Genomic DNA, 124093 nt, shown 5'->3' on the forward strand with positions numbered 1-124093 from the left:
GCAACAAACACCTTGTTCTCAGATGTATTGTAGAAGTAATACCCCTTTGTTTCCTTTGGATAGCCCACAAGGATACATTTGTCAGATTTTGGATGAAGTTTGTCTGAAATTAATCGTTTGACGTATACTTCACATCCCCAAATCTTAAGAAAAGACACATTTGGAGGCTTTCCAAACCATAATTCGTATGGAGTCTTTTCGATAGCTTTAGACGGATCTCTATTTATAGTGAGTGCAGCTGTATTTAGTGCATGTCCCCAAAATTCTAATGGAAGTTCGGCCTGACCCATCATTGACCTGACCATGTCTAGCAAGGTTCTGTTCCTCCGTTCCGACACACCATTCCATTGTGGTGTTCCAGGAGGAGTCAATTCTGATAGAATTCCACATTCTTTCAGATGGTCATCAAATTTATAGCTCAGATATTCACCGCCTCTATCAGACCGCAGTGCCTTAATCTTCTTGCCTAATTGATTCTCTACTTCACTCTGAAATTCCTTGAATTTGTCAAAGGATTCAGATTTATGTTTCATTAGGTAGACATAACCATACCTACTGAAGTCATCAGTGAAAGTGATAAAGTAGCTGAAACCACCTCTAGCATTTGTACTCATTGATCCACATACATCTGTATGGATTAAACCCAATAGTTCATTTGCTCTTTCTCCAACTTTAGAGAAAGGTTGCTTTGTCATTTTGCCAAGTAAACATGATTCGCATTTACCATAATCCTCTAAGTCAAATGGTTCTAGAATTCCTTCCTTTTGAAGTCTTTCTAAGCGTTTCAAGTTTATATGGCCTAATCGACAATGCCACAGATAGGTGAGATCTGAATCATTCTTTTTTGGCCTTTTTGGTATTTATGTTATATACTTGTTTGTCGTGATCTAATAAATAAAGTCCATTGACTAATCTAGCAGATCCATAAAACATCTCTTTAAAATAAAACGAACAACTATTGTCTTTTATTAAAAAGGAAAATCCCTTAGCATCTAAGCAAGAAACTGAAATGATGTTTTTAGTAAGACTTGGAACATGGAAACATTCTTCCAGTTCCAAAACTAGCCCGGAGGGCAACGACAAATAGTAAGTTCCTACAGCTAATGCAGCAATCCGTGCTCCATTTCCCACTCGTAGGTCGACTTCACCCTTGCTTAACTTTCTACTTCTTCTTAGTCCCTGTGGATTGGAACATAATTGTGAGCCACAACCTGTATCTAATACCCAAGAAGTTGAATTAGCAAGTATACAGTCTATAACGAAAATACCTGAAGATGGAACGACTGTTCCGTTCTTCTGATCTTCCTTTAGCTTCAAGCAATCTCTCTTCCAATGCCCCTTCTTCTTGCAGTAGAAGCATTCGGATTCAGAAGTGGGTTGACTGACCTTCCTCTTTACAGATTTGGCGCCAGTTTGCTTAGTTGGGCTGGCCTTGTTGCCACCTTTCTTAGCATTCCTCTTCTTTCCAGATTTCTTGAACTTGCCCCCACGCACCATAAGCACATCCTGCTTATCACTTTTGAGCGTCTTTTCAGCGGTCTTCAGCATACCGTGAAGCTCAGTGAGCGTTTTGTCCAGACTATTCATACTGTAGTTCAGTTTGAACTGATCATACCCGCTATGAAGAGAATGGAGGATGGTGTCTATAGCCATTTCCTGAGAAAATTGCTGATCCAGCCGACTCATATTCTCAATGAGTCCAATCATTTTGAGAACATGTGGACTTACGGGCTCGCCTTTCTTAAGCTTGGTCTCAAGAATTTGCCTATGAGTCTCGAATCTTTCGACTCGAGCCAGATCTTGGAACATGTTCTTCAACTCACTGATGATTGTGAAAGCATCTGAGTTGATGAACGTTTTCTGCAGATCCGCACTCATGGTGGCGAGCATTAGACATTTCACATCCTTGTTGGCATCAATCCAACGATTGAGGGCTGCCTGAGTGACCCCGTCGCCTGCAGCTTCGGGCATCGCCTCATCTAGGACATACTCCTTTTCTTCCTGCATAAGAACTATTTGCAAGTTCCTTTGCCAGTCAAGGAAGTTTTTCCCGTTCAACTTCTCCTTTTCGAGAATTGATCGAATGTTGAATGAATTGTTGTTTGCCATATTAAAAACTACAATTGAAAAGAATAAACAAATAAATAACCATTCACAATTTCTCTTAATAAACTTAAATTCTAGCATACATGCATAATTCAATGTTTATTAAGCATTTTATTCAAGTTATGTGTTCCGGCAGGTGTGAATAAAATGATTCCAAGATCCTAAAATCATTGAAGAACTAAGCACAGTTTGTCGACTTAATCCTAGAACATCTTAGGTAAGCAAAAGCCTTTTGCTAATAGTCTAGAAACTATTCTTGGTTGATAGGTACGTCTAAGAACTTATTAGGTAAACCTATCGATTTTGCCACGACATAAAAGGACTCCTTACTTATATCGTTGAGTTTCACCAAAACTAACATGTACTCACAATTATTTGTGTACCTTGCCCCTTTAGGACCAATAAGTAACACCTCGCTGAGCGAAAACTATTACTAGATTGATGTAAAGGATATCCAAGCAAGTGTATATTTTGGCATGGCACCTTTTAACTCAATTTTTAAGTTTGGAACTTAAGGCTCTTACTATGTTGGTTAGATTTTAAGTGAACTAAAATCCTTAATCATGCAACATAATCAAGCTTTTGATCTCATGCATTTTAAGACATATTTAAAAGCAATAAATAACTTAAACATGCATAAGATAAATGTGATCTAGTATGGCCCGACTTCATCTTGAAGCTTTGACTTCAAAGTCCGTCTTGAAAATATCCGTGGGAGGCACCATTTTCTTCAAATAGGATAAGCTATAACTAATTACAACTATTTGATGGTTCGCAGACCATATTTGAATTGAAAAATAACTTTGGTACTTTAGACCAATTACATTCAAATTAATGGTACGCAGACCATATTTTCTATCCTATTTGGGCCATACTAGTCACTTCATAACCTGCAAAACAGTACATATACAATATATACCATTCACCCATTCATTATCATGAATGGCCCACATAGCTGGTTAGTAAAACACGTTATGCATCACGTAAATATTTGCAGCAATTAATCAAGGGCATCAATAATCTACCAATTATTCAGTCCTTATTAATTCTAATCAAGTTGTTTTAACCTTAAGGATTTGTAGACCTAATCAAGAGTTTATGACTAAAAAGCGCTCCCACTTAAACCAATAAATTCATATGCTTTACTAATTTTAAACATAAAAATGTATTTCTAGTCTAACCGGAAACATACAATTTTAATTAAAATTTAAAGCTCATATAAATTTATAATTGAATCCAAAAAGTTTAATTTAATTTCAGTCGTTATTTAAATTAATTCATGATTTTAATTTTATTAAAATAATTAGAATAAATAACATTTATTATAATTACAATATTCAAAATTAAAATGCAAGAAAATAATTTAAATTATTAATTTTAAAATTAATTAAAATTACGTGAACTGAAATTTTCAAATTAAACATTCAAAACGATCTAATCGTAACGCAAACACCCTACGCATTGCACGCCCATGGGCCGCACGCATACAGCCATTGCTGGCCATATGCGCGCAGCCCATGCGCTCGTCGCATAGCTGCTGCTCTACCAATCGCAAGCCATCGCACGCTGTGGTGCTCGCTGCGCGCGCGCCAGCGCTCGTCGCACGCGAGCCATCGCTCGCAGTGCGCGCTCGCCAGCGCTCGCTGTGCGCGCGAGCCATCGCTCGCTGGGCGCTCGACATCGCTCGCTGGGCGCGCGACATCGCTCGCTGTGCGCGCGAGCAACGCTGGGCGCAGCGCTCGTGGCACGCGAGCTTGCGCTCGCTGCGCGCGAGGCTGCGCGCTCTTGCGCGAGGCAGTGCGCGTTGTGGCGCAGCTCGCTTGCTGCCCACACGCGACTGCCTTGGCTTGCCTTTCGCCCATGCCCATTTGTTCATAGCTCGTGGCCCACGACACAAGGCAGGGCTGCTGCCTTGTGCTCGTGCACTACGCCCTTGCTCATTGCATTCGTGTCGCACGGGCGACGAGCTCCCTTGCTCGTCGTCGCATGCCCGCACTATACAACACCCCTTAAGGGTAACACGAAGCGTCCATTGCTTTGTGCGTGCAAGTTTTATGAACGAATCGCATAAAAATTTAAAATTTATATTTAAAATTAATGACAAATTAATAAATAATATTAATTTCATAATTTTAGGGCGAAAAATCGAAAATTTATTATCCAATTGATTTCCGATTGTCATGGATTCAAGTCTAGGTCATAAAAATTTAAAATTTATCATAAATTTACAATTTTTATGGTGGTTTTTTAATCATAGGTTTCTAATTAAATTATAATTAATTATGAAAATCAAATTAATTCTAAATTATTCTAATTTTCAACAAATTAATCATAATTACAAATTAGATTGCATAATTAACAAGGCTAGGCATTCAAACTTGTTAAACATATACAGTAGGTCAATCAAAAATTCAAGATTTATCAACAAGAATCGCAAATATTTAATTTAACATCTTAAATTTACGAAATTTTGCATTCGAAAAACTAAAACCTTCGAAAAGTCATAGTTAGGCTTCGAATTTGAGAATTCTGGGTTCGGCAGAAAATTACTATTTTTGTCAAAATTTTAGAATGCCTTTTACATGCGGAATTGACACAAAAATCACTCGATTTGGATGAGTAACGAAGAAACTGCCGAAAAACTGCGTACGTATAATTAAATAAACGCAATTTGCAATTAATTAACAATTACGAAAATTAATCACCCCTTTTAATTCTTGCAAATTTGTAATATTTAACCATGTTTATGCAAATTAGATTATGAAAATAATAAGGGGCTCGTGATACCACTGTAAGGTTATGATACATATGATATTACATAAATCATGCGGAAACAACCATTAACCCAGGATTACATATTATTTACACATAATCATATAGCATAATTCAGATGCATACTCTTTGTTGCGTGCCCTCCCTAGCTGCGCCCGAACCGAACAAGAACAAGTCTTTAGGACTCCAAGTGTCGTCCCTCCGTAGATAGTCCACAGCACGTCCGGATCCGCCTTAAGATTGACCAACTAGAATCGCCCTTAAGGTACTAGAATTTTCGGCACTTTTGAGCAAGATGTGTGATTGAATTTTTCTCTCAAAAACTCACTTTGAATACTTTTAAAAACTCGTTATAAATTGTGAACCCAGACCACATATTTATAGGGGTATGGAAAGGGAATTGGAATCCTATTCAGATACAAATTAATTAAACCTAGAATCCTACAAGAACTCTAATTAATTAATTTATCAAATAGAATTAGGAATTTAATCATTAACCGAACTCTGCATGTTTTAGGAATCGTGCATGAACACAAACACTTACGCACACACACACGGCAGCCACGATGGGCCGCCCATGCGCGTGCGTGCGAGCAGCAGCCCACGCAGCGAGGCCTACGCGAGCTACAAGCCCACGTAGCTCCTGCGCGCGCTGCGCGCGCTGTGCGCGCTGCCACGGCCTGCTGGGCCTGGCCTTGCGCTGGGCCTGGCGTGGCCTTGGCTGTTCGTGTGGCGCGCTTGGCTTGCTGGGCGATGGCCTGGCTTCGTGCTGGGCCCTCGTCCGGCAGGCCTCGTCCGATGCTTATTCGTACGATACGCTTCCGATTAAATTTCCGATTCCGGAATTCATTTCCGATACGAACAATATTTAATATTTCCGATTCCGGAATTAATTTCCGTTTCGAACAAATATTTAATATTTCCGTTTCCGGAATTATTTTCCGATTCCGATAATATTTCCGATTCTGACAATATTTCCGTTTCCGGCAATATTTCCGATTCTGGCAATATTTCCATTTCCGATAATATTTTCCGATACGTACCATGTTTCCGTTTCCGGCAACATCTACGACTTGGATAATATTTATATTTCCGATACGATCCATATTTCCGTTTCCGGCAATATCATCGTTTCCGGAGTATTCATTTCTTGCGTGTGACGATCTTAGCTCCCACTGAAACCAAGATCCGTCGATTCCGAATATTCATAGATGGAGTATTTAATGCCATTAAATACTTGATCCGTTTACGTACTATTTGTGTGACCCTACGGGTTCAGTCAAGAGTAAGTCGTGGATTAATATCATTAATTCCACTTGAACTGAAGCGGCCTCTAGCTAGGCATTCAGCTCACTTGATCTCACTGAATTATTAACTTGTTAATTAATACTGAACCGCATTTATTAGACTTAACATAGAATGCATACTTGGACCAAGGGCATTATTTCCTTCACATATAAGTTTATTTATCAAGATTTTACTCAATTCAAAATATGTTGTATTTGACTAACTCGGTTACGCTCGGGTCTTTTCGAAAATTACTCTTGAGTCATTCGGGTTTGGTTAACGTTGTTAGATCGTTCTACATACAAGTAAACGACTATAATTTTTTAACTTTGTATAGTAATATGCAAATTCAGTTCGATCATTTGAATATATTTTTTTCACACAACTTTGAATTTATACTTTTTCATATGTCCTTTTTACTTTCATGTTTTCGTAATATCACAAGTCTTTTAGTTACTATTAAAATAATAAAGTGTTTTAGTAGTAGTCGTGCGTTGCACGGGCCCTAAACTAGTTATATTCAAACAAGTGACTTATTGTATACATAATTACATACCCTCAGTCTTTAACCAATAAGCTAAGATAACATTGGTTGCATTACGGCTCTATGTTAGAGTGTTAGATATACTTTGTTACAATTTATTATAAATTTATAATAGAAAATGGGCCTACGTAATCCATAAGAAAAAGAAGAGTTCGATCTACTTATAAACTCAAAAGAAATTACACACCAAAATCAATTTTCTCTCTTCTTTCTCCAATACGAGACAACTTACATGTAGATACAAGTGAATTTCAACAGTCCAAATTAATAATGAGAGCACGTCGAACCTTAAGAACTATCAAACTTTTTATAACCTCGTCTTCTCATGACTCTACTATGGACAACTTTCTGCTTCTATCTATCTAACTATACACACACAAGAAAACTATTAACGTCTATAATTCGACGTGCAATGGTCTCCACAAATTTTCTCTACTTTTTTACTTACCTCATATGCTAAAGGTCGCAAGTTGCGACAACATTTAGTAGTCGCAATCTTACGTGTCGCAGTTTAATTGATACATATAGGCATCACGTAGGCTATGCGTCATCAGAATATTTTTACTATCAATTTAATACTTTTACTATAAAAATATATAAATAAGGTAATCAATGTAAAGAAGGAAACAAATTAGAATATTAAGACTTTTCCTACCTTTTTTTGAAAGGTATATAATAGATTATATAAGTTAAATATTTTAGTTTCCAATTTAAATCATGACACATAAACATGTCATGTCATCATTGTGACACGGCTTAAAGGTGACATGTTGCGACCTTTATCATTTTCGAAAGAGCAATTTATCAACAACCAACTAAATATAGAACGTACAATAGTTTTTAATGTAAGCTAAAAACGGATCGGATGGAGTAATTTCCAAAAAGGTATGTTGTCGATCTAGCAAAGAACAATAATTGATTAATTAACCCCTAGATTATAAATAACAATTAAGTCATGGCATGAATAATGGTATTGGCCACACAATGTTGCACATTATGTAGTGGATAGACATGATTATTAGAAAGAATATGAATTAATGACGCAATTATCAAGGTGTTAAGTTAATTAATTAACGTAACCTAGCTACTAATCATATTCTGTGATCTAGAATTCGTAGTACGATGGAGTAGGAGTAGGATCTAAGTAGTACTTCTGCAATATTTCCAGGAAATGTGATGGTATTATAACGACAGCTTCAATCATTGACTTCCATTACTTCCAGAGGATGTCAACCCTATTTTACAGACCCAATAATCACTAAAGCTATAGTCAATGTCAAATTGTCTATAAATTACTGCCTTTATTCAATATTCCATTTACTTAATTTATTATGCAAATAATTAAATTAAATGCAAAATTTGAATTGTTATTTCATTCAATTATAGTATACTCCATACTAACAAAGTATTTATTGACTTTGGTATTCTTTTACTTTGACTAAATAAGTGATGCTATCATATTTAACTGCCGACACTACATTTGGTTGCATTTGGTTAGAGTGAGTCAATTTTGTCAAATTATGTAAAGAGAAAGATATGTAGTATATCAAGAGGCTGTTTTGTTGACTTAATAAGTTCAGATAAGTTATAATTAGGTTTAATAAATTAAATAAGGTCCAACTAGGTTTAATAAGTTTCAATATTATTAAAACTAGTCTTATATGCACGCGATGCGCACGAAAGTAAATGAAAAACAAAATTGCGATACTACTTAATTGCATCTTATAACATCAATCAACATGTAAGGAAAAAAACTATTTCGCAAAGTTCTTTTAGAGAAAAAGTAGACAGTATTTAATTAAGTAGCAAGCATCGAAATACTTTAACAATGTAATACCAAATAAATAAAATAAAACTAAAAGAAAGTGTTTCTCTTGTTTTTATTATATTGCATGCAACATGTTCAGCTAACCGCATGCACTTTGGAGATGAATCGATTTGCGAAAAATAACAACAATCTAATAATGTTCTAGATAAAGAGGTAACAATAACAACAATCTAATAATGTTCTAGATAAAGAGGTAACACGCCTGAAAAAACTTTGTATCCAAATTGATGATATTTTTTCCATGACCCATTTGCGTCACCTATGGTGCAAAAATGTAAACACCTATCTTTTGTTCGAAATACAATTTGAGTTAATTAAAAATAAAAGATTATTTAATTTTTAGTAAATGGTAAGCCTTCTATGCTTTGATTTATTTTTTAAATATGTTTTAATATTGGTTGTTTCTTGATTTTATGCGTTTATTATTTACATAATCCGTTAATATTGTGAGTTGATACTTAATATGTCATTAATTTTAATTTGATTTTTTTGGGTGTAATTGTGAGTAAGATTGTTTTGATTGATTTTCGAGAAATTTGCCATAAATGATTTGGATTTTCTCATGCGTACCACTAAAGTTAATGGAAAAATATTTGAATTACTAATTGATTGAGCGTTATGGTGGCATTTATGATTTGCATACTTGTAATTCCCTTAATTTGAGGCATTTTTCTTTGATACGATTTGCGGAATTCTTTGTTTTTTCCTCTCATAATTTCACCTTCCTTTACTTAAGTTTCCGTGTTTTGTTGTTTTGTTGATGTCATAATTAATCCTGATTGAGATATGTGATTAGGATATTTTGGAAAAATTGAGGTATTATTGGGACGAAAATGATAAAGGTCGCAACATCTATAAGCCATGTCACAATGATGACATAATGGAGTGACTGGATATTTGATTTAGAGCAATATGACATTTATAGTACGTTACGTTTTAGCATGATTGGAATAATTAATTAAATTAGTTTTATATATGTTTCCTTTTAATTTAAATTATCATTAAGGGTATTGTAGTCTTTTCTATAGGGGACACCAAAAGTGCAATTACTAAATTGACCTAATAAGTTTCCTTATGGAATAGAGATAGATATGAATAGTAAGAATTTATGATTAAAGCTTTAAATTTTGACCCCAAAAAAACGCAAGTATAACCACCAAATAAGAATTTGAAAGAAAGGAGAGCATATTAAATTCAAATCGGCTGTTTAATGTCTTGGAAACTGCTAGTCAAGCATTCTGAATAGGGGTGTAAATTGGATGGACTGGATTGGACTTTGCCAAGTCCAAATCCAATCCAAAATTTTTTGGACTTGGATAATTGAGTCCAAGTCCGATCCAAACATTTTTCGAGTCCGATCCAATCCGATCCATAAAAAAATTATTGAGTCCGAATCCAGTCCAATCCGATCCGATCCAATTTATTTTTTGAAAAAAAAAATGATTTAAGTTTAATTTTTTTTTAAAAAAAATTAACTCAAACGGTTCGAAAATAAATGTAAATAATTCTGTTACCGGGTAACTTTTCTAACACATAAAATAAAATACTCCGTACACGAGTATCAAATAGTGGGTATTAAATAATTTAACACCTATATTATAAGTCACTCCTTTATAAAGGAAAAATAAATAGCCATTAAGCAATAGATATAATTGTAAATAACAATATGTTATACACATTAAACACTTAGCCAAAAAAGGGTTTCAGTTCTTAAAAAAACATAACTTTAAATATATTAAAACTCAATAATCAACCATCACAGCCGACGAGAGAAAGTGAATGAGAAAGAGGTTGACATAATATTTTTGGGTTATGAGTTTTATATGGAGTGTAATATTTTGTTGTTTTTTTTTGCACATAGTAAATAAGGCCCAAAAATCACATATTTCACAATAGTTTTTAAATTACAAATATTTATCTATAAATAAAATCTTAAAACTTTGGACTTAATTGGATTTTTGGACTCCAAAAGGTTGAGTCCAAGTCCAGTCCAAAAATAATTGGATTTGGTAATTTGAGTCCGAGTCCGATCCAAAAAATTTCAAGTCCGATCCAGTCCGACAAATTTGGGCTGGACTGGATTGGACTTTGGAGTTTTCTCAATCCACTTACACCCCTAATTCTGAATGCCATTTACTCAATGTAAACGATCCAGTTTCCACTCCATATCTTTATTTATAATCTAATATTTTAGGGGTTACAACCCACTTTGTTTCTTTGGGCTTTTTCTATTGGGTAGGCTGTCATTATATTACTTAGGCCCTGTTCTTTTTAGCTTAATTTCAGCTTCAGGACTTATTTGGCAGTTCAGTTCAGTTCAGTTCAGGAGCATTCAGTTCAGTTCAGTTCAGTTCAGTTCAGTTCAGTTCAGTTCAGTTCAGTTCAGTTCAGGAGCATTAAATTCAGTTCAGTTTAATTCAGTTTAATTCAATTCAATTCAATTTAATTTAATTTAATAATAATAATTATTATAATATATTATTATTATTATTATTATTATTAATATTAATTATATTATTATTTATATTATTGTATTACTTATTATTTATATTTATATTATTATATTATTATATTACTTATTATTTATACTTATATTATTATATTAATTATTATTATTATTATTATTATTATTATTATTATTTATAACTAAATATTTATTAATAATTAATATAATTTATTATTATTTTTATTAATTAGTATTATTTATTATTTATTATTATTAATATTATTATTTATAATTTATTATTTATTATTTATTATTTATTATTTCTCACCTCACAACTCGACACATATGACTATACGAGGGGTGAATATGTAAATACCAATTATGAAACAAAATACTCGTATACATTACCTAGCTATACGCACCAAAGAAGCAATTTCGACTCCTCGTATTCTAGCTTCATTATCTCAATGGTACAATATGATGCTCAACTGCTCAAGCAATCAAGTTGATCCAAACTTTAAGACAAAAACCTCTCCAAATCATTAGTGGTTTAATTAATTTAATTTGTTAATGTCTTCATCTTAGTGGTTGTAATAACTTAATTCTAAAGGTCTTTTAATGGCCCCGGTAGTTGCTGTATATAAGAGTTTTAAAAGTTTCAATGCCCCTAATTTATTTCCTTAATCTCTAATGTAAAACCTCGATTAAGCATATGTAACAGAAAAAAAGTCGCAACATGCGACCTTTAAGCCGTGTCACAATGATGACATGTCATGCTTATGTGTCATGATTTAAATTAGAAACTAAAATATTTAACTTATATAATCTATTATACATGTTAAGAAAAAAGGTAGGAAAATCTTAATATTCTATTTTGTTTCTTTTTTTATATCAACTACCTTATTTATAATTTTTCATAGTAAAAATATCGCATTGATAGTAAAAATATTGTGACGAAACATAGCCTACGTGGCGCCTATATGTATCAATTAAACTACGACACGTAAGATTGCGACAACTAAATATTATCGCAACTTGCGACCTTTATCATCACCCCAGAAAAAAACACGTTCTAACAGTACTCTTGTTGTCTCTATTCTAACAACGTGACAACTTAATCGAACGAGATAGTATTCCGTATTATTTATTGTGCCTGGCCGACATAATTAATATTAAATTTGGTTAGATGAAGTTGCATTAAATTTGTTAAAAGAAAGGTGACATATTCCATAATTTCTCCTTTTAGCAAAAGAAAATGGAATAAAATCCCTGCCGACGTCGAATGACAAAATAAGCTACTAGTGGTAATTAATTCCAAGTCAAAAAGGTCGTTAATTAACAGATTTTTGGCCCGGCCCCCATAATACCACTATCATTTACCCAACCCTTAATTTGGATCTTCCATAAGCTTCTTTTTTTCCCTTTTAATCTTTTCAGGTGTTTAATACTTTAGTTCCTTTATTTTATTTTTCAGGTAATTGATTCATTAGCTTTTTTTTGATAGGGTTAATGGCTGTATATGCATGCATTGTTTGTAAGATAGTGCTTCACTTCTATACCCACCAGGCCACCATCATCATATAGCAAATGAAAAGCACAATAATTTTTTTTTTCTTTTGCATTAATTATTTTCCGTAAACATAAACAGAGTCTTAAAAATATCGAACTAATTATTCCCTCTGGTTTTTTAGGTTTTTTACGTTTCCTTTTTGGATGTTTTAAAATGTTATGTACATTTCCTTTTATATTATCACATAAATGCTTTAATATTCTATCAAAATTTATGTCCAATGATTATTTTAACCAATTAAATTCATTGGGTCATTTAATCTCTCACACTTTTCTATTGGGACATTAAATTTTTCTCATTTTTTCCAATGTCATACTTCGTATTTTTGATAAAAGTGAAAACATTATAAATAAACGTAATTTTCCTTGTTTAAGTAAAAAAAAAATAGAGGAATCTCAATGCACGTTAACTATACGTTAATAAACGTGCAAAATGCCAAACGTAAAGAACAAAAAGAAACGGAGGGAGTAATTAACAAGTAAGACTCCATTTTATTGGACTTATTTTGACTGAACTTATATTATCTGAATTTATCTGAACTTATTTTATCTGGAAAACATTTAATTTGTTTGAAATAAACTTATTTGTTTGTGAAAATGTCTGTAAAAAAACATATGTTTTTTGAACTTATATTATATAAATTTAAATGAACTTATTTCGTCTGAAATAAGTCAAAATAAATCAAAACAGTCGAACAGAACAGATCTTAAGTTTAGATTGTACCTTCATTCCATAATGAGTAGTAAATGAGAACAATTGACATTAGAAGCTTGATAAGTTGGATGATAAGACTTTTTCCTTTGACACAAGCACACAACTAGTCTGGGTTCGTGACTTTTCATACTCCCTCCCCGACTTATCACCATAAGTTTATAACTAAAACTTTGAAGAAAGTAGTCATAGAACCGTACTGGTAGTGGTAGGGGGGGAGGGGTGTTCTAGTACTATCATTCCCAAAAATTAAAATAAGTTGAAAAAGTTTATGGTAAAAACCTGAATAATTCCCAAATAAAATATTTTGCACGTACCTGGTGTACAATAAATTTATTGTATATAGGAGAAATTTTACCTAGTTTTTGATAACTTTTAACATATTTTGATTAACTTTTGTGTTATGAGAAAAAATTAATGGATAAATATTTTAAAGGTTACATGGTTACTTTTACATGTAATATATTATTAGTATTTTTGAAGAGATAACTTTTATTAAAGTGAAAATAAATTATCACTAAAAAGTAGCTAGCTAGCTAGTTTTACATTATATTGAGTAATTTTAAGCATTTTTGAGTCAATTTTTACTCCGTTTTACGATATTTATTGTACACTATGGCTAACTTTAAATAAGAACTTGTGATTCCCAAAATATTCCTAATTTGTAGACTTTCACATATAAAACACTCGATTATAGTAAAACTAGATTAGATCCCGTGCACGCACGGATATTTGAAAATTATTGTTCGACCATCTTTTTTATAAAATATTTAACTGAAATATTTATCCCTTAAATACGTGCTTAATAAATCTCGATTGTACTCATTTTATCATATACTACCTAATATACAATTTCCGCCGTACTACATATTATATATTTGATATGTTTAATACGATGATTTGACCAAAATATTTGATATGCTTAATATGTTAATTTGACAAAAAAATTGAGTAAGGATATTTTCTACTCCCTCCGAATCTAAATGTTATTCCCGTTTCCTTTTTTAGTGTCCCAAAATAATCTTCCCATTTCTTTTATTTCCTTTTTAATCTCTTCCTTGTAATTTTAACTTTGTAATTCTATTGGTTTATCAATAAAAAACCTTGTAGTCTCATTGGTTGGTTTAAGTTTGGATGGATTAATGAGTTGGCATTTTTATTCCTTAAATTCTATTGGTTCAACTATTTTGTTTTCTTGTGAAAATGAAATCAAAAAGCAACAATTCCCCATAAAACTACATTAATAATAGTTAATCTTATAATTAATATTTTTTTCCTTAATAACCGCGTAAAATAACAAACGGGAATAACATTTAGGTTCAGAGGGAGTATTATTAATATGACTAAACTATTACCATAATTGTCCAATAATGTCATTATTCCACAATCCTTTAATTTTTTCCATAATGTAAACATTTACACAAAGGAGAGAAAACAAAAAAAGAATGTCATGGTGAAATGTTTTTTTAGGAAATGAACGGTTTTTTGGTGGAAAAATTTTGCACCAAAAAGTGACAAGTGTCATTTTTGTGTATGTTTTAATATAATGTAATAGTTTTATGTCCTGATAATTCGCCATGAAAAAAAGTCAAAAGATAATCTAATTCATTCTTTTTTTTTACGCAAAAACGGAGACTTATTATTATTAATTAGACCCTTAAGCCATGATCAAGAGTATTACAAAAGGGCATACTATACCAAAAAACTGACTGCCCACTAATCTAATTCATTCTTGAATAGTTTTTGTTTCGATTTTTTATTTTTTTTGGTTCTACTACGAGGAGTTCCCACCGCTTTTGGCGAGGTAATCTCCCGTGGGAGTTTGCATGGGTACCTCGATGGGCAGCATCCCTCCCAGTTGAGATTTTTTCCATTCCCAAGGCTCGAACCCGAGACCTTGGTTAAGGAGCAAGAGGCCCTTAACCACTCATGCCAACCTCAATTGGTTTGTTTCGAATTAATAAGCGAGGAAAGTACTTTGATTTAAAAGTAGACAATGTTATTCCTTTTTTAACATTCCTTAGAAAGAATCCATTTGCAAATTGTTGCTGTCGTATAGTAGTACGGTGTACAGGTACAGCCGTACAGGTACAAGTGTACAGCCGACGATTATGTGCGAGAACATATGCACGTTGCTTACTATGAATACAAACAAATTAACTTCACATTGTTGTGTAGGATAATACACTACAGGAATCTTTCCCACAATATGAGGACTCCGTAATTAGTTACCAATTGGTTAGGAACTGTTAGCTGTTAGTTGATAGCTGATTTGACTAGCTGTTAGCTGTTTGTATTAACTGATTTGACTAATTGCGTAATTTAGATTATACATCCGGGTACACAGTGCTCATTGTTCACCCTGTTAAACATTTATTGAAAATCTAATGAACATTGAGAACGATTTCAATGTACATGTACTAGTGAAATATTTAGCTATATGTTATATGGATTTGAACTATATGTTCATTGGCTATATGTTCTTTGGGTATGAACAATATGTTCTTTGTATTTGAACTATATGTTATTTGTAAAACAGGGTGCACAATGAGCATTGTGCACCCGGGTGTATAAACCATATTTTGGACTAACTGGTTGCATTAGCTGTTTGTGTAAAAGTGTTTGGTAAATTAGCTGATAGATGTTAGTTGTTTAATATGTAAAATGACCATTAAGGACATTAACATACTTTGTTTTTTTTATTAATACTAGACAAATAGTTTATTGTGTTTATGCTTTTCTCTTTACTTTTTTAATAAACAATGACTGAATAAAATAATTTTTAAAAAAATTAATTAATTTTTTTTAGTCATATATATTTTCAAATAGAGAAATATTACTAATGACATTTCAAGCATGATTGCAATATATTTCAAGCATGATTGTAATATATTTCAAGCATGATTGCACTATTTTTCAATTGCTTCAAAGCACTAATATAAAATTTATTACAACAAAAAACGAATCTAGTAAATACGGTGAAATGAAAAAGAAAGTGTGAGTAATGTTTTTAGGAGAAAAATAATGTAGGGTACCAAGGTTGATAGTTGTTGTAATTATAGGCAATAGTGTGACAAATAGTCATTTTCATCCAATTTCTCAAACCTCTAATTGCAAAAGGCTCCTATATTGAGCTTTTTCAAAATTAGTTTTTTCACCCCAAAAATCTCTTCCATACCTCTCCTAACTAAACACTTCCAATTAGTTTTTTCTAAAAGTCAAACCTCTAATTCACCTCGAAAAGCTATTTTTCTCTCAAACCTCTCCTAACCAAACACCCCCATAGTATTTTTTCGTTTCTTATACGAAGTATTACGTTTGTAGTTGACACGTTTTTACTTTGATAATTTTACATAACTTACTTCAATGTCCCATTACCCCGTTTGGTACGGCCCTGTTCTGTTCACCTTATTTCCACTTATTTCAGGAAAAATAAGTTCAGGAAAAATAAGGGGTTGCCAAGTACAATTTATAACTAAAATAAGTTTTGATAAGTTCAGAAAGTTCAGATAAGTTCAGTTAAATTCAGATAAGTTCAGATAAGATAAGTTCAGGAAAAATAAGTGAAAATCCGGTGAATAGAATGCAACGTAAAACATTTTAGTGAAAAATGATAAGGATAGGATGTACGGAGGAAAAATGGTTCCCTTCCTATCAAATGGAACAGGTTTTTCATCTCTATCAAATCAAACAACGTAAAATAATTGAAAATAAAAAAATTATTTTATGGGAAAACGTTTTACACCAAACCAAACACTCCCTACCTCCTTTTATAGTATTTATACTCCATTTTGAGAAAAATATAGTCATGTAGTAGTAATTTATTAGATATATTTCAATGTATAACTTTTTATAGTTTTTGGTAATTAGTAGAGATTACTTGAAATCATACAATAGCAAACGTGGTTAAAATGGTTAAAAAGAGATCGATGTATCAACCAAAACGAAACAGATAACATCTGATTTGGTATGCACTGATAACCTAACACTTATATATTTGTCGTTTCCTAATTGCGTTGTAATTTCGATCCATGCAACAAACAACATAATTACAAATAATTAGTTAGTTGTACAGAAATAAATAATAAATAATAAATAATAAATAATAAATAAAGTTGATAATGGGAAGATCTATGAAGGAAGCAATAATGAGAATCTTAACCCAAAAAAACTTGCTAATTTTGAAGTGTAGTAAAATTAAACATGTTATTTATGCGCTAATGCACATGACAACCTAATTAAACTCACTGGACAAAAAGGCATCAGGTAACTAGAGAGGCACATGGACTCACACACTCTCACAGGTGGCAGTTCATACTCAACGTGCACTTTGGGTTATTATTCCTTGATTGTAACAAACTAACAAACCTAAATTCGCCTTATGCCTTGATATATTGGGTTTTTAATATTCCATTTTCATATTGTTTTGCTTTCATGACACGTGTTTTGAGGAATGATTTTTGGCGCATTAATCATTTATTTAAAACAAACTCTGTACATTTGTTGAAGACTGCAAATATCAAAGTATGTCAAAATCAATTTTATTGTTTTCGATATAAAACAAGGGTGATGATAAAGGTCGCAAGTTGCGACAACATTTAATTGTCGCAATCTCACGTGTCGGAGTTTAATTGGTACATATAGGCGCCACGTAGGATATGAGTCATCATAATATTTTTACTATCAATGCAAAAATTTTACTTTGAAAATATATAAATGAGGTAATCTATATAAAGAAAGAAACAAATTAGAATATTAAGATTTTCCTACTTTTATTTTAAACATGTATAATAGAATATATAATTTAAATATTTTAGATTCCAATTTAAATTATGACACATAAGCATGTCATGTCATCACTGTGACACGGCTTAAAGATCGTATGTTGCGACCTTTATCATTTTCGATAAAACAATCATAATTAAAGGTAAAGTGGTTAAAAGGGTTGGAGACACGGAGATTAAGTAAGGTGTTAGGATTGGATGATGAATTGAGGATGTATATGAGCAGGCCCGGATAATAGCCTGTGCAAGTTGGGCTATAGCACAGGGTCCACGGACCAAAAAAAAAAGTTAAAAGAGTCACATAATTTGGATTATATACCAACTTGTGCAACGAACTTGCAAGTCAACGTTGTTACGATAGTGGTAAAGCATTACATTTACATCACAAGGAACTCGAGTTCGATTCTAGCTGTGTGTTTTGTTTATTCCTTGAACTTTAACTTTTGGGGCCTTATTACAGGGCCTCTATTATATTTGAGACGGCCATGTACATGAGGTAATGCTTGCTGAACAATTTAGCCGGGTAGGGCAATGGCAATAAGAGATTTATCATGAGGTTTGAGTTGAGTTTTAGAGGTTTAAAGACAAACCTCACTATTGTTGAAAAAAATTACAAATCAAAGGTTACTAAGAGTAAGTGATTTATCTTTGTCATGTATGCAAAACATTTAATTTCTTTTGTTTTGTTTTAAGTGAGGTGAATGATTTTGGATCCCACCTATAAACGTTTGTATAAGTTCATCTATTCTTGATAGAAGGTTCATTCCAATGAAGATTTGTAAATGGGGCATGAAAACAAACATCGTTGAAGTTTATTCTATTGTCATTACCCTTACCAACCAGGTGACAACTTACTTAAAATCGACATTGTTTTTTCTTAAGGAAATCTCTAGCTTCCAAGTTCCAATGATTTTGTTAGAAGAACATGAATTGTTAGAAGAACATGAATTGTTACACTCTGTAGTATGTAGTATCATCATTGAAACAATCGATTTTGACATTCTGAAATTTATTTTGACACTTCTCTTTGTAAATATAGTTCATGAAATTATGATCTCGCATAATCACAGTAGAAAAACAGTAGGATAATTTATTTATTTTTTAAAGCAAATATATGTTTTACAGATTTGATGTACACGTATAAACCATTATCCAATATGATTGCATTCGATTATACCTCATCTTAGAGCTGATCATCATGGGCCGACCCGAATTTTTGCGGGTTTTGGGCAGAATATTTCAGCCCGGTTTTCAACCCGGCCCGAACTTTTAAAAAATTTGTGGGCTTTGGACAACTCAAAACAACAATTTTAGTTATAAATTTGACCCGGCCCGAAGCCCGTCTTTGCCCCGAAATAGCGGGTTGTGGGCACAAAAAATTAACCTGGAGCTTGGCCCGGCCTGACATAATGGGCAGATTTTTATTCGCTAGGCCCGGCCCGGCATTTGATCAGGTCTACCTCATCCATAACCGGCTGGGAATCTCATCTGACTACTGAAATAATAACCACCGTAGACTCATGGATGATGGGCCCAATGAATAAATCCCACAATTAAATGGGTCGTTTTGATTGCATTCACCTCTTAAATGTTTGGGCTACAATCCACGTGCTTCATATGACTATATGAGTACCACAAAAAGCCCAAATACACATGCTTGGTGGCCCACTGGCCTAAGAGGAACGCCTTGTTCGGTTGTTCCATGGTTTACTTTCAACATTAGTGGTTACTTCTTACTTGCCTTTCACATCACAAAGCCAAATTTGAAAGTACTTAAATAATTAATTATTTATGGACCATAAAAATCGTCTAGGAAATATGATTAGGTATTCTAAAGATGAAACTGCTACACCATCTCTTGTAGATGGGTGAATTTTATTGTTATAGTGAGATTGAACAAGAATTTGGCAATGTGGAAAACTCCATTTGCCCAATCCTCTCTTTCCTTTGGAGAGGTTAAGGTTCGGAAGAAATATTATTATACTCCAGTGTTGGTATACTCAACTTTTTTTAAAAGGAAAATGATCCGATCTCTAGCGTTATATGAAGTTTTACGTTTCTTAATGCATGACTTTGGCGCTTAGTGTTGGTTTGATTGTCCTTTTAGAATGAGGGAATTTAAAATCATGGGAATTTGTAAGTAAGCTAGTTGGATTGACAACAAATATAGAAAACGGGAGAACTTAAACTTAGATGGAATATTTAATACCCACAAAACTAGAGAATTAATGACCTAGTCCCCCTAGGTCACTCAAAATCTAATATATGGGTCACTCAAAATCTAATATATACAACTATTAGAGCGCCACATAGAAAATCTCTAATGGTTTCGGACAAACTTTCGTGCCTTGTGATGTCGTGCCTTGTGCCTCTTGCACAGTGTCGCTGCCCCTTCCCCTCGTCGCTCCTCTTGCCCTCGCGCAACGCAGCACGCCAGTGCTGTTGCGCGCTGTTGTTGTTGTCGTTGTGCACTGCTGTGTCGCTGCCCCTCTTGCCCAGCCACACACGAACACCCCTCACTCTCTTGCTCGCCCTTTCGTCCCGCGCCCAGTGCGCCCTGCTGTTGCCTTCTCCCTTCGTCCGCGCGGGCACACACGCATCGTGTGTGTGTGTGTGTGTTTGTTGTTCTTGTTCGTTCGTTCAATTTTTCGCCCAATCACATTCCATTCGTGTTTGTTCCGTGCTATAGGCCGGATGAATTGGTATAATTCTCTTCTTCCTTACCTATTCTATTTCAATTCCGTATTTTAAATTATATTATTATTATTATTGTTGTGAATAATTAAAATGCTGGGAAACGGTTGTGAACACCGTATTGTGATGATTTACATGTTTTGATTCTTGAGGCGTATTTTAATTATTAAAGTATGAAATTTCAGATTCACTTATTTAATAAAGACTTGATTTTTATGGTGTACAATTGATTTTATTGGAGAATTAAGGTTAGGGTTTTAACCTAGACCTAAAGGGTCAATTGATTAGCATTGATTTAATTATGATAATCAATTATATTTTCAGATTTATAAAAAGGTTTAAAGTGTCAATTTTTATTGATTTCAAGGGTGGAAAAAGTATGTTTTCATACTAGGGTGTAGTTTTGCAAATTGAGACGATTAATTTATTAAAGAACGATTAAATTCTAATTATCGTCAAGGTTTTATATTTCATAAAAGTTGCTGGAAATTTAATGAACATGGAAATAATTAAGGTTTCATTATTTTAATGATAGAAGGTGATTTCTAAGTGAGTGATCGTGTTAGCAAAGTGGCCCATACACTTAGATATTCAAGGTACGTACAAGTCTAGGGCGACCACATTATTTGTCAAGGGACATTACATGATTATTTATTGATGTGAATTATATTACGTGAAATTGGTGAAATCATATTTGATTTGGTGGACAATCATGTGAATTATTATTAGTGGAATTATTGATTGGTTGATTGAACAAGCATGTTGGGACTATTGTGAGTATGGATTTCATTGTCAATCATGTTGTTCAATATTTATGCATGTATGGTTTGTTTTACATGCAAGGGATGAATTATTTATTGTTATGCTATTGTACGGGATGTCTAGCATACTTTTGAGCCAATTATTCGTACCTCGTTGCACTATTTATTTTACCACATGTGAAGGGTTCGCTCACGTAAGCCACCGCACATGTAGGGTTCAGTTGGGAATATTTTATATGAAATGAATTAGGATTTGTCGTGCTAGGGCACAACCCTTATGTTAACAGGCATGATGTGGAATCTCACCTTTTGTGTTGTGGGGTTTTTCCGGTGAGATACCTTGGAGGTTTTCCGGTAACTTCTAAGGATTTCACAAGATTGTATTTTTATAGAGAGAGAAGGTAGAGAGAAGGCAGAGCAGTAATTACTCTTGATTGTATTGATTGTGACCCCTTTTTCTAGGGAAGTGGGACTATTTATAGTACTAGGTTTTTGTGGGAATGACCTAATATTCCCTTTACATGATTGGCTAGGGTATGGGAGGAGGACATGTGTCCTTTCTCCTTACAATTCTCTGGCCCCTTTTGGCAACAGTGGGCTTTTTGGGCCTATTGTGCTTATTCATACCACTTGGGATACCTACTACTTAGGCCCCTTTTCAGGTATAGGTACATTACATACATTTATACACTCTTAAATACAAATACATATACATTGTAGATACGTAGATTGATACCCATGCTGTGGAGTAGTCTTCGTATGGTTTCTGCTTAGGGGGCGTAATACGTGCCATGTGTCGCATCCTCATTGGTACACGAAGGCATGGTAATTTTGCCCACAACATTTGCCCCTCAAGAAGGGCATTTCTGGAAACACTTTCCGGGTATTGCTTCTTGACCTTTGATTTGCATCTTCGTCTTTGGGACAGGTGTTGAGGTGGTGACACGTGTCACCTTTCTCCATTTTTCCCCTCCCTATATATAGAGGGGGTAAAATTCATTTATTACATTTCGTTTTCACAGAGCTATACACAGGCGATTTCCGGCGAACTCCCACCACCAGCAGGCGATTTCCGGCCACCGCGAGACTCAACTTGTTCTTCACCAAACTCAACCTGTTCTTCACCAAACTCAACTTGTTCTTCACCAAGTACTTCACAGATCTTTCAAGGTTAGCTTTCGCCTTTCTTTCTTGTTTTTGTTATCCCCTCGTCATTTTTCTCCTTGTTAGCGGCCGGCCTCCTAGTACTAGGTAAAGGTTTGAAGGTTTTAATTGAGATTTTTCCGCCGTTCGTCTTTTGTCGGGGCGGACGTCCAATCGCGTCTTTTTCTTCATTGTTGGTCACTCCTAAGCCGTGCTTCGTTCACTATGCAGAAGGCATGGCTAGAACCAAGCAAACGGCAGATCCTACGCGCTTGCGCTTGCGGGAGGAAACATTCACACCCCCTAGGGAGAGATATTCTTCCACCGCCCCGGCAGCCGACGAAGAATATGCCGAACTCTTTCAAGAGCTCGAAGAATATGTCGAGGTGGAGGAGCAAACGGCAAGCTCGTCAGGGGGTACAGCGAGCCAGGCAGTGGGGGAGTCAAGCGTCGCTCCATTGCCATCGGCCGCCGAGGAGCAAGAGGCTGCTCCCCAGCCTATTAGGCCCAGAGGACGGGAGGAGGCCCAACTGCTTCCGTCGGAGATTCACCCAGACATAGGCTGGATGCGGTGGCTAGACAGGCATGGGGCCAAGATGAGGGACGACCTCTGCGTGGGGGAAGGGTACCAGATGCGTGTGCCGGCCGGTCTGGACTTGACCGTCAGCCTGCTTGCCGAGGGAGAATTCCCAGTGTATGCCGCATCCATCAAGCTCGGCATGAGATTCCCTCCACACCCCTTCGTTGTGGAAGTGTTAGATGGTTTTAACATTGGGGTGGCCCAGCTGACCCCTAACCCGTGGGCTGATATCTTTGGCTATATTTCCAAATGTGCGCTGAACGACGTGGAGCCGTCTTTCAACGCTTTTCTGCATCTGGTCTCCCTCTCTCGTTCCCCCAATGCCGCCAAAGGGTGGTTTAATCTGAGTAGCCGTGGTACATACCAGACAGTGGTCGGCAAGCTCAGCAAATGGCATATGTGGAGGAAAAGGTGGGTCGTGTTTTACACAGACGACCAGGAGATGTATGAGAGGATGAGCCGCTGAAATTGCAACGCCAACTATATGGACCGTGACGAGCCCCTTCCACCCCTTACTGCCGAGGAGTGGGATCAAATAATGGTCCTGTTCAAGGCCAACACTTACCACTTAACCGTTGACAAGACTTTCCATGTGCCGGCCGAGTGGTTGCCGCACATTAGCCAGTTTCGGAATGAGGCCTTTCTAGCGGCCGTAGGCTTAGGATATTCTATGACTCGAGGTTGTATGCCAAATTATGTGCCGTTCCGCGTTGGTCTTATTCATTTTTTCTAACTTTGGATTTCTTTTTGTTCACAGAGGAATGGATGAGCAAGTTATCGGCGGCGGATATTGGGAAGGGCGACATGACCGATTGGATGGCCGACATCTATGAGGCCAAGATGCAGAAAGCCAAGGCCGAGTTGGAGGAGAAGGTGAGTATTCTCTTAGGTCGTTGTCTTTTTAAGCTTTTCCCGTCCAGTGTCTACAGTGGGCGTCTTTTTTAGTGACGAGCCGTTATCTTGACATGTCACTCGTGTTTGCTAAGGTAGGCCTCGTCACTTTTTAATGACGTGTCCTTAAGTTAGTGTTTTTCTTGCGGTTGCCAAGGTGCGCCTCGTCATTTTTTAAGACGGGCGTCCCTTTGGTGACGAGCCATTTTTTTTTTCAAAAGTGACTTGTGATTGATAGGGTACGCCTCGTCATTTTTTAGACGAGCGTCCTTTTTAATGACGAGCCACTATTCTGTGAGTGACTTGTGGTTGATAAGGTATGCCTCGTCATTTTTGAGACGGGCGTCCTTTTTAATGACGAGCCACTATTCTGTGAGTGACTTGCACTTGATAAGGTATGCCTCGTCATTTTTGGGACGGGCGTCCTTTATAATGACGAGCCATTATCTTGTGAGTGACTTGTGATTGATAAGGTATGCCTCGTCATTTTCGAGACGGGCGTCCTTTTTAATGATGAGCCACTATTCAGTGGGTGACTTGTGATTGATAAGGTACGCCTCGTCATTTTTGAGACGGGCGTCCTTTTGAATGAAGAGCCACTATTCAGTGAGTGACTTGTGATTGATAGGGTACGCCTCGTCATTTTTGAGACGGGCGTCCTTTTGAATGACGAGCCACTATTCAGTGAGTGACTTGTGATTGATAGGGTACGCCTCGTCATTTTTGAGACGGGCGTCCTTTTGAATGACGAGCCACTATTCAGTGAGTGACTTGTGATTGATAGGGTACGCCTCGTCATTTTTGAGATGGGCGTCCTTTTGAATGACGAGCCACTATTCAGTGAGTGACTTGTAATTCATCACGAGGCCAAATATCTGACTGTCCTTTACGTTCTTTTTTAGCAAGCAAAGGACGCGGCTAAGGCGTCAGGGAAGAAAAAGGGGACGACTCTGTCCCAATTGAAGAAGAGAGCCGTGCCAGCTGGCTCGGAGACTCCGAGTACCTTCAAAAAGCCCAAACCTATACCCCGCCGTCTTGTGAAGAAGGACGAGTCAAAGGTTGCTGAGGGGGGTCGCCCCGATGACGATGAGATTGGCGTGGACAAGCCGTCTCTGGTTGTGGACTTGGTGTCCAAATCAAAGTCTGGTGGGCATCCTGACGAGTTGGAGGACCCTCTTTCGGGAATTCCGGCCGACGTCCGTTCCCAGATACCTGCGGAGGTGGCCCGCCGAGCTAGGTCATCGGGCGGTAAGTATTATTCGAACGTCGTTCAGACGTATCGAGCCTCCTCTGGCAGTTCTTCTTACTCTCCGCGTCATCCTAAGGCCGTTGTTTTTCCTATAGCTAAAGACAAAGGGAAGGATGCAACTGCTGCAGAGGACGAGAACGTACCCGCTACTCCTCACTATTCGTCAAAGGATAGGGTGGCTATATGCCGTAAGGTACTTAAGGTCGTCCCCGCAGAGTATGTTGCTTCTCTTCCTGGCCGCAAGACTGACGCCCAGTTTGGTGCAATCCAGGCCACTCTACTCGACGTGAGTCTATTTCCCACTTTGCTTGTACTTGTTTTTCTTTTCAAGTCATTTACTAACATGTAGCTCCTTTTGCAGTTGTTCTGCCGCATGGAATTCTGCAAGGGTTGGAAGACCCGCACTGTTGAGGAGCTCAAAGCTCAGGTGGCTGAGTCCACCCACCATGGTGACTATGCGTTCAAATCCATTAAAGAGGTCCGCCTGCAGATGCAGACGATCATAGACCTTCAAGCAAAGGAGGTAGCTTCATTGAGGTCTGACAAGGGCGAGTTGCTTAAGAAGATCTTGGCGCAGGACAAAGACATGGTGGCGATGGTCGAGGAGGCCAAGACAGCGGCGGCGGAAATACGGACGCTTCAGGACCAGTTGCGGGAGTTCCCTCAAGTCAAAGAGGCGGCTGAGGAAGCCGAGTATCTTCGAGGGGAACTGGAGACGGCCAGGTCGCAAGTTCGCACCTTGCGCGAGCGTCTTCTGGAGTCCTATGATCAGGGGGAGCAAGCGGCCAAGGACGCTGTTAAGCATGCCTGGGAAAACCACATGCCAGAGTATGATCTTGCGTGGTTCCAGCGGCGATTGGAACACAGTGCCGCTGTGTTGGCTGCTGAGCGTCTCGGTCAGCCGCCCCCAGAGTTTATACCTTCTGATGATGAAGACGATGCGGCTGCTCCCTGACTTGCTTCCCTCCCAGTTTTTTAGATTTTTATTCAAGTGTTCTCATGCCTAAGGGCAAAAACAATCATTTTGTCCAGTTTTGGCGCCGCTGGCGTCTGTATAATTGTGCCTGCTGAGCACACAACAATTTCTTTATTGTTTTTGAATTATGGGCTACTTTTGCACGCCTTTCTACGGGCGTTGTTTTATAAGTAAATAGGTTATTTTTGTTGCTTCTGTTATCTCGCATTTATTTGTTCTTCGTAATTTGATTATCCCTTAATCAATAGGTATGGTAGCCAAGGTGCAACTGAGTATACACTAAGCACGTTGGTGCCGCAGGCAACTGAGCATGCGCTAGGTACTACTGTGGTCGTCGTTTTCTTTGGCGAGCATGTCTATAACGATATTGATTGACGCAAGTCAATCAATAGGTATGATTGCCGCTAGACATGTTCGTCCAATGGAATGGACGGCCAAACATTCCGCACAACCAACCTTTTTCCAAGAACGTTCGTGCCGCAGGCAATTGAGCATGCGCTAGGCACTACTGTGGTCGTCGCTTTCTTTGGCGAGCGTGTCTATAACGATATTGATTGACGCAAGTCAATTAATAGGTATGATTGCCGCTAGACATGCTCGTCCAATGGAATGGACGGCCAAACATTCCGCACAACCAACCTTTTTTCAAGGACGTTCGTGCCGCAGGCAACTGAGCATGCGCTAGGCACTACTGTGGTCGTCGCTTTCTTTGGCGAGCGTGTCTATAACGATATTGATTGACGCAAGTCAATCAATAGGTATGATTGCCGCTAGACATGCTCGTCAAATGGACTGGACGGCCAAACGTTCGTGCCGCCGAACTTTTGAGCAAACAACCTTTGTTTCAAAGTTATTCGTGCCGCTGAGCCTTTGAGCAAACAACCTATGTTTCAAAGCTATTCGTGCCGCTGAGCTTTTGAGCAAACAACCTATGTTTCAAAGCTATTCGTGCCGCTGAGCCTTTGAGCAAACAACCTATGTTTCAAAGCTATTCGTGCCGCTGAGCTTTTGAGCAAACAACCTATGTTTCAAAGTTGTTCGTGCCGCTGAGCTTTTGAACAAACAACCTATGATTTAGGGTTATTTGTGCCGCTGGCACTTACCATGCCGTACTGGTTGGCCAGCGGCTTGCTATACTGGGAAGGAAGTTGGATAGGTGATCAGCCTACAACTTGGTGCTAATCTGGGCCACTTCTTAGGCTTCAAACAATTAGTCTTGCTGAGAGTTTTTGCTAATTTGGGCCACTTCTCAGGCCGTCATACAATTAGGCTTTGGTTATGCATTTGAGTGTACATTTTTATATTCATTGTGCGAGCAATAAATATTACGAGACAAATAGAGTAGTATTATTTATAACTTTGCAAGGCGAATTTAGCCGGTTACAAAAGTAATTACTACCCTACTATGACCATTAGAGGCCGCCCCTTGGGCGATGGATCGTGGTAAGTAAGACAAAGCTTAACACATATCTAGAAGAAATACTTCTTGAGATTGTCGGCATTCCAAGTGCGCAAAATAGGCCGGCCCTGCATGTCTTGAATGCGGTAGGTTCCATCTCTAACCTCATCATAGATCTCATAAGGTCCCTCCCAGGTGGGCGTCAGCTTACCCTGTTCGTTTGCTCGTCCTGTGGATTCCATTTTCCTGAGGACAAAATCTCCCACTTTGAGCACTCTATTAGAGACTTTCTTGTTGTATTCTCTTGCCATTCTTATCTTGTACAGCTGTTGTCTGAGCGCTGCATTTCCTCTAACCTCGGGCAGGAAGTCCAGGGCTGCTTTCATTGTCTCCCAGTTAGCATTTTCGTCATACAGCATGACTCTCAATGTTGGTTCACACATTTCTATGGGTAGGACAGCCTCGGCGCCATAGGCTAGCAAGAAGGGTGTTTCACCGGTTGAATTCTTAGCCGTGGTGCGGATGGACCATAAGACATTTGGCAGCTCATCAGCCCATAGACCTTTGGCTTCGTCGAGCTTCTTTTTCATTCCTTCGGAGATAATTTTGTTGAACGCCTCAACCTGGCCATTGGCTTGGGGACGTCCGACTGATGCAAAGCAAGTGTGTATGCCGTGATCTGCCATCCACTCTTTCAGCTTAGGCGTCTCAAACTGGGGCCCATTATCGAAGACGATAGCCTGTGGAATCCCAAAGCGAGTCATGATGTTCTTCCAAATGAATGCTCTCACATCAGTAGTTTTTATGTTTTTGAGCGCTTCTGCCTCCACCCATTTGGTGAAGTAATCTACAGCAACGATGACATAACGCCTTCCTCCTGGTGCGGCCGTAAATGGGCCTAGAAGATCCATCCCCCACTTAGCAAATGGAATTGGGCTTGTGATGGGCGTCAGAACTCGTGCCGGTCGGTGTATTAGGTGAGAAAAACGCTGGCATTTGTCACACTTCTTGACCAGTGAGATTGCGTCCTCTTTAAGAGTCGGCCAGTAATAGCCGGTTCGAAGTGCCTTTTCAGCCAAAGCCCTTCCACCAATATGCGAGCTGCACAACCCCTGATGAAGGTCTTCTAGAATTTTCTGCCCCTTCTCAGGCGTTACACATCTTAACAAAGGACGGGAGTAGGCCTTTTTGTAGAGGGTGTCGTTCCACATTTCAAACCAAGAGCATTTCTTCTGAAGTTTTGCCGCTTCCCTTGAGTCTTCTGGCAAGACTCCATTCATTTTGAAGTTTACTATGTCATCCATCCATGTGGACGTCCTGTCAAGAGTTTCCACCTCCATTTGCTCAACACTTTTGTGCTCTTTTACCTCCCAAAACACGTGCCGAGGGGTATCACAAGACGCGGAACTTGCCAATTTTGACAGGGCATCAGCTTGGTTATTTTCCGAGCGAGGGACTTGCCTTACTTCAAAACTTTTCAGTGGTTCTACCTCCTGATGGACGGCCTGCATGTATTTGACCATAGTCGGATCCCTAGCTTCGTAGGTTCCATTAACTTGGCTCATAATCAGGTGGGAGTCAGATAGTGCTACAATCTCCTTGGCGCCTGCCGCCTTACACATTTTAATGCCACAAAGCAGGGCTTCATATTCGACTTCATTATTTGACGCCTGGAAGTTAAATCGCATAGCATACTCAAAAGTATCTCCTTCTGGGGAGTGACAGATTATCCCAGCTCCACATCCATTCTGTGTGGATGAGCCGTCTACATACACTGTCCACACCGTGTTTGTATTCTTGGCAAAGTCTGGCCTCGTCATTTCAACAATAAAGTCGGCACATGCCTGCCCCTTGACAGCTTTCCTCGGCTCATAGGTGATATCAAAGGCGTTCAGCTCTATTGCCCAATTCAGCATTCGTCCTGACGCCTCCAGCTTTGTGAAGGGCAGTTTGAGCGGTTGATCTGTGTAGACCACTATTTTGTGAGCTAAGAAGTAAGGACGGAGCTTTTTGCTGGCCATGAACAGGGCTAAGCCAAATTTTTCCACTGTGGGGTATCTAACTTCAGCATTTTGAAGAACATGACTGACAAAGTATACTGGTATCTGTATTCCCTCCCTCTCTGTCAGTAGAACGGCACTCAACGAGTGCTCGGACACGGCAAGATACATGTACAAAGTCTCTTCTAGCAAGGGGCTAACAAGACGAGGCAAGGTATGCAAGTGTTCCTTTAATCTGACCAACGCCGCCTCGGCTTCGTCCGACCATTCAAACTTGGCCTTCTTTTTGACTGCCCTAAAAAAGTAGTGGCACTTGTCTCCAGCCCTGGAAAGGAATCTGCCCAGGGCGGCCAAGCAACCTGTGAGCCGCTGGACCTCTTTTACTGTCTTTGGTGAGCTCATATCAATTACTGCCTGGATTTTGTCTGGATTGGCTTCAATTCCCCTTTCATCAATCAAGAAACCTAAGAATTTGCCTGCCGTCACCCCAAAGACACACTTCTTAGGGTTCAATCTCATGTTGTAATCTCGAATAGTCTCAAATGTCTCCCTAAGATTAATTATATGTGCCGCCCGCAGCTTACTTTTCACGATCATATCATCAATATAAGCTTCAATATTTCTGCCGAGCTGCTTTATGAACACAGTGTTAATAAGACGCTGAAAGGTGGCCGGCGCATTCTTTAATCCAAACGGCATCACTTTGTAGCAGTAAAGGCCTTGTTCAGTAACAAATGACGTTTTTTCCTGGTCGTCAGGCCACAACGGGATCTGATGAAACCCTGAGTATGCATCCATAAAGCTCATCATAGCATGCCCTGCTGTAGAGTCGACAAGCCGGTCAATCTTAGGTAATGGGAAACTGTCCTTGGGACATGCCTTATTGAGGTTGGTGTAGTCAACACACATTCTCCAGGTGCCATTGGGTTTCTTGACGAGGACCACATTAGCAACCCAGTCGGGGTACTGACTAGGCCTGACGAACCCTGCCTCCATCAACTTTTGTATTTCCGCTGCTGCCGCCTGGTTTCTATCCTCCCCATGGTTCCTTTTCTTCTGACGAACCGGCTTAAAGTTTGGGTCCACATTCAGCTTATGGACGGCCACAGCAGGATCAATACTCCCATGTATAGTGCTGATCACCATGTATAGTGCTGACACTCCCATCGTCACAGATAAACTTAAGGAGCATCAGATGGGTCACAATGACAGCCTTTGCCTTATTCAAGGTAGTACGCCCCAAGATGATGTTATACGCCGTCAGGTCTTTCACTATGAGGAAACGGACGTCCATTTGTCGAGATTCCTTTTTATTTCCCATCCTCAGAGGAAGCGCAATAATGCCGACTGGGTGGATGATACTACCTCCGAAGCCTATAATGGGATAGTGGATTTTCTCAATCCTTGAGGAATCATGTTGCAGCCGGTTCAAGCACTCTAGACTAATTATGTCCGACGAACTTCCTGTATCGACCAGAATACGCCTAACCCTTAGATTAGCGACCTTTAACTCAATTACCAAAGGATCGTCATGCGGGGTGGAGATTTTCCCACGGTCGGCCTCGCCGATTTCAACTTTTGGAAACGGGTCAGCTGTGGCCTTGCCGGACAGCATCACTTGCCCCAATCGCTTGGCATAATCCTTCTGGCCCCTCATGGTCGGCCCGTCGGCGGCCAATCCTCCGGAGATGACTGCTACGCACTCTGGGTCAGTACGATTCCCATCTTCCTCCGAGGGAGGGGATTTGTTCTTCTTGTAGAAGGATTTTCCAGAACCTCCCGTGTTCCTGCTGATATAACTCTTTAAGAATCCCTTAGCGGCTAGGCCGTCCAATGCCCTTTTCAAGCTCTTACATTCTTTGGTGTCATGCCCAATGTCACTGTGAAAGTGACAGTACAGTTTGGGGTCCCTACTTTCTGGTGGCGACTTCATGGGAAATGGACGATCAATATCATATTTGGACCCGACGTCCATCAGAATTGTGTACATGTCTGTGTTATACTCAAATCGCTCCCGATCATAAGTTCTGGACCGTTTCTTGCCTGCCGCCCCGGGAGCCCTGTCTGACTCTTTTGCAATAGCCCACGTCCCGTTAGGCCGGCTCTTCTTTTCGAATTTCTCCTTTTTTGCCGCCGGCTCGGCGGTATCACCTCCTCTGGGATCTTTCGGGACGTTGCAAATCTCTGTTGCATGGATGAAGGCCTCGGCCTCATCTAGCACTTCTGGCATTGTTCGGACGCTTTTCTTTACCAGATCAAACTTGAAAGAGCCCTTTTTAAGCCCTCGAATGAAGTTATCGAATGCAACACCATCAAGCAAATCCGAAATTTGCCCTGCCTCTAGATTGAATCTCTTCACATAGCTCCTCAGAGACTCGTCTTTCCCTTGCTGAATCCTACTCAGATGCATGCTCGTCTTCTTTTCTTCCTTGTGAGCCATGAACCGAGTAGAGAACAATAACTCGAGCTCCGAAAAAGAGCGAATAGTTCCGGCGGGAAGTCTCTTGAACCACTTAGATGCTACTCCTTTGAGTGTGCCCGGAAAATACTTACAACAGGTTGAGTCAGTTGTTCCTTGGACATACATGTGATGCCGGTAAACCAAGAGGTGCATGTCTGGATCTGTGGTCCCATCGTAAGCATCAATGTTGGGCGGCTTGACTTTGGGTTCCCTCAGGGCTCTCATGATGGAGTCTGCAAAAGGGGTGGTGTGTCCTAGGGCCATGTTGGACACCCCCTCCTGAAAGTGATACACAGGATCTTGACGCCTTGAGTAGGGTACCCGCTGGGAAGACTCGCGTCCGCGAGTTTGACGGGTTGGACGGGTGACCCCTGGGCGCGCCTGGCTCAGGTGCGTATAAGTTGAATGAGGGAGAGGTCTATCCAGCATGACGGGGGTTGACCCAGTGTCAGAAAGTTCAGACTCAGAGCCAAGCAATTGCTCTGCGCGTGGCTGCTCACGTCCTCGGGACGTTTCTCCGATCAACCGTTGTGGCAGTCGGCGTGGTAGGTAAGACATTGCCTGATTGGGCTGACTCGCTGGCGGCTGCCTCCTCAGGTCCTCGCCTGGTCCAGACGTTTGGGGGGCGCAAAGAAAGTGTTGGCCTATTGCTTGCCGGTCCCTCGTGATTTGCAGCCGCAGCAGTGGTGTAAATCAGCATACTCTTCTGTACCTCAGCATTAACTGTCTTTCCCATATCAGCTTGGAACTCAGCCAAAATAGCCCGAAGAGCACCCACAGAGACAGGCATATCGGGGTTCTCCTCTATTACTGTATCCGCCCGAGGATCCAGGTGTCCTCCAGGAGGGGTGCGATTGGCCTGGTCGTCCTCCTCGCTGAGCACCTCTACCTCGGCAGTGTGACGCGGGGTGTGCCCGGCCGCAAATATTCGCGCGGCATCTCCAGTGATTCTCGTGGCCGGCGTATGATGCTCAGTCGACATTTCTCTTTCGAGGGGTGGCCGCTCTACTCGCGTAGGCCGCCCAGTATCGTTGTCCTGTCGTTGATCTTCCATGTTACCGTACCTCCCACAGACGGCGCCAAATGTTGTGGGGTTTTTCCGGTGAGATACCTTGGAGGTTTTCCGGTAACTTCTAAGGATTTCACAAGATTGTATTTTTATAGAGAGAGAAGGTAGAGAGAAGGCAGAGCAGTAATTACTCTTGATTGTATTGATTGTGACCCCTTTTTCTAGGGAAGTGGGACTATTTATAGTACTAGGTTTTTGTGGGAATGACCTAATATTCCCTTTACATGATTGGGTAGGGTATGGGAGGAGGACATGTGTCCTTTCTCCTTACAATTCTCTGGCCCCTTTTGGCAATAGTGGGCTTTTTGGGCCTATTGTGCTTATTCATACCACTTGGGATACCTACTACTTAGGCCCCTTTTCAGGTATAGGTACATTACATACATTTATACACTCTTAAATACAAATACATATACATTGTAGATACGTAGATTGATACCCATGTTGTGGAGTAGTCTTCGTATGGTTTCTGCTTAGGGGGCGTAATACGTGCCATGTGTCGCATCCTCATTGGTACACGAAGGCATGGTAATTTTGCCCACAACATTTGCCCCTCAAGAAGGGCATTTCTGGAAACACTTTTGCTGACTACGTGCTTTATGTCTCTTGGTCATGGCCTTCGCCTTAATGACCCTATGATGATCCATCATTGCACTTGCATTGTTGGGGAGTAGATTTAATTTAGCAGGTTGGTAGAACAAAGTACGATCGAAATCATGTAGCTTAGGATGGTTGAGAGTTGCATTCTTTTGTGCTTTGAAAACTATTTTAATATTCTAATCTCGTATTACCTTCGAGTTTTGAATTACACTTTAATCATGTTTTGAGTTGTTGGATTTTCAATACTTTGGTTTTGGGCCGTTATGGTTCCAACTTGTAGGAGGCTTCAATTATTATTTATGTTGGTTTGAAAGTTAGTTAATTTTGCTGCGTAATTCAGGTACTAGCCTTAACCGTTACCACGGTGGCGGTAATACTTTAGTAATTCCTTTATTTTAAGTTGGAAAATAGTTTTATAAAAGCAAGGAATCATTAGGGTGTTACAAATTGCATCGGGTTCGTCCAATCCTCGAGATCTTGATCAAAGGAATGAGAATTAGATATTGATCCATGTGATGAGAATTTCTCTTTAATTTTCCCCGAAAAAGTGGAAATGCCGAAAATAAAAATGTATATATTGTACGTACATTGTATAATGTACACCTTGTTTAATTGGTCTATTTGAAATAAATGTGTTTTACATAAATGTATTATTTTTCTACGTCGTTATTTTTAATTTCTATCTCATATTTTCTCAATCATCTATAACAAATTACAAATAAATTGTATGTTATTATAAATATTTCCTAATTGTAAATTATTGTTTACGAGTAATTAATAGTACTTCGTAAACAAAATTAGTAACATTCGTGCATTGCACGGGTCTTAAGTTAGTTAAAACATAATACAAAACCAATAATCCAATATACATGGCAGTAAAGAAAACAAATCAATAAATATTAAATCTGACAAATAAATAACAATTCAAACAACTTAATAGTTATACATAGGTCAGTAACTGAAATAAGTATAACAATTCAAAACCCAAATATCAAAATTAACAACAGGGAATAACATCTTGATTACTAATGCCAATAATGAGCAAAACATTCTTAGAAACAAAATCAACGAAATCACTATTGCCAACACTTACTAATAAAATCAATCCTTAAAATCCCAATACACATCTCATTTCAATGAAACAACATACAATATATTCGTGCAACTTAAACTGACGAATTGAACCGAAAATTCGTGGCCCAGAGAATAAGAGAAAAAATCACCATATACCAACCGACAGTGCCAAGCTCACTACGAGTATCCTACCACCGCCGAAAACTTCAGAGCCGGTGCGCGGCAGACGGCCACCTTTCCCCGGAGGTAACGGATAATTTCCGACGAAGTCTCGAGCGCAAGAAAACACAGTCTCTACATAGGCAACCAAAGAGAACACACTGCCCCATGTAATTAGTTTCTGGCCCGTAGACATGAAAATATTAGTATGAGGCGATAGAGGTGTGGCGGCCATGGAGGAAGATTTGGATTTTGTGATTTAGTATGAGAAGTAGGGTTTTGAATATTTAGTGTTGTGGTTTTGTGATTCAAAGCCAAAAAAAAAAGTGGGGGTTTGGGGATACGCGACCTACTTGAGGAGCCAAAAATGAAATAAAAAAATGTGGGGGAGTTTGGAATCAAACGCATATATCAGGTATCTACGAGGCAAGAACAGTAATGTAATACCTCGTATTTTTATAATATTTATAAATATATTTTATTATTTTTATAAAGCATTTACGATTTTTAGAATTTATTTCGCATTTAAATAATATTTAAATGTATTGTAATTAATTAGAATATTTATTATTTTAATTAATTACGAAACGAATTTAATTATTGAGTCGGGAAATTTAATGGGTCGCAAGTAATTTTAAAGGTTCGGGTTTTAAATGAAAAGTCCAATTCGTTTTATTAAACGAGCCCAATCAAAATAATTTAATTCAAGTCCTAAGCTAGCCCAATCATTTAATTCCCTAAGCCCAATTCTATTTTCCTAAGCCTAGCCCATTGATAATAGGGAGCCTATAAATAGGACTCCCATCATTAAATGAACCCCTTAAAATTCACAAACCCTCTTTTGCTTTTCTTGCCCCTCACTCCAACTCCCTCTCCTCTCTCTTTTGCTCGGCAGTCCCGCACGCCCAGCACCACACTCGGCCTCGAGTGTTGCGTGCCTTCGTGCTCGCCCGTCGCTTGCCCATTGCTCTCGCCCACTCCCTCTCGTGCACCGCACAGCTCGCTTCCCTTGCGTGTTGTTGTGCGTGTGTGCTGCTGCTATTGTTGATGTGTGCCTTGCGGCACGCCAGTCCTGCTCTCTCGCCCCTCCTTCGCGCACAGCGCCCTGCCCTGCTGCCTTGTCCCGCGCGCACCTAGCGTGCCCTGCTGCCTTGTCCCGCGCGCCAGCACTGCTCGTCGCCCCTCAATACCGCGCGCGCACACACGGGCGTGTGTGAGTGTATGTGTTGTTCGTGTTCGTTATCCAATTCTTTTTCGCCCAATCACTCTAATTCGTGATTGTTCCGTGCTATAGGCCGGATTGGTATAATTCTCTTCTTCCTTGCCTATTCTATTTGAATTCCGTATTTTAAATTATAATATTATTATTGTTTTGAATGATTAAAATGCTGGGAATCGGTTGTGAACACCGTGCTTTGAGGATTTACGTGTTGTGATTCATTAGGCTTGTTTTAATTATTAAAGTATGAATTTTCAGATTTGTTTATTTAATAAAGGATTGATTTTTATGACGATAAATTGGTTTTATTGGGATTTTCAAGTTAGGGTTTTAACCTAGACCTAATGAGTCAATTGATTAGCATAATTAGGTGATGATTTTAATTATGATAATCAATTATATTTTCAGATTTATATAAAGGCTTAAAGTGTTGAGTTTTATTGATTTTAAAGGCGGAAAAAGTATGTTTTCATACTAGGGATTGGTTTTGCAAATTGAGACGATTATATTATTGAAAAACGATTGAATTCTAAAGTTTAAATGAGGTTTTAGATTTTATAAAGTTGCTGGAAATTTAATGAACATGGAAATAATTTAAGTTTCATTATTTTGATGATAGGAGGTGATTTCTAAGTGAGTGCTCGTTATTGCAAAGTGGCCCCTACGCTTAGGTACTCAAGGTACGTACAAGTCTAGGGCAACCACGCTATTTGTCAAGGACATTACATGATTGTTGTTGATGTGAATTATATTATGTGGGTTCATATTTGTTTTGGTGAACGATCATGTGAATTAATGTATTGACATTGTTGAATTATTGGTTGAACAAACATGTTGGGATTATTATGACTATGGATTTCATTGTCAATCATGTTGTTCAATATTTATGCATGTATGGTTTGTTTCACATGCAAGGGATGAATTATTTATTGTTATGCTATTGTACGGGATGTCTAGCATACTTTGAGCCAATTATTCGTACTTCGCTGTACTATTTATTTTACCACATGTGAAGGGTTAGCTCACGTAAGCCACCGCACATGTAGGGTTCAGTTGGGAATATGTTGTATGAAATGAATTAGGATTTTTCGTGCAAGGGCACAACCCTCATGTTAATGGGCATGATATGTGGAATCTCACTCTAGTGAGGAGGAACATGGTAGTAATTTCACAAGTGTCTTGCTTTGTTGATCACAAGTCCTAAGGCATTAAAATAAGATTGTTTTGGTTGTCATTTATTAATTGTATGTGCGTACGTTGTTGAGTCTTGAGTTCACCTTTAATAAAATATTAATAAACGTAAAGTGCAACCAGAACAAGCTTCAAAAACTCTTGGAACGTATATACCTTGAGTATGAACAATGGGGGGAGTCTTGCCGGAAAGCTCGCACTCCTACTAATTATACAAGACGTTGTTTCATTTATATTATGCGCAGGAATTCCGTCGGTATGGCCCGACACTCGGTATGACCCGATTTTATTATTAATTATTCGGTGTGTAGTTGGCTCCCATCACCTTTCCTTTATGGAACATTTTTTTGGCCCGTTCGAAGCTTATTCTAATTAAATTGTGAGTCAAGAGTCGGGTATTGTATTCATGATTTGCTTGTTAATTATTAAATGGCTTTTGCATGTTGATTCGTACTTAGTGAGTGATGCATGATCTTAGTTTTATTTCACCCTAGTCTTGTAAGTACTCAGCTTTTGCTGACTACGTGCTTTGTGTTCCTTTGGTCATGACCTTTGCCTTAATGACCCTATGATGATCTATCATTTTCACTTGCATTGATGGGGAGTAGAATAATATAGCAGGTTGGTAGATCGAAATCATGTGGCTTGGGACGATCGAGAGAGTTGCATGCCTTCGTATTTCGAACTATTTATTTATACTTTAATTATGTTTGAAACTGTTGAACTTTTTATACTTTGGTTTTTGGGCCGGCATGGTTCCGAATTATAGGAGGCCTCGATATTTTATTAATTATGTTTTTTAAAAGTTTGTTGACATTAAATTCCGCTGCGTAATTCTAGTACTAGCCTTAGCCGTTACCACGGTGGCGGTAATACTTTAGTAATTCCTTTATTTTAAGTTGGAAAATGGTTTTATAAAAACAAAGAATTATTAGGGTGTTACAAGTAACCAATGTGACAATGAGGCAAAGCCAGCAACAGTTTTGATTGATTTTGAAATCAATTTATCTGATATTTTTTGTCTTCCTAACTTGGTTTGTGTCTTTTTTCTGTCCGCTTCCTTTGGTTATTTCTAGGGCTGTCAAATCTCAATCCAAATCGTTGAACTCGTTGGGTTAATCCGAATCGTTAAGAACCCGAACCGTTAATAAACCGTTAGTTCACTAGAGGAAAAAACTTGATAAGTTGCTCTTAAAAGTGGCTTATAAGTTGCCCTTCGTAAGTGCCACCAATGGGGGGGGTCACTTTTGTAAAATTATCAAAAGTTGCCCTTAACAAGGGCAACTTATAATCTTATAAGGTGCCCTTGTTGCAAACAAGGGCACCTTATGTGAAACTTATAAGGTGCCCTTGTTGCAAACAAGGGCACCTTATGTGAAACTTAATAAGTTACCCTTGTTGCAAACAAGGGCACCTTATAAGCTGCACATAAGTTGCTCTTGTTGCAAACAAGGGCAACTTTTGAGTTTTTTTTAAAAATAAAATAAAATAAATAAAATCTGCAATATAATTCCTAATATTCTGCAATATAATTTCTGTTTCATCAAACATCAGCTTGACATTCTCAAAAATGATATAAATTTCAAATTTCCAATAATATTACCGAATTAATTCAAATGTAATTAATTAAATCGATAAATAACAAAATAATGTAAGAGTCACGAATAACTACAAGCCTTCTCTATTTATTACACTGAGGGTAGTTCACAATCATTGAAGTAAGTAGCCCACTTGTCTCAAACTTCATCCAACTCCTTTTTGGTAAAGGGCCCCTCCCTTGGATTTTTGAAAACCTTTAATAGAACACCGTACATGCAAAACAATAAATTAAATTAAGTTTCATATGCGAAAACAAAAATTATATTGGTCGTGAAAACAATTATATTAGCCAAAAATGACATTTTTGAACCCAACTACCAACAAACGAACCTCTTTCCACATTCTAACCCTTTTTCATGATTTATAAGATTAGTCAGATGATTATAAGACTCATTTCAAGTTCGTTATGCACGCCTATTGGTCATTTGGATCGATATAGGTCATTTATGGCCAAAAATGGCATTTTCGATCCCAACTACGAACAAACGAACGTATATCCACATTCTAAACCTTTTTCATGATTTAGATGATTAGTTATATGATTATAAGACTCATTTCAAGTTTGTTATGCACGCCTATGGTTCATTTGGGTCGATATAGGTCATTTATGGTCAAAAATGGCATTTTCGATCCCAACTACCAACAAACAAACCTATATCCATATTCTAAATGTTTTTCATGATTCTTATGATTAGTTATATGTTTATGAAACTCATTTCAAGTTCGTTATGCACGCCTAAGGGTTATTTGGGTCGATATAGGTCATTTATGGCCAAAAATGACATTTTCGATCCCAACTACCAACAAACGAACTTATATCCACATTCTAAACCTTTTTCATGACTTATATGATTAGTTATATGATTATAAGAATCATTTCAAGTTCGTTATGCACATCTATGGGTCATTTGGGTTGATATAGGTCATTTATGGTCAAAATGGCATTTTTGTTCCCAATTACCAACAAACAAACCTATATCCATATTCTAAATGTTTTTCATGATTCTTATGATTAATTATATTATTATAAGACTCATTTCAACTTCGTTATGCGCGCCTAAGGGTCATTTGGGTCGATATAGGTCATTTATATCCAAAAATGGCATTTTCGATCCCAAATACCAACAAACGAACCTATTTTGATATTCTAAACGTTTTTCATTATTCATATGATTATTTATATGATTATAAAACTCATTTCATGATATTTATGAACGTCTATGGGTCATTTGGGTCGATATAGGTCATTTTTGGCCAAAAATGGCATTTTCGATCCCAACTAGGCAACTACTAACAAATGAACCTTAGGACACTTTCTAAATCTTTTTCATGATTCATATGATTAGTTATATGTTTATAAGACTCATTTCAAGTTCTTTATGCACACATAAGACTCATTTGGGACGATATAGGTCATATTTGGTCCAAAATGACATTTTCGACGGTTCATGCCAATTATAGGCGAATAGTTTTTTAAACTAATTTCTAGCGTAATAATACATCTTTTTTATGTTTGATATGCTTAGTTAGAGGTTACTAAGATTCATTTCAAGTTCTTTATGCACACATAAGTCTCATTTGGGAGCGAAAACTGCTATTTTGTCAAAATATGACATGTAAGGATCGAACGACCCTAAAATGTGCATAAATTGACCAAAGTAGATGAGAATGAGGATTGACAACCTAATACTAAGTATTTTGAACATGTAAAGGTTAAGAATTCTTATTTTGGTTCATGAGTTGAGAGTTGGGAGCGAAAACGGCTATTTTTGTCAAAATATGACATGTAAGGATCGAACGAGCATTAAATTGATCAAAGTAGATGAGAAGAAGGATTGACAACCTAATACTAAGTCATTTTTCTAGTTTGAAGTCACTTTTACGTCTTCAACTGTATTACTGTAATCTTAGCGTTATGAATTTCTTGGAGTAAGTTCTCTTGTTCTATGTGAGTTTTTGTTGTATAAATGTTTTAAACCCTCATTTCAATAAAGAGGCTCTGAGTAAAGGTCCTCTCCTATCTTTTAACCGTGTGGATACTGGCAACATCCGTTGTTGCTACACGATTTTTTGTTTTTTTATATTCCATAGGTTGCCTTACATGTAAGAAAATACTGCTGCTCATTCGCATCAGTGGCCCCAAACCCCACAGAAAGAATATGATAATGCCAGCTGAAACCTATTTATTAATAAGGGGACTAACTTGTATAAAATAACTCTTATACAAGCATATAATGAGTGAAAAATATGATAAAGAAGTATATAAAACTAAGAGTATTTACCCGCATCAAAGCATGCCTTGCATAATCGGTCCCCAAACCACTCAATCTGCCAAAATCTCAGAAGTTGAAACTGCAGAATTTAAACCAAATCAAATTCAGAAAGTAAATGGAAACTATAAAAACATGATCAAAATGTGTAAAAGCAATCACACAGGGGCTAAATCTTATTCGCTTGGTAATTCGGATAACACTTCAGTCGAGAATGCACAGTGGGAAACCTTGTAAGCATACTACTTTGTATCTCTTCAACAAACTATCGCAAACAACCCGATTTCCCAGTTAAAGACAAAATCTTGAGGGAAAAAGTAAAATATCAATAATTCTCCTTGATTATGCTATAAAAAGAAGTAAAAAAGCCAATGAAGAAATACATATCTCATCGTGTATAATTTCTAGCGGAAATCAATCTCCTACACAAAACAAGACGGTAAAACAACCCAAACATAACATGCTTTCATAAGCAGGAAGACAGCAGCCACCTACCAACATATTCGGAGACTAAAACATAAATATGCCACAAAGCATGAATCGACAATACAAATATGTACCTTCATGAACTAAATTATTCAACTTTGATATTATTACTCTACAGTAGGCAGGTCTGTGTAGTTTCAAGCAGAGAGTATGTTTTGTATTTTCAGCTCATAGCAAGCCCCGGATACACTTACAAGGAGAGCATAGAATCGTGTCCAGGGAATGCCCATAATCAGGTAATGCCACTATGCTAAAAACTGAAAATGAGCTAATACTTCTCATCGGAAGTCGCCAAATAGTAATAGCCAAGTATTGAAATCAGACTGACTCAAAGTTTTTTGTGACAATCAAATATACATCAGGCTGAATTATGTGACAATTAATACATCAAACTGAAGCAAAAGTTTTAACTGCCCTAATAAAATGCATGCTAAAAAGGGAAAAGTCCCGTTATTCACAAATTTTCAAAGTTACTCGTAAATATCCCATCTTCAAACAACTCTAGAGGAAAAAAAAAATCAAACCTTAAAGCCACCTAAAACATCAAATTCAAACCTCAAATGGGACGATGTTACTCCTAAAACATCAAATTCAAACCTCAAATCGCTCAGGTGTGCTCCTCATAGTTATTCCTAAAACATCAAAGTCAAACCTCAAAGTCAAACCTCAAAGCAATCTCAAATTAAAAACCTCAAATGGGACGAAATTATGGCTGTTATTTATGCTACAGAAAGGGTCAAAGCTCATAATTTCTTTAAGATGAGCAGAAAGGACCAACTAAAACATCCCAAAGCTATCGGACAGGAAATTATTGTGGAAACTTGCCTGTTCTGAAATTCAAAAGTTCAGAATTAAACAGATAAATCTACAAAATTGTGGTACAGGTACCCTAAACAACTTGAAAAGTACAAGTTGCCTGAACTATACATGAAGCATTAACCTAATTAACATATTACACTGAGTAATCAAAATAAAACTATGCCATAATCTAACATACCCTAATTTAAAGGGCACTAATTCATCAAAGGTTTAACTCCCCAGAAACAGAACATGCACAAAAAGAAGAAAAATCAAGAGGCAAAAACAGAAGAAACACAAAACAAATGCAACATTGTGCAACTGCAAGAGAGACAAAGAAAACACACACTAAAACGGGACAAAAGCTTGCATGAAAATCAGAAGATCAGCCCAAAAACCCTCTTCTCATAATTCACAAAATTAAAAATAACGTGGCAAAGAAATAAGGGTAAAATTGGTAGTTCACACAAAGTTACTGTTCCAAACTTCAAGTTGTTGCTTTTATAAGGGTTATAGATATATACTTCGTATTCAACACTAAACAGTTCAGTCATAAAAGCAGAACCATCCATTTCATACTAATTTGCTACCGCAAGCAGAAAGTTATGTTGAAGACCAACAATAGTTGTAATCTAGCACACTTGATAATATATGCAATACAATTAAGTCCACTTACCCAATCACTCTTCCGATTATATGGTGATCTTCAAGCCATAGTTGACCATCTGCATATATCCCATCACTATCGTCCCACAGATTAGCATCACCTGAAACAGAATGCTCAAGCATTAAGAGTTGTAAGCCTTTGATTTTGGTTTTTAAAGGGAAGTCGTCTTAGTTATATATAACAAATAGAATCAAGAATATCAGAGACCATTTGGCCAACAACGCTATGAAATTTTCTATAGCAATACGAAAATGTAACAGTAGACGAATCTGTACAGCTACCAAAACCTTAACTTCTTCAATTCCCCTGCTAAAACTGAAAGGCTAGAATCGGTATTCTCAAATCCCTTTCAGCATTTATCTAGTGCGAATGCCAGCCTATCTGCATAGCCAATTGCACCTAGTGAAGGATCTTGTCACTGTCCCAAGAACTCGACCTCATCTCATCTCGTGCTATGTTGGTGTTCCCTTTGATTGCTCTCACACGTAGCAATCTAATCCCCATTTCTTCTGCAATAGCTTTGACCTGCCAGATATTTTGAAATATAAAGGACATGATCATATTGCCATTTCTAAAAACAACTAATATGCCATAGATGTAGTTCTCTGTCAACAAAAAGGGCGGAGAGGAGAAGGTGTGACCATTTGTCTTTTCAAAGATTCTAAGTGTACTGATTGCTTCGTTCCAAGTTAGGAATTTTCACAGATACGAAACTTAAGAGAAAATAAACCTAAGCTGCAATTTCATCAATAAGATGAACAAAAACAGAATTTAGAAATTTGAACTACATAAAAGCCCCACTAAAATAATTTGTTCACAAATGAAATTTCAGGGCATGATTATCAAATAACCCCTCAAAACCCAGAAATGAACTATGACTGGTTGAAGCAAATTTCATCAACAAACCATCCAAATCAATTGATCAATACATTTCAAACTAAACACAAGCTACAATTTCATCAGTCATTCAGAAATTTTACAAGAAGGGCAAAGAAAAATTTACATGATCGTGATGCTGGCCAGAAAGCCGCAACGAAAACCACCACCACCACCAGCCCCAGCAGCAAAAGCCGTCCAAAATCCTTGAACAAACCACCACCACCGCCAGCCCCATCAGCAAAAGCCGTCCAAAAGCAGATATAGCAGATAAAACACCGTTCAACCTTGATTTTGCAATAATATAAAAGGGAATGATAATCACAATCACAGCAAGCTCGATTTATTTTATTTGAAAAAGGTGTAGAATTAGCTAATAAATTGGCGAATTGAGAAATTAAATCCACGATATTAAAGAATTAAAATACAAAAATAGATGGAAACAGACCTATTGAGAATCGACATCGGCGGTACGAGGTTTGATGTGGAGATGAAGGTCTGGAGGAAATCTGTTGAGGATGATAAAGTCGTTATGTTGAAACCGCCATGCGTCAACCCGAACCGTTTCTACCCGAACCGAATGGACCCGAAAATCGTTAATGACCTGATTTATTTCAACCCGAACCGTTTCAACCCGAGAAAAACCCGTTCGCAGCCCAAACTGTTTCAACCCGAGCCGTTTACAACCCGAACTATTTCAACCCGGACCGTTTACAACCCGAACTATAATTAAACCCCGACCGTTTAGAACCCGAACCGTTTACAACCCGTTTAATTCAAACCAATATGAATATACGACAAACTTTTATTTACAAACTTTACAAATTCATTACGTATTAATTCATCATTATCGATTATTAATTACTACGTTATTAGTACTTAGTTCATCAATACATATTTTGTAATACTCTGACATGGCGGGGGAGGGCATAGATGATTTTGATTCCATTTGAATAATATGATTGGTAAATATTACAGGACATAATAAAAGACATTGACTAACTTTTCTTAATTAAGTTTATGAAATTAATTGGATAGTGAACATTACTACATTAGTTGTTCGTCAAAAAAGAAAATAACATTAGTTATGAATCACGTAATCAAATTATATGGTCTCTTTTACCTTTCACTTTGCTTTAATAATGTAGATCAGTAGATATTATAATATAAACATATTAAAAATTGTGATTTTAGTAATAACCTGACACTGTTTGTAATTTGTATCCGAATTGATCTGACTAAACATGAACCCGATCAATTACAACCTGGCTAAACCCGTTAACCGAACCGAATTGACCCGACCCGACTACAATCCGACATGATCTGACCCGACCTGATATAAACGCGACCCGATTATAAACCGAACCGATATGAACACGACTTAACCCGTTTATAACCCGACCAAATATGACCCGACCCGATATGAACCCGACTTGATATGAACCCGACTCGATATGAACCTGTAACACATAATCGAACCCGAACTGTTAAATTTTCAACCCGACCCAAACCGAACGGATAGCAAAATGAACCGATTTTAACCCGAATTACCGATGATCCGATAACCCCCGCCACCCCGCCAGTTTGGCTATTTTTACGTACAATTTCAAAACTCAAACCAAAAACACTCCCTCTCTCTAAATTTCCCGCCTCTCTTCACTCTATTTCACCAATTCCCCAAATTTCTCTCTCTTATAAAACCCTCATCTCAATATTCTCATTTTTCCCTTCACCTCAGACTCAGACTCAGACTCAAACCCCAAACACACCCGAAAATGAAGAGGAGGGTCCGATTCCACTCACTCCGAACCCAGCGGTTCAGCAAGTACTTAAAACCCGGTGCTTTGGCTCGTCTCAGGGACTCCAGAATCCACTCACAACTCTTAACCCACCGAGTCACCTTAATAACTCGGTCTGCACCACCACCGTTGACGACGGCGAACCAGCCGAACTCCCCGAGTCCACAGACCGAGTTGATGCCCGAGTTCCTGAGTCTAGATCGTGGGCCCCAGTGCTTCGGGAGGAAGAAACTCGCCGCCGCTAAATCCGCTTTTATTACCAGTGTTAATCCTGTCCCCGAACCTGCTAATTTACTTGTTCATTGAATTCTACTTTTTTTATTTATTTTTGTGGGAGATTGTTGTAGGATGTATCATTTATGTTAATAAGGTTTTCTGTATGTGAATGAAATAGTTGAAATATAAATGAATACATATTTTTCATCCAATTTATCCGCATTTAATTGCATTTAATTTATGTTTTATATGCTTTAATTCAAGTATTAGTTTCAAGTTAGAATCATTAATCGAGTAACATATTGAATTATGATTACAATTTTGGGCACGCAAGTTATTGGTTCGATCTGCTCCAAATTAACAGGATTTTAGTTAAATTTTGATGCATTAATTAGGGTTAGGTTCCAGTGTTACATAGTAAGTGATCTATAGAACGTGCCATGGTGGCAGCGATTTGGTTAATTGATTTGATTGTGTTATTATTGGAGATTTTGAGTGTTTGTTCTCCAATCCATTGATGACTATACGATTTTAAGTTGATAATTAGATTTTTGGCTATGGATTTGCATCAGTGAAGTTGGTGCTACTATTTTGATACTAATTAGAAGCTAAAAGGACGTTGTCATGTTGTTATGGTACTGCTAATTGATATCATGTAATGTTGGATCGTCCTTCGATTTTGTAGCATGCTAATCTGATTGAGTTGGGGGAGAATTTAATTTAGTCCCAATGTTCTCGAGAGTCTTTAATTGTTATGTTGAATCTAATATCTACAAGTGTTAGTGAGATTGGATTCGGCTATCGCATACTATATCTTTTATTCAACATGGTTGGTAATGTTTGTGACTGCCTTAGCTCTTGTGACATAAAAATGGCCTACCGTTGTTGACCTGTTTTTTTTGCATTCTTTATAATTAGCCCAACATAATCAAATGAACTAGACATTCATGCTTTCAGAAGCTTCAAGTCTTTTTGACTATGAGTGCAGAATAGAGGCTTTCTTTCCTAGAGTTTGTTTTGCTATAGCAGCTTTCTTGGATGAAGAAATAGCCGAGGCTCATATGGTGCTGTTGAGTGAGTTTGGATTTTGCTATTTATAAACCATATTTTGTAATCATGTGACTTTTGCGACTGATTATTTTGCTCATGTTATTACCTTGGTTCTTTGTTTAGTTAGTTTTGTACTACAACAGTACAACTAGATGTTAGTACTTCCTTTTGACTGACTTTGCATGGGGGAAGATGATCAGATGGGTATTGTTGGCCATTAAATGTGTTACTTTTGAGGTTTAAATCCTGACTTGAAATGGGGAAGATTACTTGAAAATTTTATTTAAGCATACTATTAGCTGACATCACACAGTTGCTAGCTACTTTTGCCATGACTTGATTCTTCAACTGCAAAACACTTTAATGCTGATTGCAACTGTTTAGTGTTGATTTTCACATTGTTTTATTGCTACTTGTAATAATATCTGAATATCTATTACAGAATCTTCCTCAGATTTACTTTAACATGTTAATTTGGTTGAGTTGGGATCTCACAACTTGCTTCTTGAATCTTTCATCTCTGTAGTCCTTTGTCATGATGCTTTTCATTATTGCATGTTATGTATGATCTAATGTCAATACACACGAGTGAGTTTGAGTTCTTCTTTGCATGCTATCTTTTAGTCAAAGGGATTGGTAGTATTTGCTACTGTCCTACCTCCTGTGACATGGACAGGGCTTTCATTTGTTCAAGAATCTGCTGCAGTGGAAGAGGAGGATGCCGTGCTGTATTTTTACTAATGTATGATTTATGCAAGGGCTTAGGCATAATTAGGGTTATTCTTCACGTACCAGTCCTCTTTATTTTGTTCTCCAACTGTGGGAATTAGGGGGAAGATGCATGGTTTTTTGGGAAAATGAAATCAAATAATTAGGGTTATTCTTCACGTACCAGTCTTCCTTCTTGATTTGTTGCAATGAAGTTTTACTAGCTTACAATGAAGAAAACAAATGACTTGTTGGATGTTTGTATCTTTGCTTACTGCCTAGAATTGGTCTGTGAGTCTGTGACAATGCCAATATGTAGATTCATGAGCTTCTACAGCTAACACTTGGAAAAACAAAAGATGTCTTGCACAAGTCGGGGATACATACTTACATAGAGTGGACCTATTCAGTAAATAAGAAGTGCTTCTTTTACTAATAGCTTACTGCTTGGTTCTGTGCTTGCTCAACATTGACAAAAAACTCCTGGAGTCCTGGTGCAGAAAAGATGCCAACTGTTCTCTGGTAAGCTCTTTAGATTCAGAACCTGGTTAAAATCCTTATGTGATAGTGTCAGGAAATTTCTTGTTAAAAAAACTTTCGTAAGATGTTATGTATATCAGCGCATCACAGGATAACATCTCTTTCTCTTTTCTAAGTGCACTTCAGGAAATGAGAGTACCAAGTGTAAGTGTTTTGGTGAGATTGCTTAGAAAGTAAAAACTTAAACCATCTTTACAGGCATGGGCTCTCAAATTGTCATGACTATCCTCCAATTCAAGCAGTAATTTCTAAGGAGACCATTCTATTCTTTGGTTGAGAGTGCCATTTGAGGTCTGAACTTATGCTTCTTTCTGCAAATTTAGCTTATCCTTTCCTGTCTTTCATGTGGTTCCTAACTCATATTATTATGTCATCGTCTTCAATGAACAAAAGTCCGTGTTTCTAAAATTTGGAAGAAGGGATAGTTTATAGGTTTGAACTCAATATTTGGCTTTGGAGGTCTAAGGAGCTTTTTTGTGTCACCTTGCTTTAGATAGAATTTTGTACCTTTCATGAAAGATTACCCATGCAGCCATCGAGTACTTGAAAAGGAATAAAATTTCTTTGAGATTACTGTAGGTATTATGTGTGATTATGTGGTTTATGTTACAGTGCCAATCTTCATCACCATTTCTGTATATTGGATCATTTCTCTAGGTCTGACACTCTGACTGCTATCATGTAACCAGTTTCCTTAAGACTTATCATTTATCAGGATGTTTGTTCTTCTGTAAATTACACAATTGATATAAAGAATCTCTGCTGTTCAAATAATGTTAGCTTCCAATTTGGCAAGGTCCCTGAGAATCTGAAGAGGAATATGCTACTTTTGAGGTTTATATTTCACTTTGAAAGGATTCTGCAGGCACAACCTGACATGGAACTGAACTTTGTGGATTTGTGAAGACTGAAAATAGGGGAGTTACAAGTCTGTCCAATTCTGAACGAGCCTTATAAAGTTAAATCCCAGATAAGTGAAGCGTTCACGTATGTGAAACATGGCATTAATCATATATGATATATAATTATTTTGTTATTGTTTTTGCAAAGATTTGTCCAATTTATCTCTTTTCTTTTTGTCTTTTCTACCTTGTAAATTCTACTGGTTGAATCTTGAATGATTCCTATAACAAAGGTCCTCTGCATCTCCTGAACCCCCTCCATTAACTATGGCGCATTCAGTTTCTGTCTTGCAGCTTAAGTTCAGATAAATAGTTTAAGTACTCGCCTTGTACATTTGACAGACTAAAATGCAATCAGTTACTTTGCTTTGTATCTATTGTTCCGATCTCTATTTGGTTCATATCATATTTGTTATCACCGTTGTTTCCTTCTTGAAATTGTTGCAATGAATTTTTACTAGATTAATAATGTGACTGAAGAAAATGAATGAACTGGTTGGGTGTTTTTATCTTTGCTTACTGCTTAGAATTTGTCTGTAACAAAGCCAATCTGTAAATTCATGAGCTTCTACAGGTATTGAGTGAATCCTAAGTGCTCCTTGAGTCCTTTCACTAATGGCTTACTGCTTGGTTCTGTTTTGTGCTTGTGTTGTCTTGTGATTGCTCCACATTAATAAAGCTCTTATGGAGTCATGGTGCAGATAAGAAGCCGACTGTTCCCTGGGTAAATTTTCTTTAGATTTAGAACTTCGTTAAAATCCCTCTGCGGCACAGGAAATTTCTATAGTTCGGGTAAGATTTATGTACAATAGGACATCACAGGAACACATTTCTTTCTCTTTTCCAGGGGTACTTCAGGAAATGAGAGTACCAAGTCTAAGTGTTTTTGATAAATTGTAACAGTTTTTCTTGAGATTGCTTAGAAAGTACAAACTTAAACCATCTTTACAGGCATATGCTCTCAAATTTTCATGCCTATCTTCCAATTTAAGCTGTGATTTCTAACTCGATCATCCTATAGCTTTGGTGGAGAGTGGCACTTGAGATCTTTTGCTTATCCCATTTCCCCAACTAAGCTTATCCTTTCCCGCTTTTCATCTGGTTCCTAACTCATATTATAATGGCATTGTTTTCAATGAACAAATGGTCTTGTTTCTGAAATTTGGGGGAAATAATAGTGTATAGGCTTTAACCTCAATATCTGGGCTTGGAAGTCGAAGGAGATTTTATCTATGACCTTGTTCTAGACAGAACTGGTATCTGTCAAGACAGATTACCCATACAGTCATCAAATACTTTAAATTTTAAAAGGAAGAACTTTTCTTTGAGATTAGTCAAGGCATTATGTGTAATTACATGGTTTCTGTTAAGGGACCAAGCTTCCTCAATCCTCACCCATTTCTGTATATCAGATTATTTCTCTATGTCTATGTCTCTGTCTGTGATCTAGAAAGTAGTAACCATAGTGTCCTCAGTACTGATCAGGACACTTGTTCTGCTGTGAATTCTAGATGGTAATTTATGAACATTATGAAGAATCTCTGCAGTTCAATTCGGTTAGCTTCTACTTTGTCATGGTACCTGAGAATCTTCAGAAGAAGCTGCTACTTTGGAAGTTTTTGTATGTCACTTTAACAAGGATAAATACATCATCTATCAGTTACTGAGAACTAATGGTGCACTATTAACTTCAGGGATGACTAAACATAACTTTCTGCAGGCACAACCTGACATGGAATCTCAACTTCGTGGATTTGCAAAGGATTGATAATTGGGGAGTTACTGGTCTGTCCAATTCTGAACAAGTTAAGGCCCGGGCAACGGAAAAATGCACGCATGTGAAGCGTGTCATTAGTCATATAGGATAGACTTGTTATGGCTTTTGCAAAGATGGTATGTCCAATTTATCTCTTTTCTTCTTGTCTGCTGTGCAAATAATTTGGATGTGCGGATTAAGATATGAAACTTTCATTTATTTTCTACAACAACATATCTGAGATTTAAATAGTAAATTATATTAGGTGCTAACAGCTAACTACATTAACCTTGAATTAGCTGCACTTCTAATATTCAAACAGCATGTTTCAGTTCCCATCATTTTTATGGAAAAATCTCACTGCATGTATATGCCTGCGGATAACACTTTTTTTCTTTTCAAATGTCTTATTTTGTGAATTCCTGTATCGCTGGGCTATTCATTGTATAATTTGAAAATCAATCATATATAATTTGTTCGATCAAATCGTTAGTATCCGGAAATCTGACAATAGCTATTCATTTGCCTGATACTTCGTATTCTGGATAGTCTAGCAGAAAATATAGAGTTTGGGGGAGTCAAATTTAGAGCACTACAATGAATTAATACCTTATGTTAGTCCCTTGACCCCTTTTCACCATGTCTAAAATACTCATGTATTGCTATCTTGGTACTTGAGAGTTTTTGTCTTAAATATGACAAGTACAAGTATAAGCCTGAAAATACGTAGATAAGCATTGAATCATGACTTGTGAACAACTTTAATGTATAAGCACTAAGCAGGGACATGATGGTTTATAGAAATAGAACAGCTTCAATTTCTAATCATCTGTTCAATTAACTGAAATTTCTATTTTTAGTCAATTAAATTTGCAATGCTCTAACTAACAACCTGAATAAACTAACAACTCCATAATCAATTAAAAAGCTACTCAATCTTTGTACACAAACTCAATAAAATAGGAGTGGGAGAAATATTCACCCATTAAAAGCCTGAAACTGAATCTGAATTCCATATATTATTGAATGGTGCCAGTTCTTGACAGGAGATGATTGTATTAAAATCTCCAGTTCTATAAAACTCACACTAAAGATGATATTTGCAAGTTCTGTTCTTATGAACAGTCAGAATTCGCGACTATTTTAACAGTTTGAAGTGGCAAGCAACGCAAGATTAGAATTAAACCTGCATTTGGTACACACTATCATACGTCATCCTAGCTTATAATTTATAAGTTAAATTGACGGTATGCAGGTATTCTACGGTGCTTTTTCAATTGTCAAATCCAAGAGAAGAGAGATTCTCATTTTCTTCTAATTCAATAACAAGTATGTTTCTATATATCAACTTGAGTTTTGTTCTTTTCTCTTTTATTACTCAAAAGGACAGTACATGCCACTCATCTGGTTCGTTCAATTTGAATTCTTCCATTGGTGGGCTCTTGTACAAACATTTAGGTGGTAGACAGTGATATGGAAAATTTGGCAGCTTGTAGGAGCTTGGAAATTGGAAGCATTGCATCAAACATCATTTCAAGGTACAAGTCTTTGTTTATATTAATTAACCTTGTTTCTTATTGGGTAGGCTTTCAGTGACTAAACATTTTGCTGAACTTGACATTTTGGAAGTCTGAGTGTAAAATATGACCATGTGATTCCATTTTTGCCAACAGTAAAATAATTTATAGACTTTGTTATTAATCACCACTTGTGGAGAACAATAAACAATTTTTTTTCATGCAGATGTCTGTCTGCTAACTTAGCTGTTGAAATTTTCTAGGGGTGATACTTGAGACCTAATAGATTTGTCACTCAGATGCTCGGTTCATTACCAGAATTTGATACCTCTTCATGAACCCAACAAAAACATAAAAGGTCCATATATTAGGTACCCCATCCTTTTGGAATTAAGGCTTTGACATTATTGATGTTTTAGTCTTTTAAATACCTATACTGGCTAAATGTAACATAAAATAATAAGTTGCTTGAAAATAGAGAAATGTATGTGTTGAGAAGATTAACCTACATGTGAGTTGGGACTAATTGTCCCACATGGAAGAAATAGAGGGAGATTGAGTGATTGACTAACATATAAAATTGGTGGGCTACTCCACCTATCACCAATTGGTTTTATGATGAAACCCCGTCAGACTTATATGTGGTCGATTTCTTCTCATATACGGGCTTGTGTATGGCCCGATGAGTTTATCATGGTATCAGAGCCGACATTCCTAGCCCATTATCAACACCCAAGAAGGGAGGGCCCAATGAAGATTGTAAGATGGAGAGGATTTGAAGATCTGTTTGGAGCAAGAAGCCCAACAGAATTGATTGCCCCAAGTAGGGCATTTGACCTCATGCTGGAAGACCAAAGAAGGTCCAACGAGGAAGTAGTGACCTAGTTCACATGTGAGGGGCAGTGTTGAGAAGATTAACCCACATGTGAGTTGGGACTAATCTCCCACATGGAAGAAATAGAGGGAGATTGACTAACATATAAGATTGGTAGGCTACTCCACCTATCACCAATTGGTTTTAGGATGAAACCCCGTCAAACTTATATGTGGTCAATTTCTTCCGATGAGTATGTATCCGTTACTACACTGGTTTTTGTCTTAACTATGGATCATGGGTCCAGCGAAGGTCCCAGAAATCCCAGGAACTTTTGAGTTTTTAGCTGCACTTTTATGGACATAATAATCGTGGGATATTCATATAAAATACAAATGAATCAAGTCACTTTCATATAGTGGGAAGATCTGGTGGATTCCTTAGCCCTTTACAGAATTCATTTCCTAATTGTTTTACTTAAGAAATACTGTACTACTTGTATAAGTTGTACTAGATTGAAAATAAAAGCAAGCTTCATGAAATTTGATCGGGTCAGTCATTAGGTTATCTTCCTCTGCTTGACTGGTAGTAGTTATCTTAAACTACTTAATTGCTCAATGCATTGAACTTTCACCAGTTCATGTGTGAATACACCAGAAGGCGGCGGCTTGCCTAATTAGTCATGTAGAGGATAAAATCACATGTCTCTTTGCAATTTTTAATCAACTTTTCTCATCATCAAAGCACATTCACTACTAAATGAGCAATTACTGTTAAACAAGCAAGCGACGATGCATGATTAAAGCTTACATGTACACTAATCTGGTATATTAGGGGAAAAAATCACAGGAAGCAACTAGGAAATTGTGGTTGGGACCAAATTAATTCTCTCATTATTTTATAAAACCGCCAGATTAATAGTAAAAGTACTCTTTACAACTATAATAACAAAGCACACCACTAATTCTGACATGTTTTAATATAGAAAGTACAATAATCTTAATTAACCAAGTACATTATTGTGAAAGTATATATTATTACTATTGTAAGATTGTCATTTAATAAAAATTACTGACTTGGAGTTGGTCCTGTTTCTTATATATATATATGTCCTATGATGGCTGTGAATGTCTTGTATGAGATCATTCAGGACAAAAAAACTTTTTGACTGCTGCTTTGTAATTTTCTCTGTTAGGCTGTTAGCCATGCTGTAAAATTTGCACAGCAGTTTGCTCAGAAGATCAGATACAGGTCCTTCTTTAGATCTTGTAAAAGAAGTTTAATAATGCTTGAATTGGTATCTTTTTTTACTGAATTTATAACGTGATCCAAATTATTGATTGACTTTTGGGTTTTTATATCTAGTAATATATATAATTTCCTGCAGATTCTGTCCTTGCTACCATTGTTGTTTAATGCTCCTCTTGCACTATTGGCTTCTGGGTTATAGCTGGCAAGTCCAAAAGGAACTGCAATAATTAAAGCCTTTTCTACTTTCCTCAAATTTCTGAATTTATAGAGGCAGAAGCAATCAACTCTTCTTGTAAGTAAAATAAGACACATCAAAATAATGGAGAATAATAGGTATAATTGGAGGCAGTACAGAGGTGAAGAGTTCCAAGAAGAAGATGTGTGGGCAGTGATCAAAGAGAATGGTGAAACAACGAACAATCATCTTAGAAATCCACGTTCAATCTCAAGACGCCTTCCAAGTGCAGCAAGGATGATTCCAGGAGTTCAGAAACATCAACACATTGATGATAACAGTAATAATGAGTCTGAATTGGTGCAGAGTTCAGCACCTGTCAACATTCCTGACTGGTCTAAAATCTATGGAAAAAGTCCAGTAAAGAAGATGAATTATGGTGGTTGTTCCTCATCCTTTGATTATGAAGATGACAATGATTATGATCTTGTTCTTGAAGATGACAATGAAGAGTATGCGGGTGATGGTAGATTGCCCCCGCATGAATGGTTGGCTAAGAAGCTTGCTAGGAGTCAGATTTCATCATTTTCTGTTTGTGAAGGTGTTGGGAGGACTCTTAAAGGGAGAGATCTAAGTAGGGTGAGGAATGCTATTTTGTCAAAAACTGGGTTTCTTTGATTTCTCTCAAATTATGCAAATCTAATGCATCATGTAATACTAGTATTTCACTATGTTGTAGCTTTGGCCATATTTTTGTATAGTTGGGTAGATTTTTTGCAAATTTCTTACTAGTTCAAATCTATGAATATTGCAATTACTCCACTTTTTAAGGTTCAGAGTTTGAATATGTTTTTTTTTTTGGTTCTTCATTCTAGGTTGTGCATGTGTTTAAGAAGAATCACTTAATCTGTAATTACTGCATTCTACAGTAGGATCTTAGTGAATGAACCTGGCTATTATGTTAATTGGAAGGCCATGAAATATACTCCATTTATCGGCAAATAATAGTCACACATACTATTTTTTATAATGGTCACATAATAGAATGGATTCTAGTTAAGTTTCTATACATGAGTTGAGTATATATTACAACAGGCTGGGTGCTATTTGGTTGAGTTGATCATGAGTTGAGTTGTCCTTAATTCGACATTAGCCGGAGTAGCTCCGTCTTCCAATTTCCCGCCAAAAGTTTTTTTAATTATTTAATTTATTTTTGTTAACTTTTATGGAAACGATTCAGTATTTTGACTACAATTTTATCATTCCCATATTTATTTTATCTTCAATATATTTTTGAACTGTAATTAATTAATTTTACAATATTCGTAAAGCATAAAATATAGGGAAATTTGTAATTATTAATCCAACCTTTGCCCGGTTTTCTTTAATTAAGCATACCTATGCGATATTTCTAAATAATCCAACCTTTATGACCCAACTACTATTATTAAGCCTGGATGACCGGTTACCTGCTACAAAGTCAAGAAAAATTTGTAATTATTAATCCAACATTTGCCCGATTTTCTTTAATTAAGCCTACCTATGCGATATTTCTAAATAATCCAACCTTTATGACCCAACTACTATTATTAAGCCTGGATGACCGGTTACCTGCTACAAAGTCAACGTTAAATACGTTGACAACCTAAATTTGGTTTCCATCCTAAAATATTGGACACATCATCATCACTTGCCACCTAAACAAGGATTTCATTTTTTTTCCAAAAAACCCTTAACCCTTCTCTTCTCTGTACCGTGTTTCAATTCCTTTCTCCTCCATTACTGCTGCTTCAACCACAATTATACTAGTTCATGACATCATCAACGATTTTCTTGTGGAAATAGGTGACTTCGTCCACGCGCATTCAAATTTCGTCTCCAAAATCGTACAATTGAAGGTGAACTTACGAACCTTAGCGTTTTTGTTCATTTTTTGGTAAATTTTGAATTTTGGGCTTCCTTGATGGTCAGTTCGTAAAAACCGGAGCTGTTGCAATAATATAGTTTTTTTTTATGTTGTGGGATGTTGGTTATTGTAGTCTTGTTGAAAATTTAGAAAGAAAAAAAAACCTTGAATTTGAAGAAGATCGAGATCCAACAGGTAATTACTTTACCCCAGCCATAGCAATCGCTGATTATTTTTGATGAACTTCGAATGGAGAGGTATGACCGTATGAGGGATCGACAATGGTGGAGAAGAGACAGAAGAGAAATAATGGAGAGGAGTGCAGAGATGAAGCAGAAAATCGAAAAGGAGAGAGGAACGAAAATTAAAATAGCAATTAAAGAAAATAAGGGAAAAAAAATAAAAAATAAATTATAATTGTTATATTCCACGTAAGGGTGAATACCGCCTATAGCAGGTTAGTAACTTGTTAGGCTTAATAATAGTAGTTGGGTCATAAAGATTGGATTATTTAGAAATATTGCATAGGTAGGATTAATTAAAGAAAATCGGGCAAAAGTTGGATTAATAATTACAAATTTTCCTAAAATATACGAAGTATCATAACTTTATCCCTTCAAAAAAGAAAAATATATATCATAACTTTATTAATCTTTTAAAAATCTGCAAGATCGTTTGTACTTCGTACACGATATTTTTGAACTATTCCTTTTATTACTCAAATATTTACAGAATAAATGGTAAAATGATTTTTTACTGAAAATGCGTGCGTGCATAGGTCTAATCTAGTACGATACTCTCTCCGTCCCGGAATACTTGCACCGCTTTCCTTATAAAACCGTCCCGGATTACTTGCACCGTTTCTATAAATGGTAAATTTTTATAAATATTATATCAACTACCCCTTTCACATGTCATTTTGTGGTCCCATGCACACTCCCCCTACCCCTTTACTCCCTTTAAAAAGTTGACACAAATCCCTATCTTTTATGTTAAAAAATACCCCACTATCAACTACTTCCTCCGTTTCTTTTTGGTTGTTACGTATTTCTTTTAGGGTGTTTCATAATGTTTGTTACATGAGAGAATCTTTCCTTTTATAAACTTATAATACTGTTATTTTTTTGTGTCAGCTTTTAATTTTAATTGGTCCAATTTTTTCAACTCATTAAATTTTTTACAATTTCCCAAGTATGTTAAGTTAGCAATCTGTGCGCTTTTTCATTATTAGTTCATTTTGATAAATAAAACAATCCTATTGGTTGTTGTAATGATTAGTGGATTGAGAATTTACTTGGGTTTATTTTTTTAATAAAAAAGAAAAAGAATATTTATTATACGTTAATAAACGTGCAAAAGTCCAAACGTAACAAAAAAAAAAAAAAAAAAGAAACGGGGGGAGTACCATCTAATTAAATAATAAGTCAATTAGTTTGTATTAAAATCTGTGCCGATCAAACCGGTTTAAGTATTCCGGAACAGAGAGAGTAAATACTGATAAGATGATAATTTTTTTTTTTTTAAAGGTGGTAAATACTAAATAATATTTTTTGCCTTCAACTTTCCACCCCTTTGTCGTTGTTTCAGTCCTCAAAAATCAAAATTACATTCTTCTTTACCAATTTGTTGACCATTGAAGGTTTGTGTTCAATTGCTCATGCTTGTTTTTAAGAGTTATATCCTTATATCTATTAGATCATACAGTACATTGCAAAAGAACGATGTCGAAGTTTGTGGCAAAGATAGCAGGGTTGTTCAGCAAGCGAACAATGGTGGGCATGGACCAAGCTGGGAATCGTTATTTCACTCGAAATGAAGCCATTGATGGAGTCAGTAAGTGGGTCTTTCTTTCATTCCCCTATCTCTCTCTCTCTTATCAATTTTTCTTAATTTATAGGGAATTTTAGGTAATTTATCTGCTAAATGATCTTTTATTAGGATATTTTGATAACCCATTTGCTTTGTTTGCATATATGATTACTGGAATTTCTTTTATATGATTGTCTTTATGGAATAATTAGTGTTCGGAAGAGAAATTGTTGTTGTAAGTTTGGAGACGGAGGGATTATTAATAGGGTGTTCAAGGAATTAATCGAAGATAATTAGGTTTCTGTAGAATTCGGAACCGGTTCTGAAAGCACCAAGCATAGAGTATGCATGATTCTAATTTTTTATGGACATTGTAATAGCACTTAGCAGAATTTAGGGAATGAGCATGTAGTTTTTGATGCTTGGAGATGGATAGTGATGAGATGGAAGCCTCTGTGATGGTTTAGTGTTCAATAATGCGGCGAGGAGATGGGGTACTCTATAGAAAAGAAAGGAATGGGGGATGATTTCTTAGAAGAAGATGAGCAACTGAGTGTGTAGCTTCTTCGAGCTCCTAATTTTTGGGATTAGTTTGATTACTAGAGAGAACTCAGAGAAGCTAGGAATTCTTGAGTTTCCCCTCCTATATGCATAACAATCAGTTGAAATAATGGTTTCCCCTTTGCACTATCTGCAGAAGTGGGTAAGGAAGCATTTCACAGAAGTTGTAGGTTTTAGTCTCAGCTGATGACTGATTGATTCAGGCATGATCTGCTGGTCATGCCCGATAAACCAATTGAGGATCCCGTTAAGAAGTCTTGAGAAATAGAAGGTGGCCATTTGGAAGGGGACTCCTATGACCACACAACATCCACATCATTTATCTTGACGACCTGTGATACTGGCAATTTGATCTATGTGAGGCTCATTTTTTTTCCCCTTCAATTAGTCCATTTCCGATGGAGCCCAAGATTCATTTGTTCTTGGGGACTAAATCAAAATGACTCTTAAAACCTCTTCGCTTCCTTTCCATGAAGTAGAAGATGGTCTTCCCGATGTCGTCCCGTTATCGCTTTTGGGTCAATTGGAAACAACCTCTCTGCAATTGCAGGGGTAAGGTTGCGTACACCCGACCCCCCCTTACCCCGCTTCTTGCGGGAGCCTCTTTGAGGCAATGGGGTAATATAATGATGAATTAGTCCACCTCATTATCTCCTCGAATGTTTACTTATGCCTTGCTAGCGAGGAGAACTGAAACCATCTGTTTTGTCTGTTAGGCAATAATGTTAGAGACTCTTCAGATCTGTAGGTCTTCACCGGGTTGATCCATTTATCATTTAGGGTCATCTACAGTGTACACAGTCCGGAAGGCATAAGGGGCATTAAATTTGTGGCAGGCTGCTTCTTTTTCTTTTATACGGGTGCTATACCAGGAGAGGAAACAGGACTTATGTGCTCAGTAGTCTTCAAGTGGTGTAATTGTTTTTTCTCTGGGCTCATGCCTCATGCTCATGGGGCATTTCTTTTGGTGGTTTTTCTTCTTCTGCTGTAACGCTAAATTGAAATTGTTCTTATATTCCTTGATCTCTGGTGGTAGACTTCTGGTCCCCCTCCTTTGGGACTCTTCTATTTCCTTTCAATGGAATTTCTTTTCTTATAAAAGAAATAAGAAAACTTACTGCGAAAAGACTATTTCAAGGCTCGGCAAAGTAACTACTACCTAAAGGAGAAATACTAATGGAAAATCATAAATACTACAGTGAGGATCTTCAACTCCTATGTGGCCACCACCACTCAGGATCACCAGGTGTCAGTAACGGCTATTTCAGCCATAAATGATATCTGACTCAAAATGCTGCCTGCAGATTATCTTTGAAGGTTATAAGACTTATAACTCGCTCTCAAGAGACAATTTGATCTCTAGTAGCATATACAGCACCAAACATAACGGTCTGACACTAGCGAAGACTAAAAGTTCTGTCGTAAATCCTTTAAGATATCAAGGAAATTAGATTTGTAAATTAGAAATGACTCTGGACTCTGGATACCTTAACTTTTGGTTTAGAGATCATTGTAGAGAGTAGACCGATGGAAAATTGAAAAGGCACCTGGGTGAAGCTTTGTCAAATGGTTAGATTAACATAGGTGACAACATGGATGACATAAAAAGTCAAAACAAGCAAACCAAGTAATACTCCATAGTTTGTTGCTGATCTTTGCTTCATCATCATTCATCAATCAGTCAACTACTATATACTCATGCCACTGCTTTCAGTAAAATAATTATTGACAACTTGGCATTATGAGTGGAAGCAACTAAACACTATACATTATAAAATTGTTTTTGGCATTGGTTTTAAGAAACTGCTTGTTTCTTCTTTCTTGAAAGTTTAACTCAAACCTTTGGCAGGTCCTGGTTATGGTCCTTACGGAGATCAATATGAGGGTCAAAGCGTGTGAATTCTCAGGAACTTCTAGTTTTCTTTGGTCTAACTTGATATTCAACGTCACAGGGAATTGGGTTTGTAATGAGATATCTAAATGGTGTAGGCGTAGATTATGTAGCTTGCATTACAGTCTTACTGTTATTCTTGTATATAATTGCAAATTATAATATTCCCTTTCCTCATTATGCAGTAATGGACACTAATTTCTTTTGTTAATAGTGAAAGAGAAGAGATGGGTGATATTTAAAGGAGAAGAAGATCCTACATCAGTTCCAGGTAAGTTCCAGTTTAACAAGCAATTTTGAGTTAATTTTGTACTAGCATACAAGACAAAGCTTTCCAGGTATCTGTTAAATCTCAAGTAGTTGACTTTCGGCTATTAAGAGATGTTTTGAACATTTTGTCTATCCCGTGATCTCTTTGATCATGCATCCATTACACAAACTAAGTGCCATTCGACATGATTACCGCAGTTGAATGGATATGTTGGCTTAACGGACAGCGCAAAAAGTCTCCAACTCCAGAGGTATAGTAGAGCACCTTCCTCCACTTTTTTTCTTACGGTTCTTAAAATTCAGGTCCAACAATCTGTTTAAAATATTTGAAGCAGGGTTAGGTGGAACTTTCTAGAAACTTTTTGTGTACTCCCTATGTACCCAACTTTTTGATCTTTTTGATGGTGCAGCAGTGTATGCTTTGATGTTTGCTTGCAATTTTTAATACTTCGTATGATTTTATGTTGAAAATGAATTATTGTTCTATGGCTCTCAGTTTTTTAATGTGATCACTATCACTTAATACTTCAACATATTTAGCCCAGTTTCAGACTCACACAGCTACACAATTATGTCATGTTTATCACTACATCAACAAACTATTGGGACATATATTTCACTCCCTCCATTATAAAGAGAGTTTCAGGTCTTATGATCCCTGAAACAGTAGTATCTGTATTTCAATTTTTTTTTTATTTCTCCAGGACAATCCTTCTCTCAGATTCTTGATGTATTATAAGTGCTTTGTATAATGGACCTTCCTTTTAACACGGGAAGTATAATTCCGTTTGCTGACATTGTGTTGCTACTGTAAACTAGAAATTCATTAGGGTTTTGTAAAAGAAGGCTATAATGCATGAGATATTATTACGTAGTCTATGGATATCACTTCTCTATTGTCCTTGACCTACTCTTGTTGACCTGGACTTCTAATTGATTGTAAATTGGTAATACATAGGAGTATTGGAGATTCTGCTTGCTATGCTAACCAAAAATTTGGAAGTGTGAACTATCTTTCTTTTAGGAATTAGACTGTCCTAAATATATTTTTTTGATTTATACGGACCAAACATGATGGTGGTGAACTGTCTAATGTATTGTTGGGGTCCAGCGGCAAGGACTGCATGGGAGCGACACTGGCTTTACATGATCTCATGGAGAGTCTTGGTGTAATATTAATATATTTCTTTATTACTTTTTAATATATTTTTGATTAGATGACTACTGCAATAACAAGTGTTGAGACTGTTAACTCTATCTTGATTAGGGAGTTTCAAATCTTAGTGTATGGTGTATCAATATCCAATGGCTTAGTGGTTAAAAGCTATCATGTACTCCAAGAGTATTTTGGCGGTATGTGCATCAAGAATGGTGAATGCGGGAAACACACACACACTTACAGTTATCATGTGTGCACATGTTGCACGTCCGTGTCACATGTATGACGCACATGTCCCTGGGCACCGTTCTCCGGGAGCAGGACAGGCACTTTTAATTGCCTTGTTGTCTTAGTTTAATAAGGCGCACAAGGGTCATGGAGTCTAGGCGCAAGGCGCAAGGCTCAGGCGCGCGCCTTTTGGATACAAGGCGCACATAATTTTTTAATAAACCTTAAAATTCGGTATAGAAAAAAATTAACACAATTTATACTCAAAACAACATATTTCTATTGGAGTGCCATATTTTCTTGCCGGTTCACAAGCATTGCGTGATTCCGTCGATGGAGTGCCAAAATTAGAACCTTCCATGGTAATTACAAGCTGGAAATATGAAAATTAACTCATATTATGCTACTTCCACTACCCAAAAAGCTAAGGTTGTAGAGATATGACTGTTGATAGGTCACATGGGGTGTGTTTATATCATTAAAAAAGAAAAAAAATGTAAATAAAATATCCACGTCATCTTATTGCGCCTGAAGACCGAAGTCGCACAAGGCGCTGCGCCTTGCGCCTTACCTAAGGCGCACGAAGGCGCGCCTGGTTGACATCAGTGAGCCTGGAGAGCTCAAAGGCGCGCTTTTTTAAACTAAGCTTGTTGTAGAGGGAGAAATTAGAGTTGGGGCTTCATTTATGTATTGTGGACCACCTTAACTTTTATGTCTCTGCTTGGTGAGCAAGAATTTCAATGTTTTTGCAATTGCCTTTGCGTCAACCCTCTTCCTCTGATCCTCAAGTGTTTTCTCAAAAAATAAAAGTTTATTCTGTTTTATCCCCCTTGTTTGGTGATTTCTTGATGGTTGTTTTGATACCGCTGCTGGACATTCTGCAGGAAATGGCAGAACTTGAGGCCAGGCGTGAATTTGTTAGACAAAACGTAAAACGTATGTTTTTTTTTCCTTACTCCATCTATTTGCTTGTGCATTTTGTTGTTACTTTCTCCACTGATAATATGATTCTTTATACAAAATAAATCAACCTTTTGAGTTTTGAGTCCCTTATCGGTATTAAAGTTCCAACATTTCATAGCAGGCAGTACGAGACCAAATGCCATACTCTTGCTATGTCTTCCCTCTTTCTTATTTTTTTCTCAGTGATGTTATAGTAATTTATTTGGACTTATTAAACACCTAAGCATTACCATTTATTTCAAGTGTTTGAAATTTTGAGCTCTACACCCTTGTTGTGTCACGAGAATATGAGGCTGAGTGGCTGACACATGGGTTTGGTAGAAACTAAGCTATTAAGGTGTTGAAACTTGAAAACTATAAAGTAAGCATGATATCAATTTAACGCGGATCAATTACAATTGGGTTAGCCGTTGCAACGGTAAGGCTGTATACATCTAGACCTTGACTGTGGCGATAGCTGCAATATTTTGCTGTTGTTGTTAGATGCTGAAATTGAAAACGTAATCGGGTAGTATATTTCTCACCATTCACAATGTAGTATGTTCTTACGATTTTGAGAAGAAAACTTGTTTCATCTTGACCTTGTCTGTCGCGATAGCCGCACTATGTTGCTGACTTGCTGCTGTTATTAGATTTGAGAATTTAAAATGTTACGAGGTAGTATATTTCTCAGTTCTCACCATGCAGTATGTTCTACGGAAATTTTGAGAGAAAAAAAAAGCGTGGTCCATCTTTTGTAAGTAAGCTTGGTAGGGCACCCTTAACTACAAAACTAAGTGAATTATTGACTCATTTTTAGTTAATTCAAAATAACCTTATAATTGTAACATTTGACGTATCAAGAGTTAATAATATGTAGGCTTAAAAATTTCTAATGTTGGAAAATAAAAGTTCAATACCATGGCCCTAGCCCCTAAGTCCAAATTAAAACCGATTACTTGGGTTGCTACAATGCTAGGACAGTAGTACATCATAAGAAAGATTGAGTTTACAATCAAAAATATTTATTTATTTTGTTGCACAAATTAAAACTTAAATAGAAAACTAAAGAGAAAAAAGAAAACCAGAAAAAATAAACAAAATTAGGAAGGGATAAAAACCAAAATATTTAATGAAAGAGAAAAGGGGGAAGCAATTGAACAGACACGAAACAAAACGGAAAGAAAAGGGATTAAACCAAAAAGAGAAAGGAAACAACAAAAGTTAAGGAGAAAAAGTTGCACGGCTGGAGAATCGAACCCAATCCCAGAAGCAAGTTATAAGGCTTTAATCAAAGCCCAGAAGACCGCTGAACTAACACCATTTCCAATTTTCCATAGTTGTAAAGTTGCACGCAAATATTATATACTTGTTCATTTTTGCAAATAACGGTGGGGCATAGTGCTGGTCCGCCAATGTTTGCGCTCTGAAGTTCTTCCTCTTTCTTGGTTGCATCTTCAATAAGCATTCTTCATTCTCATTTATGTCTGTCCAAACAAACACTGGCAGCTCTCTCCGAAATCCGAATTTTAGGTTGTTTTCATTTCATGTCAAAGACTGCTAATCTTCATTGTGCAATTTAGCTTCCATATCCTCAACCCTGCCCTGGAAAGCTATAGACCGAATTGTGAGAATAATCTCAGGGTCGTGTTTTGGAATAAGATCCTCAAGGCTTCTCTGTTATTGCAAGAATACTCTTGTATACATCTGACTTTCCCTACCCTCAGCAAGACTTTCTTAAAGGCATTGGGACAATCATTTTGTTATTTTTTGCCAGGCTTGCTTCTATTGCCATTCGTGGCTCTTCTAAAGAACGTAGCTCTAATCAATATGCCTTTTTCTTCTTTTCATTATTTTCTTTCACTTCAAGTTTGGTTTCTCTTATCCCTGATTGCTTGATCATCATGGAAAAGTTGTGGCCACTAAGCTTCCTTAAGGATTTTCTCATTTTCGTCTATTGTGTGTCTATAACCCTTTTGTCTTAAAGGTCTTTCTTTCATCCTTCTTCCCTTTCTTTTAAAGCTCTCTGTTCTTTCTGACATACACTTGAAATTTTGGTGATGGTTCCACTGCCCTGTATTCTTGATTCTCAAAGAGAACTATTTGTTTCTTCATGAATGGTTGTTGTCTCTTTTCTTTTATTAACTTCTGTCCACAGAAAATAATACCAGTTTCAAACTAATGATGATGACTCTTTGCTTTTACTCGTGACTGTTTCCAAGTTAAAACATATTGATTAATATTCCAAATTTTTATATCATCTTCCATACACTTATCTATGGTTGATAACAGCTACTTCTTTAACTGGACTGTGTTATTAGATGGAAAAGTATCAAGGATGGCTGTCCTATCTTAGATAAACATTGCAGAATGTTGGAACTTTTAGATAAAATCCAATGATACTGTTGCCGAAAAAATGGGTTTGTATGTGTAAAGGTTGCTTATTAGATGATTTTTTTTTATTATATATATATATAAGAACACACTAATAAGTTCATCTCAACGACGAAGTTGATTTAGTGATTTACTCCCTTTTTTTTTGGTAAATGTTTAAAATATATTAACCAAAATTTAGAATATACAAGCCAAACAGCAAAAGCTCAAAGTCTAAAAGGGGACAAAGAAAACTATCCCTAACAGCCCTTCTAGGAAGGCTTCCACAAGTTGGAACTTCTTCCTCACATAGCATCTGCTATAACCACACAACTAAATACTCCTGAATAAGCTAATGGCATCAGCCTTACAATTTTGAAATCTCCTATTGTTTCTCTCCTGCCAAATATGGTAAACAGTTACCACCATTGCTGACCTGTAGATATAATGCTTCCCCGAGTTCTTTGCAGCATAGTTTATCATCCATTGGAGTTCTGTGCTCAACCCTCAGGTTGACGATTCACCTTCAGCCACTGTAAGACTAATTGCCACATATCTGCAGCAAATTTACAAGCAAAAAATAGGTGCAGATTTGATCAACTGAACTCTTCCTGCGCAGCTCAGCATTTTAGCAGTCATGAGTTTATTCTACTCAAAATTTTCTGAATAAGAGGTTACCAGAAGATTTCCTTCCTTCTTTATGAAATCTTCTGGTAAATATTGCCCACAGCTGTCATTTTCCCCCTGCTTGTTTGACTTCGAGTTTGTGCTTTGTTAAACTATTGCAACTTACATATATTGTTCTGATTTTTCTGCAAAGAGCTTCATTTATCTATTTCATCATAAAGGTCTAAAGAAAGAAGAGGAAGAAAGAAGAGCTATTCAGGGCAGTACTCACCATGCCAAGATAACGGGTAGGTAGCAAAAACATGGAAACATCATGTTGTTAATTTCATAATGGTAGGATGTAAGTGTTGTATTTGATTTTATGCAGGTAATGTTGGAGGTCCAGATTTGCAGAGTTTCTTGCGGCAATTACAGAAAACAGAAGGTATGTGGGCTCCTTTAATGAATAAAATTCTTCTGCCACAGTGGTGGACCACAATGGAAAGTCTTTAACTACTTTGGCTGATTATGAAGAAGCAGCCCTATATCTTCTAACAGTTGATAAGAACTAGCATATTTCAGACCACCATTATGTCCCTTTCGTGATAAAATACAACAAACTCCCTCAAAGTCTAGATTGTCTCTTTCCGGGAAATCTTGTTCAGTTCATGCAATGACAACAGATACTATTAAATCATCGTTGTAAAATCCTAAAAACCCAGAGTAACCTTGTCGAGGATTTTTTCTTCTTTTATTCTTCCATGGGTTACCAGCCTTTATCTGCATTGCCATTAATTCATCTGGATCACTCCACAGTGAGCATATTTTGTTGCCTCTTAAGTTCTGCCAATTTCTGCTTCACTTCTGCTCTGCTACGCAACTTTTTGAACATTCTCAAAACTTTTCTTCTTTCTTTGTTTGATCTTGTCTGGTAGTGTTTCTATATGTGATGGAATTGAAACACATTGCATTTACTTGATATCCTTCTTCTTTGAGCTTTTCATATTCACAAATCCTCAGGGATGGGATGTTTTTTCCGTCAATTTGATTATCTTCAGTGTAGCTGCCCTATGTGGCTTAAGTTTTAGGCCTTGTTATTGTGAAATCAATCAAGGAGGAAGCTATTCTATTTGAATTTGTCTCTGTTGTCTTTGAACTCCATCTTGTGTGTTAGGGCAAGCAATCATTAAGCCTTGACCCATTATAAGCAGAGTCCTTATGTAGACTGTTTGCTCTGATAGTAAAGAGTGCCAGGAAACTCCACCAAGTTTTTGTGCTTGTTGTCAGTTTAAGCCTCCTTTGGTGGGTAGGGTAGGACTGTTGGGGACTTTGTGACAGGTTTTACCTTTCTGATGACGGAATAATCTGATTTGAAGTTGGCATATACAGGGAGCATGTATGTAAATAGGTTTGACCCGAACTGCATTATAAGCAGCATACCAGTTTAGCCCTTGTTCTTTCCCCGAAAAAATAGTTTCCAGGAAACAAAGATAAAATAAGGGCTAATAAGTTATGATCTAGGCTACTGAGTTTATTTACAGTTAAGACAAGCTCAAATAAAGGTCAATTAATTAAGATAAGAAGTTTCAGGTGAAATGTAGAAAATCTACTCCCATTCTTCTTATAGTGGCCATTGCTTCATTTCATATATCGTTATTAACACATTAGGGAACATGTTACCTTGAAATCCAGGCCTTTTTCTATTGTTTGCTCCTTCCATGCCCTAGGGCTGCATTTGGATACTCCTTCTTAATAGATCATTTTCTTTGCACATCTTCTTACAGGATCTGAATCTCAGGAAGCATCTGAAGCCACTGGCACTTTGAGGTGAGTCAGTAAACTAGTATGTGGTTTTTAATTAATTCTTGTATATTTGATTTTAAGGGGAAAATGGAAAATTAATTCGACAAGCTACTCCCTTCGTATTGTTTTTGTATTGTAAATGTTTGATATGGCTTGAAAAATTTATGTTGATGCTTGAAATTCTAATCTTTCTGCTGCTTTCAGTACAATAGTTGCATAGATTTTTATTGCGAAAGTTCTCGTAGAGTGTTTCTAAATGCTAGTCACCCAATGATTCCAAGTTTTGTTCTTTTTGAATGTTCATATACGGAGTATTGTGTTTTTTTCACATTTTCTGACTCCTATCTGTTTCATCTTACAACATTTCTTCTTTCTTAATATGTAATCATTGAAACGAGCTTTGTAATTTCAAAAGGTCTTGCACGCACTACACGTACAATAAATTTATTGTACATCATAGTAACTTTACCTTTTTTTGTAACTTTTAACAGATTAACTTTATATTATAATTTTTTTTTATGGATAAACATTTTAAAGGATTACCTAGTTACCTTTATACATTATTAGTGATTTCGAAGGGATAATTTTTATTAAAGCGAAAAATTTTATCACTGAAAAAACAGATACGTTTTACATTATACCGGGGTAACTTTTAAATGTTTTGATAACTTTACACCGATATACACCTTTGAATAAGAATTTGTGCTGTAATTTTTGTATGTGAGTGTAATTTGCGAACAGAAAATTTGTTTTTTGTTTTGCCCTTCCTCCTTTCCCTAAAGTGTCTAAAATATACTCCATAGTAATAACGACTCTTGTAGTAGTTGAGCTTTTTTCTTGGTAATGTAACTCGCGGCAGTAAAAAATCACATCTTCCATTTTGATAGTAGCTTTTTTAAAAGTTTTCAATTAGTCAGGTAAGAGTATGATTTATCTTGTAAATGAGTAGTTTTTCATCTGGCGGTGTGGTGCCTACTGTCTACTGTCTACTGTCTACTGATGTCTATGAGATCCTAAAAATGTAGTGTAACTGTGTAAGCTCACTGCTTTGGTGCATCCAAATAGTGAAACACCATGACCTTATTGAGTCTATCTATGTTTTGCAGCAAAGATGAAACAGAGATGGATAAAACAGAATCACTTGAGGAAACATTAGAACCACGGTATCTTAATTAAACTCATTCAATGTTTGTTGATTAGTGGCTGGATTTGTCTAACTACAGTCTAAACTATGGATTGTAAACTCATTCAATGTGTGCCTAATATTCAGGACTCCTGAGCCAACGGGGTCAGGCTCTTCTTTCAAGCCCGGGACATGGCAGCCACCATCGTAGTGGCCAAATTCGTGAAGTTTTGTCCTCTTCATTTTTTCCCCGGGCTGGATGCTGGACGTGCAGACGGTGCGATTTTGGGTCAGATACTACTTTAATAAGATAGAAAGGGCTTTTCTCGTCAAGTTTAGTTTGGAAAATTAGCATACACAATAGCATGTGATTTAATTTGTACTCGTAGTTTCAAGTGGTTACATATCTCTATGAAAACAGAACAATGGGGGACACGATTGTTGTACACTTGTAAGAAATAACCTTACTGAACCAGCACATGTTATAACAGTCTAACATTATACAGTTGAAGGGGCTTGACCCTGTGACCTCCAAGTCACAAGGTAAGTTTTCCACCAACTTATGTTGGTTTACATGTTTTTTTTTCTTCTAATATAAGTATCCCACATTAGTTGCTTGCTAGTACTCACTTTGTATTTTTAGGGGTTATAATTTCTACTTGTGGCTGTCTTTTATTACAGTACTAGTTTTAAGGCCCGTGCAACGCACGACTACTACTAAAACAATTTATTATTTTAATAGTAACTAAAAGACTTTTTTTTGAAGGAAAACTAAAAGACTAAAAGACTTGTGATATTAGTAAAACATGAAAGTGAAAGGATATATGAAAAAGTATAAATTCAAAGTTGGTAAAAATAATATTCAAATGAACTAAATTTGCATATTACTATACAAAGTTAAAAATTATTGTCGTTTACTTGTATGTAGAATGATGTAACAACGTTAACCAAACCCGAATGACTCAAGACTAATTTTCGAAAAAGACCCGAGCATAACCGATTTAGTCAAATACAACATATTTTGAATTGAGTAAAATCTTGATAAATAAACTTAATGTTAGTGTACTTACCATGTATTATTATTTTAATTAACATTCTTACTTACCAGTTACCATGTATTATATTATTAATAGTAGACTAACATTAGAAGTTCATTTATCAATATTTTTTATATTTCTTATCAGATTAAAAAGTTATAATAATGCATAAATAAAATTATATCATAAAGGAAAAAATAATATTGATTTAGCTTTCCTCCAATAATATATTATGCAGTACACTTCTATGGTAATTAAAATATATTTTTATCTTAGTTTCCTAAAAAAACGTAATGTAATTTACTTATTTTAAAGTAAAAAAAATAAAAAAAACATTCTGGCGGGAAAAAATCGCACCAGGAAATGACACGTGTCATTCCTAGTGTCTCTTTTAGTATATAGTAATAGATAGATGAGTTACAAGTTTATTTTTATAACTTTTACACCCTATTTTCTAATTCTTTATTATTTCCTACTTCCACTACAATCACAGTCAATTGTTTTATGGTAAAATTTACACCTCACTTGCAACTTTTTTTTTTTTTTTTTCTTATTTCTTTATTATCATCTACTCCACTTACTTCATTATTATACCTATAAAATGAGAAATAAGAACCAATTTAGACCCTTGGATCATCAAAATCGAATGGTCTAAATTATTCCTGTATCACTAATGGCATTTCGTTATTATGGAATTTTTCAAACTGCTTTTCAGTTTCATTACTTTTAAAAAAATTCATTTATTCTTTTGACCAATTTAATTTACTTTTACTAGTTTTCATTTACTTTTAATATTAAATTTACATAAATTTAACCAAAATCATATTTTAATCAAAGAGAATGAACGGTTAGATGCCAATGATTTTATTTTTTGGTGTACCACCCGGTTCACCTTTAGGGTTAATCCAGATTAGGGACGAGTTCTGAGTGGTAGGTTCCAGTCCTCTCTCAGTTGTTGTTGCGGGAGACCCCTATCAAGTTCAGCCTCAATCACCATTGAACCAACAAACAATTGGTACTGTTAAATGTCAATGATGATGCTTTATGGTTATCAATGCGTTTTCTTTCTTAAAAGTTAAAAATATAAAGTATATGAAGTTGCATGTTTGGTTATTTAATTACTTTTGAGTAAATACGATTTACTTTAATGTTCTTTTACTTTAGTTTTAAGGGGCGAAATTGGTTCTCAATAAAACTAGGGTGTTCAAAAACCCGACCCGTAAACCTGCTTCAAATTAATCGGGTATTTTAAAAAATAATATGAATGTCTTTGTTATTATAAGAAGCCCAAAAGAGTTCAAAAAAAAAAAAACATTAAGAAACGAAATGAAACGATATTCTAGTTGAAAGAAATGGATTTGATCATCCGTTTTAATATTCTATAGTTATATATTATTAAATGTTGTATTGAATATGATCATTTTTTCGTCAAAATGGTTATTATTTAATTTAAATTAATAATCTTAATAATATTTAACAATTTCAACCGCTAGTTTTGCCAAACACTCATATTATGAGAGCAACTCCAATGGTTACAAAAAGGACTTGCTCATAAAAAAAATAACATGTGAGCAGGTAGCCCACGATTGGTACAACAATGACATAAGCAGCTATTAAAACCTTGTAGCTATTTTGGGCTACGTAGCTCAAAAAAATATAGCTCAAATAAATAAATTATTTAAATTAAATATTATAGGGAGCTACAAAGTGTTGTAGCCCACCAATGTGATAATTTGTAGTTTTAGGGCGTGTTCGGCGGTAGTGTTTGAGGTAGCGGGTAGCGTTTTGACCTAGTCAAGACGCTACTTGTAAAATTTGTAAGTGTTTGGTAAAGTAGCTATTTAGGTAGCAGTTAGCGGTTGAGGTAGCGGTTGGGTAGCTTTTGTCAAACGTTAAAATTAGTAGTGTTTAAGGTAGCGGGTAGCGTTTGACAAATTTATAATAAAGTTTTAAATAATATTCTTGCTTTTATTTTTATTTTTATAATATCAACCGCTACTTTTACCGAACACTCATATTAGTTATCGCTACTTTGACAGCTAACCGTTACCCGCTACTATTCACCGCTACTCGCTACTTTAACCGCTACCCGCTACTCAATCGCTAACCGCTACCCGCTACCGCTAATTTTGCCGAACAGGGCCTTAGCCGCTACTCGCTACGCCAACCGCTACCCGCTACTCATGAGCAACCGCTAAAGCTACCCGCTACCGCTAGTTTTTCCGAACAGGACCTTAATACCCAATAATTATTCACCAAAAAACACAAAATTAATTTTTTAAGAACTCTGGAATTCTCGACTATAGGGGCCAAGGACGACACAAATGAACCTTTAATTTTGAAGAGAAAAGGTTAATTCCGAAGATGGATATTGCAGTTTCATGGGTAAGAACTAAGAACTAAGAACTAAGAAAGGAAAGGTGGGAGTAGGAGAAAAAAAGGGAACATGTGTGCAGAAGGAGGAAAGAAGGTGAGCATTAAGATTTAAGACTCAACATATAAAAAACCACACATAAAGAACAAAAAATAAAGTGAAGTGGATGTTAGTCATGTTACGTTTCATATGCTCCCACTTTTTAAGGGTTAAGAATAAGGATTAAGAAAAGAAAAACAAAGCATGATTGTAGAAACAAAATAAAATAGACCAACAAAGAAGTCTAACTAAAATAAGACTATAGGAATTAGGAAAAACTATTTTGTACTCTATTGATGCGTGCATTTTCATGAATGAAGCCTTGACTTTTCTTAATTTACTTCTTAACTAGCTAGACTTGGTCGTAAGTCGTAACTCATAAGATTATTAAATTTATTACATGTCTAAATTCTAATTTACACTCATAATTGGAGATATCTTACGTTCGAAAGCGATATGTACATTACAATTCTAATAAAACTATTACTTGACTAATTAATTTGCGCGTGTAAATGAAGAGCTGACTCTAAACACTAGAGTATATAGTATTTCATATTGAGTTTAAATATATAGGTGAAATACTGACAACAAATATACAATCACAATTATGTTATACGAAGTATTCAAGATGACATCTAATTATATTACATTGGACGAAAACTAGTATAAATAGGGCTCTTCATACCTAGTTGTAGGGCATCAAATAACCAATCTCCATAAATTTGTAATTCATATAAAAAAATGGAGGGGAAATATCAAAAGATCAATATATTTTCCATCTTAATTTTTCTTACATTAGGTAATTATACAAAAATTAATTTTCATCTGCATAATAACAATTTTTTTATTATTATTTTGTTAAAATTTGTTTAATTTTGCAGTACAAGTAATGTTTAGTGGGAAAGTGTTGGGATCATGCGATGGGCGGAGCTGTCATCCTTTAAACCAGTGTTGTGAAGGGTATCATTGTCATTCTTTGTATGGTGTATGTACCATGGGTAAGTCATTACAATTTTGTATCGTTATTTTTGCTTTCATATTCCGTAAAGTGTTTTGATTTGAACTTTCTAAATCGGGGTTTACTCTTTTTTTTAGTCTGGTCTGATTTGATCTGTTCTAATATGGGCTAAACTTTAACTGTGATTGTGTGGCGTATATGAACTTTACAGACATGGGGTGCTTGCCTCATGGATATGCTTGTGGGATATGGCGACAAGGTTTTGCTACTTGTTGTGACCCATACGGCTGCTCAAGCTATTGGGATGGTAATTGTGGCGGCTAACATAATACATCGCCAATCCCCGACTTGATCGAATCCCTTTCCTTTCGGTTTCATTTCCCAACTATTCTGATTACATAGTACTACCTCCGTTTCAGAAAGAAGTTTATGTTTTTTATTTAAGTCCGTTTCAAAAAGATCTTTACGTTTTCCGTTTAAGTCCGTTTCTAATTTTGTTCACCAACTTTATTTTGTTGCCTGCCTTTTTTCCTTCGTTGCTTGATTTGATTGCCAATTTTATTTTATTTATCCAAAACTTGAACTCGATGCAGTGCATTTCCTTTTCTTTTTTTTTAATGGTCCAAAACTATGGACAGATTGTAATAAAAAAGTTACCATATGGAACGCTTGATAATAAATTGGTTTCGTTGTGTATGCTTGAAATCATTAATTGCTCGTCTGTTATTTGGGCCGATTTTTATAATTGCTCCACGTAATTGCTAGGTTTGTCAAGTTTAATAATCAAAACACAACAATTGTATCAAATGACATAAGCAAATTAATAGCAAAAATATCAAACTTAGTATTAAAAAAACTAAGAATCCATAATGTCTCCCGTCACAAAAAAAAAGTCTCATAATGTTGATTGTCGACACTGTTAAGTAGAACTGATTGCTAATTAAACCATAATCAACAACATTTTAAGAGCTAATCACAAATTAAATTACTACCCCATTACGCGTGAGAAATAATAATTACAAATTTACAAGTAGTACGTATATATTGAAACTTCTTAAAATATAATATAATTTTTTATTTTGACAAATATTAAAATATAAAATTAATCACTCAACCTGAACCTTCAAATCATTTACTCCTACTCAACTTCAAGGTAAAACAAAAAAGTAATTTATTCAACTTGTACGAAGTACATTCTCCAATCACATGTGGATGTTCTTATTATGGTATGATTTTGTTAATCACTAATACTGGATTGATTACACACACTTAAAAAAGAGGGTGATGATAAAGGTCGCAATTTGCGACAACATTTAGTTGTCGTAATCTTATGTGCCGCAGTTTAATTGGTACATATAAGCGCCAAGTAGGCTATGCGTCATCCGAATATTTTTACTACCAATGCAATATTTTTACTATGAAAATCTAATATATATATATATAAATATATATATATATACATATATACATATATATATATATATATATATATATATATATATATATATATATATATATATATATATATATATATATATATATATATATTTGTTAAAATATTAGAGTGCCACCTAGAATTACTATTGGTTTCGGCCAATGAAAAATAAGACTTTTAATTTATTTTTGAATTAAAAAAAATCATGTGTTACGTAGATAATTAATTAGGTGACACGTAGATATTTTAATTAATTATTACTAATATATACAATTCCATCCAAAATCTAACACTCTAATAATTAAACAATAAATCTAAAATAAATTTATCCAAAATCAAACACTAATCTAAAATAAAATTCAACCAAAATCAAACACTAATCTAAATAAAATTTAATCTAAAATCAAACACTAATCCAATAATAGAGCGTCACGTAAGAAATCTAATGCTTTCGGGCAATGAAAAATAATATTTTGAATTAAAAAAGTCGAGTGCCAAGTAGATAAAAAATTAGAATTCGTGCATTGCACGGGCTAAAATCTAGTATGTAAATAAGATAGTCGATATAAAAAAGGAAACAAATTAGAATATTAAGATTTTCCCACCTTTTTTGTACATATATAATATGTTATATATAAGTTAAATATTTCAGTTTCCAATTTAAATCATGACACGTAAACACGCCATATCATCATTGTGACACGTCTTAAAGGTCGCATGTTGCGACCTTTATCATTTTCGTAAAAAAGATATTAAAGCCAACAACACTGCATTGGCTCCTTGGTATATTACCGTAGAAATCATCAAGTATCTTACCAACAAAGCTTGATTTGATTGCTCATTTTATTTTATTTTTCAAATTCTGTATTTCGATTAGAATTAAACCCTTCTATATCCAACACATTTCATCAATTGCCCAATTCATCAAAACCCACCTCCCAATTTCTAGTCAATTGCACAATTAAATCCATCATTTAGATTATAACTAGTATAGTACCTGTACGATGCACGATTTATAATCTAAATATAAATTTATATGAAATATGGTAGACAATTATCATAAAAATAGAGTTTATAGATATTCTCCAAACTAAATTTAATGATGGATAAATTTTATATTGATTATTCGGTGTCTTATTAAACAATTAAAACGATTAAAAGAAATAAGGGTACGTAAATTATTTTCATTCTCTTTCACCACCAGTGTCAAGCATAAAGTTATCTCATCCACTCTTTACTTCAATAGTAATACCCTCCTAATACTCGCACAGTCGCCTCATCAACCCCATTACCCGATCACTTAACACCTACCTACACCATTTACTTTATTTAGGTATAGATGACTTTGAGGCGGTGCGAGGCTTGCACACCCGTACCCGCCTGTAATTCAATTCTCATTATCCCCTCCATCCACGATAGGGATGATCATACCTACCTCTCCCAATCCCTGTCTCGAAAGGTACAAAATAAAATGCATTCCCTATCTCTTCATCACCCCCTGTATCCACACCCGCCTCATACCTACTCCTAGGCTCAACTTTTTTTTTGTAAGGGAGTTTGAATTTCAAAACTATATTATGGAGTATTTGAGAATTCGTTTTCCTGATCAGAGTAATTGAGTAAATAAAAAAATATTATAATATGTAAGTTAGTAGTAAATATTTTTATATATTCATACTTAATTAGATGTAGGATTATTGACGTGTGCAGGTCCAATCTAATTACATTCATCATCGCCCCATCACCCGCGAAAAAATAAATTTTTTAAACCCATCACTTACAAAACTTTCCTCCATCCCCGCATATTTGGGGCAGATGCGCGAGGGGATCACCCACAAAATCCACCCCCCTGAAATTAACATCCCGATATTCGATAATAATCCACTTTTCCATTCAACTAACTTTTAAATATCTTAACATAAGTTTATTACGAAGTATTAAAATTGATTGTATTAGCTATAATATTGATAAAAATATATTCAAAAGTGACATACATAATTAGGATTGGGTGAGTATTATCAAATCCAATCAATTCAAACTCGCCCCATCACAAAAATGGGTACATGTTATCCTTATATCCGTCCATCAACAACAAATTTATCGTTAGTCAACATTTCAATCATCTACGTTTATTTTTGTGGTCAGCCCATTCTAAAGTCCAAACTCGCCCCGTCATCAAAGGTGATGCATATATAAATTTAATTTTGCACGGAATTTTAGATTGATATTGCAATCATTTACATAATTAGTATATAAAAAATATTTTATTTTTGCAAACATATTAATAATAAGGAAACTTAATCATCTAGGTCTTATAATTTTGAAAATAGTTACGGAGTATTACGATATTATTAGTCAAAATTTCAATCTACATGCCTTTAAGACTTCAATAATATGAGCGAATAAATTATTATCCGTGCTCTGTATAAAAATATTACAATAATGATAATGTAGCCAAAGTTTATTTTGATATTAAGATTAAGATAAGCTACTGGCTAGGGTCCGTCATTAAAAAAAAAAGTGCATGGATAAGGGTCTCATTTTGCTAGTTAACATTGGGCTTATAGTAATTGGTTTTATATACTCTTATTTACAGTTGATTGATTTTCTAATTTATTTGTATTCTAATTATGTAAGTACAAATCAGTAGACTACTCTTAAATTTTTAGTCGACATTAGTGAATCATCTTTAGCCCAATCTAAAATCCAAAATGGTATCATCATCAAGTATGATGCACCATCTACATGTATAAATCAAATGTTGCACGAAATTTTTAAGAGATATGCAATCATTTACATTAACAAAATTTTCAATTCAACTTATTTACTTTTCTTAATTTAAGTCTATTCCTTAAATAAATAATTACTTCTTATCAATATGATTTTGTTTGAAATTAAAATTTTATTGAATAAAATTTATAATCAACTATTTTCTTAATTAGCTTCATTCACATTCAATTACAATTAATAGTTAATTCAAATTTTACTTGAGCCCGTACATGTTAGGTTTTTACAATTTTGGTTTTGTGACTGATTGCATGTCCTTTGAAATTCTGTACTTCGATTAGAATTAAACCGTTCTATATCCAACACATTTCATCAATTGCCCAATTCATCAAAACCCACCTCCCAATTTCTAGTCAATTGCACAATTAAATCCATCCTTTAGATTATAACTAGTATAGGACCCGTGCGATGCACGATTTACATATTTTAACTTTAAGTGCAAAGTTAAATTAACTTAGAACATAGAAAAATACGTAGATTTTTTTATTCATTTTCACGCATCACCCATAATTCATTTTAGATATAATAATCAAATATCATCCTATACTATGAGAGATTTCAATTCTCAACCTGAACCGTTGAACTCGCTGGGTTGGTCTGATCGTTTAGAACCCGAACCGTTAATAACCTGCGAGCTAGAACTCAAAATCGATCCAATTATATTCATCCCAAACCGATTAAGATCCTAAACACGATAACAAACCTTTTCGCAACAACACGATTCGTTTCAAGCCGAACCTAATGGATCTGGAATCCGTTAGTGACCCAATCCGTTTCAATCTGAACCGTTTGAACCGAGGAAAACCCTTTTACAACCTGAACGATTTTAACCTGTAACCCGCTTAATCCAAACCATTTACAACATGTAACTCGTTTAATTCGAATCGTTTGTAACCCCATAGTCCATTTAATCTCGCTACTGGTCTTAAACTTTTAACACTTTTAAAAGTTAGTTATTGCCTTTCTCGTCCCCTAATCACGGCCTCAATATTTGTATTTATAAACTTATTAAAAACTGTGATTTTATAATTGGAACCGAATTCACCTGACCCGAAGCACAATCCTCTACCCATTTCATAACGCTATTGATTTATCCACATTGTATGAACCTAAACCAACAAAAACCTGAATCGATATAAACTTGAACCTTATGTAACCCATCTATACCTGTTCAACCCAACCCATTCAGATCCAATATTAAGTTCAATTACTATTTCATTTTTTATTGTGTTACCCGTACCCATTTTGTTACCCGCCCCATCTCAAGTTTATTCTCTTGAAATCAGGTTAGATCAAATCCATAAATTTCAATTATGCCCTATTAGATTTAATCAGGTCCAAGTCTAGTAAATTTGTCTTTTGTTTATGGTACAGTAGTAATACGTATATATGTTGAATAAGGTATATGACTTATTGAAATATTTAGTTCAAATATTCCTATACGTATGGGTTAATCGCAATAAAGAATATATACATAATAAACATTCCAATACAATTTTATTCCTATTATCCTATAAAAAGTATAAGAGAATAAAATTATTGTAGTTTGCTAATAAAACATGTGTGCCTTCGGTTATTCATATATTGATGGTTAGTAAACGTTAACGTGATTACGCAATTATACCTTTTTTTTTCTTTGACGAGAGGTTATACCTATACTCTTGTACGCGGCACATTAAATCATGTTTAGTAATGCATATTTGCAGAATATTTAGCGTTTACTAATGCATATTAGCAGAATATTTGACATACCATAATTAAGGTTTTTGTTTTAATTAATTATTATATTATAAGAGAGGCAAATCAAAGAGTGACACTTGGCAGCTCGACATTGATTCCCTATCTCTCTTTTAGTATAATATATATATATATAGAAAATTTATAAATTTTAGTTGTTTCCTTATCCAAATATATTATGGTGTATATTTTTCCTTAAGTAACACAAAGTAAATTTGACTAATAATTGTAATTATTATTAAAAAATTATAAGAGAGACGAATCATAAAGTGACCCATTTATCATCACCACACTTATTTTCTCTCTTTTAGTATAAGATATAGATAAGATTACACAATATTCATAATCTTTGACTCGATTGCAAATATTGTGCTTTGGCTATATATATATGGTAGAGTTTTTTTTTTTTTTTAAGTCAATTGAACTAATGAGTGAGAATAAGAGTTGGGGTTTAATATAATTAACTTAAATTATTAAATTAATTAATTGCAATACATATCAGTACATAATAGTTTCAGTCCATAGCAGTGCACATCATTTACTATAGACTCATTCAAAAATGTACTGAGCAAAAAAATCATAAAAAACTATAATCGAAGGGAATAATCAATTTCTGTCAAGTTGCCAAATGAAGTTTATTTATGATAGGAAATCAACAAAAGTTGGTCTAATTAGAAATTTAAACACAATAATAAAACTCGAAAATAATTATTTTTCAATCAATTAGCCATTTTCCATCAACTGTTAACATTCTTTCAATACATTCTCTGTAATCCCCCGTAAATTTATAAATTTTATTAATATATTTTAACGTATATTATTTATATTTAAATAGAATTTATGAACTTTAGTAATAAATATATAATTAACGTATATTTATTTATTACATTTTAATATTTTCAACGATTTACGAAATCGAAAATGATTTTAGAATTTTAAGTTAAAACGCATTTGAATTACGAAATTCCGTTCGATTGAAATTAGGAAACAATCCTAAACAGTGTTGAATTCAAATTCTAAAGTTAAATACTACTCCTAGCCCAATTGGGCAAAGCCCAAGCCAATAAACCCAACAAAACACCCCCTTCTCTTCTCTATTTTTCACGTGAAACCAAAGAAAGAAAAAGAAACCCTCCATCCTTCTTTCAATCTCACGCACGACAACACAGCTGTGCCCTCCTCTCCACCTTGCTCTTCGCGGCGCCGTCCCAGCCGCCACAGCCACCGGTGATAACGCCGGTAATACTTCGTTCCCCTTCTTTTGTTCGTTCTTGATTTTCGTTCCTCCTTCATATTGTTTTTGTTTTTTTTCGGTTCTTGCAAATCCCCTTACTCGTGTGTTTGTGCGAACCAGCCACCGTGAGCTCGCCGCCGTCGATACTCCGCCGCCGCCAGCACATCCCTGACCACCGTCCCGGTAGTCACTCTTTCTCCCTCCTGTTTCTTTTATTTTCGTACTTGTCCTCTTCCCTTTTCGTGGCTGACCTTTGTTCACCCGCGCAGCCACCACCACCGTGTGCCGCCGCCGCACGCAACTTCTTGCTCAGCCTTGCCGCGAACCAACGTCCGTCCGCCGGCCAGCTCTTCTCTCTCCTCCTTAATTCTTGGTTATTTCTTAAACCCTAAGTAACTAATTATTTTAAATAAAAGTTGTTAATTTAAATTATGTTCTTGATATTAAATTTATAATTTTTATGGCTTGAACATGATTTTCAGTTTTGGGTTGCTAATTATAAACGAATTATTTTCAGTTTTGGTTAATTAAAAATTGAGCTAGGGTTTATTCATGATTTATTAGTTTGAATTAAGTTTTCTTGAATTAAAGTTATGAGTTTTGTGATTTAAGTTATAAATTTCAGATTTTGCAAATTATATAATAAAGTTATTAATTTTCAGATTATCAAATTACTTTGAAATATTAATTTTGATTGTTTAAAGTATGAAATTCAAGGTTTTTATGATTATTAATCATGGTAGGTTGAGTATGGATTTTTGAATTTGTTGTTTTAAGATACTAGGAACGTAGATTGACCTTGGTGAAGCTTTCAAATGAATTTATATTGCTGAAAATTTAAAGTACGATGGTTGCAAAAAGTTTTCAACGAATTTCAATCACTAGTTCAATAACTATGATGCCAGGAAAGCAAATGTTTAAGTTTTGATATTGGGGAAAGTTCTAAATATGTTTAGGATGCATTTAGAATGCTTTATTATGGTTGCCAATGATTAGAAATTGATTGAGATTACTTGTTGGTTGTTTAGGCGGAGAATTCTCTTTAGGCGACTTTTGAAAGTGTTAAAGTGGCCTATCAGTTTGTTTACACAAGGTACGTACATACCTGTGTGCTTGGAATGTGTGCTAATTGTTGAAACCATGTTGAATTGTTGATGAACTTGGTTATGTTGATATCGTTGATGAATTTAGTCAGGTTGAATATTGCATGTTTAATACTATTGGTTAGACATATTGAACCTATATTGCATTTTGAGGATTATAGCATGTTAGTATGGATGATTGATACAAACATGTTTGATTGGGAACACTAGATTACTTTGTATATAATTCAGATCAGTGGATTGTTGTTCCCTTTTAGCTTTTACTACTTTATGAGGGCGGAGGAGCTTGTTTAGTAAGTTGAAACCTTATACCCATATGCAGGGGTTGATCAGTATTAAAGGAAAGATTGGAGTTAATTGGAATGAGTCTTGTTCGATGCCTTTGTGAGCACTTACTTAATTCCAAGATAAAAACAGTTGTAAATAAACGTGAGTTGTATGCCTTATGTGATTGTTGAGTCATAACAGGGTGTCAATTTGTAAATCATGTAAAGTGAAACTGAGTAGCAATAGCTTTAGACTGTGCACGTCTAAAGTGACGGACAAACAGGAGTTGGGGTTCATGGTGGTAGCCCATGGCCTTTCATTCGGACCGGATTGATCACCGCGTCCTATTTTTAGTCAAACGTTCCTCGATATCGCAGGTCACTGAGGTTACGGAGTCGCGCCCGTACCTCGTCTTCCTTAGTGAAGACTTCTAGCTAGAAAACTCGGTCCATTGCCATTTTAAATTAAATAATATTATTGTTATAAAGGTCTAGTCCAGTCAAGTATAGCTTTCAAGTCAATATGTTTTGGTTTTCCTTGCTTATGTTTTATTTAGTATCATGTTAGGATTGTTCGGTTAATAGAATCATGTTAGGATTATCATTTATTTAGTATGTAGTACTCAGCTTTGCTGATTACGTGCTTTTGCTTGTGCATGTTGATCATGGCTATGCCTTATTGATCATGTGACGACCCAATCTTTGGTGAGCAGTCTCTAAGGATCAATAAGTATTGTCCATCTGCAGGTTTGAAGATGTTGCATCATTGGGATCGGGAATAGAGAGCTTGTATTTAGTTTTGATTTGCTAAGTTGACTTGGGTTTGTTTAATTGGACTTTAAACTTGTTAGTTGATCTTATTTTTGTTGATTGGTTTTTGGATTAACTAGGTAATCGATTATTTATAAACCTAAAGTTATTTATTATGTTTTTCGCTGCAAAATTCTGAATAAGCCGTTACGTTTTCACACGGGCAATAATGCCTTGATAATTCTCTACGTTTTACATAAAAAGGTTATTTTAGAAAAGAGAGAATTGTCGGGGTGCTACAAAGTGGTATCTAGAAGCTAAGGTTTTACTTTAATAAATTTTTAGGCGCCTAACTATCTAGTTATTTAAAATAAATTTCTTAAAAATCGAGCTTCTACGTATTATAGTGTTCAAAAATTGGTACTTTTTTTGGGGGGGCAGATTTCCTTTTATCTTGTTGGAAAGTATATAATATTTCTTATTTAAGTTCGAAATCAAATTATTTATTCGAATTAAAGTGACTTTCGAAATTTTTATTCTTTTTCTTATTATTTATTATTCAAAAATGAGTACCATTTTTTTTTAGAAGTTCAAATTTTTTTTAAAAAAATTGTTTCAAGAGTTAGAATTCGTTATTTAAAAAAAAAAAATATATATATAAATCTTCTTCGAATTAATAACTTTATTTTCGAATTTATTCGCTACGCATTTCCTTAATTTATTTTACTTTATTTATTTTATATTTTTATTCTATGTTATAATTTTATTATATTATCGTCCTTTTACTTTGTTATTTAAACTATTTCAATGCTTTAGTTTATGAGAGATGGGTAGTATAAGAAGGGCATATAAGATAGAATTATATGTGCATTAGTAGCTAGTCAATGCTAGCATAAGAAATTGACTGTTATGTACGTGCGTGTGCTAATTGTTTAATGTTACATTTAAATGTGCATAAAGAATTGTTTGCTTCCACCAAACTTATTGCATTATTGAACTTTGTTTATGATTTGGCTGGAAAATCGTTAGTGAGACATGGAATTGTTTATTTCAGGAATAAAATGTTTCTTTCCAAGTATACCAACATAGGATCTTTCGAGAAACTTGATATAGAAACCTCAGATATTTACGTGAAGAAAATCATGTTTGGATGTGAATATTATGCTAAAGTTCAAGGGCAACCTATCTTAATGAGAAAGGATATCATAGCAGCTACTATCATTAATTGCTTACCTAACAAATTTCCATACCTAGAACTCAAGGAAAAGTTTAAAGACATGCATTCTGATAATGGAACTCCAAACTTGGCTAAATATGGAATTGGGATGGTAGATGGAAATATGATTCAGAAATTCTGACCACCATTATTGAGGCGGCAGAAAGTGGGTTTAGAGACGGTAAAATCGTAGGGAGTCATGTTGGAGATGCAGTTACAGAAGAACCTATGGGAGTAAGTGTAAATAATGACCTAGAGGAAAATGATGTAGCCGTGGAGAGTGAGAATGTAGGTGTTGAGGCAGAGAATCCTAACCTAGTGGCCCATGAGCCAACCATTGAAATTTCTAAAGATTCAGATGCAGATCTCGAAAGTGAGCAGGAGGTGGCAAATGAGCCTAATCAAGATGAAGATATGGAAGAAGATGAAGACCCTGAGGAAGAGTTTGATGATCTTGAGATCTAAATTTCACTCCGCAAGTTTCAGGAGCAATGGATAGGCAAGAGGCCACAAATATTTTGAAGTCATAAATAGTTAATTTAACTCTTTTATGTTTTAGAGAATAAGTAGCGAAGCTACAACAGTTTAAAGTTAAAGTTTATTGAAGTTTGAAATGTTCTTTATTATTTTCAAGGATGTAATAAACCTTTATGGAGTTAGCAATAAAAGTTAAAAATTTCAAGGAATTATTCTTTATTTTATTTTGAGGATTCCATAATACCCCAACCTCTAGGTAGTACGTCAGGGATTAATTCTTTATTGTTTGCATACTCAATGTGAATTGTGGGTCAATTTAATTGCCACAATAATATTAAATGATTTGAGTACATAAAGGAAGTGAGGGCCAATCTAGACCTCCATGACCAATATGATTCAAAATGTTATGCCTTATGTGCAGCGTGTGAATGCCTTTCGTGAATTATTGAGGATGATTATTTTTCAATGATTATTGCATCTTGTAGACGATCGTTGCACCTTCGTAAACGATTGTCGTGCCTTCGTAAATGATTTTATGTGAATATTGTTTATTGAGGCGATCTCTATGGTAAAAGTAAATATTGCTTGATATAGAATGACATGTAAGTGATGTTTAGAACCTAAGATAGAGTGTATTAATTTCAGGTCGTGTTATAGAATGACCAACAAAAATGACTTAGTTGTTGCTATTCGCCTCTTGACGGAAAAGATGATCCAAGAGAGAATTGAACGTCCCGATTCTGCTGGGGACATGTTTAAGAGACTAGCCAAAGTTAAGTCACCATACTTTAAGGGGGAAACTGATCTTACTTTTAGAGAACTAGGTTAGAGAGTTTGAGAAACTGTTTGGGGATATGAACTGTCTTGAGAACATGAGAGTGGGTCAAGTTGTACTGTACTTGGAAGATGAAGCTGATTTATGGTGGAGAGAAAATGGGGTTAGACTTAGCGTTGTTGAGAGATTCAATTGGGATTCGTTTGTTACTGCCTTAAGGAAACTCCTTTTATGAGAAAGCAAAAGGCACAAGAATTCATAAACCTTAGGATGGAATGGACTAAGTTTGTACAAGGCTAAGATAGACATACTGTGAAATTCAGAAAGTAAATGTAAGGAACCATATTGGAAGATTGACCTCGTATAGATGTTTTGGGAAGTCCAAGAACCTTTGGCTATTTCTGTAATGCGAGTGAGGAAATTGATGAATAGGGAGCGTGAACTATTTTTCTGTAGTGTGTTAAAGGTGAATAAAGAACTTGGAGTCAAAATCGAAGGTGTTGCCATTGTGAGTGGATTCATTGACGTGTTTCCGAGTGAAATTGCAAGTATGTTACCTGTTGGAGCCTTTGAGTTCACTATAAACTTAGTTCCTGGAACGACACCTATAACTAAAGCACCATATAGAATGACACCTCTCAAAATGAGCAAATTAAGACACAATTGCAAGAGTTGTTTCGTTAAGGGGTATATTAGGCCTAGTGCATCACCGTGGGGAGATCCTGTGTTGTTTGTTAAGGAGAAAGTAAGAGTATGGAATTATGCATCGATTTTAGGGAGCTAAAAACCATCAAGAACAAGTATCCTTTGCCTAGGATAGATGACATATTTGACCAATTGAATGGCGAGAATGTGTTCTCGAAGATTGATTTGTGTTCGAAGTATCACCAATTGAGAGTAGCTGATAAAGGCCTAAGACCTCATTAGGATTCGTTATTGTCATTATGGGTTTAGAGTAATGTCGTTTGGGTTAACCAATGCACCTGCCATAAGTATGGATTTGATGAATGAGATTTTCTACGAATTCCGAATTAAGTTCGTTGTGATGTTATTGATGATATCCCTATTTATGCAAGGAATGAGAAAGAGCATGACAAACACTTGAGGATTAATTGGAGACGCTTAGGAAGAATCTAGTTTTATTAGATGAAGTATACAAATCTTGAAGTCATATGTGTATAAGTGACACCGACGGAAAAGTGAAGGACTAAATTGATTGAGAACTATGTTACGTAAGGGAATAAATCTAAGAGACGATTTGAGTGGTCCAGGATCGTTAGAAATCATTGTTGTCTGGAAAAGATGAAAAGAAATACATGAATTGATGCAAGAGCTAAGAGTTAAGCCCAAAAGTTATACACCCATGAAAAGTGTAATGAGGTTCGGTAACAAGGAAAAGTTGAACAGAAGGAGGTTCTGTAGATCATGCTAAGATTCAAGCTGTGAGTGAGTGACCTACTCCAAAGAACGTGTCCGATACTTGAAGTTTTCTAAGCCTAGATGACCATTATAAGAGGTAGTGAAAGACTTCTCGAAGAGAGCAAAACCAGTGACCAACTTGATGAAAAAGGAATTGAATTTCAAGTGAAGTGAGAAATGTGAGGAAGCTTTCTAGATTTAGCTGTTGTCGCGTCAATTGAAACCTTATAAGGCTAATTACCAAACCCATGACCTAGAGTTAACTGTTATGGTGTTATCTACGAATATTTGGAGACATTACCTTTATAGGGCAACATGTAAGATCCTTACCGAGAACAAAAGTCTGAAATTTTGGCAATACGGTCCAGTTGAAACTTGGGGACAACATTGAAAATGAATATTGCTTTCCACCCTGCAACCGATAGACAGATTGAGATTACTAACGAAATATATGTTGAAAACCTGTGTTATTGACTTTAAGGGTAATTGGGAAAACCACCTAGAGTCGATTGAATTTCTTGCAACAATAGTTACTATGCGAGCTTTAAGATGGAAACTGTTGAGGCATTGTGTGGAAAGAAGTGTAGAAATCCCACTTGCTACGGTTTTAGTGAAAATATAGCTTTGGGGGCATGATTCGTTGAAGTATAAATATCCAAAGTCATTCCCTGGGATGAGTTACGAGGGCGTAACTCGTTTTCTTTAAGAGGGGTAGAATGCGATAGAAATTCACGCTTTTTACCTATTTTTATGGTATTTTTATGCATTTTATGCTTATTTTAGCAAATTTTACAAGTTTAGGCAAAGCAAATAGACTCTCCGCATAAGAAAATGTGTTCATGAGTAACACAAACAGCTTTGAGTTGACAAAAGAGTGCACATAGGTGGCACAAGTACTTCTCTAGTAAGAATAAGTTAAAACTTTGGGGGGGAATGTGGGAAATTTCGTGTCAAGTTTCGGGACGAAACTTATTTTAAGAGGGGTAGATTGTAATCCCCCGTAGATTTATAAATTTTATTAATATATTTTAACGTATATTATTTATATTTAAATAGAATTTATGAACTTTAGTAATAAATATATAATTAACGTATATTTATTTATTACATTTTAATATTTTCAACGATTTACGAAATCGAAAATGATTTTAGAATTTTAAGTTAAAACGCATTTGAATTACGAAATTCCGTTCGATTGAAATTAGGAAACAATCCTAAACAGTGTTGAATTCAAATTCTAAAACTAAATACTACTCCTAGCCCAATTGGGCAAAGCCCAAGCCAATAAACCCAACAAAACACCCCCTTCTCTTCTCTATTTTTCACGTGAAACCAAAGAAAGAAAAAGAAACCCTCCATCCTTCTTTCAATCTCACGCACGACAACACAGTTGTGCCCTCCTCTCCACCTTGCTCTTCGCGGCGCCGTCCCAGCCGCCACAGCCACCGGCGATAACGCCGGTAATACTTCGTTCCCCTTCTTTTGTTCGTTCTTGATTTTCGTTCCTCCTTCATATTGTTTTTGTTTTTTTCGGTTCTTGCAAATCCCCTTACTCGTGTGTTTGTGCGAACCAGCCACCGTGAGCTCGACGCCGTCGATACTCCACCGCCGCCAGCACATCCCTGACCACCGTCCCGGTAGTCACTCTTTCTCCCTCCTGTTTCTTTTATTTTCGTACTTGTCCTCTTCCCTTTTCGTGGCTGACCTCTGTTCACCCGCGCAGCCACCACCACCGCGTGCCGCCGCCGCACGCAACTTCTTGCTCAGCCTTGCCGCGAACCACCGTCCGTCCGCCGGCCAGCTCTTCTCTCTCCTCCTTAATTCTTGGTTATTTCTTAAACCCTAAGTAACTAATTATTTTAAATAAAAGTTGTTAATTTAAATTATGTTCTTGATATTAAATTTATAATTTTTATGGCTTGAACATGATTTTCAGTTTTGGGTTGCTAATTATAAACGAATTATTTTCAGTTTTGGTTAATTAAAAATTGAGTTAGGGTTTATTCATGATTTATTAGTTTGAATTAAGTTTTCTTGAATTAAAGTTATGAGTTTTGTGATTTAAGTTATAAATTTCAGATTTTGCAAATTATATAATAAAGTTATTAATTTTCAGATTATCAAATTACTTTGAAATATTAATTTTGATTGTTTAAAGTATGAAATTCAAGGTTTTTATGATTATCAATCATGGTAGGTTGAGTATGGATTGTTGAATTTGTTGTTTTGAGATACTAGGAACGTAGATTGACCTTGGTGAAGCTTTCAAATGAATTTATATTGCTGAAAATTTAAAGTACGATGGTTGCAAAAAGTTTTCAACGAATTTCAATCACTAGTTCAATAACTATGATGCCAGGAAAGCAAATGTTTAAGTTTTGATATTGGGGAAAGTTCTAAATATGTTTAGGATGCATTTAGAATGCTTTATTATGGTTGCCAATGATTAGAAATTGATTGAGATTACTTGTTGGTTGTTTAGGCGGAGAATTCTCTTTAGGCGACTTTTGAAAGTGTTAAAGTGGCCTATCAGTTTGTTTACACAAGGTACGTACATACCTGTGTGCTTGGAATGTGTGCTAATTGTTGAAACCATGTTGAATTGTTGATGAACTTGGTTATGTTGATATCGTTGATGAATTTAGTCAGGTTGAATATTGCATGTTTAATACTATTGGTTAGACATATTGAACCTATATTGCATTTTGAGGATTATAGCATGTTAGTATGGATGATTGATACAAACATGTTTGATTGGGAACACTAGATTACTTTGTATATAATTCAGATCAGTGGATTGTTGTTCCCTTTTAGCTTTTACTACTTTATGAGGGCGGAGGAGCTTGTTTAGTAAGTTGAAACCTTATACCCATATGCAGGGGTTGATCAGTATTAAAGGAAAGATTGGAGTTAATTGGAATGAGTCTTGTTCGATGCCTTTGTGAGCACTTACTTAATTCCAAGATAAAAACAGTTGTAAATAAACGTGAGTTGTATGCCTTATGTGATTGTTGAGTCATAACAGGGTGTCAATTTGTAAATCATGTAAAGTGAAACTGAGTAGCAATAGCTTTAGACTGTGCACGTCTAAAGTGACGGACAAACAGGAGTTGGGGTTCATGGTGGTATCCCATGGCCTTTCATTCGGACCGGATTGATCACCGCGTCCTATTTTTAGTCAAACGTTCCTCGATATCGCAGGTCACTGAGGTTACGGAGTCGCGCCCGTACCTCGTCTTCCTTAGTGAAGACTTCTAGCTAGAAAACTCGGTCCATTGCCATTTTAAATTAAATAATATTATTGTTATAAAGGTCTAGTCCAGTCAAGTATAGCTTTCAAGTCAATATGTTTTGGTTTTCCTTGCTTATGTTTTATTTAGTATCATGTTAGGATTGTTCGGTTAATAGAATCATGTTAGGATTATCATTTATTTAGTATGTAGTACTCAGCTTTGCTGATTACGTGCTTTTGCTTGTGCATGTTGATCATGGCTATGCCTTATTGATCATGTGATGACCCAATCTTTGGTGAGCAGTCTCTAAGGATCAATAAGTATTGTCCATCTGCAGGTTTGAAGATGTTGCATCATTGGGATCGGGAATAGAGAGCTTGTATTTAGTTTTGATTTGCTAAGTTGACTTGGGTTTGTTTAATTGGACTTTAAACTTGTTAGTTGATCTTATTTTTGTTGATTGGTTTTTGGATTAACTAGGTAATCGATTATTTATAAACCTAAAGTTATTTATTATGTTTTTCGCTGCAAAATTCTGAATAAGCCGTTACGTTTTCACACGGGCAATAATGCCTTGATAATTCTCTACGTTTTACATAAAAAGGTTATTTTAGAAAAGAGAGAATTGTCGGGGTGCTACAAAGTGGTATCTAGAAGCTAAGGTTTTACTTTAATAAATTTTTAGGCGCCTAACTATCTAGTTATTTAAAATAAATTTCTTAAAAATCGAGCTTCTACGTATTATAGTGTTCAAAAATTGGTACTTTTTTTGGGGGGGCAGATTTCCTTTTATCTTGTTGGAAAGTATATAATATTTCTTATTTAAGTTCGAAATCAAATTATTTATTCGAATTAAAGTGACTTTCGAAATTTTTATTCTTTTTCTTATTATTTATTATTCAAAAATGAGTACCATTTTTTTTTAGAAGTTCAATTTTTTTTAAAAAAAATTGTTTCAAGAGTTAGAATTCGTTATTTAAAAAAAATATATATATATATAAATCTTCTTCGAATTAATAACTTTATTTTCGAATTTATTCGCTACGCATTTCCTTAATTTATTTTACTTTATTTATTTTATATTTTTATTCTATGTTATAATTTTATTATATTATCGTCCTTTTACTTTGTTATTTAAACTATTTCAATGCTTTAGTTTATGAGAGATGGGTAGTATAAGAAGGGCATATAAGATAGAATTATATGTGCATTAGTAGCTAGTCAATGCTAGCATAAGAAATTGACTGTTATGTACGTGCGTGTGCTAATTGTTTAATGTTACATTTAAATGTGCATAAAGAATTGTTTGCTTCCACCAAACTTATTGCATTATTGAACTTTGTTTATGATTTGGCTGGAAAATCGTTAGTGAGACATGGAATTGTTTATTTCAGGAATAAAATGTTTCTTTCCAAGTATACCAACATAGGATCTTTCGAGAAACTTGATATAGAAACCCCAGATATTTACGTGAAGAAAATCATGTTTGGATGTGAATATTATGCTAAAGTTCAAGGGCAACCTATCTTAATGAGAAAGGATATCATAGCAGCTACTATCATTAATTGCTTACCTAACAAATTTCCATACCTAGAACTCAAGGAAAAGTTTAAAGACATGCATTCTGATAATGGAACTCCAAACTTGGCTAAATATGGAATTGGGATGGTAGATGGAAATATGATTCAGAAATTCTGACCACCATTATTGAGGCGGCAGAAAGTGGGTTTAGAGACGGTAAAATCGTAGGGAGTCATGTTGGAGATGCAGTTACAGAAGAACCTATGGGAGTAAGTGTAAATAATGACCTAGAGGAAAATGATGTAGCCGTGGAGAGTGAGAATGTAGGTGTTGAGGCAGAGAATCCTAACCTAGTGGCCCATGAGCCAACCATTGAAATTTCTAAAGATTTAGATGCAGATCTCGAAAGTGAGCAGGAGGTGGCAAATGAGCCTAATCAAGATGAAGATATGGAAGAAGATGAAGACCCTGAGGAAGAGTTTGATGATCTTGAGATCTAAACTTGTTAGTTGATCTTATTTTTGTTGATTGGTTTTTGGATTAACTAGGTAATCGATTATTTATAAACCTAAAGTTATTTATTATGTTTTTCGCTGCAAAATTCTGAATAAGCCGTTACGTTTTCACACGGGCGATAATGCCTTGATAATTCTCTACGTTTTACATAAAAAGGTTATTTTAGAAAAGAGAGAATTTTCGGGGTGTTACATTCTCATACTCCATTCAAATACAACTCATTATTAGTATATTATGAGTAAAAATTCATAGAATACGTTATTAGTATATCAGGAGTCAAAATGTAACAGATGAAGGTTAATGAATCATTAGTGACGAAGATTATAATTTTGAATAAGCAAAATATATAATACAAGTTGGGGGCAGATGTCCAACATCGATACGGTTAAGTTATATTTGAATAAATTATTCTCTCTTATTTGGATGATGAATTGTATTGGTATTTTTCTATTTTCATTATTAAATTTTTGAATAGGAATTTTGAATAATACTATGTAGAATTTAATACTATACATAAAAAAAAAAAAAAAAAAAACAAAAAACTATCAATCTTCGCATATGAAATTTTTTGCAATGAGATTAAATACTTAGGCGTAAGAAAAATAAAAATTTATAATAAAGAGTAGGGATTGGATACATATTATTTTTATAGTTAGTGACAAAAAATATGTATATATAGCTAGATACTCCCTCTGTTCCATAATATTCCTCAGGTTTACTATTCATATGGTCAAAGTTTAAAATTTTTGACCGTAATTAATAGTATTATTAAGAGTATAAATGTTAACTTGTGGGATATTATTGAATTCGTTTCAATATGAATTTTCTAAATATGAATTTTTTATACTTTTTACTAATACGAAATTAAAACTATTAACGGTCAAAGTAGTGCATTGGAGACCGCGCAAAATGGAACGGAGGGAGTAGATTATATAGATATAGATTTACATGATACTCATATATTATTCATATATAGAAAATTGTTTATATAAGTTAGTAACAATATTGATGAATTCTTTATATAGATATAGATTTACATGATATTTATATATTATACATATATAGAAAATTCTTTATATAAGGTAGTAACAATATTGATGAATCTTTAATTCTTTATGGATTTTTCAATATTAGTAATTGTTACCATAAAATTTATCAAGTTAAATATGACAAATTAAAATATTATTTATTAATTAATTTTATATTAAAAGAGAGACGAATGAATGAGTGACATTTGTCATCACCACATTGATTTCCTCTCTTTTAGTATAATATATATACTACGTAGATAGATTAGCTAACGTGGGCTTTGTTGTGGGTTTAATAATGTTGTTATTAAGAAGAATAATGAAAAAACACAAAGCAAAACAATGTAAAATCAGAATTCAAACTCAGAAAAATGATGAATAAATTCAACATGCGGAGTACATAGATCGAAACCACATTAGCTAGCTCTCGAGAGTCGAGTCCAACCCAGCTAGATTTATTCAACTTCCGAAAAACAGTCTTAATTAAACTTAAACATAAAGCTAACAAACAGAGTACATAGCTCGAAACCACTAATTAACAAGCTGTGATTTAATTAATTAATCGATGACGATGGGTTGAATGAGAATAGTTGTAACTTCTTCTTTGATAAACTGGCTCATGGTATAACCATCTTCATCATCATGATAAACATCATACAAAACCCTTGTTAGGTTCACAGCCCGAGTCAGTAAAGTGACTGCAACTGGTTTAGGCCCAAGAATTGATTCGTTAATGTCCATCCATGCTTCCTCTATCTTTGAACGAAGCACCTCTATAGCTTCTTCCATCGACGTACCAAACTGACCCATGTGGCTGTTTAATGCTGTCGATACATGTCCTCTATTGATCTCAATCTACAAAATATACCCAAATTTTGCAACAGTTGTCATAATCCTACGTGTCCGATTCTAGATATGATTATGATGGTATATATAGGCGTCACGCGTCATCAAAATATTTTTACTATCAATGTAATATTTTTACTATGAAAAATGTAAATACGGTAGTCGATACAAACAAATAGACAAATATTTATTATATTTATATTAAATTAGTATTAAGTTCGCAATTTAGAAGGTGGACCACAGTGCACATAGAGCATGGTGCACCTTAAAAACACTAGTATATAATCGAAAGAACACCTAGTTACAAAAAAAGAACATGAATATTTTTTTTATTAAGTTCTACCTTTTTTTTAACATGTATAATAAGTTATACTATAAGTTAAAAATATTTTAGTTTTCAATTACGTCCATGACACATAAGCATGTCTATGTCATCATTGTGACACGGGTTAAAGGTCGCAAGTTGCGACCTTTATCATTTTCGTATAAAATTATAAGTTGGCCATTTTTTTTATAAAATATTTGAATAACAAAGAATTGTTTTAAAATAAAGTGGTATGATGAAGTACAAAAATCATGACAAATTTTCAAAAGATTAATAAAATATTAGTCAAATATATTGAAGTTATTGAAGACAAACAAATGAATAATAAAAGAAAACAAAGAATTTTCGACGGAAAATATTTTACCAGGAAGTGACATGTGTCATTCCTGGTGTGTCGTATAATATACAGTTATGGATGATTATTGATATTCAATGTACATACCTTATGGCTGCTAATGTCATTTATGAGACGCCCAACTATGCAAGAAGCTTTAAGAACTTTGGTGTTTTCATTGACCCAATCAAATGCAGCTTTAGTTGCATCCTCACCCATGCCTAGATAGGCTGCAGCTGCGATGTACAAATAACCTGAGCTGAAAACGCCATTTCTCATGTACTCATCAAAGCTCGGAACAAATTCTTCATGACGCCATTTCGCTTCTTCTAGGTAGGAATCGCACCCAACTTTCATCTAGTAAATATATAAACAGAACCATTATATATTTTGATCATTTTTGTTGATGAGTATAATTACAGATAATTAAATTAAAGATGGAGTTATTTACGAGTTCATAGACATAATTAACAGCATATGATTTGTGCTCCAAGTCCAAATCCTTCTCAACTTCTTCAAATGTGTCTTGGATAACTTGATAAGTCACTTTCAAGTAATAAGGAAGTTGATCAATGCAGCTTTTCTCATTCCTGATCGATATTCAATCAATTCAAGTAACATTCAATCAATTTAATTGAGCATGTGAAAATCAATTGATAACACTACAAGAATTTGTATCTTTAACGAAAACCTAATAGCGACGGGTCAAAAATTCCGTCGCAAAAGGCTTTTGCGACGGGGATAACAACCAAACAACGACGGGAACCGTCGCAAATGTCTTTTACAACGGATTTTGCATTAACGACGGCCCCCTTTTTGACGGGTTCACGACAGGAAATCCCGTCGTTAATCAACGATCATTGGCTTTTAGCGACGGGATTTCCCTTCGTTAATGGTACAATTTCTTGTAGTGTAGTAATTAATGGAAAGGTAAATTATTTTTCACTATATATCGAACCTTAGAATGGCATCGGTGAAGGGTTGTAACTCGTCAATGGTTCCATAAGAATCATAGATGTCATCTAAGATAGAAATGATCTTGAAAAACTTGTTCAGTATCATTCTAGCGTACGAGTATTTAGGCTCGTGGTACACGCCCAAAATCCAGAAGTAAGCCTCAACAATTCTGTCACGCACGAACGGTAAATTCTTGACAATTTCTGAATTCCTCCACCACCTGTGTTGAGCAATGCAAATCCAATTAGTTACATTAGTTTCTAATTTAAATCACGACACATAAGCATGACATGTCATCATTGTGACACGGCTTAAAGATCGCATGTTGCGACCTTTATCATTTTCGTTAGTTATATCATGTATACTCTATTTCTTTCCGGTGTTTATGCATGTCGTCGATACATTACTTAAACAAGGAGTCTTTTTTTTGGTGTTGTTCACAAGGATCATGGTTAACCCACACTTGTGTTGTGTAACACCGGCCAAATGCACTACAAGAAAAAGTATTATTAGCAATACTGCAATAGGATTTTCCGTCATAGAATTACAACAAGATTATCCGTCGTAAAAGTGAACCGTTATAATTGACTACCTCGTCGCAAATATCATGTCAATCATTTGATTTATTAGATTTTTTAGGCTAGATTTTGACAGGTCTAAATACCATGTCGTAGTTAAAGATTGGATTTAAGCCCGTCATAACTCCTAATAGCATATTATACTTAAAATGATATTGTTTTTAGTAAATTAGTAGTGATGACACTAAAGATGAGGGACACAATTTCCATCCCTCCTAACATGCAACCAACAAATAAAATTGAAAACGTGCAAAAAAAGTTCCTCATGAGACTATATATCTCCTTAGTCTTACATGTAAATCAACAGAAATATGTAAAATGGATGCAATCATGAAAAGGGGAAAAAAAAGTGGATATATGTCAACTAGCTTAGTTGGTAAAGTCTTGTGAAGTGATACCCGAGATCTGGGGTTGAATTCCGTCTACACCAGTTATTGCCTTGCACTTTATGCATCTCTATACACCAAAAACATAATAGGAAAAAGAAAAACGGAGGAAGTATATGTTTACCTGGTAATCTCATTGAGCTCAGTGTTGTGTAATATTTGGAGCAAGTTAAAATCCAACTTGGCAAATTTGAGTAAGTTTTCATTGTGGGAAGACTTAGCTTCATAAAAAGAGATTTGATGCCTAGATTCAAGCCTTAAGCTGCGTCTATGAAGTGGTAGTTTCAATGAACGGGCAATGTGTTTGGCAATGGGTGAACTTAATTGTGTTGTATCAACAGAGGTTAGATAAGCTTTTGCAAAAGCAAGCGTTTCATCGAGTGCGTTTTCTCCATGCACTTTGAGATATGATGCTTCATACAAACTCAATATTCCATGCACATCACTTACGTCTAAACACTTGTTAAAGCTCCCATCTTCACTTTTGAATTTCTCAAACACATCTGGTTTAATTTATATCCATGCATAAAACATGCATTATGTTAATAATTAAGGAAATCTTCAAATATAAATATATTACAACGGTTTTGGATCCTCTAAAATTCTAAAATAACTCTACAAGGTAGAGTTTGAGCATATCAACCATTAAATAAAAAATCAATGGTTGATATATTATCTTTCCAAAATTCCCTCTATTTTTTCTCATCAATATGAGCCATTGATTTTAAAATGTATGGTTTAGATACAACTCTACTTTATAGAGTTTTATTAAAACTCTAGAGGATCCGGACTCTATTACAACAACTGCGAAATTAAATAGGCAATGATATACTACTATTTGAACAGACTCCGGTGCAATGTTTGACCGTTAATATATCCAATTTTGTATGGAAACACTACAAGAATTTGTATCTTTTATGACAACATAATAACGACGGGTCAAAAATCCCGTCGCAAAAGCTTTTTGTGACGGGGCAAACAACCCAACAAAGACGGGAACAACCGTCGCATATGTCTTTTATGACGGATTAACGACGCGATTTTTCATTAACGACAACCCCTTTTATGACGGTTTCGCGACAGGAAATTCCGTCGTTAATCAACGATTATTGGCCTTTAGCGACATGATTTTCCATCGTTAATGGTACAATTTCTTGTAGTGAAAAAAGTTATAAAAAGTTAATATTTATAAAATATATAATATCTCATGATGATTTTTTTTATAGATATAATAGTGAGAACTTATGATCAAATATTTGATTGTTGGGCACATTTTTCAAAGCACAAATAACTTAATGAAACAGAGGTACTCCCTCCGTATTTTTTTTAAGAGATACACTTGCCTTTTCCGGCCGTATTTATTTAAGAGATACACTTGTCATTTTTAGTAACTTATCAACCCCACCATCTAATTAAATAATACATTTAATATACCCTATCACCCACCATCCTATTAAACAAATATTTTCATAAACTCACCCCACCCTCCACCCACCAAAATGACATGGTCCCCACATATTTAATTATTAAAATATCTATCCAACCCACTTGCTTTATTATTTTATTTCATTCAATTATTCTTCTTAATACCCGTGCCCGGCCAAGTATATATCTCTTAAAAAAATACGGAGGGAGTAGTATAATATATACCAGTTGAGACAAACAGGCCATGTTGTCGTAAGAGACGAAAGCGTAGAGAAACATAGTAAAGATCGTCTTCATAGCTACTATCATCGTAGATTTTGTTGTGAAAGTTGTGGAAAGTATCGTCAATTTCAGTTTCAAAATGGTAAGCTATTCCAAGTCGATGAATAACATCTAAGAAGATAAGCCTTTCTTTTGGGTCCTTATCATCAACCAACAGTTCTTTTCGCACTAGCTCTTTCAGTTCAGCAGCATCGTTCTCCATTTTGGTTTGGGTAACCTACGCAAATACGTTATATACATGATTCTTATGTTAGTCCTTGTGGAACATTACAACATATATACATATATTCAATTATTCATGCATTACATTATATATAACTCATATAGTCATGTCGTACTCGTTAGATGAATGATATCATTGTGTATTTTCAAAATATTAATTCTGTATACTACAAGAAAACAGTGATTCAAGAAAACAGCAGTCGGAAATTAAGCGTTTTCTTAAATTACGTAATAGTGTATTTTTAAAATATTAATTCTGTAAGTCGTATGTGTTTGATAAAATAAAACATTGGGAGACCTGTTGCACAAGAGGAACTCTTATGCATGCATGTAATATTTCTATTATATAAAGGAATTTTTGAAGCAGCGTCAAAATTAATAATGATTACCTATTTTACCTTTTATTTAAATTGAAAAATCATAAAAAGTAATCTATTTAAAAGATAAGGAGTATATACCAAACTCACCAAATATTATTTCTAGAAAAATATTCAATAAAAAAAATAAACCAATTAATGTATTAATGTATGTTTATTTTTAAATTATAAGCACACATCGTGTGAATATAAAACTAGTAGATTAAAAGACGTGATAATAAAATGATACCTTATCAGGAGGAGAATAGTTGAGGAAGCGATCGCCCCAGAGGTCAGGGTGATAATTGCCAAGAGGACGAACGACTTCAGTTGGTGTCTGATTCTGGCACTGCATAGTCGTCATTCTGATCTGCTGGTTGATTTAGAATTAATTAAGAGGGAGTGTATTAAGCACTTAAACAATGGATTACTTGTACTTCAACAGCATTCTAGTATTGCCTATTTATATAAAATTAAGGAGGATTTCATTTATGGAGTAATTAAGAATGAATTAAAGATAAAACCCAGTAAAAATGCATGCAGAGTTATGCAGCAACTACAAGGCCGGATGGTGCAATTTCCACTAATGCATGCATGCATGCATGGTATTGGTTATGCTTTTTACTTGTATTTTTTCTAGATTTGGGTGGTCAAAGTCTTGCTATTTATTCAACAATTGATTAATGGCCGGATTTAATTATCACCTATAATACTCACCATTAAACAATACTTCCTCTATTCTTATTTATATGACACAATTGAGATTTTTACATTATTCACACAAGCTTATTTGATTTCAATTTGTGATTCATACTTAAGGAAAAACATAGTTGTATAGGGTCTTGTTTGATTCGTCTCAATAAATATTTTTTAAATATCAACTTTTTATAATTTTTTCTTATCCATAATTGTAGATATTAATGTTTGAAATTGTGCATTGGCAAACGTGACTAAATAATTGTGTCATATAAATAAGAACAGAGGAAGTACAAAGTACGTATATAGTTTGGGAAAAAAATGCGAATAATACTACTCCCTCCGTTTCTTTTTGTTTGCTACGTATTATTTTTAGGGTGTTTTACAATGTTTGTTACGTGGGAGAATCTTTCATTTTATAAACTTATTATACTGTCATTTTTTGTGCCAACTTTTAATTTTATTGGTCCAATTTTTTCAACTCATTAAATTTCTTTACAATTTCCCAAGTATGTTAAGTTAGCAATATGTAAAACAATGTTATTGGTTGTTGTAATGATTAGTGGATTGGGGTTTACTTGAGTTTAATTTTTTAATTAAAAAAAGAATCTTTATTATACGTTAATAAACGTGCAAAAGTCCAAACGTAACAAACAAAAAGAAACGGAGGGATCAAGTAACTTATATTTCGTATAGTCTTATATGCTACAATCGATGTTTGCGTAACTATGTGCTTTGAAGGGAAAATAGGATGTTTTTAGAGGTCTTCATTTATCACTAATTAAATAGAAGCATAAAACATGTTGTTCAGTCCTCCACAACAACAATTGGGAGGGAACTAGAACATATCCACCCATAACTCGCCCCGAATCCAGATTAGCCCTAAAGATAAACCGGGTACTAACACCAAAAAAGTTAAATCATGTTGTGTAGTCGTCGTTGATGTTTATTTATGTAAATTCATGTAAAAATCTAATTCGACTATACGAGAGTGTCGTGCAGGCCTATATATGTACAACATAACATCTTTTAAAATCCATATTTACGAGGAAAAAGTTACGGAGTATATTTTACCAAAATGCAGGTCAAAAGATCATACGGCGTACTAGTACTTACTATCTTACTAAACTACGGAGTAATAACAAAAAAAATAATGGTTGTTTTAATCAACCAAACAAATGGTGCCCTTTCTAATTTATTCTTTTACATATATTTACAAAAAAAAACAACTCATATTAACACAAAATACAACACATATATTTAATTGGACTTTCTATACGTTATAATTAGAGATGAGTAAAAAGTCAGGGTACTCTGAATAGGAATCGAAACCAGAATTTGTTAGGAACCTGAGGTTCCAGAACCGAAGGTTCCAGAACCGGAGGTTCCAGAACCGGAACATGTTGTATAGGTTCCGGTTCGGTAACGAAATTGGAAACTTGTTGCATTAGGTTTTAGTTCTCAATTTTCGGAACGAGTACCCTGTTGGTTACCGTGTACACATCAATTTTGATATGAAATACTCAAATAAGGGATCGGGACATATAAATATGCTTCCTATGCTCAAAATTTAAAACAATCCAAGCTAATTTTTGTAAAATATAAATATAGAATTACAACTTAAGCCCAAACTATAAAACAATCAAAGCCCAAATCATATTGTACATATTTTTTCAATAAATTAGCAATAATTTATTTGAAATTTTAAAATGACAGGCCACCTTGAACCGGATCCTGTTCCAACAGGTTCTGGTTCCAGTTTTTATTTACAGGAACCTGTTGCAACAGGTTTAGATTTTCGGTTCAATTTTCAGGAACCTGTTACACCATATTTCAGTTCGATTCCTGAAATTTTAACAGGGTACCCTGTTGTGTTCACCCATAGTTATAATGCTATACAATTCCCACAAATAAAATATTTAGTGGACCTTAAAAAAGTACTATTAAAGTGATTGTTTGCCTTTGTGCAAAAATAGGATAGGATATAGACATAGAAAAATAAGGTTTTCCTCAAAAAATACAAACTTTTAGAAAAGACGGTCTTACAGAAAAGACCGCCTTGTTGGCAACCAATATGCCACGTAAAATCTGACATCAGCATAACTCACCAACTTTTTTTTTATTATTAAACATATAAATAAACATTTTCTTCCCATTTACATTTCAAAACCGTAATTACTTTCTCTCTCCTCATGCCTCTCTGCTTCTCTCTCCTTGAACGCCGCCCCCTCTCATCAAAATTGATGACGGAAGAGGCGGCGGAGCTCCTCCCCTTTCTACCGGAGATATTACGGTGGCCGACGAGTACCGCGAGATGAAGGAGAATAGCGGTGAAGGAAGCAAAGGAAGGAGGAGAGCCGTGGGGATTAGAGGCGGCGAGTTTGGGAAGCAGAGGTGATCGGTTCTGTTGTTGTTTTTCGCGGAGGAGGAACGGTGATTATCTTCCCTTTCGACGCCACGGAGGAGCAACGGTGCAGGCAATTGGTGACTGCAATCGCGAAGGAAGCGGTGAAAGTGCTGGTCGCTGCTCAAATTCATCTTGGTTGCTACTGTTTCCAATCGGCAAGAACATACAAGGTTGATGTTTCAGAAACTTGAAGAAGAAGCAGAATCATACCAGGAAGTGGAGAAGGGCGTGTCCTTGTCACCTTGTGGATTGAGAATGTTTGCTTTTGTATACAACTCATTAAAATAGTTGGCGACTATTGCAAAATATGGTTTATACACCCGGGTGCACAATGCTCACTGTGCACCCTGTTTTACAAAGAACATATAGTTCAAATACAAAGAACATATTGTTCATACCCAAACACTACAAGAAAGCGCTTGATTACCAACTGTTTTTACCGACCGCCGTGAAAGTAGTCAGTAAAAATAAATTTATCGACCGATAAAGTAGCAGTCGCTAAATTTAGAGAACATATAGCCAATGAACATATAGTTCAAATCTATAGAACATATAGTTTAAATATTTCACTAGTACATATACATTGAAATCATTCTTAATGTTCATTAGATTTTCAATAAATGTTCAACAGGGTGCACAATGAGCATTGTGCACCCGGGTGTATAATCCAAATTGCGACTATTGTTAATCGTGTAACTCATTGGAATTTTGGATCAAATTATATCAATTAATTCGAATTAATTTTCGAATAGATTATGCTGCTCGGGTTGCTCTGCCTCTCCATTATCTCCGGGGACTTTTAGGATTTAGTTAATGATCACTATGTAATAGTTTTGGTTGATTTTGTTTTAGTTATGAATAATTTTGTTTTAGTTAAGAAATAAAATGTTTTACTTATATTTGTTGGCATTTAAGTCAATTTTTAGTTTAGTTATAATTTTGTTATATTTAGTTTAAAGTAATTATGTTTTAGTTAAAAATAATTATGTTTTATTATGATCTGTTGTGTTTCGGTTAATATTTTGAGTTTTAGTTAACTTTAAGTTTTAGTTATGATTTTTTGTGTTTTAGTTATGATTTTTTGTGTTTTAGTTTTGTATATTATCGAGCTACGGACAACGAATCTCAAAGCGTTAATAGAACCAATTAGTTAAACAATAGAATCAATTAGTTAGACAGTAGAATCAATTAGTTAGACAATATAATTAGCTAATAAGTTTACAGGTACAAATAAAGTATTTGTTGAGCTTGGAATTCAATTAGTTATTAAATAATGAAACCAATTAGTTAAACACTGTGACCAATTAGTTAGACACTGGAACCAATTAGTTAAGTACTAGGACCCATTAGTTAAGCATTGGAACCTATTAGTTAAGCAATAAAACTAATTAGGTTACGGATATAAAGAAAGTTTTGTTAAATCTAAAAATTAGTTTAACAATATATGAAACTAATTAGTTAAACACTAGAACCAATTAGTTAAGCAATGGAACCAATTAGTTAAGCACTGAAACCGATTAATTAAACTATGGAACCAATTAGTTAAACAATGGAACCAATTAGTTAAGCAATTGAACCAATTAGTTAAACAATTGAACTAATTAGTTAAGCAATAAATTTAATTAGATAAGTTTGAAATTCAATTAGTTAAGCTTGAAATTCAATTAGTTAAGCAATTAAACCAATTAGTTAAGTAATGGAGCGAATTAGTTAAAGCAATGGAACCAAATAATTCATTTTGTTAAGCGTGAAATTCAATTAGTTAATCAATGTAACCAATTAGTTAAGCAATGAAACCAATAAGTTTACAAATATAAAGAAAGTATTTGTTAAGCCTGAAATTCAATTAATTAAGCACGAAGTTCAATTAGTTAAGCAATGAAACTAATTAGTTAAGTAATGAAACAAATTAGTTAAGCAATGAAACGAATTAGTTAAAGCAATGAAACCAATTATGATTTTATGAGTTTTAGTTAAGATTTATGAGTTTTTAGTTACGTGTTCATGAGCTCTAGTTAAGATTTTATGAGTTTTAGTTAAGAATTTATTATGAGTTTTAGTTATGAAATTACGAGGTTTAGTTATGGCTTAATGAGTTTTAGTTATGATTTTAGAAGTTTTAGTTAACCTTTTTGTAATTATAGTTAAGATTTTTATAGTTTTATTTAAGTTTTACACTACTTCAATTAGTTAGTATTAAAGAAAATGGAAAAAAATACAATGTCATAATACCATATTTCTATGCAGTGATGGTGACAAAATGTCGAAACTAGATTACTTAGTTATGAATTACAGAGTAGTTAATGTTGTGTTTAGTTATGAATATGTTCATGCTTTTGTTCCGATAGTTATGATTTTATTGTATTTAGTTAACATTAGTCAATGTTTTGCCATATTTAGTTATACTTTTGTACTCTTTAGTTAAGATTAATTTCGTTTATGTTAAGATTAAATTTGTTTACTGAAGAACAATATTGCTTTAGTTAAAACGAAATTCGTTTTAGTTAGGAATGATTTTATTTTAGTTAAGAATAATTTGTTAATTAATAATAATAATAATAATGAAAAAAAAAAATTGGAGTAGTAGTTATGGTTTTTGGGCATATATTACATTTATTTAGCAAATAGTTCCTATTTTTAGTCCAACCCACGTTCAACATTGATCTTCTACCTTTCAGTCCCTCAAAGCCCAAAGACTCAACAATACTCATACTCCTAGGAGCTCTCTCTCTCTCCTCTTTCAGTCCCAATTTTCGTCCATATTACCTAGCCGACGGCCCAGATCCATGGTTTTGATTCATCATCGTTCACATTAAGATAGCCGGCGCCAGAACCTGGTGGACAGGATGGTGGTCGACTCCGGTAAGATGAGTGAAATTGCTGTCACATGAAGCCATAAAAATGGTGATTTGGTTCTTCAATCACAAATTCACAATCCTTCAACCACAAACTAACAAAAGAATCATACAAAAACGATTATAAAGATTATTTCTCTTTCAACCTCCTCGTTTCCTCCGCTAGACCTCAAAAACGAGGAGGTCTATTTTTTGAGGTCTAGCGGAGGAAATGAGGAGGTTGAAAGAGAAATAATTTGGTTTTTTATAACGCGCGTAAAGGAAGTTGCGCGTGGTTATAGTTGATGACGTCACTAACTGGTCTTTTTTTAACGCGCCCGTAAGGCCGTCTGACCAGAAAGCTGCTACTCAAAAAAACATAAGAAAAAAAGTTTTTTTTAAAAAAAAGGTATTTTTCGGCAACTTTTGGGTAAGACCGCCTTACCGGAAAGACCACTTTGGTTGCTTAACTAATTGGTTCGATTTCTTAAATAATTGGTTACAATTACTTAATTAATTGATTCAATTGCTTAACTAACTGATTTCTTTGTTTTACTTATTGGTTTCAATGCTTAACTAATTAGTTCAAGTGCTTAACTAATTGATTCCATTGCTTAACTTATATGATACCAACACCTTATAAAAAAGTTTATAGGTATTTTTAGTTCACCTTATGCCGATCAAAATCTTAATACTTAATTACTTCAAATTTAATCATATAAGTTCAGATAAAAAAAATTAAATTTATATTAGATAAAAAAACTTATTTTGCAAATGAGTAATAATTACAATTTGATTTTTTTTTTTTTTATTGTATTGTTTTTACAAGTATTACTACGGAACCATTTTTTTTTTATTGACGTTATTGTAACAAATCATAAGTGTTGTTTGTATCAATATTATTATGTCCATATCAGATGAAAGCAGTCTAAATCTTGCGCAAATCAGAATTGATTTGTCCAAATCATGTCAAGATTAAACTAATAAGTTCAGACTATGTCCTTATTAAAATTGATCTGGTCATACCATGTCCACATCAGATTCGATCTTGCCATATCATATCGAGCATGCATGTACATAGACAATATGTCTAGATCATGATCAGATTAGAACTAATACGTCCATACCATGTTTAAATCATATCCAATCTTCCCAGATCAAGTCTAGATCATACTCGATCTACTTAAATGATGTATTATTATGTATATATCAACTCGATCGGTGTAGAATGTAGATCATGTCTAGATCATAACCAATTTATTTATACCATGTCTACATCAGAATCGATTTCTACCTATCATGTCCAGATCATAACTGATGTCTAGATCATGTGTATATCAAAAGTACAAATCAGAACTGATTCATCCAAATAAGTTTTTAACAAATTGAATCACAAATAATGTGCGTAGAACATGCTTTAAATTTTGGAACCCAAATCACTGTGCTACAAGTCTACAAATGTTTTTAATTAGTGCATGATCTTCTACTTAATACATTTTAATAACTGTTTCAGTTTGTTTTTTTTTTTCCCCCCGGAGGGTAGACATTTCATATTACAATATAGATCCGTCCATGCCAATATATTATATCTCTATCAATAGGCTCGGTGCTGACAATTTATGAGACCTATGAAAAATATAAGACGACGACTCCTTAAAATGTACAAGGTAAAAACTAATAATTTCGTATAATAGTTGTTGTGGGTAAAATTACCATGCCTTCGTGCACCAATGAGGATGTGACACCTGGCACGTATTGCGCCCCCTAAGCAGAAATCATGCGAAGTCTACTCCGGGGCATGAGTATTAATCTAGGTATCTACAAATGTATGTATCTAAGTATGTATAAATGTACGTGTAAAACCTATACCTGGAAAATGGCTTAATTAGTATGTATCCCAAGTGAATGACTAAGCACAATAGGCCCAAATAGCCCACTATTGCTAAAAGGGATCAGAGAATTGTAAGGAGAAAGGACACGTGTCCTTCTCCCATTCCCCAGCCAATCATGTAAGGGGAATATTAGGTCATTCCCACAAAAACCTAGTACTATAAATATTCCCACTTCCCTAGAAAAAGGGGTCACAATCAATACATTCTAGAGCAATTGCTGCTCTGCCTTCTCTCTACTTTCTCTCTCTATAAAAATACAATCTTGTTTAATCTTTAAAAGTTACCAAGAAACCTCCAAGGTATCTCACCGGAAAAACCCCACAACATTTGGCGCCGTCTGTGGGGAGGTACGGTAACATGGAAGATCAACGACAGGACAACGATGCTGGGCGGCCTACGCGCGTAGAGCGGCCACCCCTCGAAAGAGAAATGCCGACTGAACATCACACGCCGGCCACAAGAATCACTGAAGATGCCGCGCGTACATTTGTGGCCGGGCACACCCCTCGTCACACTGCCGAGGTAGAGGTGCTCAGCGAGGAGGACGACCAGGCCAATCGCACCCCTCCTGGAGGACACCTGGATCCTCGGGTGGATACGGTAATAGAGGAGAACCCTGATATGCCTGTCTCTGTGGGTGCTCTTCGGGCTATTTTGGCTGAGTTCCAAGCTGATGTGGGGAAGACAGTTAATGCTGAGGTACAGAAGAGTGTGCTGATTTACACCACTGCTGTGGCTGCAAATCATGAGAGGCCGGCAAGCAATAGGCCAACACTTTCTTTGCGCCCCCCAAATGTCTGGACCAGGCTGACAGGCGAGGACCTAAGGAGACAGCCGCCAACAAGTCAGCCCAATCAGGCAATGTCTTACCTACCACGCCGAATGCCACGGCGGCTGATCGGAGAAACGTCCCGAGGACGTGAGCAGCCACGCGCAGAGCAGTTGCCTGACTCTGAGTCTGAACTTTCTGACACTGGGTCAACCCCCGTCATGCCGGATAGACCTCTCCCTCATCCAACTTATACGCATCTGAGCCAGGCGCGTCCAGGGGCCACCCGTCCAACCCGTCAAACTCGCGGACGCGAGTCCTCCCAGCGGCTACCCTACTCCAGGCGTCAAGACCCTGTATATCACATTCAGGAGGGGGTGTCCAACATGGCCCTAGGGCACACCACCCCTTTTGCAGATTCCATCATGAGAGCCCCGAGGGAACCCAAAGTCAAGCCGCCTAACATTGATGCTTACGATGGTACCACAGATCCGGACATGCACCTCTTGGTTTACCGGCATCACATGTATGTCCAAGGAACAACTGACTCAACCTGGTGTAAGTATTTTCCGGGCACACTCAAAGGAGTAGCCTCTAAGTGGTTCGAGAGACTTCCAGCCGGAACTATTCGCTCTTTTTCGGAGCTCGAGCTATTGTTCTCTACTCGGTTCATGGCTCACAAGGAAGAGAAGAAGACGAGCATGCATCTGAGTAGGATTCAGCAAGGGAAGGACGAGTCCCTGAGGAGTTATGTGAAGAGATTCAATCTAGAGGCAGGGCAAATTCCGGATTTGCCAGATGGTGTTGCATTCGATAACTTCATTCGAGGGCTTAAAAAGGGCTCTTTCAAGTTTGATCTGGTAAAGAAAAGCGTCCGAACAATGGCAGAAGTGCTGGATGAGGCCGAGGCCTTCATTCATGCAACAGAGATTTGCAGCGTCCCGAAAGACCCCAGAGGAAGTGATACCGCCGAGCTAGCGGCAAAAAAGGAGAAATTCGAAAAGAAGAACCGGCCTAACGGGACGTGGGCTATTGCAAAAGAGTCAGACAGGGCCCCCGGAGCGGCAGGTCAGAAACGGCCCAGAACTTATGATCGGGAGCGATTCGAGTATAACACAGACATGTACACAATCTTGATGGACGTCGGGTCCAAATATGACATTGATCGTCCATTTCCCATGAAGTCACCACCAGAAAGTAGGGACCCCAAACTGTACTGTCACTTTCACAGTGACATTGGGCATGACACCAATGAATGTAAGAGCTTGAAAAGGGCATTGGACGGCCTAGCCACCAAGGGGTTCTTAAAAAGTTATATCAGCAGGAACACGGGAGGTTCTGGCAAACCCTTCTACAAGAAAAATAAATCCCCTCCCTCGGAGGAAGATGGGAATCGTACCGACCCAGAGTGCGTGGCAGTCATCTCAGGAGGATTGGCCGCCGGCGGGCCGACCATGAGGGGCCAGAAGGATTATGCCAAGCGATTGGGGCAAGTGATGCTGTCCGGCAAGGCCACAGTTGACCCGTTTCCAAAAGTGGAAATCGGCGAGGCCGACCGTGGGAAGATCTCCACCCCGCATGACGATCCTTTGGTAATTGAGTTAAAAGTTGCTAACCTAAGGGTTAGGCGTATTTTGGTTGATACAGGAAGTTCGTCGGACATAATTAGTCTAGAGTGCTTGAATCGGCTGCAACATGATCCCTCAAAGATTGAGAAAATCCACTATCCCATTATAGGCTTCGGAGGTAGTGTCATCCACCCAGTCGGCATAATTACCCTTCCTCTGAGGATGGGAAATAAAAAGGAATCTCGGCAAATGGATGTCCGTTTTCTCATAGTGAAAGATCTGACGGCATATAACATCATCTTGGGGCGTCCCACGTTGAACAGGGCAAAGGCTGTCATTGTAACTCATCTGATGCTTCTTAAGTTCATTTGTGACGATGGGAGCGTCAGCACTATACATGGTGACCAGCAACAAGCTAGAGATTGCTACCTAACCACCTTGAGTCCAGAAGTATGGGGGACGGGTGAAGAGAAAGGGACGTCGAGCAACAAACGAAAATGTGGCGACACGCAACCCAAGGTCGTCAAAGAAACATTAACTATCTCAGCAGGGCACATGGAAGAGAGACGCCTAGAGCCTGTTGGGGCCCATTTCAATGTGGTTTTAAACACAGATAAACCTGACAGAGTAGTGCCCATCGGGATTTCTCCTGACGACCCGCTGGCGGCAGAGTTGGTCCACCTTTTGAGAGAATTTGAAGATATCTTTGCTTTCACGGTGGACGAAATGCCGGGTATTGACCCTGTTGTGGCCGTCCATAAGCTGAATGTGGACCCAAACTTTAAACCGGTTCGTCAGAAGAAAAGGAACCATGGGGAAGATAGAAATCAGGCGGCAGCCCGGAAATACAAAAGTTGATGGAGGCTGGGTTCGTCAGGCCTAGTCAGTACCCCGACTGGGTTGCTAACGTGGTCCTCGTCAAAAAACCTAATGGTACCTGGAGAATGTGTGTTGATTACACCAACCTCAATAAGGCATGTCCAAAGGACAGTTTCCCATTGCCCAAGATTGACCGGCTCGTCGACTCTACAGCGGGGCATGCTATGATGAGCTTTATGGATGTCTACTCAGGGTTTCACCAGATTCCGTTGTGGCCTGACGACCAGGAAAAAACGTCATTTGTTACTGAACAAGGCCTTTACTGCTACAAGGTGATGCCGTTTGGGTTAAAAAATGCACCGGCCACCTTTCAGCGTCTTATTAACACTGTGTTCATTAAGCAGCTCGGCAGGAATATTGAAGCTTACATTGACGATATGATCGTAAAAAGTAAGCTGAGGGCGGCGCACATAACTGATCTCAGGGAGACATTTGAGACTATTCGAGCTTACAACATGAGGTTGAATCCTAAGAAGTGTGTGTTCGGGGTGACGGCAGGCAAATTCTTAGGTTTCTTGATTGATGAAAGAGGAATTGAAGCCAACCCAGACAAAATCCAGGCAGTAATTGATATGAGCTCACCAAAGACAGTGAGGGAGGTCCAGCGGCTCACAGGTTGCTTGGCCGCCCTGGGCAGATTCCTTTCCAGGGCTGGAGACAAGTGCCACTACTTTTTTAGGTCTGTCAGAAAGAAGGCCAAGTTTGAATGGTCGGACGAGGCCGAGGCGGCATTGGTCAGATTAAAGGAGCACTTACATACCTTGCCTCGTCTTGTTAGTCCCTTGCTAGGAGAGACTTTGTACATGTATCTCGCCGTGTCCGAGCACTCGTTGAGTGCCGTTCTACTGACAGAGAGGGAGGGAATACAGATGCCGGTATACTTTGTCAGTCATGTTCTTCAAAATGCTGAAGTTAGATATCCTACAGTGGAAAAGTTTGGCTTAGCTCTGTTCATGGCCAGCAAAAAGCTCCGTCCTTATTTCTTAGCTCACAAAATAGTGATCTACACCGATCAGCCGCTCAAACTGCCCTTCACAAAGCTGGAGGCGTCAGGACGAATGCTGAATTGGGCAATAGAGCTGAACGCCTTTGATATCACCTATGAGCCGAGGAAAGCTGTCAAGGGGCAGGCATGTGCCGACTTCATTGTTGAAATGACGAGGCCAGACTTTGCCAAGAATACAAGCACAGTGTGGACAGTGTATGTAGACGGCTCATCCACACAGAATGGATGTGGAGCAGGGATAATCTGTCACTCCCCAGAAGGAGATACTTTTGAATATGCTATGCGATTTAACTTCCAGGCGTCAAATAATGAAGCCGAATATGAAGCCCTGCTTTGTGGCATTAAAATGTGTAAGGCGGCAGGCGCCGAGGAGATTGTAGCACTATCTGACTCCCAACTGATTGTGAGCCAAGTTAATGGGACCTACGAAGCTAGGGATCCGACTATGGTCAAATACATGCAGGCCGTCCATCAGGAAGTAGAGCCACTGAAAAGTTTTGAAGTAAGGCAAGTCCCTCGCTCGGAAAATAACCAAGCTGATGCCCTGTCAAAGTTGGCAAGTTCCGCGTCTTGTGATACCCCTCGGCACGTGTTTTGGGAGGTAAAAGAGCACAAAAGTGTTGAGCAAATGGAGGTGGAAACTCTTGACAGAACGTCCACATGGATGGATGACATAGTAAACTTCAAAATGAATGGAGTCTTGCCCGAAGACTCAAGGGAAGCGGCAAAACTTCAAAAGAAATGTTCTTGGTTTGAAATGTGGAACGGCACCCTCTATAAAAAGGCCTACTCCCGTCCTTTGTTAAGATGTGTAACACCTGAGAAGGGGCAGGAAATTCTAGAAGATCTTCATCAGGGGTTGTGCAGCTCGCATATTGGTGAAAGGGCTTTGGCTGAAAAGGCACTTCGAACCGGCTATTACTGGCCGACCCTTAAGGAGGACGCAATATCACTGGTCAAGAAGTGTGACAAATGCCAGCGCTTTTCTCACCTAATACACCAACCGGCACGAGCTCTGACGCCCATTACAAGCCCAATTCCATTTGCTAAATGGGGGATGGATCTCCTAGGCCCATTCACGACCGCACCAGGAGGAAGGCGTTATGTCATTGTTGCTGTAGATTACTTCACCAAATGGGTGGAGGCAGAAGCGCTCAAAAACATAAAAACTGCTGATGTGAGAGCATTCATTTGGAAGAACATCATGACTCGCTTTGTGATTCCACAGGCTATCGTCTTCGATAACGGGCCCCAGTTTGAGACGCCTAAGCTGAAAGAGTGGCTGGCAGATCACGGTATACACACCTGTTTTGCATCAGTCGGACGACCCCAAGCCAATGGTCAGGTTGAGGCGTTCAACAAAATTATCTCTGAAGGAATGAAAAAGAAGCTTGACGAAGCCAAAGGTCTATGGGCTGATGAGCTGCCAAATGTCTTATGGTCCATCCGCACCACGGCTAAGAATTCAACCGGTGAAACACCCTTCTTGCTAGCCTATGGCGCCGAGGCTGTCCTACCCATAGAAATGTGTGAACCAACGTTGAGAGTCATGTTGTATGACGAAAATGCTAACTGGGAGACAATGAAAGCAGCCTTGGACTTTCTGCCCGAGGTTAGAGGAAATGCAGCGCTCAGACAACAGCTGTACAAGATAAGGATGGCAAGAGAATACAACAAGAGAGTCTCTAATAGAGTGCTCAAAGTGGGAGATTTTGTCCTCAGAAAATGGAGTCCACAGGATGAGCAAATGAACAAGGTAAGCTGACGCCCACTTGGGAGGGACCTTACGAGATCTATGATGAGGTTAGAGATGGAACCTACCGCATTCAAGACATGCAAGGCCGCCCTATTTTGCGCACTTGGAATGCCGACAATCTCAAGAAATATTTCTTCTAGATATGTGCTAAGCCTTGTCTTACTTACCACGATCCATTGCCCAAGGGGCGGCCTCTAATGGTCATAGTAGGGTAGTAATTACTTTTGTAACCGGCTAAATTCGCCTTGCAAAGTTATAAATAATACTACTCTATTTGTCTCGTAATATTTATTGCTCGCACAATGAATATAAAAATATACACTCCAATGCATAACCAAAGCCTAATTGTATGACGGCCTGAGAAGTGGCCCAGATTAGCAAAAACTCAGCAAGACTAATTGTTTGAAGCCTAAGAAGTGGCCCAGATTAGCACCAAGTTGTAGGCTGATCACCTATCCAACTCCCCTCCCAATATAAGCAAGCCGCTGGCCGACCAGTACAGCATAATAAGTGCCAGCGGCACAAATGAACTTTAATCGTAAGTTATTTGTTCGAAAGCCCAGCGGCATGAACAACTTTGAAACATAGGTTGTTTGCTCAAAAGTGCGGCGGCACGAATATATGGCCGTCCAGCCCATTTGACGAGCATGTCTAGCGGCAATCATACCTATTGATTGACTTGCGTCAATCAATATCGTTATAGACACGCTCGCCAAAGAAAGCGACGATCACAGTAGTGCCTAGCGGATGCTCAGTTGCCCGCGGCACCAATATCAAAGAGACTAAGGTTGTTTGCTCAATAGCCCAGCGGCATGAACAACTTTGAAACATAGGTTGTTTGCTCAATAGCTCAGCGGCATGAACAACTTTGAAACATAGGTTGTTTGCTCAAAAGTGCGGCGGCACGAATATATGGCCGTCCAGCCCATTTGACGAGCATGTCTAGCGGCAATCATACCTATTGATTGACTTGCGTCAATCAATATCGTTATAGACACGCTCGCCAAAGAAAGCGACGATCACAGTAGTGCCTAGCGGATGCTCAGTTGCCTGCGGCACCAATATCAAAGAGACTAAGGTTGTTTGCTCAAAAGTGCGGCGGCACGAATATATGGCCGTCCAGCCCATTTGACGAGCATGTCTAGCGGCAATCATACCTATTGATTGACTTGCGTCAATCAATATCGTTATAGACACGCTCGCCAAAGAAGGCGACGACCACAGTGGGGCCTAGCACATGCTCAGTTGCCAGCGGCACCAACCACTTGGAAACAAAGGTTGTTCGCTCAAAAGTTCAGCGGCACGATTAACTTCGAAACAAAGGTTGTTTGCTCAAAGTTAGGCGGCACGAACGTTTGGCCGTCCAGTCCATTTGACGAGCATGTCTAGCGGCAATCATACCTATTGATTGACTTGCGTCAATCAATATCGTTATAGACACGCTCGCCAAAGAAAGTGACGACCAAAGTAGTGCCTAGCGCATACTCAGTTGCCTGCGGCATCAACGTGCTTAGTGTACACTCGGTTGCACCTTGGCAATCATACCTATTGATTAAGCCTATTGATTAAGCCTATTGATTAAGGAATAATCAAATCATGAAGAGAAAATAAATGCGAGATAAGAGAAGCATCAAAAAACCTATTTACTTATAAAACAACGCCCGTAGAAAGGCGTGTAAAAGTAGCTCAGAATTCTTGACCAGAAAAAAAGAAAGAAAATTGTTGTGTGCCCAGCAGGCACAATGATACAGACGCCATCAGCGCCAAAACTTTACAACATAATTGTTTTTGCCCTTAGGCACGGGAACGCTTGAATAAAATTTTTAAAAAAGCGGGAAAGGAAGCAAATAAGGGAGCGGCCGCATCGTCCTCGTCATCAGATGATACAAACTCAGGGGGCGGCTGACCAAGACGTTCAGCAGCCAACACAGCGGCACTGTGCTCCATTCGCCGTTGGAACCACGCAAGATCATACTCTGACATGTGGCTCTCCCAGGCGTGCTTAACAACGTCCTTGGTCGCTTGTTCCCCCTGATCATAGGATTCCAGAAGACGCTCACGCAAGGTGCGAACTTGCGATCTGGCCGTCTCCAGCTCCCCACGAAGATGCTCGGCTTCCTCAGCCGCCTCTTTGACCTGAGGGTACTCCCGCAACTGGTCCTGAAGCGCCCGTATTTCCGCCGCCGCTGTCTTGGCCTCCTCGACCATTGCCACCATGTCTTTGTCCTGCGCCAAGATCTTCTTAAGCAGCTCGGCCTTGTCAGATCTCAACGCAGCTACCTCCTTCGCTTGAAGGTCTATGGTCGTCTGCATCTGCAGGCGGACCTCTTCAATGGACTTGAACGCATAGTCGCCATGGTGGGTGGACTCAGCCACCTGAGCTTTGAGCTCCTCAGCAGTGCGGGTCTTCCAACTCTTGCAGAATTCCATGCGGCAGAACAACTGCAAAAGAAGCTACATATTAGTAAATGACTCTAAAAGAGAAGACAAGTACAAGCAAGTTGGAAATAGACTTACGTCGAGAAGAGTGGCCTGGATCGCACCAAACTGGGCGTCAGTCTTGCGGCCAGGAAGAGAAGCAACATACTATGCGGGGACGGCCTTAAAAACCTTGCGGCATATAGCCACCCTATCCTTTGACGAATAGTGGGGAGTAGCAGGTACGTTCTCGTCCTCGGCAGCAGCTGCATCCTTCCCTTTGTCTTTGGCTATAGGAAAAACAACGGCCTTAGGATGACGCGGAGAGTAAGAAGAACTGCCAGAGGAGGCTCGATACGTCTGAACGACGTTCGAATAATACTTACCGCCCGATGACCTAGCTCGGCGGGCCACTTCCGCCTGTATCTGAGAGCGGACGTCGGCCGGGATTCCCGAAAGAGGGTCCTCCAGCTCGTCCGGATGCCCACCGGACCTCGATTTGGACACCAAGTCCACCACCAGAGACGGCTTGTCCACGCCCATCTCTTCGTCATCAGGGCATCCCCCCTCAGCAACCTTCGACTCGTCTTTCTTCATGAGACGGCGAGGTAGGGGTTTTGGCTTCTTGAAGGTACTCGGAGTCTCCGAGCCAGCCGGCACAGCTCTCTTCTTCAGCTGGGACAGAGTCGTCCCCTTCTTCTTCCCTGACGCCCTAGCCGCGTCCTTAGCTTGCTAAAAAAGAAAGTAAAGGACAGTCAAATATTTGGCCTCGTCATCTACCGCAAGTCACTCATCATATAGTGGCTCGTCAATAAAAAAGGACGCCCATCTTAAAAATGACGGCGTACCTGATCAATCACGAGTCACTCACAGAATAGTGGCTCGTCATTGAAAAGGACGCCCGTCTCAAAATGACGGCGTACCTGATCAATCACGAGTCACTCACAGAATAGTGGCTCGTCATTGAAAAGGACGCCCGTCTCAAAATGACGAGGCGCACCTTATCAATCACAAGTCACTCACAGAACAGTGGCTCGTCATTAAAAAGGACGCCCGTCTCAAAAATGACGAGGCGTACCTTATCAATCACAAGTCACTCACAGAACAGTGGCTCGTCATTAAAAAGGACGCCCGTCTCAAAAATGACGAGGCGTATCTTATCAATCACAAGTCACTCACAGAACAGTGGCTCGTCATTAAAAAGGACGCCCGTCTCAAAAATGACGAGGCGTACCTTATCAATCACAAGTCACTAAAAAGTGGCTCGTCATTAAAAAGGACGCCCGTCTCCAAATTGACGAGGCGTACCTTACCAATCACAAGTCACTAAATAGAGGCTCGTCATTAAAAAAGGACGCCCGTCTTAAAAATGACGAGGTGTACCTTATCAAGTGCAAAGCTCATATAAAAATGGCTCGTCATTAAAAAGGACGCCCGTCTCAAAAATGACGAGGCGTACCCTATCAACCACGAGTCACTTGTAAAAAAGGAGTGGGGGTGGCCCGTCTTAAAAGGTGACGAGGCGCACCTTGGCGACCACAGGAAAAACACTAACAAAGGGGCCCGTCAATAAAAAGTGACGAGGCCAACCTTAGCAAACATGGGTCACATGTCAGGATATCGGCTCGTCACTAAAAAGACGTCCACTATAGACAATGGACGGGGGAAGCTTAACTTGCAAAAAAAAAAAAAAAAAAAAAAAAAAAAAAAAAAAAACAACCTAAGAGAATACTCACCTTCTCCTCCAACTCGGCCTTGGCTTTTTGCATCTTGGCCTCATAGATGTCCGCCATCCAATCGGTCATATCGCCCTTCCCGGTATCCGCCGCCGACAACTTGCTCATTCCTTCCTCTGAGAACAAAAGAAATCCAAAGTTAGAAAAATGAATAAGACCAAGGCAGAGCGGCACATAAATTGGCATACAACCTCGAGTCATGGAATATCCTAAGCCTACGGCCGCTAGAAAGGCCTCGTTCCGAAACTGGCTAATGTGCGGCAACCACTCGGCCGGCACATGGAAACTCTTATCCACTGTTAAGTGGTAAGTGTTGGCCCTGAACAGGACCATTATCTGATCCCACTCTTCGGCAGTAAGGGGTGGAAGGGGCTCGTCACGATCCATGAAGTTGGCGTTGCAGTTCCAGCGGCTCATTCTCTCATACATCTCCTGGTCGTCCGTGTAAAACACGACCCACCTCTTCCTCCACATATGCCACTTGCTGAGCTTGCCGACCACTGTCTGGTAGGTACCACGGCTGCTCAGATTAAACCACCCTTTGGCGGCACTGGGGGAACGAGAGAGGGAGACCAGATGCAGAAAGGCGTTGAAGGACGGCTCCACGTCGTTCAGCGCACATTTGGCAATGTAGCCAAAGATATCCGCCCATGAGTTGGGGGTCAGCTGGGCCACCCCAATATTAAAACCATCTAACACCTCCACAACGAAGGGGTGTGGAGGGAACCTCATGCCGAGTTTGATGGACGCGGCATACACAGGGAATTCTCCCTCGGCAAGCAGGCTGACGGTCGAGTCCAGACCGGCCGGCACGCGCATTTGGTACCCTTCCCCCACGCAGAGGTCATCCCTCATCTTGGCTCCGTGCCTTTCTAGCCACCGCATCCAGCCCACGTCTGGGTGAATCTCTGACGGGAGCAATTGGGCCTCCTCCCGTCCTCTGGGCCTAATAAGCTGGGGAGCAGCTTCTTGCTCCTCGGCGGCTGATGACAATGGAGCGACGCTTGGCTCCCCCACTGCCTGGCTCGCTGTACCCTCCGACGAGCTTGCCGCCTGCTCCCCCGCCTCGACATACTCGTCGATCTCTTGAAAGAGTTCGGCAAATTCTTCGTCGACTGCCGAGGCGGTGGAAGAATATCTCTCCCTATGAGGTGTCGATGCTTCTTCCCGCAAGCGCAGACGCGTAGGATCTACCGTTTGCTTGGTTCTAGCCATGCCTTCTGCATAGTGAACGAAGCACGGCTTAGGGGTGACTAACAATGAAGAAAAAGACGCGATTGGACGTCCGCCCCGACAAAAGATGAACGGCGGAAAAATCTTAAATAAAACCTTTAAACCCTTACCTAGTACTAAGAGGTCGGCCGCTAACAAAGAGAAAAATGACGAGAGGATAACAAAAACAAGAAAGGCGAAAACTAACCTTGAAAGATCTGCGAAGTACTTGGTGAAGAACAGGATGAGTTTCACGAAGAACGGGATGAGTTTCGCGAAGAACAGGATGAGTTTGACGAGGAAAATGATGAGTCTCGTGGTGGCCGAAAATCGCCTGATGGTGGTGGGAACACGCCGGAAATCGCCTATGAGAGCTCTGTGAAAACGAAATGTAAAAAAAATGAAATTTACCCCCCCCCTCTATATATATAGGGAGGGGCAAAATGGAGAAAGGTGACACGTGTCACCCCCTCAACACCTGACCCAAAGATGAAGATGCAAATCAAAGATCAAGAAGCGATACCCGGAAAGTATTTCCAGAAATGCCCTTCTTGAGGGGCAAATGTTGTGGGCAAAATTACCATGCCTTCGTGCACCAATGAGGATGTGACACCTGGCACGTATTGCGCCCCCTAAGCAGAAATCATGCGAAGTCTACTCCGGGGCATGAGTATTAATCTAGGTATCTACAAATGTATGTATCTAAGTATGTATAAATGTACGTGTAAAACCTATACCTGGAAAATGGCTTAATTAGTATGTATCCCAAGTGAATGACTAAGCACAATAGGCCCAAATAGCCCACTATTGCTAAAAGGGATCAGAGAATTGTAAGGAGAAAGGACACGTGTCCTTCTCCCATTCCCCAGCCAATCATGTAAGGGGAATATTAGGTCATTCCCACAAAAACCTAGTACTATAAATATTCCCACTTCCCTAGAAAAAGGGGTCACAATCAATACATTCTAGAGCAATTGCTGCTCTGCCTTCTCTCTACTTTCTCTCTCTATAAAAATACAATCTTGTTTAATCTTTAAAAGTTACCAAGAAACCTCCAAGGTATCTCACCGGAAAAACCCCACAACAATAGTATTTATACATCTAATTAAATCACATAGATATGAGAAATGTATATGGAATAATAATCGTGTCTTCGTTAAATATTTCAATTCCGTAAACATACTTTTTATATAACCACATATATTTAGAGATGTCGTAATGTTTAAAGGCTTAATTAGCTTTTGCCGAGTATATTCACTGTGAAACTTTTCATCCCTTTTCGTGGGAGAGTGTGGAAGTTATTTATTTATTTATTTATTTATTTATTTATTTATTTATTTATTTTATAGTGGAAGAGTTACAAAAAAAAAAGTTATGAAGTTCCAAAATGAGAAACAAGGCATAACTCTCCGTGGGAATGCTAGCTAATAATAATAATAATAATAATAATAATAATAATAATAATATAGATTGAAATTAAAAATTAAAAAGAAGGTTGCGGTTCAGGATTCGAATTACACACTTCAACTATGAAACACAAATTTCACTGCTAACCACTATGCTAAAGGAGCTCTATCGAATGGGTTGTGTTTTTACAAGTACCGTGTAAACAACCAGTATAAAATACTCCATTGGCTCAAATCCTTCACATCTCTGGCCTAGTCCCAGGGCTGGGGCTGTCTATCAATTCTTGCAGGGTTTGATGCGGTTAAGAGGGATTATTTTACTTTCTATACTAGTTATGAGATTTTATGGTTTGCTCGCTGAAAACATAATATGTCTACCACTTCAACCAATACCATCTTCTGACAATCAATAAGTTTATATAAGTTGACTAATATACGACATGTTATTTGCTTCTAATCTTCTCCAAAATTGAAGTTCATTGTCATAACTTATTTTCGCTCTTTGATTGTTATCTTACAAATTATCGTTTGTGAACTTTAAACTTATTAATATAATAGAGTACATACAATCATTTACGGATTAATAACTTTTATGATACAAATTATATGAAACTATTTACGGATACATAATTAAAATATCATTACCTGAAATCATTAGAGAAGAATAAACTAAATTTCAAAAAAAAAAAGTTCATTAATTACTATTTTTATTATCGCAATTTAATTTATTTATAAATAGCACTATTAATTTTTAAGTTAATATAGTTATTTAAGCAGGGTTCCACATTGTTAACTTACGTCGAATATTTTAGTTTGGGGATGAAATCATTATTTTAACTTACTAATAGTACATACAACTATTTACAAGTATTCTCTTTTAAGAAAATGTTACATGAAATCATTTATGGGTATAAAATTAAACGATCAATTACATTAAATATTTTAAAGGTAATAAATTAAATCACAAATAACAATTCAATTAATAACAATAACAAGTTTAACAACACAACATAATGTTGATTTTTTTTTCTTTCAATGTCTATGTTTGATTACAAAATGTTAAGAGTTGCTTTGGAAATTTTGGTATTTACTACCTTAAAAATACAACACATTTGAATTTACTATTTTATGAAAATTTTATTTTAAATTACTACTCCCTCCTTTCTTAAATATTAGTCCCCTTTTGACTTTTTCATCCGTTTCTAATCAATATTTAAACGTAAATATCTCTAAATATGTAGGTTAAAAAAATATAAAATTTTGATATTGTTAAACTACACACTGAGACGAACAAAACAAGATCACACATAAATATATTTTGAAATACGTATTGGAAGGATATTAGAAGATTCTGTTAAATTGTAAATAGTGTCAAAATTCCAGAAAGGACTAATATTCGAGAACGGATGGAGGGAGTACCTTAAAATTCCAAAAAAAAATAATTATTTACTACCACTTTACAGTTTTCTCATTTTAAAATTAAGATATCTCTTTCGTTTGTTAATCGTTTAAAGTGATTCAAAGTTCATTATTTTTCTTTTTCTATAAGGATTTCACTGAGAACAACTTTTCAAAACAATTCGTTTGATAATTCATAAATATTTATAATTTTACAAATGATATTTAATTCAGTTCACCTTTTACAAAATGTTAAAAGCAAGATCCCTATGGGGTCCTTATACATAAATGAGAAGAATAGGTTTTGAAATCACTTAAAATGATTAAGAAACGAGAGATATCTCAATTTTAAAATGAGAAAACTGTAAAGTGATAGTAAATAAATAAAAATTAGAACTTTAAGGTAGTAATTTAAAATAAAATTTTCATAAATTAGTAAATACAAAAGTGGTGTATTTTTAAGGTAGTAAATACCAAAAACAATCTTGCTTTTATCTATTTATTTATTACTTATTTATATATTTTTTTCAATTTTGATTTCATTTTTTCATTGTTTTTAGGTTTGATAGTTGATTGCAAATGATGAAACCTTGCTCTACACAACAATATAAAGATAATGAGAGATAATATTTGAGGTTTAGATCATATCACGATAATTTTAGAGCGGTTAAACATGTTGTACTCGTATTAATTAATGTTAGTAATTCTAGAAGAAAAAGAAAATCAGTCCTACTGTACTTGGTAAGCAACAACTACCCTATGTAGTTTTGTGAAGTACATTAATCACACTCCTGATCCTGGGCATTAGTTGTGATGTTGACTGTTCCAAGCAATTACGAATTTGACATGTCATGTACAAAAGCAGAATGGATTAATATCTCTCTTTAACTAATCAAGTTTATCAATTTTTTTTTTTTGACATAGGCTTAAATTTGCATAAAACTTAAAAACATGATTACAACCTATAACTAAAAGCTACCAAAACATTACACTGGGCTTTAGTAGTTATTATACAAAAACTAATTAACACAACTAAATTAGTTGTTTCTCCTTGTATTCCCTGGTTGCTCAAAACCAGTGGTTGATTTCCACATTTGGTTGTCATTTCTTCGCCGAGGACAGACCCAAAGCTGGAATGGTAGACTGAAGGAGAGATCTCTGGAAACCTGTGACACTTGACAGACAAGAACAGAAGGGGAAGAAAAGGACCTTCACGAGTTGGTTGAGACAACATTGTAAGCGAAACACTTTGCTCACAAAAAAGAGTCATTACCCATGACTCAGAAAGCATGCTATGAACCCTCAAAAATTGAGGAGCAGCGTTTAAATAAAGGATTTTGAAAGCGACCAGAATAAATCTAACCGCTAACCTAAAATGAGAATTAATTGAAATATTAACTCTCAAGAACCAACTAACAACCAAACCCCATGAACAACAAGCCCTACTTCCACACAAACCTCCTTCCCTTAACCAGATTAACACCAATGCCAAGACCACTAACCAAAGACGCACTTCACCAAAACTTAAACACCCTAATTTGGTACAGGAGAGGACACTTATTCTCCTCACCTTCATCCTCCTGCAATCTATTTCCACCCCTACTGCTTCCTCAAAGCATCCCCACAACGACCATAACCAAAAACCATAATTACCAAAAATCATAACTACCACAGGGAATTTGCTAACCAGTTCAAAGAGACACCACCAAACTAATTTCATCAAAATAAACAAAACAACCCAAAAGTTACTTAACATACTAAAACCAGAGAAAGCCATAAACAACAAGGCAAGGACTACAAAGGACACGAATTTGGCCAAAACCTACTCCTAATCTTTACCTTTACCGTCAAGATCGGTGTTATCCGACACTACAAGACGGCGGCGACAAGGAATAATTTGAAGTTAAAGCCAAAGGGATACGAAAAATAGGCAAAACCTACTCCTAATCTTTACCTTTACCGTCTAGATCGGCATTTTCCGACACTACAAGACGGCGGCGACACGGAATAATTTAAAGTTAAGCCAAAGATCCCTAGAAATTCGAATCAACACCTTAAACTAGCAATTCCTAATCCAAAATAGAAACCCTAACCCTAAACTTTTACCTTTTACCGACGAGATTATCGGCGGCGGCGTTTAGGATAGATCTGAATTAGGTGATGGTGGTTGAAAATCCGAACAAGCAATCCTTCCCAAAACACACGATGGCTAGCTCTTTACCGGTTGAATTGAACACTAATTACACTAAGATCCGACGAGAAGAGTAGCAAACTAAGAGGAGGTAGAAGCAATCGTCGGCGGAAAGCTTGGCTCCGTCTTCCTCTTCTCTCCCGGAGAAACCACCGCAAACAAGAGGAATCAAGCGATGGTTTTGATCGGTTGCTAAGGCAGGCTCGCCGGCGACCTTAAACTCCGGCCACCAACGAGCCTGCGATGGCGGCGGCTAGGGTTTGAAGTTTTTTTTGGGTTTCCTTCTTTGAGAGGAAAGATAGAGAGAGAAAGGGTCGGTAATCAACAAACACAAGACTTTTTGTTATTGTTTGATCTAGTTTATCACTTCTTTTGGTTCTTGTTATGGGTTAATTGACTTGATATTTCAGCAAATTCGATTTGTTGAGAAAGTAATCAAATATTTGGTTTCTCAATTGTTCTTTGTATTTAATATTTTGTGTGACGGATAATTACTAAGGAATTGGACTACAAGTATGGTAAAAAGGAAAGACAAACAATAAAGAATTAGTGGTCTTATGTTAAAAGTGAAGTATTTCAAGTATTCAGAAATGGGCCAAAGAGACGAGTATCACAAGTACCGAGTATTTAGGAATAGAGGGAGTAATTATGCTTTCTAATGTTGCATCATTGATCTTATGCGTATGACGGTCTTATAAAA

General features: G+C 36.6%; 3 protein-coding genes and 3 long non-coding RNA genes across 9 annotated transcripts; 4 read left to right on the forward strand and 2 right to left on the reverse strand.

The window, feature by feature from the left end:
• Positions 1-39053: 39053 nt before the first annotated feature.
• On the reverse strand, positions 39054-44741 carry LOC130459364 (uncharacterized). Its single transcript, XR_008918727.1, has 5 exons — positions 44659-44741; positions 44338-44497; positions 43344-43859; positions 41396-41465; positions 39054-39307 (listed from the first exon to the last, which is right to left on the reverse strand). It is a non-coding gene; the product is annotated as an uncharacterized lncRNA (long non-coding RNA).
• A 6161-nt stretch (positions 44742-50902) lies between these two features.
• On the forward strand, positions 50903-55768 carry LOC110802246 (protein S40-6). Of its 3 annotated transcripts, XM_056841887.1 has the most exons (4): positions 50903-51318; positions 52437-52510; positions 52640-52719; positions 54900-55768. In XM_056841887.1, exon 4 carries the CDS (start codon positions 55083-55085, stop codon positions 55614-55616), a length of 534 nt encoding a protein of 177 aa, XP_056697865.1. In that variant the 5' UTR covers positions 50903-51318; positions 52437-52510; positions 52640-52719; positions 54900-55082; the 3' UTR covers positions 55617-55768. The 3 variants fall into 3 exon arrangements, with proteins under 3 accessions (XP_056697865.1, XP_021863382.1, XP_021863381.1); XM_022007690.2 differs by lacking the exons at positions 50903-51318; positions 52437-52510; positions 52640-52719 and adding an exon at positions 54478-54809; XM_022007689.2 differs by lacking the exons at positions 50903-51318; positions 52437-52510; positions 52640-52719 and adding an exon at positions 54478-54763.
• Positions 55769-58407: 2639 nt separating this feature from the next.
• LOC110802243 (uncharacterized) lies at positions 58408-70234 on the forward strand. Of its 2 annotated transcripts, none has more exons than XM_022007685.2 (9): positions 58408-58677; positions 61320-61376; positions 61574-61626; positions 63647-63698; positions 66926-66991; positions 67072-67128; positions 68468-68510; positions 69593-69649; positions 69757-70234. In XM_022007685.2, the coding sequence occupies exons 1-9, from the start codon at positions 58566-58568 to the stop codon at positions 69818-69820; spliced, it is 561 nt and encodes a 186-aa protein (XP_021863377.1). In that variant the 5' UTR covers positions 58408-58565; the 3' UTR covers positions 69821-70234. The 2 variants fall into 2 exon arrangements, with proteins under 2 accessions (XP_021863377.1, XP_021863378.1); XM_022007686.2 differs by having other exon boundaries at positions 58488-58681.
• Positions 70235-75628: 5394 nt separating this feature from the next.
• On the forward strand, positions 75629-85243 carry LOC130471644 (uncharacterized). The gene is made up of 5 exons (XR_008932119.1): positions 75629-81215; positions 81331-81393; positions 81480-81583; positions 82239-82303; positions 84384-85243. It is a non-coding gene; the product is annotated as an uncharacterized lncRNA (long non-coding RNA).
• A 3582-nt stretch (positions 85244-88825) lies between these two features.
• LOC130459613 (uncharacterized) lies at positions 88826-92840 on the forward strand. The gene is made up of 3 exons (XR_008919126.1): positions 88826-89043; positions 89699-89763; positions 91844-92840. It is a non-coding gene; the product is annotated as an uncharacterized lncRNA (long non-coding RNA).
• A 1070-nt stretch (positions 92841-93910) lies between these two features.
• LOC110802256 (probable sesquiterpene synthase) lies at positions 93911-99589 on the reverse strand. Its single transcript, XM_022007702.2, has 7 exons — positions 99476-99589; positions 98591-98864; positions 97065-97443; positions 95978-96196; positions 95471-95609; positions 95128-95376; positions 93911-94369 (listed from the first exon to the last, which is right to left on the reverse strand). The coding sequence occupies exons 1-7, from the start codon at positions 99587-99589 to the stop codon at positions 94073-94075; spliced, it is 1671 nt and encodes a 556-aa protein (XP_021863394.2). The 3' UTR covers positions 93911-94072.
• Positions 99590-124093: the final 24504 nt, after the last annotated feature.

Source organism: Spinacia oleracea, chromosome 4 (genome assembly GCF_020520425.1).
Source record: "Spinacia oleracea cultivar Varoflay chromosome 4, BTI_SOV_V1, whole genome shotgun sequence".
In the NCBI taxonomy this organism is placed as follows: Eukaryota; Viridiplantae; Streptophyta; class Magnoliopsida; order Caryophyllales; family Amaranthaceae; genus Spinacia; species Spinacia oleracea.

Coding starts and splice junctions, on each gene's coding strand:
- LOC110802246 (XM_056841887.1), top strand. CDS start 55,083: ATGGAGAATAATAGGTATAATTGGAGGCAGTACAGAGGTGAAGAGTTC.
- LOC110802243 (XM_022007685.2), top strand. CDS start 58,566: ATGTCGAAGTTTGTGGCAAAGATAGCAGGGTTGTTCAGCAAGCGAACA. Junction 66,992..67,071: donor TCACCATGCCAAGATAACGG/GTAGGTAGCAAA, acceptor GATTTTATGCAG/GTAATGTTGGAGGTCCAGAT. Junction 68,511..69,592: donor GAAGCCACTGGCACTTTGAG/GTGAGTCAGTAA, acceptor TATGTTTTGCAG/CAAAGATGAAACAGAGATGG.
- LOC110802256 (XM_022007702.2), bottom strand. CDS start 99,589: ATGACGACTATGCAGTGCCAGAATCAGACACCAACTGAAGTCGTTCGT. Junction 95,377..95,470: donor TTAATTATGTCTATGAACTC/GTAAATAACTCC, acceptor TATATTTACTAG/ATGAAAGTTGGGTGCGATTC. Junction 94,370..95,127: donor ATGACATTAGCAGCCATAAG/GTATGTACATTG, acceptor TATATTTTGTAG/ATTGAGATCAATAGAGGACA.